This window comes from Telmatherina bonti (genome assembly GCF_933228915.1).
Source record: "Telmatherina bonti genome assembly, chromosome: 4".
Lineage (NCBI taxonomy): Eukaryota > Metazoa > Chordata > Actinopteri > Atheriniformes > Telmatherinidae > Telmatherina > Telmatherina bonti.
This window is the reverse complement of record NC_136622.1, coordinates 3,380,475-3,524,653: the sequence shown is the minus strand read 5'-3', so window position 1 is coordinate 3,524,653 and position 144,179 is coordinate 3,380,475. Positions and strand designations below refer to the sequence as shown.

Below are 144,179 nucleotides of genomic sequence, written 5' to 3'. Positions count from 1 at the left end.
GGGACGGCAGAGGAGCTGGACATTAAACGTCTAACTGGGACAGAGGAGCTGGACATTAAACGTCTAACTGGGATGGCAGAGCTGGACATTAAACGTCTAACTGGGACAGAGGAGCTGGAAATTAAACATCTAACTTGGACGGCAGAGCTGGACATTAAACCTCTAACTGGGACAGAGGAGCTGGACATTAAACGTCTAACTGGGACAGAGGAGTTGGACATTAAACGTCTAACTGGGACAGCAGAGCTGGACTTTAAACGTCTAACTGGGACGGCAGAGGAGCTGGACATTAAACGTCTAACTGGGACGGCAGAGCTGGACATTAAACATCTAACTGGGACGGCAGAGCTGGACATTAAACGTCTAACTGGGACGGCAGAGCTGGACATTAAACGTCTAGCTGGGACAGAGGAGCTGGACATTAAACGTCTAACTGGGACAGAGGAGCTGGAAATTAAACGTCTAACTGGGAGGGCAGAGCTGGACATTAAACGTCTAACTGGGACGGCAGAGCTGGACATTAAACGTCTAACTGGGACAGAGGAGCTGGAAATTAAACATCTAACTGGGACGGCAGAGCTGGACATTAAACCTCTAACTGGGACAGAGGAGCTGGACATTAAACGTCTAACTGGGACAGAGGAGTTGGACATTAAACGTCTAACTGGGACGGCAGAGCTGGACATTAAACGTCTAACTGGGACGGCAGAGCTGGACATTAAACGTCTAACTGGGACGGCAGAGCTGGACATTAAACTTCTAACTGGGAGGGCATAGCTGGACATTAAACGTCTAACTGGGACAGAGGAGCTGGATATTAAACGTCTAACTGGGACAGCAGAGCTGGACATTAAACGTCTAACTGGGACGGCAGAGCTGGACTTTAAACGTCTAACTGGGACGGCAGAGGAGCTGGACATTAAACGTCTAACTGGGACAGAGGAGCTGGACATTAAACGTCTAACTGGGACGGCAGAGCTGGACATTAAACGTCTAACTGGGACGGCAGAGCTGGACATTAAACGTCTAACTGGGACGGCAGAGGAGCTGGACATTAAACGTCTAACTGGGACAGAGGAGCTGGAAATTAAACGTCTAACTGGGAGGGCAGAGCTGGACATTAAACGTCTAACTGGGACGGCAGAGCTGGACATTAAACGTCTAACTGGGACAGAGGAGCTGGAAATTAAACATCTAACTGGGACGGCAGAGCTGGACATTAAACCTCTAACTGGGACAGAGGAGCTGGACATTAAACGTCTAACTGGGACGGCAGAGCTGGACATTAAACGTCTAACTGGGACGGCAGAGCTGGACATTAAACGTCTAACTGGGACGGCAGAGCTGGACATTAAACGTCGAACTGGGACAGAGAAGCTGGAAATTAAACATCTAACTGGGACGGCAGAGCTGGACATTAAACCTCTAACTGGGACAGAGGAGTTGGACATTAAACGTCTAACTGGGACGGCAGAGCTGGACATTAAACGTCTAACTGGGACGGCAGAGCTGGACATTAAACTTCGAACTGGGAGGGCATAGCTGGACATTAAACGTCTAACTGGGACAGAGGAGCTGGATATTAAACGTCTAACTGGGACAGCAGAGCTGGACATTAAACGTCTAACTGGGACGGCAGAGCTGGACTTTAAACGTCTAACTGGGACGGCAGAGGAGCTGGACATTAAACGTCTAACTGGGACAGAGGAGCTGGACATTAAACGTCTAACTGGGACGGCAGAGCTTGACATTAAACGTCTAACTGGGACGGCAGAGGAGCTGGACATTAAACGTCTAACTGGGACAGAGGAGCTGGACATTAAACGTCTAACAGGGACGGCAGAGCTGGACATTAAACATCTAACTGGGACGGCAGAGCTGGACATTAAACGTCTAACTGGGACGGCAGAGCTGGACATTAAACGTCTAACTGGGACGGCAGAGCTGGACATTAACCGTCTAACTGGGACGGTAGAGCTGGACATTAAACATCTAACTGGGACGGCAGAGCTGGACATTAAACGTCTAACTGGGACGGCAGAGCTGGACATTAAACGTCTAACTGGGACAGAGGAACTGGACATTAAACGTCTAACTGGGACAGAGGAGCTGGACATTAAACGTCTAACTGGGACGGCAGAGGTGGACATTAAACGTCTAACTGGGACGGCAGAGCTGGACATTAAACGTCTAACTGGGACAGAGGAGCTGGACATTAAACGTCTAACTGGGACAGAGGAGCTGGACATTAAACGTCTAACTGGGACAGAGGAGCTGGAAATTAAACGTCTAACTGGGAGGGCAGAGCTGGACATTAAACGTCTAACTGGGACGGCAGAGCTGGACATTAAACGTCTCACTGGGACAGAGGAGCTGGAAATTAAACATCTAACTGGGACGGCAGAGCTGGACATTAAACCTCTAACTGGGACAGAGGAGCTGGACATTAAACGTCTAACTGGGACAGAGGAGTTGGACATTAAACGTCTAACTGGGACGGCAGAGCTGGACATTAAACGTCTAACTGGGACGGCAGAGCTGGACATTAAACGTCTAACTGGGACGGCAGAGCTGGACATTAAACGTCTAACTGGGACGGCAGAGCTGGACATTAAACGTCTAACTGGGACAGCAGAGCTGGACATTAACTGTCTAACTGGGACAGAGGAGCTGGACATTAAACGTCTAACTGGGACGGCAGAGCTGGACATTAACCGTCTAACTGGGACGGCAGAGCTGGACATTAAACGTCTAACTGGGACGGCAGAGCTGGACATTAAATGTCTAACTGGGGAAGAGGAGCTGGACATTAAACGTCTAACTGGGACGGCAGAGCTGGACATTAAACGTCCAACTGCGTTGGCAGAGCTGGACATTAAACGTCTAACTGGGACGGCAGAGCTGGACATTAAACGTCTAACTGGGACGGCAGAGGTGAACATTAAACATCTAACTGGGACGGCAGAGCTGGACATTAAACGTCTAACTGGGACGGCAGAGCTGGACATTAAACGTCTAACTGGGACGGCAGAGCTGGACATTAAACGTCTAACTGGGACGGCAGAGCTGGACATTAAACGTCTAACTGGGACGGCAGAGGTGGACATTAAACGTCTAACTGGGATGGCAGAGCTGGACATTAAACGTCTAACTGGGAGGGCAGAGCTGGACATTAAACGTCTAACTGGGACGGCAGAGCTGGACATTACACGTCTAACTGGGATGGCAGAGCTGGTTATTAAACGTCTAACTGGGACAGAGGAGCTGGAAATTAAACGTCTAACTGGGACGGCAGAGCTGGACATTAAACGTCTAACTGGGACGGCAGAGCTGGACATTAAACGTCTAACTGGGACGGCATAGCTGGACATTAAACTTCTAACTGGGACAGCAGAGCTGGACATTAAACGTCTAACTGGGACAGAGGAGCTGGAAATTAAACGTCTAACTGGGAGGGCAGAGCTGGACATTAAACGTCTAACTGGGACGGAAGAGCTGGACATTAAACGTCTAACTGGGACGGCAGAGCTGGACATTAAACGTCTAACTGGGACAGAGGAGCTGGACATTAAACGTCTAACTGGGACAGAGGAGCTGGACATTAAACGTCTAACTGGGACAGAGGAGCTGGAAATTAAACGTCTAACTGGGAGGGCAGAGCTGGACATTAAACGTCTAACTGGGACGGCAGAGCTGGACATTAAACGTCTAACTGGGACAGAGGAGCTGGAAATTAAACATCTAACTGGGACGGCAGAGCTGGACATTAAACCTCTAACTGGGACAGAGGAGCTGGACATTAAACGTCTAACTGGGACAGAGGAGTTGGACATTAAACGTCTAACTGGGACGGCAGAGCTGGACATTAAACGTCTAACTGGGACGGCAGAGCTGGACATTAAACGTCTAACTGGGACGGCAGAGCTGGACATTAAACGTCTAACTGGGACGGCAGAGCTGGACATTAAACGTCTAACTGGGACAGCAGAGCTGGACATTAACTGTCTAACTGGGACAGAGGAGCTGGACATTAAACGTCTAACTGGGACGGCAGAGCTGGACATTAACCGTCTAACTGGGACGGCAGAGCTGGACATTAAACGTCTAACTGGGACGGCAGAGCTGGACATTAAATGTCTAACTGGGAAAGAGGAGCTGGACATTAAACGTCTAACTGGGACGGCAGAGCTGGACATTAAACGTCCAACTGGGTTGGCAGAGCTGGACATTAAACGTCTAACTGGGACGGCAGAGCTGGACATTAAACGTCTAACTGGGACGGCAGAGGTGAACATTAAACATCTAACTGGGACGGCAGAGCTGGACATTAAACGTCTAACTGGGACAGAGGAGCTGGACATTAAACGTCTAACTGGGATGGCAGAGCTGGACATTAAACGTCTAACTGGGACAGAGGAGCTGGAAATTAAACGTCTAACTGGGAGGGCAGAGCTGGACATTAAACGTCTAACTGGGAAGGAAGAGCTGGACATTAAACGTCTAACTGGGACGGCAGAGCTGGACATTAAACGTCTAACTGGGACGGCAGAGCTGGACATTAAACGTCTAACTGGGACGGCAGAGGAGCTGGACATTAAACGTCTAACTGGGACGGCAGAGCTGGACATTAAACGTCTAACTGGGACGGCATAGCTGGACATTAAACTTCTAACTGGGACAGCAGAGCTGGACATTAAATGTCTAACTGGGACAGAGGAGCTGGACATTAAACGTCTAACTGGGACGGCAGAGCTGGACATTAAACGTCCAACTGGGACGGCAAAGCTGGACATTAAACGTCCAACTGGGACGGCAGAGATGGACATTAAACGTCTAACTGGGACGGCAGAGCTGGACATTAAACGTCTAACTGGGACAGAGGAGCTGGACATTAAACGTCTAACTGGGAGGGCAGAGCTGGACATTAAACGTCTAACTGGGACGGCAGAGCTGGACATTAAACGTCTAACTGGGACAGAGCAGCTGGAAATTAAACATCTAACTGGGACGGCAGAGCTGGACATTAAACCTCTAACTGGGACATAGGAGCTGGACATTAAACGTCTAACTGGGACAGAGGAGTTTGACATTAAACGTCTAACTGGGACGGCGGAGCTGGACATTAAACGTCTAACTGGGATGGCAGAGCTGGACATTAAACGTCTAACTGGGAAAGAGGAGCTGGAAATTAAACGTCTAACTGGGAGGGCAGAGCTGGACATTAAACGTCTAACTGGGACGGCAGAGCTGGACATTAAATGTCTAACTGGGACGGCAGAGCTGGACATTAAACGTCTAACAGGGACAGAGGAGCTAGAAATTAAACGTCTAACTGGGAGGGCAGAGCTGGACATTAAACGTCTAACTGGGACGGCAGAGCTGGACATTAAACATCTAACTGGGACAGAGGAGCTGGACATTAATCCTCTAACTGGGACAGAGGAGCTGGACATTAAACTTCTAACTGGGATGGCAGAGCTGGACATTAAACGTCTAACTGGGACAGAGGAGTTGGAAATTAAACGTCTAACTGGGAGGGCAGAGCTGGACATTAAACGTCTAACTGGGACGGCAGAGCTGGACATTAAACGTCTAACTGGGACTGCAGAGCTGGACATTAAACGTCTAACTGGGACGGCAGAGCTGGACATTAAACGTCTAACTGGGACAGAGGAGCTGGAAATTAAACATCTAACTGGGACGGCAGAGCTGGACATTAAACGTCTAACTGGGACAGAGGAGCTGGACATTAAACGTCTAACTGGGACAGAGGAGCTGGAAATTAAACATCTAACTGGGACGGCAGAGCTGGACATTAAACCTCTAACTGGGACAGAGGAGCTGGACATTAAAGGTCTAACTGGGACGGCAGAGCTGGACATTAAACGTCTAACTGGGACAGAGGATCTGGACATTAAACGTCTAACTGGGACAGAGGAGCTGGACATTAAACGTCTAACTGGGACAGAGGAGCTGGAAATTAAACGTCTAACTGGGAGGGCAGAGCTGGACATTAAACGTCTAACTGGGACGGCAGAGCTGGACATTAAACGTCTAACTGGGACAGAGGAGCTGGAAATTAAACATCTAACTGGGACGGCAGAGCTGGACATTAAACCTCTAACTGGGACATAGGAGCTGGACATTAAACGTCTAACTGGGACAGAGGAGTTTGACATTAAACGTCTAACTGGGACGGCAGAGCTGGACATTAAACGTCTAACTGGGACGGCAGAGCTGGACATTAAACGTCTAACTGGGACTGCAGAGCTGGACATTAAACGTCTAACTGGGACGGCAGAGCTGGACATTAAACGTCTAACTGGGACAGAGGAGCTGGAAATTAAACATCTAACTGGGACGGCAGAGCTGGACATTAAACGTCTAACTGGGACAGAGGAGCTGGACATTAAACGTCTAACTGGGACAGAGGAGCTGGAAATTAAACATCTAACTGGGACGGCAGAGCTGGACATTAAACCTCTAACTGGGACGGCAGAGCTGGACATTAAAGGTCTAACTGGGACGGCAGAGCTGGACATTAAACGTCTAACTGGGACAGAGGATCTGGACATTAAACGTCTAACTGGGACAGAGGAGCTGGACATTAAACGTCTAACTGGGACAGAGGAGCTGGAAATTAAACGTCTAACTGGGAGGGCAGAGCTGGACATTAAACGTCTAACTGGGACGGCAGAGCTGGACATTAAACTTCTAACTGGGACAGAGGAGCTGGAAATTAAACATTTAACTGGGACGGCAGAGCTGGACATTAAACCTCTAACTGGGACAGAGGAGCTGGACATTAAACGTCTAACTGGGACAGAGGAGTTGGACATTAAACGTCTAACTGGGACGGCGGAGCTGGACATTAAACGTCTAACTGGGACGGCAGAGCTGGACATTAAACGTCTAACTGGGACAGAGGAGTTGGAAATTAAACGTCTAACTGGGAGGGCAGAGCTGGACATTAAACGTCTAACTGGGACGGCAGAGCTGGACATTAAACGTCTAACTGGGACTGCAGAGCTGGACATTAAACGTCTAACTGGGACGGCAGAGCTGGACATTAAACGTCTAACTGGGACAGAGGAGCTGGAAATTAAACATCTAACTGGGACGGCAGAGCTGGACATTAAACGTCTAACTGGGACAGAGGAGCTGGACATTAAACGTCTAACTGGGACAGAGGAGCTGGAAATTAAACATCTAACTGGGACGGCAGAGCTGGACATTAAACCTCTAACTGGGACGGCAGAGCTGGACATTAAAGGTCTAACTGGGACGGCAGAGCTGGACATTAAACGTCTAACTGGGACAGAGGATCTGGACATTAAACGTCTAACTGGGACGGCAGAGCTGGACATTAAACGTCTAACTGGGACAGAGGAGCTGGACATTAAACGTCTAACTGGGACAGAGGAGCTGGAAATTAAACGTCTAACTGGGAGGGCAGAGCTGGACATTAAACGTCTAACTGGGACGGCAGAGCTGGACATTAAACGTCTAACTGGGACAGAGGAGCTGGAAATTAAACATCTAACTGGGACGGCAGAGCTGGACATTAAACCTCTAACTGGGACATAGGAGCTGGACATTAAACGTCTAACTGGGACAGAGGAGTTTGACATTAAACGTCTAACTGGGAGGGCAGAGCTGGACATTAAACGTCTAACTGGGACGGCAGAGCTGGACATTAAACGTCTAACTGGGACTGCAGAGCTGGACATTAAACGTCTAACTGGGACGGCAGAGCTGGACATTAAACGTCTAACTGGGACAGAGGAGCTGGAAATTAAACATCTAACTGGGACGGCAGAGCTGGACATTAAACGTCTAACTGGGACAGAGGAGCTGGACATTAAACGTCTAACTGGGACAGAGGAGCTGGAAATTAAACATCTAACTGGGACGGCAGAGCTGGACATTAAACCTCTAACTGGGACGGCAGAGCTGGACATTAAAGGTCTAACTGGGACGGCAGAGCTGGACATTAAACGTCTAACTGGGACAGAGGATCTGGACATTAAACGTCTAACTGGGACAGAGGAGCTGGACATTAAACGTCTAACTGGGACAGAGGAGCTGGAAATTAAACGTCTAACTGGGAGGGCAGAGCTGGACATTAAACGTCTAACTGGGACGGCAGAGCTGGACATTAAACTTCTAACTGGGACAGAGGAGCTGGAAATTAAACATTTAACTGGGACGGCAGAGCTGGACATTAAACCTCTAACTGGGACAGAGGAGCTGGACATTAAACGTCTAACTGGGACAGAGGAGTTGGACATTAAACGTCTAACTGGGACGGCGGAGCTGGACATTAAACGTCTAACTGGGACGGCAGAGCTGGACATTAAACGTCTAACTGGGACGGCAGAGCTGGACATTAAACGTCTAACTGGGACGGCAGAGCTGGACATTAAACGTCTAACTGGGACGGCAGAGCTGGACATTAAACGTCTAACTGGGACGGCAGAGCTGGACATTAAACGTCTAACTGGGACGGCAGAGGTGGACATTAAACATCTAACTGGGACGGCAGAGCTGGACATTAAACGTCTAACTGGGACGGCAGAGCTGGACATTAAACATCTAACTGGGACAGAGGAGCTGGACATTAAACGTCTAACTGGGACGGCAGAGCTGGACATTAAACGTCTAACTGGGAGGGTATAGCTGGACATTAAACGTCTAACTGGGACGGCAGAGCTGGACATTAAACGTCTAACTGGGACAGAGGAGCTGGACATTAAACGTCTAACTGGGACAGAGGAGCTGGACATTAAACGTCTAACTGGGACGGCAGAACTGGACATTAAACGTCTAACTGGGACGGCAGAGCTGGACATTAAACGTCTAACTGGGACGGCATAGCTGGACATTAAACTTCTAACTGGGACAGCAGAGCTGGGCTTTAAATGTCTAACTGGGACAGAGGAGCTGGACATTAAACGTCTAACTGGGACGGCAGAGCTGGACATTAAACTTCCAACTGGGACGGCAGAGCTGGACATTAAACGTCTAACTGGGAAGGCAGAGCTGGACATTAAACGTCTAACTGGGACGGCAGAGCTGGACATTAAACGTCTAACTGGGACGGCAGAGCTGGACATTAAACGTCTAACTGGGACAGAGGAGCTGGAAATTAAACGTCTAACTGGGAGGGCAGAGCTGGACATTAAACGTCTAACTGGGACGGCAGAGCTGGACATTAAACGTCTAACGGGGCGGCAGAGCTGGACATTAAACGTCTAACTGGGACGGCAGAGCTGGACATTAAACGTCTAACTGGGACGGCATAGTTGGAAATTAAACGTCTTACTGGGACGGCAGAGCTGGACATTAAACGTCTAACTGGGACGGCAGAGCTGGACATTAAACGTCTAACTGGGACGGCAGAGCTGGACATTAAACGTCTAACTGGGACGGCAGAGCTGGACATTAAACATCTAACTGGGACGGCAGAGCAGGACATTAAACGTCTAACTGGGACGGCAGAGCTGGACATTAAACGTCTAACTGGGAGGGTATAGCTGGACATTAAACGTCTAACTGGGACGGCAGAGCTGGACATTAAACGTCTAACTGGGACAGAGGAGCTGGACATTAAACGTCTAACTGGGACAGAGGAGCTGGACATGAAACGTCTAACTGGGACGGCAGAACTGGACATTAAACGTCTAACTGGGACAGAGGAGCTGGACATTAAATGTCTTACTGGGACGGCAGAGCTGGACATTAAACTTCTAACTGGGACAGCAGAGCTGGACATTAAATGTCTAACTGGGACAGAGGAGCTGGACATTAAACGTCTAACTGGGAGGGCAGAGCTGGACATTAAACGTCTAACTGGGACGGCAGAGCTGGACATTAAACGTCTAACTGGGACGGCAGAGCTGGACATTAAACGTCTAACTGGGACGGCAGAGCTGGACATTAAACGTCTAACTGGGACGGCATAGCTGGACATTAAACGTCTAACTGGGACGGCAGAGCTGGACATTAAACGTCTAACTGGGATGGCAGAGCTGGACATTAAACGTCTAACTGGGACGGCAGAGCTGGACATTAAACGTCTAACTGGGACGGCAGAGCTGGACATTAAACGTCTAACTGGGAGGGCAGAGCTGGACATTAAACGTCTAACTGGGACGGCAGAGCTGGACATTAAACGTCTAACTGGGACGGCAGAGCTGGACATTAAACGTCTAACTGGGACAGAGGAGCTGGACATTAAACGTCTAACTGGGACAGAGGAGCTGGACATTAAACGTCTAACTGGGACGGCAGAGCCGGACATTAAACGTCTAACTGGGACGGCATAGCTGGACATTAAACGTCTAACTGGGACGGCAGAGCTGGACATTAAACTTCTAACTGGGACAGCAGAGCTGGACATTAAATGTCTAACTGGGACAGAGGAGCTGGACATTAAACGTCTAACTGGGACGGCAGAGCTGGACATTAAACTTCCTACTTGGACGGCAGAGCTGGGCATTAAACGTCTAACTGGGACGGCAGAGCTGGACATTAAACGTCTAACTGGGACGGTGGAGCTGGACATTAAACGTCTAACTGGGACAGAGGAGCTGGACATTAAACGTCTAACTGGGACAGAGGAGCTGGACATTAAACGTCTAACTGGGACAGAGGAGCTGGAAATTAAACGTCTAACTGGGAGGGCAGAGCTGGACATTAAACGTCTAACTGGGACGGCAGAGCTGGACATTAAACGTCTAACTGGGACAGAGGAGCTGGAAATTAAACATCTAACTGGGACGGCAGAGCTGGACATTAAACGTCTAACTGGGACGGCAGAGCTGGACATTAAACGTCTAACTGGGACAGAGGAGTTGGACATTAAACGTCTAACTGGGACGGCAGAGCTGGACATTAAACGTCTAACTGGGACGGCAGAGCTGGACATTAAACGTCTAACTGGGACGGCAGAGCTGGACATTAAACTTCCTACTTGGACGGCAGAGCTGGGCATTAAACGTCTAACTGGGACGGCAGAGCTGGACATTAAACGTCTAACTGGGACGGCAGAGCTGGACATTAAACGTCTAACTGGGACGGCAGAGCTGGACATTAAACGTCTAACTGGGACGGCAGAGCTGGACATTAAACGTCTAACTGGGACGGCAGAGCTGGACATTAAACTTCTAACTGGGAGGGCATAGCTGGACATTAAACGTCTAACTGGGACAGAGGAGCTGGATATTAAACGTCTAACTGGGACGGCAGAGCTGGACAATAAACGTCTAACTGGGACAGCAGAGCTGGACATTAAATGTCTAACTGGGACAGAGGAGCTGGAAATTAAACGTCTAACTGGGAGGGCAGAGCTGGACATTAAACGTCTAACTGGGACGGCAGAGCTGGACATTAAACGTCTAACTGGGACAGAGGAGCTGGAAATTAAACATCTAACTGGGACGGCAGAGCTGGACATTAAACGTCTAACTGGGACAGAGGAGCTGGACATTAAACGTCTAACTGGGACGGCAGAGCTGGACATTAAACGTCTAACTGGGACGGCAGAGCTGGACATTAAACATCTAACTGGGACGGCAGAGCTGGACATTAAACGTCTAACTGGGACGGCAGAGCTGGACATTAAACTTCTAACTGGGAGGGCATAGCTGGACATTAAACGTCTAACTGGGACGGCAGAGCTGGACATTAAACGTCTAACTGGGACAGAGGAGCTGGACATTAAACGTCTAACTGGGACGGCAGAGCTGGACATTAAACGTCTAACTGGGACGGCAGAGCTGGACATTAAACATCTAACTGGGACGGCAGAGCTGGACATTAAACGTCTAACTGGGACGGCAGAGCTGGACATTAAACTTCTAACTGGGAGGGCATAGCTGGACATTAAACGTCTAACTGGGACGGCAGAGCTGGACATTAAACGTCTAACTGGGACAGAGGAGCTGGACATTAAACGTCTAACTGGGACAGAGGAGCTGGACATTAAACGTCTAACTGGGACAGAGGAGCTGGAAATTAAACGTCTAACTGGGAGGGCAGAGCTGGACATTAAACGTCTAACTGGGACGGCAGAGCTGGACATTAAACGTCTAACTGGGACAGAGGAGCTGGAAATTAAACATCTAACTGGGACGGCAGAGCTGGACATTAAACGTCTAACTGGGACAGAGGATCTGGACATTAAACGTCTAACTGGGACAGAGGAGTTGGACATTAAACGTCTAACTGGGACGGCAGAGCTGGACATTAAACGTCTAACTGGGACGGCAGAGCTGGACATTAAACGTCTAACTGGGACGGCAGAGCTGCACATTAAACTTCTAACTGGGAGGGCATAGCTGGACATTAAACGTCTAACTGGGACAGAGGAGCTGGATATTAAACGTCTAACTGGGACGGCAGAGCTGGACATTAAACGTCTAACTGGGACGGCAGAGCTGGACATTAACCGTCTAACTGGGACGGTAGAGCTGGACATTAAACATCTAACTGGGACGGCAGAGCTGGACATTAAACGTCTAACTGGGACGGCAGAGCTGGACATTAAACGTCTAACTGGGACGGCAGAGCTGGACATTAAACTTCCTACTTGGACGGCAGAGCTGGGCATTAAACGTCTAACTGGGACGGCAGAGCTGGACATTAAACGTCTAACTGGGACGGCAGAGCTGGACATTAAACGTCTAACTGGGACGGCAGAGCTGGACATTAAACGTCTAACTGGGACGGCAGAGCTGGACATTAAACGTCTAACTGGGACGGCAGAGCTGGACATTAAACTTCTAACTGGGAGGGCATAGCTGGACATTAAACGTCTAACTGGGACAGAGGAGCTGGACTTTAAATGTCTAACTGGGACAGAGGAGCTGGACATTAAACGTCTAACTGGGACGGCAGAGCTGGACATTAAACTTCCAACTGGGACGGCAGAGCTGGACATTAAACGTCTAACTGGGAGGGCAGAGCTGGACATTAAACGTCTAACTGGGACGGCAGAGCTGGACATTAAACGTCTAACTGGGACGGCAGAGCTGGACATTAAACGTCTAACTGGGACAGAGGAGCTGGAAATTAAACGTCTAACTGGGAGGGCAGAGCTGGACATTAAACGTCTAACTGGGACGGCAGAGCTGGACATTAAACGTCTAACTGGGACGGCAGAGCTGGACATTAAACGTCTAACTGGGACGGCAGAGCTGGACGTTAAACGTCTAACTGGGACGGCATAGTTGGACATTAAACGTCTTACTGGGACGGCAGAGCTGGACATTAAACGTCTAACTGGGACGGCAGAGCTGGACATTAAACGTCTAACTGGGACGGCAGAGCTGGACATTAAACGTCTAACTGGGACGGCAGAGCTGGACATTAAACGTCTAACTGGGAGGGTATAGCTGGACATTAAACGTCTAACTGGGACGGCAGAGCTGGACATTAAACGTCTAACTGGGACAGAGGAGCTGGACATTAAACGTCTAACTGGGACAGAGGAGCTGGACATTAAACGTCTAACTGGGACGGCAGAACTGGACATTAAACGTCTAACTGGGACAGAGGAGCTGGACATTAAACGTCTAACTGGGACGGCAGAGCTGGACATTAAACTTCTAACTGGGACAGCAGAGCTGGACATTAAATGTCTAACTGGGACAGAGGAGCTGGACATTAAACGTCTAACTGGGACGGCAGAGCTGGACATTAAACGTCCAACTGGGACGGCAGAGCTGGACATTAAACGTCTAACTGGGACGGCAGAGCTGGACATTAAACGTCTAACTGGGACGGCAGAGCTGGACATTAAACGTCTAACTGGGAGGGCAGAGCTGGACATTAAACATCTAACTGGGACGGCAGAGCTGGACATTAAACGTCTAACTGGGACGGCAGAGCTGGACATTAAACGTCTAACTGGGACAGAGGAGCTGGAAATTAAACGTCTAACTGGGACGGCAGAGCTGGACATTAAACGTCTAACTGGGACGGCAGAGCTGGACATTAAACGTCTAACTGGGACGGCAGAGCTGGACATTAAACTTCTAACTGGGAGGGCATAGCTGGACATTAAACGTCTAACTGGGACAGAGGAGCTGGATATTAAACGTCTAACTGGGACGGCAGAGCTGGACATTAAACGTCTAACTGGGACAGCAGAGCTGGACATTAAATGTCTAACTGGGACAGAGGAGCTGGATATTAAACGTCTAACTGGGACGGCAGAGCTGGACATTAAACGTCTAACTGGGACGGCAGAGCTGGACATTAACCGTCTAACTGGGACGGTAGAGCTGGACATTAAACAACTAACTGGGACAGAGGAGCTGGACATTAAACGTCTAACTGGGACAGCAGAGCTGGACATTAAACGTCTAACTGGGACAGAGGAGCTGGACATTAAACGTCTAACTGGGACGGCAGAGCTGGACATTAAACGTCTAACTAGGACAGAGGAGCTGGAAATTAAACGTCTAACTGGGAGTGCAGAGCTGGACATTAAACGTCTAACTGAGACGGCAGAGCTGGACATTAAACGTCTAACTGGGACGGCAGAGCTGGATATTAAACGTCTAACTGGGACGGCAGAGCTGGACATTAAACGTCTAACTGGGACAGAGGAGCTGGACATTAAACGTCTAACAGGGACAGAGGAGCTGGACATTAAACGTCTAACTGGGACGGCATAGCTGGACATTAAACGTCTAACTGGGATGGCAGAGCTGGACATTAAACGTCTAACTGGGACGGCAGAGCTGGACATTAAACGTCTAACTGGGACAGAGGAGCTGGACATTAAACGTCTAACTGGGACAGCAGAGCTGGACATTAAACGTCTAACTGGGACAGAGGAGCTGGACATTAAACGTCTAACTGGGACGGCAGAGCTGCACATTAAACGTCTAACTGGGACAGCAGAGCTGGACATTAACCGTCTAACTGGGACGGTAGAGCTGGACATTAAACATCTAACTGGGACGGCAGAGCTGGAAATTAAACGTCTAACTGGGACAGAGGAGCTGGACATTAAACGTCTAACTGGGACAGAGGAGCTGGACATTAAACGTCTAACTGGGACGGCAGAGCTGGACATTAAACGTCTAACTGGGACGGCAGAGCTGGACATTAAACGTCTAACTGGGACGGCAATCTGGACATTAAACGTCTAACTGGGACGGCAGAGCTGGACATTAAACGTCTAACTGGGACGGCAGAGCTGGACATTAAACGTCTAACTGGGACAGAGGAGCTGGAAATTAAACGTCTAACTGGGAGGGCAGAGCTGGACATTAAACGTCTAACTGGGACGGCAGAGCTGGACATTAAACGTCTAACTGGGACCGCAGAGCTGGACATTAAACATCTAACTGGGACAAAGGAGCTGGACATTAAACGTCTAACTGGGACAGAGGAGCTGGACATTAAATGTCTAACTGGGACGGCAGAGCTGGACATTAAACGTCTAACTGGGACGGCAGAGCTGGACATTAAACTTCCTACTTGGACGGCAGAGCTGGGCATTAAAGGTCTAACTGGGACGGCAGAGCTGGACATTAAACGTCTAACTGGGACGGCAGAGCTGGACATTAAACGTCTAACTGGGACGGCAGAGCTGGACATTAAACGTCTAACTGGGACGGCAGAGCTGGACATTAAACGTCTAACTGGGACGGCAGAGCTGGACATTAAACTTCTAACTGGGAGGGCATAGCTGGACATTAAACGTCTAACTGGGACAGAGGAGCTGGATATTAAACGTCTAACTGGGACGGCAGAGCTGGACATTAAACGTCTAACTGGGACAGCAGAGCTGGACATTAAATGTCTAACTGGGACAGAGGAGCTGGATATTAAACGTCTAACTGGGACGGCAGAGCTGGACATTAACCGTCTAACTGGGACGGTAGAGCTGGACATTAAATGTCTAACTGGGACAGAGGAGCTGGACATTAAACATCTAACTGGGACAGCAGAGCTGGAGATTAAACGTCTAACTGGGACAGAGGAGCTGGACATTAAACGTCTAACTGGGACGGCAGAGCTGGACATTAAACGTCTAACTAGGACAGAGGAGCTGGAAATTAAACGTCTAACTGGGAGTGCAGAGCTGGACATTAAACGTCTAACTGAGACGGCAGAGCTGGACATTAAACGTCTAACTGGGACGGCAGAGCTGGATATTAAACGTCTAACTGGGACGGCAGAGCTGGACATTAAACGTCTAACTGGGACAGAGGAGCTGGACATTAAACGTCTAACAGGGACAGAGGAGCTGGACATTAAACGTCTAACTGGGACGGCAGAGCTGGACATTAAACGTCTAAATGGGATGGCAGAGCTGGACATTAAACGTCTAACTGGGATGGCAGAGCTGGACATTAAACATCTAACTGGGACAGAGGAGCTGGACATTAAACGTCTAACTGGGACAGCAGAGCTGGACATTAAACGTCTAACTGGGACAGAGGAGCTGGACATTAAACGTCTAACTGGGACGGCAGAGCTGCACATTGAACGTCTAACTGGGACGGCAGAGCTGGACATTAAACGTCTAACTGGGACGGTAGAGCTGGACATTAAACATCTAACTGGGACGGCAGAGCTGGAAATTAAACGTCTAACTGGGACAGAGGAGCTGGACATTAAACGTCTAACTGGGACAGAGGAGCTGGACATTAAACGTCTAACTGGGACGGCAGAGCTGGACATTAAACGTCTAACTGGGACGGCAGAGCTGGACATTAAACGTCTAACTGGGACGGCAATCTGGACATTAAACGTCTAACTGGGACGGCAGAGCTGGACATTAAACGTCTAACTGGGACGGCAGAGGTGGACATTAAACGTCTAACTGGGACAGAGGAGCTGGAAATTAAACGTCTAACTGGGAGGGCAGAGCTGGACATTAAACGTCTAACTGGGACGGCAGAGCTGGACATTAAACGTCTAACTGGGACCGCAGAGCTGGACATTAAACATCTAACTGGGACAAAGGAGCTGGACATTAAACGTCTAACTGGGACAGAGGAGCTGGACATTAAACGTCTAACTGGGACGGCAGAGCTGGACATTAAACGTCTAACTGGGACAGAGGAGCTGGAAATTAAACTTCTAACTGGGAGGGCAGAGCTGGACATTAAACGTCTAACTGGGACGGCAGAGCTGGACATTAAACGTCTAACTGGGACAGAGGAGCTGGACATTAAACGTCTAACTGGGACGGCAGAGCTGGACATTAAACGTCTAACTGGGACGGCAGAGCTGGACATTAAACGTCTAACTGGGACGGCATAGCTGGACATTAAATTTCTAACTGGGACAGCAGAGCTGGACATTAAATGTCTAACTGGGACAGAGGAGCTGGACATTAAACGTCTAACTGGGACGGCAGAGCTGGACATTAAACTTCCTACTTGGACGGCAGAGCTGGGCATTAAACGTCTAACTGGGACTGCAAAGCTGGACATTAAACGTCTAACTGGGACGGCAGAGCTGGACATTAAACGTCTAACTGGGACGGCAGAGCTGGACATTAAACGTCTAACTGGGACAGAGGAGCTGGAAATTAAACATCTAACTGGGACGGCAGAGCTGGACATTAAACCTCTAACTGGGACAGAGGAGCTGGACATTAAACGTCTAACTGGGACAGAGGAGTTGGACATTAAACGTCTAACTGGGACGGCAGAGCTGGACATTAAACGTCTAACTGGGACGGCAGAGCTGGACATTAAACGTCTAACTGGGAAAGAGGAGCTGGACATTAAACGTCTAACTGGGACGGCAGAGCTGGACATTAAACGTCTAACTGGGACGGCAGAGCTGGACATTAAACTTCTAACTGGGACAGCAGAGCTGGACATTAAATGTCTAACTGGGACAGAGGAGCTGGACATTAAACGTCTAACTGGGACGGCAGAGCTGGACATTAAACTTCCTACTTGGACGGCAGAGCTGGGCATTAAACGTCTAACTGGGACTGCAAAGCTGGACATTAAACGTCTAACTGGGACGGCAGAGCTGGACATTAAACGTCTAACTGGGACGGCAGAGCTGGACATTAAACGTCTAACTGGGACAGAGGAGCTGGACATTAAACGTCTAACTGGGACAGAGGAGCTGGAAATTAAACGTCTAACTGGGACAGAGGAGCTGGACATTAAACATCTAACTGGGACAGCAGAGCTGGAGATTAAACGTCTAACTGGGACAGAGGAGCTGGACATTAAACGTCTAACTGGGACGGCAGAGCTGGACATTAAACGTCTAACTAGGACAGAGGAGCTGGAAATTAAACGTCTAACTGGGACGGCAGAGCTGGACATTAAACGTCTAACTGGGACGGCAGAGCTGGACATTAAACGTCTAACTGGGACGGCAGAGCTGGACATTAAACTTCTAACTGGGAGGGCATAGCTGGACATTAAACGTCTAACTGGGACAGAGGAGCTGGACATTAAACGTCTAACAGGGACAGAGGAGCTGGACATTAAACGTCTAACTGGGACGGCAGAGCTGGACATTAAACGTCTAAATGGGATGGCAGAGCTGGACATTAAACGTCTAACTGGGATGGCAGAGCTGGACATTAAACATCTAACTGGGACAGAGGAGCTGGACATTAAACGTCTAACTGGGACAGCAGAGCTGGACATTAAACGTCTAACTGGGACAGAGGAGCTGGACATTAAACGTCTAACTGGGACGGCAGAGCTGCACATTGAACGTCTAACTGGGACGGCAGAGCTGGACATTAAACGTCTAACTGGGACGGTAGAGCTGGACATTAAACATCTAACTGGGACGGCAGAGCTGGAAATTAAACGTCTAACTGGGACAGAGGAGCTGGACATTAAACGTCTAACTGGGACAGAGGAGCTGGACATTAAACGTCTAACTGGGACGGCAGAGCTGGACATTAAACGTCTAACTGGGACGGCAGAGCTGGACATTAAACGTCTAACTGGGACGGCAATCTGGACATTAAACGTCTAACTGGGACGGCAGAGCTGGACATTAAACGTCTAACTGGGACGGCAGAGGTGGACATTAAACGTCTAACTGGGACAGAGGAGCTGGAAATTAAACGTCTAACTGGGAGGGCAGAGCTGGACATTAAACGTCTAACTGGGACGGCAGAGCTGGACATTAAACGTCTAACTGGGACCGCAGAGCTGGACATTAAACATCTAACTGGGACAAAGGAGCTGGACATTAAACGTCTAACTGGGACAGAGGAGCTGGACATTAAACGTCTAACTGGGACGGCAGAGCTGGACATTAAACGTCTAACTGGGACAGAGGAGCTGGAAATTAAACGTCTAACTGGGAGGGCAGAGCTGGACATTAAACGTCTAACTGGGACGGCAGAGCTGGACATTAAACGTCTAACTGGGACAGAGGAGCTGGACATTAAACGTCTAACTGGGACGGCAGAGCTGGACATTAAACGTCTAACTGGGACGGCAGAGCTGGACATTAAACGTCTAACTGGGACGGCATAGCTGGACATTAAATTTCTAACTGGGACAGCAGAGCTGGACATTAAATGTCTAACTGGGACAGAGGAGCTGGACATTAAACGTCTAACTGGGACGGCAGAGCTGGACATTAAACTTCCTACTTGGACGGCAGAGCTGGGCATTAAACGTCTAACTGGGACTGCAAAGCTGGACATTAAACGTCTAACTGGGACGGCAGAGCTGGACATTAAACGTCTAACTGGGACGGCAGAGCTGGACATTAAACGTCTAACTGGGACAGAGGAGCTGGAAATTAAACATCTAACTGGGACGGCAGAGCTGGACATTAAACCTCTAACTGGGACAGAGGAGCTGGACATTAAACGTCTAACTGGGACAGAGGAGTTGGACATTAAACGTCTAACTGGGACGGCAGAGCTGGACATTAAACGTCTAACTGGGACGGCAGAGCTGGACATTAAACGTCTAACTGGGAAAGAGGAGCTGGACATTAAACGTCTAACTGGGACGGCAGAGCTGGACATTAAACGTCTAACTGGGACGGCAGAGCTGGACATTAAACTTCTAACTGGGACAGCAGAGCTGGACATTAAATGTCTAACTGGGACAGAGGAGCTGGACATTAAACGTCTAACTGGGACGGCAGAGCTGGACATTAAACTTCCTACTTGGACGGCAGAGCTGGGCATTAAACGTCTAACTGGGACTGCAAAGCTGGACATTAAACGTCTAACTGGGACGGCAGAGCTGGACATTAAACGTCTAACTGGGACGGCAGAGCTGGACATTAAACGTCTAACTGGGACAGAGGAGCTGGACATTAAACGTCTAACTGGGACAGAGGAGCTGGAAATTAAACGTCTAACTGGGAGGGCAGAGCTGGACATTAAACGTCTAACTGGGACGGCAGAGCTGGACATTAAACGTCTAACTGGGACAGAGGAGCTGGAAATTAAACATCTAACTGGGACGGCAGAGCTGGACATTAAACCTCTAACTGGGACAGAGGAGCTGGACATTAAACGTCTAACTGGGACAGAGGAGTTGGACATTAAACGTCTAACTGGGACGGCAGAGCTGGACATTAAACGTCTAACTGGGACGGCAGAGCTGGACATTAAACGTCTAACTGGGACGGCAGAGCTGGACATTAAACTTCTAACTGGGAGGGCATAGCTGGACATTAAACGTCTAACTGGGACAGAGGAGCTGGATATTAAACGTCTAACTGGGACGGCAGAGCTGGACATTAAACGTCTAACTGGGACGGCAGAGCTGGACATTAACCGTCTAACTGGGACGGTAGAGCTGGACATTAACCGTCTAACTGGGACGGTAGAGCTGGACATTAAACATCTAACTGGGACGGCAGAGCTGGACATTAAACGTCTAACTGGGACGGCAGAGCTGGACATTAAACATCTATCTGGGACGGCAGAGCTGGACATTAAACGTCTAACTGGGACGGCAGAGCTGGACATTAAACATCTAACTGGGACGGCAGAGATGGACATTAAACGTCTAACTGGGACGGCAGAGCTGGACATTAAACATCTAACTGGGACAGAGGAGCTGGACATTAAACGTCTAACTGGGACAGCAGAGCTGGACATTAAACGTCTAACTGGGACGGCAGAGCTGGACTTTAAACGTCTAACTGGGACGGCAGAGGAGCTGGACTTTAAACGTCTAACTGGGACAGAGGAGCTGGACATTAAACGTCTAACTGGGACGGCAGAGCTGGACATTAAACATCTAACTGGGACGGCAGAGCTGGACATTAAACGTCTAACTGGGACGGTAGAGCTGGACATTAAACATCTAACTGGGACGGCAGAGCTGGACATTAAACGTCTAACTGGGACGGCAGAGCTGGACATTAAACGTCTAACTGGGATGGCAGAGCTGGACATTAAACGTCTAACTGGGACAGAGGAGCTGGAAATTAAACATCTAACTTGGACGGCAGAGCTGGACATTAAACCTCTAACTGGGACAGAGGAGCTGGACATTAAACGTCTAACTGGGACAGAGGAGTTGGACATTAAACGTCTAACTGGGACAGCAGAGCTGGACATTAAACGTCTAACTGGGACGGCAGAGCTGGACTTTAATCGTCTAACTGGGACGGCAGAGGAGCTGGACATTAAACGTCTAACTGGGACGGCAGAGCTGGACATTAAACATCTAACTGGGACGGCAGAGCTGGACATTAAACGTCTAACTGGGACGGCAGAGCTGGACATTAAACGTCTAACTGGGACAGAGGAGCTGGACATTAAACGTCTAACTGGGACAGAGGAGCTGGAAATTAAACGTCTAACTGGGAGGGCAGAGCTGGACATTAAACGTCTAACTGGGACGGCAGAGCTGGACATTAAACGTCTAACTGGGACAGCGGAGCTGGAAATTAAACATCTAACTGGGACAGAGGAGCTGGACATTAAACGTCTAACTGGGACAGAGGAGTTGGACATTAAACGTCTAACTGGGACGGCAGAGCTGGACATTAAACGTCTAACTGGGACGGCAGAGCTGGACATTAAACGTCTAACTGGGAAAGAGGAGCTGGACATTAAACGTCTAACTGGGACGGTAGAGCTGGACATTAAACATCTAATTGGGACGGCAGAGCTGGACATTAAACGTCTAACTGGGACAGAGGAGCTGGACATTAAACGTCTAACTGGGACAGAGGAGCTGGACATTAAACGTCTAACTGGGACGGCAGAGCTGGAAATTAAACGTCTAACTGGGAGGGCAGAGCTGGACATTAAACGTCTAACTGGGACGGCAGAGCTGGACATTAAACGTCTAACTGGGACAGCGGAGCTGGAAATTAAACATCTAACTGGGACAGAGGAGCTGGACATTAAACTTCTAACTGGGACAGAGGAGTTGGACATTAAACGTCTAACTGGGACAGAGGAGCTGGACATTAAACGTCTAACTGGGACGGCAGAGCTGGACATTAAACGTCTAACTGGGAAAGAGGAGCTGGACATTAAACGTCTAACTGGGACGGCAGAGCTGGACATTAAACGTCTAACTGGGACGGCAGAGCTGGACTTTAAACGTCTAACTGGGACGGCAGAGGAGCTGGACATTAAACGTCTAACTGGGACGGCAGAGCTGGACATTAAACATCTAACTGGGACGGCAGAGCTGGACATTAAACGTCTAATTGGGACGGCAGAGCTGGACATTAAACATCTAACTGGGACGGCAGAGATGGACATTAAACGTCTAACTGGGACGGCAGAGCTGGACATTAAACATCTAACTGGGACAGAGGAGCTGGACATTAAACGTCTAACTGGGACAGCAGAGCTGGACATTAAACGTCTAACTGGGACGGCAGAGCTGGACTTTAAACGTCTAACTGGGACGGCAGAGGAGCTGGACATTAAACGTCTAACTGGGATGGCAGAGCTGGACATTAAACGTCTAACTGGGACAGAGGAGCTGGAAATTAAACATCTAACTTGGACGGCAGAGCTGGACATTAAACCTCTAACTGGGACAGAGGAGCTGGACATTAAACGTCTAACTGGGACAGAGGAGCTGGAAATTAAACGTCTAACTGGGACAGAGGAGTTGGACATTAAACGTCTAACTGGGACGGCAGAGCTGGACATTAAACGTCTAACTGGGACGGCAGAGCTGGACATTAAACGTCTAACTGGGAAAGAGGAGCTGGACATTAAACGTCTAACTGGGACGGTAGAGCTGGACATTAAACATCTAACTGGGACGGCAGAGCTGGACATTAAACGTCTAACTGGGACAGAGGAGCTGGACATTAAACGTCTAACTGGGACAGAGGAGCTGGACATTAAACGTCTAACTGGGACGGCAGAGCTGGAAATTAAACGTCTAACTGGGAGGGCAGAGCTGGACATTAAACGTCTAACTGGGACGGCAGAGCTGGACATTAAACGTCTAACTGGGACAGCGGAGCTGGAAATTAAACATCTAACTGGGACAGAGGAGCTGGACATTAAACTTCTAACTGGGACAGAGGAGTTGGACATTAAACGTCTAACTGGGACAGAGGAGCTGGACATTAAACGTCTAACTGGGACGGCAGAGCTGGACATTAAACGTCTAACTGGGAAAGAGGAGCTGGACATTAAACGTCTAACTGGGACGGCAGAGCTGGAAATTAAACGTCTAACTGGGACGGCAGAGCTGGACTTTAAACGTCTAACTGGGACGGCAGAGGAGCTGGACATTAAACGTCTAACTGGGACGGCAGAGCTGGACATTAAACATCTAACTGGGACGGCAGAGCTGGACATTAAACGTCTAACTGGGACGGCAGAGCTGGACATTAAACATCTAACTGGGACGGCAGAGATGGACATTAAACGTCTAACTGGGACGGCAGAGCTGGACATTAAACATCTAACTGGGACAGAGGAGCTGGACATTAAACGTCTAACTGGGACAGCAGAGCTGGACATTAAACGTCTAACTGGGACGGCAGAGCTGGACTTTAAACGTCTAACTGGGACGGCAGAGGAGCTGGACATTAAACGTCTAACTGGGATGGCAGAGCTGGACATTAAACGTCTAACTGGGACAGAGGAGCTGGAAATTAAACATCTAACTTGGACGGCAGAGCTGGACATTAAACCTCTAACTGGGACAGAGGAGCTGGACATTAAACGTCTAACTGGGACAGAGGAGTTGATCATTAAACGTCTAACTGGGACAGCAGAGCTGGACATTAAACGTCTAACTGGGACGGCAGAGCTGGACTTTAAACGTCTAACTGGGACGGCAGAGGAGCTGGACATTAAACGTCTAACTGGGACGGCAGAGCTGGACATTAAACATCTAACTGGGACGGCAGAGCTGGACATTAAACGTCTAACTGGGACGGCAGAGCTGGACATTAAACGTCTAACTGGGACAGAGGAGCTGGACATTAAACGTCTAACTGGGACAGAGGAGCTGGAAATTAAACGTCTAACTGGGAGGGCAGAGCTGGACATTAAACGTCTAACTGGGACGGCAGAGCTGGACATTAAACGTCTAACTGGGACAGAGGAGCTGGAAATTAAACGTCTAACTGGGATGGCAGAGCTGGACATTAAACCTCAAACTGGGACAGAGGAGCTGGACATTAAACGTCTAACTGGGACAGAGGAGTTGGACATTAAACGTCTAACTGGGACGGCAGAGCTGGACATTAAACATCTAACTGGGACGGCAGAGCTGGACATTAAACGTCTAACTGGGACAGAGGAGCTGGAAATTAAACGTCTAACTGGGATGGCAGAGCTGGACATTAAACCTCAAACTGGGACAGAGGAGCTGGACATTAAACGTCTAACTGGGACAGAGGAGTTGGACATTAAACGTCTAACTGGGACGGCAGAGCTGGACATTAAACGTCTAACTGGGACGGCAGAGCTGGACATTAAACATCTAACTGGGACGGCAGAGCTGGACATTAAACATCTAACTGGGACAGAGGAGCTGGACATTAAACGTCTAACTGGGACAGCAGAGCTGGACATTAAACGTCTAACTGGGACGGCAGAGCTGGACTTTAAACGTCTAACTGGGACGGCAGAGGAGCTGGACATTAAACGTCTAACTGGGATGGCAGAGCTGGACATTAAACGTCTAACTGGGACAGAGGAGCTGGAAATTAAACATCTAACTTGGACGGCAGAGCTGGACATTAAACCTCTAACTGGGACAGAGGAGCTGGACATTAAACGTCTAACTGGGACAGAGGAGTTGATCATTAAACGTCTAACTGGGACAGCAGAGCTGGACATTAAACGTCTAACTGGGACGGCAGAGCTGGACTTTAAACGTCTAACTGGGACGGCAGAGGAGCTGGACATTAAACGTCTAACTGGGACGGCAGAGCTGGACATTAAACATCTAACTGGGACGGCAGAGCTGGACATTAAACGTCTAACTGGGACGGCAGAGCTGGACATTAAACGTCTAACTGGGACAGAGGAGCTGGACATTAAACGTCTAACTGGGACAGAGGAGCTGGAAATTAAACGTCTAACTGGGAGGGCAGAGCTGGACATTAAACGTCTAACTGGGACGGCAGAGCTGGACATTAAACGTCTAACTGGGACAGAGGAGCTGGAAATTAAACGTCTAACTGGGATGGCAGAGCTGGACATTAAACCTCAAACTGGGACAGAGGAGCTGGACATTAAACGTCTAACTGGGACAGAGGAGTTGGACATTAAACGTCTAACTGGGACGGCAGAGCTGGACATTAAACATCTAACTGGGACGGCAGAGCTGGACATTAAACGTCTAACTGGGACAGAGGAGCTGGAAATTAAACGTCTAACTGGGATGGCAGAGCTGGACATTAAACCTCAAACTGGGACAGAGGAGCTGGACATTAAACGTCTAACTGGGACAGAGGAGTTGGACATTAAACGTCTAACTGGGACGGCAGAGCTGGACATTAAACGTCTAACTGGGACGGCAGAGCTGGACATTAAACGTCTAACTGGGACGGCAGAGCTGGACATTAAACTTCTAACTGGGAGGGCATAGCTGGACATTAAACGTCTAACTGGGACAGAGGAGCTGGATATTAATTGTCTAACTGGGACAGCAGAGCTGGACATTAAACGTCTAACTGGGACGGCAGAGATGGACATTAAACGTCTAACTGGGACAGAGGAGCTGGAAATTAAACATCTAACTGGGACAGAGGAGCTGGACATTAAACGTCTAACTGGGACGGCAGAGCTGGACATTAAACGTCTAACTGGGACGGCAGAGCTGGACATTAAACGTCTAACTGGGACGGCAGAGCTGGACATTAAACGTCTAACTGGGACAGAGGAGCTGGAAATTAAACGTCTAACTGGGATGGCAGAGCTGGACATTAAACCTCAAACTGGGACAGAGGAGCTGGACATTAAACGTCTAACTGGGACAGAGGAGTTGGACATTAAACGTCTAACTGGGACGGCAGAGCTGGACATTAAACGTCTAACTGGGACGGCAGAGCTGGACATTAAACGTCTAACTGGGACGGCAGAGCTGGACATTAAACTTCTAACTGGGAGGGCATAGCTGGACATTAAACGTCTAACTGGGACGGCAGAGCTGGACATTAAACGTCTAACTGGGAGGGCAGAGCTGGACATTAAACGTCTAACTGGGACGGCAGAGCTGGACATTAAACGTCTAACTGGGACAGAGGAGCTGGAAATTAAACGTCTAACTGGGATGGCAGAGCTGGACATTAAACCTCAAACTGGGACAGAGGAGCTGGACATTAAACGTCTAACTGGGACGGAGGAGTTGGACATTAAACGTCTAACTGGGACGGCAGAGCTGGACATTAAACGTCTAACTGGGACGGCAGAGCTGGACATTAAACGTCTAACTGGGACAGAGGAGCTGGAAATTAAACGTCTAACTGGGATGGCAGAGCTGGACATTAAACCTCAAACTGGGACAGAGGAGCTGGACATTAAACGTCTAACTGGGACAGAGGAGTTGGACATTAAACGTCTAACTGGGACGGCAGAGCTGGACATTAAACGTCTAACTGGGACGGCAGAGCTGGACATTAAACGTCTAACTGGGACGGCAGAGCTGGACATTAAACTTCTAACTGGGAGGGCATAGCTGGACATTAAACGTCTAACTGGGACAGAGGAGCTGGATATTAAACGTCTAACTGGGACAGCAGAGCTGGACATTAAACGTCTAACTGGGACGGCAGAGATGGACATTAAACGTCTAACTGGGACAGAGGAGCTGGAAATTAAACATCTAACTGGGACAGAGGAGCTGGACATTAAACGTCTAACTGGGACAGAGGAGCTGGACATTAAACGTCTAACTGGGACAGAGGAGCTGGAAATTAAACGTCTAACTGGGAGGGCAGAGATGGACATTAAACGTCTAACTGGGACGGCAGAGCTGGACATTAAACGTCTAACTGGGACGGCAGAGCTGGACATTAAACGTCTAACTGGGACGGCAGAGCTGGACATTAAACGTCTAACTGGGACGGCAGAGCTGGACATTAAACTTCCTACTTGGACGGCAGAGCTGGACATTAAACGTCTAACTGGGACGGCAGAGCTGGACATTAACCATTTAACTGGGACGGTAGAGCTGGACATTAAACATCTAACTGGGACGGCAGAGTTGGACATTAAATGTCTAACTGGGACGGCAGAGCTGGACATTACACATCTAACTGGGACGGCAGAGCTGGACATTAAACGTCTAACTGGGACGGCAGAGCTGGACATTAAACATCTAACTGGGACGGCAGAGATGGACATTAAACGTCTAACTGGGACGGCAGAGCTGGACATACAAGCATCTAACTGGGACAGAGGAGCTGGACATTAAACGTCTAACTGGGACAGCAGAGCTGGACATTAAACGTCTAACTGGGACGGCAGAGCTGGACTTTAAACGTCTAACTGTGACGGCAGAGGAGCTGGACATTAAACGTCTAACTGGGACAGAGGAGCTGGACATTAAACATTTAACTGGGACGGCAGAGCTGGACATTAAACGTCTAACTGGGACAGAGGAGCTGGACATTAAACGTCTAACTGGGACGGCAGAGGTGGATATTAAACATCTAACTGGGACGGCAGAGCTGGACATTAAACGTCTAACTGGGACGGCATAGCTGGACATTAAACGTCTAACTGGGAGGGCAGAGCTGGACATTAAACGTCTAACTGGGACAGAGGAGCTGGACATTAAACGTCTAACTGGGAGGGCAGAGCTGGACATTAAACGTCTAACTGGGACGGCAGAGCTGGACATTAAACGTCTAACTGGGACGGCAGAGCTGGACATTAAATGTCTAACTGGGACAGAGGAGCTGGACATTAAACGTCTAACTGGGACAGAGGAGCTGGACAGTAAACGTCTAACTGGGACGGCAGAGCTGGACATTAAACATCTAACTGGGACGGCAGAGCTGGACATTAAACGTCTAACTGGGACAGAGGAGCTGGACATTAAACGTCTAACTGGGACGGTAGAGCTGGACATTAAACGTCTAACTGGGACGGCAGAGCTGGACATTAAACGTCTAACTGGGACGGCAGAGCTGGACATTAAACGTCTAACTGGGACGGCAGAGCTGGACATTAAACTTCTAACTGGGACAGCGGAGCTGGACATTAAATGTCTAACTGGGACAGAGGAGCTGGACATTAAACGTCTAACTGGGACGGCAGAGCTGGACATTAAACTTCCTACTTGGACGGCAGAGCTGGACATTAAACGTCTAACTGGGACGGCAGAGCTGGACATTAAACGTCTAACTGGGACGGCAGAGCTGGACATTAAACTTCTAACTGGGACAGCGGAGCTGGACATTAAATGTCTAACTGGGACAGAGGAGCTGGACATTAAACGTCTAACTGGGATGGCAGAGCTGGACATTAAACTTCCTACTTGGACGGCAGAGCTGGACATTAAACGTCTAACTGGGACGGCAGAGCTGGACATTAAACGTCTAACTGGGACAGAGGAGCTGGACATTAAACGTCTAACTGGGAGGGTATAGCTGGACACTAAAAGTCTAACTGGGACGGCAGAGCTGGACATTAAACGTCTAACTGGGACACAGGAGCTGGACATTAAACGTCTAACTAGGACAGAGGAGCTGGACATTAAACGTCTAACTGGGACGGCAGAGCTGGACATTAAACGTCTAACTGGGACGGCAGAGCTGGACATTAAACGTCTAACTGGGACTGCATAGCTGGACATTAAACTTCTAACTGGGAATGCAGAGCTGGACATTAAATGTCTAACTGGGACAGAGGAGCTGGACATTAAACGTCTAACTGGGACGGCAGAGCTGGACATTAAACGTCCAACTGGGACGGCAGAGATGGACATTAAACGTCTAACTGGGACGGCAGAGCTGGACATTAAACGTCTAACTGGGACGGCAGAGCTGGACATTAAACGTCTAACTGGGAGGGCAGAGCTGGACATTAAACGTCTAACTGGGACAGAGGAGCTGGAAATTAAACGTCTAACTGGGAGGGCAGAGCTGGACATTAAACGTCTAACTGGGACGGCAGAGCTGGACATTAAACGTCTAACTGGGACGGCAGAGCTGGACATTAAACGTCTAACTGGGACAGAGGAGCTGGACATTAAACGTCTAACTGGGACGGCAGAGCTGGACATTAAACGTCTAACTGGGACGGCAGAGCTGGACATTAAACGTCTAACTGGGACGGCAGAGCTGGACATTAAACGTCTAACTGGGACAGCAGAGCTGGACATTAAACGTCTAACTGGGACGGCAGAGCTGGACTTTAAACGTCTAACTGGGACGGCAGAGGAGCTGGACATTAAACGTCTAACTGGGACAGAGGAGCTGGACAGTAAACGTCTAACTGGGACGGCAGATCTGGACATTAAACGTCTAACTGGGACGGCAGAGCTGGACATTAAACGTCTAACTGGGACAGAGGAGCTGGACATTAAACGTCTAACTGGGACGGTAGAGCTGGACATTAAACGTCTAACTGGGACGGCAGAGCTGGACATTAAACGTCTAACTGGGACGGCAGAGCTGGACATTAAACGTCTAACTGGGACGGCAGAGCTGGACATTAAACTTCTAACTGGGACAGCGGAGCTGGACATTAAATGTCTAACTGGGACAGAGGAGCTGGACATTAAACGTCTAACTGGGACGGCAGAGCTGGACATTAAACTTCCTACTTGGACGGCAGAGGTGGACATTAAACGTCTAACTGGGACGGCAGAGCTGGACATTAAACGTCTAACTGGGACAGAGGAGCTGGACATTAAACGTCTAACTGGGAGGGTATAGCTGGACATTAAAAGTCTAACTGGGACGGCAGAGCTGGACATTAAACGTCTAACTGGGACAGAGGAGCTGGACATTAAACGTCTAACTGGGACAGAGGAGCTGGACATTAAACGTCTAACTGGGACGGCAGAGCTGGACATTAAACGTCTAACTGGGACGGTAGAGCTGGACATTAAACGTCTAACTGGGACTGCATAGCTGGACATTAAACTTCTAACTGGGAATGCAGAGCTGGACATTAAACGTCTAACTGGGACAGAGGAGCTGGAAATTAAACGTCTAACTGGGAGGGCAGAGCTGGACATTAAACGTCTAACTGGGACGGCAGAGCTGGACATTAAACGTCTAACTGGGACAGAGGAGCTGGAAATTAAACATCTAACTGGGACGGCAGAGCTGGACATTAAACCTCTAACTGGGACAGAGGAGCTGGACATTAAACGTCTAACTGGGACAGAGGAGTTGGAAATTAAACGTCTAACTGGGAGGGCAGAGCTGGACATTAAACGTCTAACTGGGACGGCAGAGCTGGACATTAAACGTCTAACTGGGACAGAGGAGCTGGAAATTAAACATCTAACTGGGACGGCAGAGCTGGACATTAAACCTCTAACTGGGACAGAGGAGCTGGACATTAAACGTCTAACTGGGACAGAGGAGTTGGACATTAAACGTCTAACTGGGACGGCAGAGCTGGACATTAAACGTCTAACTGGGACGGCAGAGCTGGACATTAAACGTCTAACTGGGACGGCAGAGCTGGACATTAAACTTCTAACTGGGAGGGCATAGCTGGACATTAAACGTCTAACTGGGACAGAGGAGCTGGATATTAAACGTCTAACTGGGACGGCAGAGCTGGACATTAAACGTCTAACTGGGACGGCAGAGCTGGACATTAACCGTCTAACTGGGACGGTAGAGCTGGACATTGAACATCTAACTGGGACGGCAGGGCTGGACATTAAACGTCTAACTGGGACGGCAGAGCTGGACATTAAACATCTAACTGGGACGGCAGAGCTGGACATTAAACGTCTAACTGGGATGGCAGAGCTGGACATTAAACGTCTAACTGGGACGGCAGAGCTGGACATTAAACGTCTAACTGGGACGGCAGAGCTGGACATTAAACATCTAACTGGGACAGAGGAGCTGGACATTAAACGTCTAACTGGGACGGCAGAGCTGGACATTAAACGTCTAACTGGGAGGGCATAGCTGGACATTAAACGTCTAACTGGGACGGCAGAGCTGGACATTAAACGTCTAACTGGGACGGCAGAGCTGGATATTAAACGTCTAACTGGGACGGCAGAGCTGGACATTAAACGTCTAACTGGGACAGAGGAGCTGGACATTAAACGTCTAACTGGGACAGAGGAGCTGGACATTAAACGTCTAACTGGGACGGCAGAGCTGGACATTAAACGTCTAACTGGGACTGCATAGCTGGACATTAAACTTCTAACTGGGAATGCAGAGCTGGACATTAAATGTCTAACTGGGACAGAGGAGCTGGACATTAAACGTCTAACTGGGACGGCAGAGCTGGACATTAAACGTCCAACTGGGACGGCAGAGCTGGACATTAAACGTCTAACTGGGACGACAGAGCTGGACATTAAACGTCTAACTGGGACGGCAGAGCTGGACATTAAACGTCTAACTGGGACGGCAGAGCTGGACATTAAACGTCTAACTGGGACAGAGGAGCTGGACATTAAACATCTAACTGGGATAGCAGAGCTGGACATTAAACGTCTAACTGGGATTGAGGAGCTGGAAATAAAACGTCTAACTGGGAGGGCAGAGCTGGACATTAAACGTCTAACTGGTACGGCAGAGCTGGACATTAAACGTCTAACTGGGACAGAGGAGCTGGACATTAAACGTCTAACTGGGACAGAGGAGCTGGAAATTAAACGTCTAACTGGGAGGGCAGAGCTGGACATTAAACGTCTAACTGGGACGGCAGAGCTGGACATACAAACATCTAACTGGGACAGTGGAGCTGGACATTAAACGTCTAACTGGGACAGCAGAGCTGGACATTAAACGTCTAACTGGGACGGCAGAGCTGGACTTTAAACGTCTAACTGTGACGACAGAGGAGCTGGACATTAAACGTCTAACTGGGACAGAGGAGCTGGACATTAAACGTCTAACTGGGACGGCAGAGCTGGACATTAAACATCTAACTGGGACGGCAGAGCTGGACATTAAACGTCTAACTGGGACGGCATAGCTGGACATTAAACGTATAACTGGGATGGAAGAGCTGGACATTAAACGTCTAACTGGGACAGAGGAGCTGGACATTAAACGTCTAACTGGGAGGGCAGAGCTGGACATTAAACGTCTAACTGGGACAGAGTAGCTGGAAATTAAACGTCTAACTGGGAGGGCAGAGCTGGACATTAAACGTCTAACTGGGACGGCAGAGCTGGACATTAAACGTCTAACTGGGACTGCAGAGCTGGACATTAAACTTCTAACTGGGAATGCAGAGCTGGACATTAAATGTCTAACTGCGACAGAGGAGCTGGACATTAAACGTCTAACTGGGACGGCAGAGCTGGACATTAAACGTCTAACTGGGACGGCAGAGCTGGACATTAAACGTCTAACTGGGACGGCAGAGCTGGACATTAAACGTCTAACTGGGACGGCAGAGCTGGACATTAAACGTCTAACTGGGACAGAGGAGCTGGAAATTAAACGTCTAACTGGGAGGGCAGAGCTGGACATTAAACGTCTAACTGGGACGGCAGAGCTGGACATTAAACGTCTAACTGGGACGGCAGAGCTGGACATTAAACATCTAACTGGGACAGAGGAGCTGGACATTAAACGTCTAACTGGGACTGCACAGCTGGACATTAAACGTCTAACTGGGACAGAGGAGCTGGAAATTAAACGTCTAACTGGGAGGGCAGAGCTGGACATTAAACGTCTAACTGGGACGGCAGAGCTGGACATTAAACGTCTAACTGGGACAGAGGAGCTGGAAATTAAACATCTAACTGGGACGGCAGAGCTGGACATTAAACCACTAACTGGGACAGAGGAGCTGGACATTAAACGTCTAACTGGGACAGAGGAGCTGGACATTAAACGTCTAACTGGGACGGCAGAGCTGGACATTAAACATCTAACTGGGACGGCAGAGATGGACATTAAACGTCTAACTGGGACGGCAGAGCTGGACATGCAAACATCTAACTAGGACAGTGGAGCTGGACATTAAACGTCTAACTGGGACGGCAGAGCTGGACTTTAAACGTCTAACTGTGACGGCAGAGGAGCTGGACATTAAACGTCTAACTGGGACAGAGGAGCTGGAAATTAAACGTCTAACTGGGACGGCAGAGCTGGACATTAAACGTCTAACTGGGACGGCATAGCTGGACATTAAACATCTAACTGGGATGGAAGAGCTGGACATTAAACGTCTAACTGGGACAGAGGAGCTGGACATTAAACGTCTAACTGGGAGGGCAGAGCTGGACATTAAACGTCTAACTGGGACAGAGGAGCTGGAAATTAAACGTCTAACGGGGAGGGCAGAGCTGGACATTAAACGTCTAACTGGGACGGCAGAGCTGGACATTAAACGTCTAACTGGGACGGCAGAGCTGGACATTAAACGTCTAACTGGGACAGAGGAGCTGGACATTAAACGTCTAACTGGGACGGCAGAGCTGGACATTAAACATCTAACTGGGACGGCAGAGCTGGACATAAAACGTCTAACTGGGACGGCATAGCTGGACATTAAACTTCTAACTGGGACAGCAGAGCTGGACATTAAATGTCTAACTGGGACAGAGGAGCTGGACATTAAACGTCTAACTGGGACGGCAGAGCTGGACATTAAACGTCTTACTGGGACGGCAGAGCTGGACATTAAACGTCTAACTGGGACGGCAGAGCTGGACATTAAACGTCTAACTGGGACGGCAGAGCTGGACATTAAACGTCTAACTGGGACGGCACAGCTGGACATTAAACATCTAACTGGGACGGCAGAGCAGGACATTAAACATCTAACTGGGACGGCAGAGCTGGACATTAAACGTCTAACTGGGACGGCAGAGGAGCTGGACATTAAACGTCTAACTGGGACGGCAGAGCTGGACATTAAACGTCTAACTGGGACAGAGGAGCTGGACATTAAACGTCTAACTGGTACGGCAGAGCTGGACATTAAACGTCTAACTGGGAGGGCAGAGCTGGAAATTAAACGTCTAACTGGGAGTGCAGAGCTGGACATTAAACGTCTAACTGGGACGGCAGAGCTGGACATTAAACGTCTAACTGGGACGGCAGAGCTGGATATTAAACGTCTAACTGGGACAGAGGAGCTGGACATTAAACGTCTAACTGGGAAAGAGGAGCTGGACATTAAACGTCTAACAGGGACAGAGGAGCTGGACATTAAACGTCTAACTGGGACGGCAGAGCTGGACATTAAACGTCTAACTGGGATGGCAGAGCTGGACATTAAACGTCTAAATGGGACGGCAGAGCTGGACATTAAACATCTAACTGGGACAGAGGAGCTGGACATTAAACGTCTAACTGGGACGGCAGAGCTGGACATTAAACGTCTAACTGGGAGGGCATAGCTGGACATTAAACGTCTAACTGGGACGGCAGAGCCTGACATTAAACGTCTAACTGGGACGGCAGAGCTGGACATTAAACGTCTAACTGGGACGGCAGAGCTGGACATTAAACATCTAACTGGGACGGCAGAGCTGGACATTAAACGTCTAACTGGGACGGCATAGCTGGACATTAAACTTCTAACTGGGACGGCAGAGCTGGACATTAAATGTCTAACTGGGACAGAGGAGCTGGACATTAAACGTCTAACTGGGACGGCAGAGCTGGACATTAAACGTCCAACTGGGACGGCAGAGCTGGACATTAAACGTCTAACTGGGACGGCAGAGCTGGACATTAAACATCTAACTGGGACTGCACAGCTGGACATTAAACATCTAACTGGGACGGCAGAGCTGGACATTAAACGTCTAACTGGGACGGCAGAGCTGGATATTAAACGTCTAACTGGGACGGCAGAGCTGGACATTAAACATCTAACTGGGACGGCAGAGCTGGACATTAAATGTCTACCTGGAACGGCAGAGCTGGACATTAAACGTCCAACTGGGACAGAGGAGCTGGACATTAAACGTCTAACTGGGACGGCAGAGCTGGACATTAAACGTCTAACTGGGACGGCACAGCTGGACATTAAACATCTAACTGGGACGGCAGAGACTGGACATTAAACATCTAACTGGGACGGCAGAGCTGGACATTAAACGTCTAACTGGGACGGCAGAGGAGCTGGACATTAAACGTCTAACTGGGACGGCAGAGCTGGACATTAAACGTCTAACTGGGACAGAGGAGCTGGACATTAAACGTCTAACTGGGACGGCAGAGCTGGACATTAAACATCTAACTGGGACGGCAGAGCTGGACATTAAACGTCTAACTGGGACGGCAGAGCTGGACATTAAACATGTAACTGGGACGGAGGAGCTGGACATTAAACGTCTAACTGGGACAGCAGAGCTGGACATTAAACGTCTAACTGGGACAGAGGAGCTGGACATTAAATGTCTACCTGGGACGGCAGAGCTGGACATTAAACATCTAACTGGGACGGCAGAGCTGGACATTAAACGTCTAACTGGGACGGCAGAGCTGGACATTAAACATCTAACTGGGACGGAGGAGCTGGACATTAAACGTCTAACTGGGACAGCAGAGCTGGACATTAAACGTCTAACTGGGACGGCAGAGCTGGACATTAAACGTCTAACTGGGACGGCAGAGGAGCTGGACATTAAACGTCTAACTGGGACAGAGGAGCTGGACATTAAACGTCTAACTGGGACGGCAGAGCTGGACATTAAACATCTAACTGGGACGGCAGAGCTGGACATTAAACGTCTAACTGGGACAGAGGAGCTGGACATTAAACGTCTAACTGGGACGGCAGAGGTGGACATTAAACATCTAACTGGGACGTCAGAGCTGGACATTAAACATCTAACTGGGACGGCATAGCTGGACATTAAACGTCTAACTGGGATGGCAGAGCTGGACATTAAACGTCTAACTGGGACGGCAGAGCTGGACATTAAACATCTAACTGGGACAGAGGAGCTGGACATTAAACGTCTAACTGGGACGGCAGAGCTGTACATTAAACATCTAACTGGGACAGAGGAGCTGGACATTAAACGTCTAACTGGGACGGCAGAGCTGTACTTTAAACGTCTAACTGGGAGGGTATAGCTGGACATTAAACGTCTAACTGGGACGGCAGAGCTGGACATTAAACGTCTAACTGGGACAGAGGAGCTGGACATTAAACGTCTAACTGGGACGGCACAGCTGGACATTAAACTTCTAACAGGGACAGCAGAGCTGGACATTAAACGTCTAACTGGGACAGAGGAGCTGGACATTAAACGTCTAACTGGGAGGGCAGAGCTGGACATTAAACGTCCAACTGGGACGGCAGAGCTGGACATTAAACGTCTAACTGGTACGGCAGAGCTGGACATTAAACGTCTAACTGGGAGGGCAGAGCTGGAAATTAAACGTCTAACTGGGAGTGCAGAGCTGGACATTAAACGTCTAACTGGGACGGCAGAGCTGGACATTAAACGTCTAACTGGGACGGCAGAGCTGGATATTAAACGTCTAACTGGGACAGAGGAGCTGGACATTAAACGTCTAACTGGGAAAGAGGAGCTGGACATTAAACGTCTAACAGGGACAGAGGAGCTGGACATTAAACGTCTAACTGGGACGGCAGAGCTGGACATTAAACGTCTAACTGGGATGGCAGAGCTGGACATTAAACGTCTAAATGGGACGGCAGAGCTGGACATTAAACATCTAACTGGGACAGAGGAGCTGGACATTAAACGTCTAACTGGGACGGCAGAGCTGGACATTAAACGTCTAACTGGGAGGGCATAGCTGGACATTAAACGTCTAACTGGGACGGCAGAGCCTGACATTAAACGTCTAACTGGGACGGCAGAGCTGGACATTAAACGTCTAACTGGGACGGCAGAGCTGGACATTAAACATCTAACTGGGACGGCAGAGCTGGACATTAAACGTCTAACTGGGACGGCATAGCTGGACATTAAACTTCTAACTGGGACGGCAGAGCTGGACATTAAATGTCTAACTGGGACAGAGGAGCTGGACATTAAACGTCTAACTGGGACGGCAGAGCTGGACATTAAACGTCCAACTGGGACGGCAGAGCTGGACATTAAACGTCTAACTGGGACGGCAGAGCTGGACATTAAACATCTAACTGGGACTGCACAGCTGGACATTAAACATCTAACTGGGACGGCAGAGCTGGACATTAAACGTCTAACTGGGACGGCAGAGCTGGATATTAAACGTCTAACTGGGACGGCAGAGCTGGACATTAAACATCTAACTGGGACGGCAGAGCTGGACATTAAATGTCTACCTGGAACGGCAGAGCTGGACATTAAACGTCCAACTGGGACAGAGGAGCTGGACATTAAACGTCTAACTGGGACGGCAGAGCTGGACATTAAACGTCTAACTGGGACGGCACAGCTGGACATTAAACATCTAACTGGGACGGCAGAGACTGGACATTAAACATCTAACTGGGACGGCAGAGCTGGACATTAAACGTCTAACTGGGACGGCAGAGGAGCTGGACATTAAACGTCTAACTGGGACGGCAGAGCTGGACATTAAACGTCTAACTGGGACAGAGGAGCTGGACATTAAACGTCTAACTGGGACGGCAGAGCTGGACATTAAACATCTAACTGGGACGGCAGAGCTGGACATTAAACGTCTAACTGGGACGGCAGAGCTGGACATTAAACATGTAACTGGGACGGAGGAGCTGGACATTAAACGTCTAACTGGGACAGCAGAGCTGGACATTAAACGTCTAACTGGGACAGAGGAGCTGGACATTAAACGTCTAACTGGGACGGCAGAGCTGGACATTAAACATCTAACTGGGACGGCAGAGCTGGACATTAAACGTCTAACTGGGACGGCAGAGCTGGACATTAAACATCTAACTGGGACGGAGGAGCTGGACATTAAACGTCTAACTGGGACAGCAGAGCTGGACATTAAACGTCTAACTGGGACGGCAGAGCTGGACATTAAACGTCTAACTGGGACGGCAGAGGAGCTGGACATTAAACGTCTAACTGGGACAGAGGAGCTGGACATTAAACGTCTAACTGGGACGGCAGAGCTGGACATTAAACATCTAACTGGGACGGCAGAGCTGGACATTAAACGTCTAACTGGGACAGAGGAGCTGGACATTAAACGTCTAACTGGGACGGCAGAGGTGGACATTAAACATCTAACTGGGACGTCAGAGCTGGACATTAAACATCTAACTGGGACGGCATAGCTGGACATTAAACGTCTAACTGGGATGGCAGAGCTGGACATTAAACGTCTAACTGGGACGGCAGAGCTGGACATTAAACATCTAACTGGGACAGAGGAGCTGGACATTAAACGTCTAACTGGGACGGCAGAGCTGTACATTAAACATCTAACTGGGACAGAGGAGCTGGACATTAAACGTCTAACTGGGACGGCAGAGCTGTACTTTAAACGTCTAACTGGGAGGGTATAGCTGGACATTAAACGTCTAACTGGGACGGCAGAGCTGGACATTAAACGTCTAACTGGGACAGAGGAGCTGGACATTAAACGTCTAACTGGGACGGCACAGCTGGACATTAAACTTCTAACAGGGACAGCAGAGCTGGACATTAAACGTCTAACTGGGACAGAGGAGCTGGACATTAAACGTCTAACTGGGACAGAGGAGCTGGACATTAAACGTCTAACGGGGACAGCGGAGCTGGACATTAAACGTCTAACTGGGACGGCAGAGCTGGACATTAAACCTCTAACTGGGATGGCAGAGCTGGACATTAAACGTCTAACTGGGACGGCAGAGCTGGACATTAAACATCTAACTGGGACAGAGGAGCTGGACATTAAACGTCTAACTGGGACGGCAGAGCTGGACATTAAACATCTAACTGGGACGGCAGAGCTGGACATTAAACGTCTAACTGGGACGGCAGAGCTGGACATTAAATGTCTAACTGGGACAGAGGAGCTGGACATTAAACGTCTAACTGGGACAGAGGAGCTGGACATTAAACGTCTAACTGGGACAGCAGAGCTGGACATTAAACATCTAACTGGGACGGCATAGCTGGACATTAAACATCTAACTGGGACAGCAGAGCTGGACATTAAACGTCTAACTGGGACGGCAGAGCTGGACATTAAACGTCTAACTGGGACGGCAGAGCTGGACATTAACCGTCTAACTGGGACGGTAGAGCTGGACATTAAACATCTAACTGGGACGGCAGAGCTGGACATTAAACGTCTAACTGGGACGGCAGAGCTGGACATTAAACATCTAACTGGGACAGAGGAGCTGGACATTAATCGTCTAACTGGGACGGCAGAGCTGGACATTAAACATCTAATTGGGACGGCAGAGCTGGACATTAAACGTCTAACTGGGACGGCAGAGCTGGACATTAAACATCTAACTGGGACGGAGGAACTGGACATTAAACGTCTAACTGGGACAGCAGAGCTGGACATTAAACGTCTAACTGGGACGGCAGAGCTGGACATTAAACGTCTAACTGGGACGGCAGAGGAGCTGGACATTAAACGTCTAACTGGGACAGAGGAGCTGGACATTAAACGTCTAACTGGGACGGCAGAGCTGGACATTAAACATCTAACTGGGACGGCAGAGCTGGACATTAAACGTCTAACTGGGACAGAGGAGCTGGACATTAAACGTCTAACTGGGACGGCAGAGGTGGACATTAAACATCTAACTGGGACGGCAGAGCTGGACATTAAACATCTAACTGGGACGGCATAGCTGGACATTAAACGTCTAACTGGGATGGCAGAGCTGGACATTAAACGTCTAACTGGGACGGCAGAGCTGGACATTAAACATCTAACTGGGACAGAGGAGCTGGACATTAAACGTCTAACTGGGACGGCAGAGCTGTACATTAAACATCTAACTGGGACAGAGGAGCTGGACATTAAACGTCTAACTGGGATGGCAGAGCTGTACATTAAACGTCTAACTGGGAGGGTATAGCTGGACATTAAACGTCTAACTGGGAAAGCAGAGCTGGACATTAAACGTCTAACTGGGACAGAGGAGCTGGACATTAAACGTCTAACTGGGACAGAGGAACTGGACATTAAACGTCTAACTGGGACGGCAGAGCTGGACATTAAACTTCTAACTGGGACAGCAGAGCTGGACATTAAATGTCTAACTGGGACAGAGGAGCTGGACATTAAACGTCTAACTGGGACGGCAGAGCTGGACATTAAACGTCCAACTGGGACGGCAGAGCTGGACATTAAACGTCTAACTGGGACGGCAGAGCTGGACATTAAACGTCCAACTGGGACGGCAGAGCTGGACATTAAATGTCTAACTGGGACGGCAGAGCTGGACATTAAACGTCTAACTGGGACGGCAGAGCTGGACATTAAACATCTAACTGGGACGGCAGAGCTGGACATTAAACGTCTAACTGGGACAGAGGAGCTGGACATTAAATGTCTAACTGGGATGGCAGAGCTGGACATTAAACGTCTAACTGTGACAGAGGAGCTGGAAATTAAACGTCTAACTGGGAGGGCAGAGCTGGACATTAAACGTCTAACTGGGACGGCAGAGCTGGACATTAAACGTCTAACTGGGACGGCAGAGGAGCTGGACATTAAACGTCTAACTGGGACGGCAGAGCTGGACATTTAAACGTCTAACTGGGACAGAGGAGCTGGACATTAAACGTCTAACTGGGACGGCAGAGCTGGACATTAAACGTCTAACTGGGAAAGAGGAGCTGGAAATTAAACGTCTAACTGGGAGTGCAGAGCTGGACATTAAACGTCTAACTGGGACGGCAGAGCTGGACATTAAACGTCTAACTGGGACGGCAGAGCTGGATATTAAACGTCTAACTGGGACGGCAGAGCTGGACATTAAACGTCTAACTGGGACAGAGGAGCTGGACATTAAACGTCTAACAGGGACAGAGGAGCTGGACATTAAACGTCTAACTGGGACGGCAGAGCTGGACATTAAACGTCTAACTGGGATGGCAGAGCTGGACATTAAACGTCTAACTGGGACGGCAGAGCTGGACATTAAACATCTAACTGGGACGGCAGAGCTGGACATTAAACGTCTAACTGGGACGGCAGAGCTGGACATTAAACATCTAACTTGGACGGCAGAGCTGGACATTAAACGTCTAACTGGGACGGCAGAGCTGGATATTAAACGTCTAACTGGGACGGCAGAGCTGGACATTAAACGTCTAACTGGGACAGAGGAGCTGGACATTAAACGTCTAACGGGGACAGAGGAGCTGGACATTAAACGTCTAACTGGGACGGCAGAGCTGGACATTAAACGTCTAACTGGGATGGCAGAGCTGGACATTAAACGTCTAACTGGGACGGCAGAGCTGGACATTAAACATCTAACTGGGACAGAGGAGCTGGACATTAAACGTCTAACTGGGACGGCAGAGCTGGACATTAAACATCTAACTGGGACGGCAGAGCTGGACATTAAACGTCTAACTGGGACGGCAGAGCTGGACATTAAACGTCTAACTGGGACGGCAGAGCTGGACATTAAACATCTAACTGGGACAGAGGAGCTGGACATTAAACGTCTAACTGGGACGGCAGAGCTGGACATTAAACATCTAACTGGGACGGCAGAGCTGGACATTAAACGTCTAACTGGGACGGCAGAGCTGGATATTAAACGTCTAACTGGGACGGCAGAGCTGGACATTAAACGTCTAACTGGGACAGAGGAGCTGGACATTAAACGTCTAACGGGGACAGAGGAGCTGGACATTAAACGTCTAACTGGGACGGCAGAGCTGGACATTAAACGTCTAACTGGGATGGCAGAGCTGGACATTAAACGTCTAACTGGGACGGCAGAGCTGGACATTAAACATCTAACTGGGACAGAGGAGCTGGACATTAAACGTCTAACTGGGACGGCAGAGCTGGACATTAAACATCTAACTGGGACGGCAGAGCTGGACATTAAACGTCTAACTGGGACGGCAGAGCTGGACATTAAATGTCTAACTGGGACAGAGGAGCTGGACATTAAACGTCTAACTGGGACAGAGGAGCTGGACATTAAACGTCTAACTGGGACGGCAGAGCTGGACATTAAACATCTAACTGGGACGGCATAGCTGGACATTAAACATCTAACTGGGACAGCAGAGCTGGACATTAAACGTCTAACTGGGACGGCAGAGCTGGACATTAAACGTCTAACTGGGACGGCAGAGCTGGACATTAACCGTCTAACTGGGACGGTAGAGCTGGACATTAAACATCTAACTGGGAGGGCAGAGCTGGACATTAAACGTCTAACTGGGACGGCAGAGCTGGACATTAAACATCTAACTGGGACAGAGGAGCTGGACATTAAACGTCTAACTGGGACGGCAGAGCTGGACATTAAACATCTAACTGGGACGGCAGAGCTGGACATTAAACGTCTAACTGGGACGGCAGAGCTGGACATTAAACATCTAACTGGGACGGAGGAGCTGGACATTAAACGTCTAACTGGGACAGCAGAGCTGGACATTAAACGTCTAACTGGGACGGCAGAGCTGGACATTAAACGTCTAACTGGGACGGCAGAGGAGCTGGACATTAAACGTCTAACTGGGACAGAGGAGCTGGACATTAAACGTCTAACTGGGACGGCAGAGCTGGACATTAAACATCTAACTGGGACGGCAGAGCTGGACATTAAACGTCTAACTGGGACAGAGGAGCTGGACATTAAACGTCTAACTGGGACGGCAGAGGTGGACATTAAACATCTAACTGGGACGGCAGAGCTGGACATTAAACATCTAACTGGGACGGCATAGCTGGACATTAAACGTCTAACTGGGATGGCAGAGCTGGACATTAAACGTCTAACTGGGACGGCAGAGCTGGACATTAAACATCTAACTGGGACAGAGGAGCTGGACATTAAACGTCTAACTGGGACCGCAGAGCTGTACATTAAACATCTAACTGGGACAGAGGAGCTGGACATTAAACGTCTAACTGGGATGGCAGAGCTGTACATTAAACGTCTAACTGGGAGGGTATAGCTGGACATTAAACGTCTAACTGGGACGGCAGAGCTGGACATTAAACGTCTAACTGGGACAGAGGAGCTGGACATTAAACGTCTAACTGGGACAGAGGAGCTGGACATTAAACGTCTAACTGGGACGGCAGAGCTGGACATTAAACTTCTAACTGGGACAGCAGAGCTGGACATTAAATGTCTAACTGGGACAGAGGAGCTGGACATTAAACGTCTAACTGGGACGGCAGAGCTGGACATTAAACGTCCAACTGGGACGGCAGAGCTGGACATTAAACGTCTAACTGGGACGGCAGAGCTGGACATTAAACGTCCAACTGGGACGGCAGAGCTGGACATTAAATGTCTAACTGGGACGGCAGAGCTGGACATTAAACGTCTAACTGGGACGGCAGAGCTGGACATTAAACATCTAACTGGGACGGCAGAGCTGGACATTAAACGTCTAACTGGGACAGAGGAGCTGGACATTAAATGTCTAACTGGGATGGCAGAGCTGGACATTAAACGTCTAACTGTGACAGAGGAGCTGGAAATTAAACGTCTAACTGGGAGGGCAGAGCTGGACATTAAACGTCTAACTGGGACGGCAGAGCTGGACATTAAACGTCTAACTGGGACGGCAGAGCTGGACATTAAACGTCTAACTGGGACGGCAGAGCTGGACATTAAACGTCTAACTGGGACGGCAGAGCTGGACATTAAACGTCTAACTGGGACGGCAGAGCTGGACATTAAACATCTAACTGGGACGGCAGAGCTGGACATTAAACGTCTAACTGGGACGGCAGAGCTGGACATTAAACTTCTAACTGGGACAGCAGAGCTGGACATTAAACCTCTAACTGGGACAGAGTAGCTGGACATTAAACGTCTAACTGGGACGGCAGAGCTGGACATTAAAATTTCCTACTTGGACGGCAGAGCTGGACATTAAACGTCTAACTGGGACGGCAGAGCTGGACATTAAACGTCTAACTGGGACGGCAGAGCTGGACATTAAACATCTAACTGGGACAGAGGAGCTGGACATTAACTGGGACGGCAGAGCTGGACATTAAACGTCTAACTGGGACAGAGGAGCTGGAAATTAAATGTCTAACTGGGAGGGCAGAGCTGGACATTAAACGTCTAACTGGGACGGCAGAGCTGGACATTAAACGTCTAACTGGGAAAGAGGAGCTGGAAATTAAACATCTAACTGGGACGGCAGAGCTGGACATTAAACCTCTAACTGGGACAGAGTAGCTGGACATTAAACGTCTAACTGGGACGGCAGAGCTGGACATTAAACGTCTAACTGGGACGGCAGACCTGGACATTAAACGTCTAACTGGGACGGCGGTGCTGGACATTAAACTTCTAACTGGGAGGGCATAGCTGGACATTAAACGTCTAACTGGGACAGAGGAGCTGGATATTAAACGTCTAACTGGGACGGCAGAGCTGGACATTAACCGTCTAACTGGGACAGAGGAGCTGGATATTAAACGTCTAACTGGGACGGCAGAGCTGGACATTAAACGTCTAACTGGGACGGCAGAGGTGGACATTAAACGTCTAACTGGGACAGAGGAGCTGGAAATTAAACGTCTAACTGGGAGGGCAGAGCTGGACATTAAATGTCTAACTGGGACGGTAGAGCTGGACATTAAACGTCTAACTGGGACGGCAGAGCTGGACATTAAACGTCTAACTGGGACAGAGGAGCTGGAAATTAAACATCTAACTGGGACGGCAGAGCTGGACATTAAACCTCTAACTGGGACAGAGGAGCTGGACATTAAACGTCTAACTGGGACAGAGGAGCTGGACATTAAACGTCTAACTGGGACGGCAGAGCTGGACATTAAACGTCTAACTGGGACGGCAGAGCTGGACATTAAACGTCTAACTGGGACAGAGGAGCTGGACATTAAACGTCTAACTGGGAGGGCAGAGCTGGACATTAAACATCTAACTGGGACGGCAGAGCTGGACATTAAACGTCTAACTGGGACGGCAGAGCTGGACATTAAACGTCTAACTGGGACGGCAGAGCTGGACATTAAACTTCTAACTGGGACAGAGGAGCTGGACATTAAACGTCTAACTGGGACGGCAGAGCTGGACATTAAACGTCTAACTGGGACGGCAGAGCTGGACATTAAACGTCTAACTGGGACAGAGGAGCTGGACATTAAACGTCTAACTGGGACGGCAGAGCTGGACATTAAACGTCTAACTGGGACAGAGGAGCTGGACATTAAACGTCTAACTGGGACGGCAGAGCTGGACATTAAACGTCTAACTGGGACGGCAGAGCTGGACATTAAACGTCTAACTGGGACGGCAGAGCTGGACATTAAACGTCTAACTGGGACGGCAGAGCTGGACATTAAACGTCTAACTGGGACAGAGGAGCTGGACATTAAACGTCTAACTGGGACGGCAGAGCTGGACATTAAACTTCTAACTGGGACAGAGGAGCTGGACATTAAACGTCTAACTGGGACGGCAGAGCTGGACATTAAACGTCTAACTGGGACGGCAGAGCTGGACATTAAACGTCTAACTGGGACGGCAGAGCTGGACATTAAACGTCTAACTGGGACAGAGGAGCTGGACATTAAACGTCTAACTGGGACAGCGGAGCTGGACATTAAACGTCTAACTGGGACAGAGGAGCTGGACATTAAACGTCTAACTGGGACGGCAGAGCTGGACATTAAACGTCTAACTGGGACGGCAGAGCTGGACATTAAACGTCTAACTGGGACGGCAGAGCTGGACATTAAACGTCTAACTGGGACGGCTGGATTTTTCATGATGAATCTTTATTTAATTTAAAAAAAATGTTTTCTTTTGTTTGCAGAAACTTTTCTTCCACAGTAGGTAAAAACCAGTTCACAATGTCCAGTTCACTGGTGTTAGTTAGTTAGTTCATTTATTCAGTCAATTAGTTAGTTAGTTAGTTAGTTAGTTAGCCGTGTGTTCAGTCATCAGCGTGTCCATATGGCGTCTCCTCGGCCTGCTCTGGAGCTCCATGTGCCGCACGCTGCTGCTTTGTTCGGCTCCTTGGCATTGCAGCAACTTTACTGCACATTAACTTTCTTCCACTCACAGCTGGAAATTCTCCTTCAGCCCAGTCAAACCCAACTCCATCCCAAAGACCTGCATGTGGATTTTTATCTGGGTGTAGACAATAATCCAAGTGAGGTAGTGATATCTGCATCATCCAGCCTTCTAGTGAACATATGTGACCCAAGCATAAACCTGGAGAAGCTCCCGAATGTCCAACTTTTGCGTCTGTATTCCCAGAAGACATGTTATGAGCTTCATCTTCAACTGTTTCCACTGTTTATAAGTATCTGCATCTTTTCCTACTGGTTGTTTTCACTTTTTCTCTCCACATAAAATCAGTTCCAGCTCCTAAAAGAGAGTTTTTTAGCTTGAGCTGATAAAGAAAAACAGTTTGTTTCTGTAACTAAACAGAAGAATGAAGAGATTCCTGATGGAGGAGAGCGTGTTCAGTTTGTGGTAAACAGGATTAGAGGTTTTATCTGAACTTTGGTCCAGCTGTAGCTTCTGTTAAAGAGGATTTTTACTGTTTAGCAGGTTTTTAAACTTTGATTTAGTTGCATTGCTGTACTTTTTACGTTGCATGTTCCAGGAACTGAACCAGGCATGACACACCACACAAACACGCCTGCATGTTTAGAAATGTGCAGCAACACAATAACGTCACTAAATGTGCATGAAATACAATGAAATGAAGAAGTGAAGGCAGTAGGATGTGTTGAGGTTGTTTTACCCCCCATTACATCTCACAGAGACGGGGATGGGGGTAATGGGAACAAGCAATGGGAGAGCTCATTATCTGGTCGACCATCTGCTGCTGGGAGGGTGGAAGTGTCTGTCTGTCCCAGACTCAGACACTCTGAATGGGCCTGCACCCTCAGTCCAAATCTTCCTCGAACTTAGCGAAATGAGCTCTACATCTGGTGCATTTGGTCACACGGTGGTTGAAGCCTGCAGGCGCCGTGGGAGGAACTGGAAACCAGTCATGTTCATGTGAAGAATCCTGCATTTCATCATGTTGTGTATGTCCCACCGCAGCATGTTAAGACAGAGCAGTCCAGCTCTGGGGGGTGGGGGGTGACAGAGCCAGAATGAAACGGTTAGATGAGATGGCAGATAGAGTTAAGGGTTTATGTGCTTTAAATCAGATTGCCGGCGGAGCTTAGTGAGTGTGAGAAGTTGCCGGGCGCAGCAGATGCTCTTTGTTGCGCTTCTGGTCCATTGTTGTTGAAAGCTGAGACTCGGAGAGCCTGATTGGCTGCAGCGCCTGGCAGCAGGACAACACTGCCGCTTCCTATTGGCCCATTGGACGTGTCAGTCAGGCCGCTGGCCCCGCCCCCGCAGACCTGCTGAACTCCGGAGGGAAGTTGAAGCAAAGTTTGTCCAAGTTGGAGTAAAACTTGCACAGCACTGTGCGGGCGGTGCGGGACAGAAGAGTCTGAGAGGAGGAGGACCGCAAACATGAAGCTGTGCCGCACGTTTCTAGGTCAGTTTCAGCTTTTAAACTCAAACTTTAAGTCTTTAAACTAAAACTTTATGTTTTTAAATTCAAACTTTATGTCTTTAAACTCAAACTTTAAGTCCTTAAACTAAAACTTTATGTTTTTAAACTCAAACTTTATGTCTTTAAACTCAAACTTTGTTTTTAAACTCAAACTTTATTTCTTTAAACTCAAACTTTAAGTCTTTAAACTAAAACTTTATGTTTTTAAACTCAAACTTTATGTCTTTAAACTAAAACTTTATGTTTTTAAACTCAAACTTTATGTCTTTAAACTAAAACTTTATGTTTTTAAACTCAAACTTTATGTCTTTAAACTCAAACTTTAAGTCTTTAAACTAAAACTTTGTTTTTAAACTCAAACTTTATGTCTTTAAACACAAACTTTATGTCTTTAAACTCAAATTTTATGTCTTTAAACACAAACTTTATGTCTTTAAACACAAACTTTATGTCTTTAAACTCAAATTTTATGTCTTTAAACACAAACTTTATGTTTTTAAACTCAAATTTTATGTCTTTAAACACAAACTTTATGTTTTTAAACTCAAACTTTATGTCTTTAAACACAAACTTTATGTTTTTAAACTCAAACTTTATGTCTTTAAACTCAAACTTTATGTTTTTAAACTCAAACTTTATGTCTTTAAACTCAAACTTTATGTTTTTAAACACAAACTTTATGTCTTTAAACTCAAACTTTATGTCTTTAAACTCTAACTTTATGTTTTTAAACACAAACTTTATGTCTTTAAACTCAAACTTTATGTCTTTAAACTCAAACTTTATGTTTTTAAACTCAAACTTTATGTCTTTAAACTCAAACTTTATGTTTTTAAACTCAAACTTTGTTTTTAAACTCAAACTTTACGTTTTTAAACACAAACTTTGTCTTTAAACTCAAACTTTATGTTTTTAAACTCAAACTTTATGTCTTTAAACTCAAACTTTATGTTTTTAAACTCAAACTTTATGTTTTTAAACTCAAACTTTGTTTTTAAACTCAAACTTTACGTTTTTAAACACAAACTTTGTCTTTAAACTCAAACTTTATGTTTTTAAACTCAAACTTTATGTTTTTAAACACAAACTTTATGTCTTTAAACTCAAACTTTATGTCTTTAAACTCAAACTTTATGTTTTTAAACTCAAACTTTGTCTTTAAACACAAACTTTATGTTTTTAAACTCAAACTTTATGTCTTTAAACACAAACTTTATGTTCTTAACCAGAAACTTTATGTTTTTAAACGGAAACTTTGTTTTTATACAGAAACTTTATGTTCAGCTGTTACTTTTAAAGAAAAACGTCGTGTTTGGCACTTTCTCCGCGGTCCCTCCATTTAGCTTTGTGAACAAGTTTTATGTGAAAGTGCAATCTGTGGAGTTATGAGGATGAAAATAAAAAAGCTTTTAGAGATAATGCAGCCTGCAGGATTACAGCGGCTTACAGCTCATCAGCAACTCCAACTTTAAAACTTGCCGACGACTCGCTGAGCTCAAGCAGAAAAACTTTCAGGTGTTTTTTAGGGAAGCAAAAAGCCTGCAGACAAAGGACAGTTGGTCCGCGCGGGGACCGTGTGGCCCCGGTACCGCGGGGACAAAGCCAAGCTGCGGGCTTATTAAAAACTTTTTGTTGTGTTAGTCTGTCGGCTTGTTCCATCTGTCGAGGGACTGCAGGGGCCTCCCCCAGTCCCAACCTCAGCGCCCAGTCAGCTGCTGCCCCCATGTAATATTTATATGGCTGCTCGCGCAGCCTGCCTGCGCACATCACGGCCTCTGCGCCATCTGCATCTGCACACTTTCTCCACACCGAGGAGGGTTTGCAGCTCATCTGGAAGTTAGGGTTACTTCCATTTACTTTCCAGCAGCAGCTTCAGCTTCTGTGGTGTCCCAGTTTCAGACCAGTAACTGTGTTTTAGTTTTAACTTCACCACGAACTTGGAGCAAAACGTGAAATGATTCTTTATTTTAGATTAAAACGTGAGGAATGTTCATAAACAGACTGGAGTCAAACTATCAACCAGCCGCGGTTTGCTGCGGGAAACAAAGGTCTCTGCTGCGCAACACAGCTGCGCAGGGCGCGCGTGAGCTGTCCGCGGTCCTCAACACGCGCGCGCGCCGCGTGTTGGAGCTGTCCGCGGTCCTGAAATCCCAGTCCTGGAAAAGAAGCAGCAGTTTCACGGGATTCAGTTTTCTGTTCCCAGAAAACCCGCTGCGTGGACTCTCAGATCACACCCGACCCACTCAGGGTCTCAGATCACACCCGACCCACGCAGGGTCTCAGATCACACCCGACCCACTCAGGGTCTCAGATCACACCCGACCCACGCAGGGTCTCAGACCACACCCGACCAACTCAGGGTCTCAGATCACACCCGACCCACGCAGGGTCTCAGATCACACCCGACCAACTCAGGGTCTCAGATCACACCCGACCCACTCAGGGTCTCAGATCACACCCGACCCACGCAGGCCTGTTGGATCACGGTTTATTCTCATTCTTTCCGCGTGTTTTGCGCCTGTCCACGCTGTTGTTGCGGCAGTTGTGAGTCCTTCCTCCCCGCGCGGCCTCAGTCTGAAAGCACAGTGATGTACGCGCGCAGGTGATTGATTAGCGCGCGGCGCGTGACAAAGGCGGTCTGCAGCGGAGAGATAAGGATTTAATAGAAGCTGGAGGTTCTGAATATTCCCCGCGCGGCGTGGAGGCAGCAGATAAAGGATGGCATTTGTGGGACTTTTCTCTGATGCTTGTAATGAATGATGTCATTTCCACTAATGGGCTGAAGGCAGGGCGCGCGCCTCCACGTGCACCTTGTTTGTTTGTTTGTTTGTTGGGAACTGAAGGATCTGATGCTGACTGTCATCTAAACTCTGGCGCGCGTGATCAAACGGAGCTCGCGCCGCCGCCCTCTCATTTCCCCTGAGCCTCGAGCTGTGCACGCGCAGCTATCAGATGCTGTCGGTGCTGCGCGCGCAGGCAACCCGCATCCAGCATCAGTTCCTGAAGAGGAAAGCAAAAGTTGTCCTGAATGGAGGAGTGGACGGAACCATGCGTGTTGCGCATGCGCAGAGAAAATCAGATTTAAATGAGGAAATATTTTTTTACTGAATTCAGATGATTTGTTGACAGAAAGAGATGTGCGCTGTGTGTGTGTGTGTGTGTGTGTGTAGTAAAGAGGGGTGTGTGTGTGTGTGTAGTAAAGAGGGGTGTGTGTGTGTGTGGGGGGGGGTGCTCATGCCCCGCCCATCTGATGCTGAAGGTTTTACTACAGCTTCTGTGATGTCATGGCAAAGGGCGGGGGGAGGAGTTGTGGGGGGGGGGGGGGGGGGTGTAGGGAGGTGGGGGGTGGTACAATGGCTCATGAGGGAAAGGTAAGTCAATATTAGGCTTTTTTCTTCTTTTCCTGCCTGACAAAGGCAAATGAAGCCATGTTTCTGCTTACAAACAAGTCGGTGTGAGCGGCTGGATCCGGGTCGTCGCGCGAGGCGCCGCGTCGGAGAGGCCGCGCGAGCTGCTTCCGCACAGCTGGACCTTTACTACCGGATACATGGTCTCTGCTGAAAACAAACCTTTTCTCGGGATCTGTTTTTATTAGTGAGAAGTTGCAGCGAGCTGCAGCCGGAGGACGCGGAGGGATATTCCAGGAGAGGCAGGTAAACAAACAAACAGTTTTCTCCGCGCGCCACCTGGAGCTGCTTTTATTTCCACACAACTTTCACGTTTCTCTGAATGTGGAGAAATAAAATATCTCGGAGATGTTTCTTTAGGAGACCCGGTTCTTCCTCTGCAGCGGCTCCAACTTACTGCGATGCGGCTCAACATTTACCAACTTCACCCCTCTCCATCCCTCTCCACCTCCATCCCTCTCCACCTCCATCCCTCTCCACCTGGCTGTGAGCAGAGCGGAGGCTGCGTTAGACCCGCACCAAGGCTCGCGCGGAGTGCGTGTTTACTTCTCCCCCTCTGCCGGACGGTCCTCCAGCTGGAGGAGACTAGCAGGAGGCGGGCTGGTCGCTGCCTCAGCTCCGGGTCATGGCTCCTCCACGCGCTCCTCCGTCCTCTACGTTCACCTTCCGCTCGCGCCGCGCCTCGCGCATCCCTCCTGTTTTCCAGGAGCTTTTCCAGCAGAAGGTTGTGATGTGTGAGCAGGACTCCGTGCGCGCGTATACGTGCACGGACAGATGGGGGGGGGGGGGGGGGGGGGCATTTGATCCTCTGCAGCAGAAAGCGGAGATGCTCCTTAAAGAGAAATAAGTAAATAAATCTAAACTCAGGAGAAGCGCTGTGTGTGTGTGTGTGTGTGTGTGTGTGTGGGGGGGGGGGAGTTTGGTTCAGAACGTGGGTTTGTGTGCGTTGCTTCTTTCCTGCATCCCACCCCGCTCCCCCTCCTCCCCCTCATCACCCCACCTCCTTGCTTAGATGGCTGCGTAATGTGCGGTGCGCGCGGATTGCCACGCACCTGCGTCCTAAGATGGAGGAACGAGATGAAGGATGGAGTGTGTTATGTCACGCTCTAACTTCCTCTCCATCCTCACACACACACACACACACACACACACACACACACACACACACACACACACAGTGTAAAGTTGTACCTCCTGCAAAGCGGCTCAACTTTTCTTCTCCAGTTGGAGCTCCTGGTTCTCCTTCTGGAGGAGCAGCTCCTCCACCTCCCGATGGAGTGTGTGTTCTCCATCTCCCGATGGGGTGTGTGTGTGTGTGTGTATGAAGAGTGAAGCTTCACACAGGAATGATGTTAAAGTAAAGCAGACTACAGTTTCAGCAGATTACAGAATCAGGTTTTTGGTGCCTTCTGCTGCCACAACGCAGTCTCCAGAGCCTCTCTTGGGAATATGTGTGTGTGTGTGTGTGTGTGTGTATGTGTGTGTGTGTGTGTGTGTGTGTGTGTGTGTGTGTGTGTGTGTGTGTGTGTGGACATTGTGAGTGGAGGAAGCCTCTGTTTGTGGGGGGGCTGAATGTCCGCTGGTGGGGGCAGCAGGTGCCGGAGGAGGAGCGTAATAAACACACTGGAGGAGCAGCTGGGGCCAAATTGCACCGTTGTCATTCAGAGCCTGTCAGCAGAGGTCAGGGTCTGCTGGGCTTCGTGGGGGGGGTGGGGGGGGGGACCTGGAGTAAACCAGTTTCATGCTGGTAAACCAGATTAACACAGAAAAAGGAAACTAGGTCTGGATCAGAGAACTGGTCCAGGTCTTTTTTTTTCTAGTGATGGTTAAGTGCATGTGGTGTTTCTGAGGGGGGCCCTCAGGTGATTTCCTCCTGAAGGTGGTTTCCATGGCGCTCCCCCCCTCCACCATGAAACTCCCATCATGTCACTGATCAGAGCAGTTTGGCCCAAAAGTTCGTCTTCAGGTTGGCTGGAAACTCACAAACATCCTGCTGTCCTTCAGACAAACAAACAAACAGACAAACAAATAAACAGGAGATGACAAATATTTCTGTGTCTAGAGGATGTCCTACAGGGAGTCCTACAGGATGTCCTACAGGGAGTCTTACAGGATGTCCTACAGGGAGTCCTACAGGATGTCCTACAGGATGTCCTACAGGGAGTCCTACAGGATGTCCTACAGGGAGTCCTACATGGAGTCCTACAGGGAGTCCTACAGGATGTCCTACAGGGAGTCTTACAGGATGTCCTACAGGGAGTCCTACAGGATGTCCTACAGGGAGTCCTACAGGGAGTCCTACAGGATGTTCTACAGGGAGTCCTACAGGGAGTCCTACAGGGAGTCCTACAGGATGTTCTACAGGGAGTCCTACAGGGAGTCCTACAGGGAGTCCTACAGGATGTCCTACAGGGAGTCCTACAGGGAGTCCTACAGGATGTCCTACAGGGAGTCCTACAGGATGTCCTACAGGGAGTCCTACAGGATGTTCTACAGGGAGTCCTACAGGGAGTCCTACAGGGAGTCCTACAGGATGTTCTACAGGGAGTCCTACAGGGAGTCCTACAGGATGTCCTACAGGGAGTCCTACAGGGAGTCCTACAGGGAGTCCTACAGGATGTTCTACAGGGAGTCCTACAGGGAGTCCTACAGGATGTTCTACAGGGAGTCCTACAGGGAGTCCTACAGGATGTCCTACAGGGAGTCCTACAGGGAGTCCTACAGGATGTTCTACAGGGAGTCCTACAGGGAGTCCTACAGGATGTTCTACAGGGAGTCCTACAGGGAGTCCTACAGGGAGTCCTACAGGATGTCCTACAAGGAGTCCTACAGGATGTCCTACAGGGAGTCCTACAGGGAGTCCTACAGGATGTTCTACAGGGAGTCCTACAGGGAGTCCTACAGGATGTCCTACAGGATGTCCTACAGGATGTCCTACAAGGAGTCCTACAGGATGTCCTACAAGGAGTCCTACAGGATGTCCTACGGGATGTCCTACAAGGAGTCCTACAGGGAGTCCTACAGGATGTCCTACAGGATGTCCTACAGGGAGTCCTACAGGATGTCCTACAGGATGTCCTACAAGGAGTCCTACAGGATGTCCTACAAGGAGTCCTACAGGATGTCCTACGGGATGTCCTACAAGGAGTCCTACAGGGAGTCCTACAGGATGTCCTACAGGATGTCCTACAGGGAGTCCTACAGGATGTCCTACAGGGTGTCCTACAGGGTGTCCTACAGGATGTCCTACAAGGAGTCCTACAGGGAGTCCTACAGGATGTCCTACAGGGAGTTCTACAGGGAGTCCTATAGGATGTCCTACAGGGAGTCCTACAGGATGTCCTACAGGATGTCCTACAAGGAGTCCTACAGGATGTCCTACAAGGAGTCCTACAGGATGTCCTACGGGATGTCCTACAAGGAGTCCTACAGGGAGTCCTACAGGATGTCCTACAGGATGTCCTACAGGGAGTCCTACAGGATGTCCTACAGGGTGTCCTACAGGGTGTCCTACAGGATGTCCTACAAGGAGTCCTACAGGGAGTCCTACAGGATGTCCTACAGGGAGTTCTACAGGGAGTCCTATAGGATGTCCTACAGGGAGTCCTACAGGATGTCCTACAGGATGTCCTACAGGGAGTCCTACAGGATGTCCTACAGGGAGTTCTACAGGGAGTCCTATAGGATGTCCTACAGGGAGTCCTACAGGATGTCCTACAGGATGTCCTACAGGGAGTCCTACAGGGTGTCCTACAGGGAGTCCTACAGGTAGTCCTACAGGATGTCCTACAAGGAGTCCTACAGGATTTCCTACAGGATGTCCTACAGGATGTCCTACAAGGAGTCCTACAGGGAGTCCTACAGGATGTCCTACAAGGAGTCCTACAGGATGTCCTACAAGGAGTCCTACAGGATGTCCTACGGGATGTCCTACAAGGAGTCCTACAGGGAGTCCTACAGGATGTCCTACAGGATGTCCTACAGGGAGTCCTACAGGATGTCCTACAGGGTGTCCTACAGGGTGTCCTACAGGATGTCCTACAAGGAGTCCTACAGGGAGTCCTACAGGATGTCCTACAGGGAGTTCTACAGGGAGTCCTATAGGATGTCCTACAGGGAGTCCTACAGGATGTCCTACAGGATGTCCTACAAGGAGTCCTACAGGATGTCCTACAAGGAGTCCTACAGGATGTCCTACGGGATGTCCTACAAGGAGTCCTACAGGGAGTCCTACAGGATGTCCTACAGGATGTCCTACAGGGAGTCCTACAGGATGTCCTACAGGGTGTCCTACAGGGTGTCCTACAGGATGTCCTACAAGGAGTCCTACAGGGAGTCCTACAGGATGTCCTACAGGGAGTTCTACAGGGAGTCCTATAGGATGTCCTACAGGGAGTCCTACAGGATGTCCTACAGGATGTCCTACAGGGAGTCCTACAGGATGTCCTACAGGGAGTTCTACAGGGAGTCCTATAGGATGTCCTACAGGGAGTCCTACAGGATGTCCTACAGGATGTCCTACAGGGAGTCCTACAGGGTGTCCTACAGGGAGTCCTACAGGTAGTCCTACAGGATGTCCTACAAGGAGTCCTACAGGATTTCCTACAGGATGTCCTACAGGATGTCCTACAGGATGTCCTACAAGGAGTCCTACAGGGAGTCCTACAGGATGTCCTACAGGGAGTCCTACAGGATGTCCTACAGGATGTCCTACAGGATGTCCTACAGGGAGTCCTACAGGATATCCTACAGGGAGGCCTACAGGGAGTCCTACAGGATGTCCTACAGGGAGTCCTACAGGGAGTCCTACAGGATGTCCTACAGGGAGGCCTACAGAGAGTCCTACAGGGTGTCCTACAGGGAGTCCTACAGGGAGTCCTACAGGATGTCCTACAGGGAGTCCTACAGGGTGTCCTACAAGGAGTCCTACAGGATGTCCTACAAGGAGTCCTACAGGATGTCCTACAGGATGTCCTACAAGGAGTCCTACAGGATTTCCTACAAGGAGTCCTACAGGATGTCCTACAAGGAGTCATACAGGATGTCCTACAGGATGTCCTACAGGGAGTCCTACAGGATGTCCTACAGGATGTCCTACAGGATGTCCTACAGGGAGTCCTACAGGATGTCCTACAGGATGTCCCACAGGGAGTCCTACAGGGAGTCCTACAGGATATCCTACAGGGAGGCCTACAGGGAGTCCTACAGGATGTCCTACAGGGAGTCCTACAGAGAGTCCTACAGGGTGTCCTACAGGGAGTCCTACAGGGAGTCCTACAGGATGTCCTACAGGGAGTCCTACAGGGTGTCCTACAAGGAGTCCTACAGGATGTCCTACAAGGAGTCCTACAGGATGTCCTACAGGATGTCCTACAAGGAGTCCTACAGGATTTCCTACAAGGAGTCCTACAGGATGTCCTACAAGGAGTCATACAGGATGTCCTACAGGATGTCCTACAGGGAGTCCTACAGGATGTCCTACAGGGTGTCCTACAAGGAGTCCTACAGGATGTCCTACAGGATTTCCTACAAGGAGTCCTACAGGATGTCCTACAGGATGTCCTACAAGGAGTCCTACAGGATGTTCTACAGGATGTCCTACAAGGAGTCCTACAAGGAGTCCTACAGGATGTCCTACAAGGAGTCCTACAGGATGTCCTACAGGATGTCCTACAAGGAGTCCTACAGGATTTCCTACAAGGAGTCCTACAGGATGTCCTACAAGGAGTCATACAGGATGTCCTACAGGATGTCCTACAGGGAGTCCTACAGGATGTCCTACAGGGTGTCCTACAAGGAGTCCTACAGGATGTCCTACAGGGAGTCCTACAGGATGTCCTACAGGGAGTCCTACAGGATGTCCTACAAGGAGTCCTACAGGATGTCCTACAGGGTGTCCTACAGGATGTCCTACAGGGAGTCCTACAAGCTGTCCTACAAGGAGTCCTACAGGATGTCCTACAGGATTTCCTACAAGGAGTCCTACAGGATGTCCTACAGGATGTCCTACAAGGAGTCCTACAGGATGTCCTACAGGATGTCCTACAGGATGTCCTACAAGGAGTCCTACAGGATGTCCTACGGGATGTCCTACAAGGAGTCCTACAGGGAGTCCTACAGGATGTCCTACAGGATGTCCTACAGGGAGTTCTACAGGATGTCCTACAGGGTGTCCTACAGGGTGTCCTACAGGGAGTTCTACAGGATGTCCTACAGGGTGTCCTACAGGGTGTCCTACAGGATGTCCTACAGGGAGTCCTACAGGATGTCCTACAGGATGTCCTACAGGATGTCCTACAGGATGTCCTACAGGGAGTCCTACAGGGTGTCCTACAGGATGTCCGACAGGGAGTCCTACAGGGTGTCCTACAAGGAGTCCTACAGGATGTCCTACAGGATGTCCTACAAGGAGTCGTACAGGATGTCCTACAGGATTTCCTACAAGGAGTCCTACAGGATGTCCTACAGGATGTCCTACAAGGAGTCCTACAGGATGTCCTACAGGATGTCCTACAAGGAGTCGTACAGGATGTCCTACAGGATTTCCTACAAGGAGTCCTACAGGATGTCCTACAGGATGTCCTACAAGGAGTCCTACAGGATGTCCTACAGGATGTCCTACAGGGAGTCCTACAGGATGTCCTACAGGGAGTCCTACATGATGTCCTACAGGATGTCCTACAGGATGTCCTACAGACAGGAAGTTGCATGACTGCATGTGTATTTTCTCCTGGAACCAGACTTAGATTTAGTTGTTTATGATCAGAAATGCTCCTCATGTGTCCCGAAGAGAACTTCTCCTCGTCAGAACAACCAGGAAGCGCGTGCTGGTTCAGAATGTGCACGTGCGGCTGCTCAGGACGCGGCTGGAGGCTCCGTGGCACACGTCCCTCCGAGACAGCAGAGATGGAGATTCAGGCCAGCAGTACCGCTGCCATCATCACTTTTCCATGCTGGGGTGGGGGCGGGGGTCTAGCTGAGCTTCGGCCAGGTTGCTGCACGTGATGAGCGCGAGCAGGGAGGGTGTGGTGGTTGTGCAGCTTTTTCTGCTCCTCTTCACTTTTCTTTTCTCCGCTGTGTGCGGAGTTCACGCATGCGCAGAACAAGTGTGGAGGAGAGCCTGAAAGCAGCGGAGTAAGTGATGGGGGGGGGTCATCACGCAAACACGGACATGCGTGGACTCCTGAAAGTCGCTTCCTCTCTCACACACAGCAGATGTATCATGAAAATCAGATTTCAGCAGCTCAGCGGAGGGGGGGTTGAAAGTTCAGAGGAGGGGGGGGGGGGTACACTCATCCTGAAGATGATGATGATGAAGCTGACAGGAAGACTCAGGTTTTCCTCATCACACCGCAGAGATGAAGAGATGTTACCTTGATGAAAAAAGGGTGTGGGGGGGACATTCTTCACCCCCCCCCCCCCCCACCCCCACCCCCCCACCCCCTCCCCAACCCATCTCATGCACGTGCTCTGAGCAGCTCGATAAAAATGCACAGATGTGATTGATTCAGCAAACTGACAGGGACCCAGCTGGGCCACTTAGCCGTGCGCATGCGTGTCTTCATCGCGCTCCAGTGCTTCAACCCCCCCCCCCCCCCCCCCCCCCCCCCCCCCCACCCTCCACCCTGTTTATGTTGTCCTCCATCTGAAAGCTGATCCACTGATGCTGACCCCCCCCCCCCCCTTCTGCCGACAGAGAATGAGTTTCGGGGCGAGCTGCTGAACCAGCGGTGGGCACGAGGCGACAAGACCAGCAGCCGGAGACCACAGAGCCGCAGACCAGCCATGGTGAGTCACCCCCCCACCCTACACCCCCCCCAGCCTACACCCTCCCAGCCTACACCCCCCACCCTACACCCTCCCACCCTACACCCCCCCACTCTACACCCTCCCAGCCTACACCCTCCCAGCCTACACCCCCCACCCTACACCCCCCCACCCTACACCCCCCCACTCTACACCCTCCCAGCCTACACCCCCCCCCACACTACACCCTCCCACCCTACACCCCCCCACCCTACACCCCCCCCAGCCTACACCCTCCCAGCCTACACCCCCCACCCTACACCCCCCCACCCTACACCCCCCCACTCTACACCCTCCCAGCCTACACCCCCCCCCACACTACACCCTCCCACCCTACACCCCCCCACCCAACACCCTCCCACCCAACACCCTCCCAGCCTACACCCTCCCACCCTACACCCCCCACCCTACACCTCCCACTCTACACCCTCCCAGCCTACACCCCCCACCCTACACCCTCCCAGCCTACACCCCCCCCCACACTACACCCTCCCACCCTACACCCCCCCACCCAACACCCTCCCACCCAACACCCTCCCAGCCTACACCCTCCCACCCTACACCCCCCACCCTACACCTCCCACTCTACACCCTCCCAGCCTACACCCCCCACCCTACACCCTCCCAGCTTACACCCCCCCCACCCTACACCCCCCCAGCCTACACCCTCCCACCCTACACCCCCCACCCTACACCCTCCCAGCCTACACCCCCCCATCCTACACCCCCACACCCTACAACCTCCCAGCCTACACCCCCCCAGCCTACACCCCCCACCCTACACCCCCCACCCTACACCCCCCACCCTACAACCTCCCAGCCTACACCCCCCCAGCCTACACCCCCCCACCATACACCCGCCCACCCTACACCCTCCCAGCCTACACCCCCCCAGCCTACACCCCCCAGCCTACACCCCCCCACCATACACCCGCCCACCCTACACCCTCCCACCCTACACCCCCCCAGCCTACACCCCCCCAGCCTACACCCCCCCAGCCTACTCCTCTCCCTCACCTCCTCCTCCTTCCTGTCTGTATAACCTTGAGTGACGATCAACAAGAGATGTGGGGGGTGGGGGGGGGCTCCACGTTCTCCACGTTCTCCACATCCTCCACGTCCTCCACGTTTCCCCTGATAGCTGGGGTTCATCATGAGATGAGTTATTGATTAGTTCTGATACCCGCCGTGGACTCTCCATGGAGCAGCCTCTGACCATCTGGTTCCATCTGAACCGGATCCAGATTCTAGTCTGTTTACATAGAAGAAACAAAACTGAATCAGGAATATATAATTATTTTATTCATATTTTCACATCCTCCACATCCTCCACGTTCTCCACGTCCTCCACGTCCTCCACGTTCTCCACGTCCTCCACGTTCTCCACGTTCTCCACATCCTATACGTCCTCCACGTTCTCCACGTTCTCCACGTCCTCCACGTCCTCCACGTTCTCCACGTCCTCCACGTTCTCCACGTCCTCCACATCCTATACGTCCTCCACGTCCTCCACGTTCTCCACGTTCTCCACATCCTATACGTCCTCCACGTCCTCCACGTTCTCCACGTTCTCCACGTCCTCCACGTCCTCCACGTTCTCCACGTCCTCCACGTTCTCCACGTTCTCCACGTTCTCCACGTCCTCCACGTTCTCCACGTCCTCCACGTTCTCCACGTTCTCCACATCCTATACGTCCTCCACGTCCTCCACGTTCTCCACGTTCTCCACATCCTATACGTCCTCCACGTTCTCCACGTTCTCCACGTCCTCCACGTTCTCCACGTCCTCCACATTCTCCACGTTCTCCACATCCGGCACGTCCTCCACATTCTCCACATCCTCCATGTCCTCCACGTCCTCCACGTCGTCCACATCCTCCACGTCCTCCACGTCCTCCACGTTCTCCACGTTCTCCACGTTCTCCACGTTCTCCACGACCTCCATGTTCTCCACATCCTGCACGTCCTCCACATTCTCCACATCCTCCACGTTCTCCACGTCCTCCACGTTCTCCACGTTCTCCACATCCTCCACGTCCTCCACGTCGTCCACATCCTCCACGTTCTCCACGTCCTCCACGTCCTCCACTTCTCCACGTCCTCCACATTCTCCACGTTCTCCACATCCTCCACGTCGTCCACATCCTCCACATCCTCCACGTCCTCCACGTCCTCCACGTTCTCCACGTCCTCCACGTCCTCCAGGTTCTCCACATTCTCCACGTCCCCCACGTTCTCCACATCCTGCACGTCCTCCACATTCTCCACATCCTCCACATTCTCCACATCCTCCACGTTCTCCACGTCCTCCACGTTCTCCACGTTCTCCACATCCTCCACGTCCTCCACGTCGTCCACATCCTCCACGTTCTCCACGTCCTCCACGTCCTCCACTTCTCCACGTCCTCCACATCCTCCACGTTCTCCACATCCTCCACGTCCTCCACGTTCTCCACGTCCTCCACGTCGTCCACATCCTCCACGTCCTCCACGTCCTCCACGTCCTCCACGTCCTCCACATCCTCCACGTCCTCCACGTCCTCCACGTTCTCCACATCCTCCACGTCCTCCACGTCGTCCACATCCTCCACATCCTCCACGTCCTCCACGTCCTCCACATCCTCCACGTCCTCCACGTTCTCCACATCCTCCACATCCTCCACGTTCTCCACGTTCTCCACATCCTTCACATCCTTCACGTTCTCCACGTCCTCAACGTCCTCAACGTCCTCCACGTCGTCCACGTCGTCCACGTCGTCCACATCCTCCACATCCACCACGTCGTCCACGTCGTCCACGTCCTCCACGTCGTCCACATCCTCCTCCACATCCTCCACGTCCTCCACGTCGTCCATGTCCTCCATGTCCTCCACGTCGTCCACGTCCTCCACTTCTCCACGTCCTCCACATTCTCCACGTTCTCCACATCCTCCACGTCGTCCACGTCGTCCACGTCCTCCACGTCGTCCACGTTCTCCACGTCCTCCACGTCCTTCACGTCCTCCACGTTCTCCACGTCCTTCACGTTCTCCACATCCTCCACGTCCTCCACGTCCTCCACGTCGTCCACATCCTCCACGTTCTCCACGTCCTCCACGTCCTCCACTTCTCCACGTCCTCCACATTCTCCACGTTCTCCACATCCTCCACGTCGTCCACATCCTCCATGTCCTCCACGTTCTCCACGTCCTCCACGTCCTCCACGTTCTCCACGTCCTCCACGTCCTCCACGTCCTCCAGGTTCTCCACGTCCTCCACGTTCTCCACGTTCTCCACGTTCTCCACATCCTCCACGTCCTCCACGTCTTCCACGTCGTTCACATCCTCCACGTCGTCCACATCCTCCACATCCTCCACGTCCTCCAGGTCCTCCACGTCTTCCACGTCGTCCACATCCTCCACGTTCTCCACATCCTCCACGTCCTCCACGTCCTCCACATCCTCCACGTCCTCCACGTCCTCCACATCCTCCACGTCCTCCACGTTCTCCACGTCCTCCACGTTCTCCACGTTCTCCACGTCCTCCACGTCGTCCACATCCTCCATGTCCTCCACGTCCTCCACGTTCTCCACGTCCTCCACGTCCTCCACATCCTCCACGTCCTCCACGTTCTTCACGTTCTCCACGTCCTCCACGTCCTCCACGTTCTCCACGTCGTCCACATCCTCCACGTTCTCCACGTTCTCCACATCCTCCACGTTCTCCAAGGCCTCCACGTCCTCCACATCCTCCACGTCCTCCACGTCGTCCACGTCCTCCACGTCCTCCACGTTCTCCACGTCGTCCACGTCGTCCACGTCCTCCACGTCGTCCACGTCCTCCACGTCGTCCACATCCTCCACGTCCTCCACGTTCTCCACGTCCTCCACGTCCTCCACGTTCTCCACATCCTCCACATCCTCCACGTTCTCCACGTTCTCCACGTCCTCCACGTCGTCCACGTCCTCCACGTACTCCACGTCCTCCATGTCCTCCACGTCGTCCACATCCTCCACGTTCTCCACGTCCTCCACGTCCTCCACGTCGTCCACATCCTACACATCCACCACGTCCTCCACGTCGTCCACATCCTCCTCCACATCCTCCACGTCCTCCACGTCGTCCATGTCCTCCATGTCGTCCACATCCTCCACGTCCTCCACGTCCTCCACGTCCTCCACGTTCTCCACGTCCTCCACGTCCTCCACATCCTCCACGTTCTCCACGTTCTCCACGTCCTCCACGTCCTCCACGTTCTCCACATCCTCCACGTTCTCCACATCCTGCACGTCCTCCACATTCTCCACATCCTCCACGTTCTCCACGTCCTCCACGTCCTCCACGTTCTCCACATCCTCCACGTCCTCCACGTCCTCCACGTTCTCCACGTCCTCCACGTTCTCCACATCCTCCACGTCCTCCACGTCGTCCACATCGTCCACATCGTCCACGTTCTCCACGTTCTCCTCGTCCTCCACGTCGTCCACATCCTCCATGTCCTCCACGTCCTCCACGTTCTCCACGTCCTCCACGTCCTCCACGTCCTCCACGTCCTCCACGTTCTCCACGTCCTTCACGTTCTCCACTTGCTCCACGTCCTCCACGTTCTCCACGTTCTCCACGTCCTCCACGTCCTCCACATCCTCCACGTCCTCCACATCCTCCACGTTCTCCACGTCCTCCACGTCCTCCACGTCCTCCACGTCCTCCACGTCGTCCACGTCCTCCACATCCTCCACGTCCTCCACATCCTCCACGTTCTCCACGTTCTCCACGTCCTCCACGTCCTCCACGTCCTCCACGTCGTCCACGTCCTCCACGTCCTCCACGTCGTCCACATCGTCCACATCGTCCACGTTCTCCACGTTCTCCACGTCCTCCACGTCGTCCACATCCTCCATGTCCTCCACGTCCTCAACGTTCTCCACGTCCTCCACGTCCTCCACGTCCTCCACGTTCTCCACGTCCTTCACGTTCTCCACTTGCTCCACGTCCTCCACGTTCTCCACGTTCTCCATGTCCTCCACGTCCTCCACATCCTCCACGTCCTCCACATCCTCCACGTTCTCCACGTTCTCCACGTCCTCCACGTCCTCCACGTTCTCCACGTTCTCCACGTCCTCCACGTCGTCCACGTCCTCCACGTCCTCCATGTCCTCCACGTCGTCCACATCCTCCACGTTCTCCACATCCTCCACGTCCTCCACGTCGTCCACGTCGTCCACGTCGTCCACATCCTCCACATCCACCACGTCGTCCACGTCCTCCACGTCCTCCACGTCGTCCACATCCTCCTCCACATCCTCCACGTCCTCCACGTCGTCCATGTCCTCCATGTCTGCATCATCCACGTCTACATCGTCAACGTCGTCCACATTGTCTACGTCGTCCACATCGTCCACATCATCCACGTCGTCCACGTCGTCCACATCGTCCACATCGTCCACGTAGTCCTCGTCTACATCGTCCACATCGTCCACGTTGTCTACATCGTCCACATCGTCCACGTCATCCACATCGTCCACGTCGTCCACTTCCCCCACGTCCTCCATGTCATCAACATCGTCCACATCGTCCACATCATCCACGTCGTCTACGTCGTCCATATCGTCCACGTAGTCCTCGTCTACATCGTCTACATCGTCCACATCGTCCACGTTGTCTACATTGTCCACATCGTCCACGTCATCCACGTCGTCCACGTTGTCCACGTCGTCTTCGTCGTCCATGTCGTCTACGTCTTCCACATCGTCCACTTCGTGTACGTCGTCTACGTCGTCCTCGTCGTCCTCGTCTACATCGTCCACATCGTCCACATCCTCCACGTCGTCCACGTCTACATCATTCACGTAGTACTCATCTACATCGTCCACGTCGTCCACATTGTATACATTGTCTACGTCGTCCACGTCGTCCACGTCGTCTATGTCGTCCATGTCGTCCACGTCGTCCATGTCGTCTATGTCGTCCATGTCGTCCACGTCGTCCATGTCGTCTATGTCGTCCATGTCGTCCACGTCGTCCACATGGCCTGCAGGCTGATTAAAAGATGCTATAGATCAGACATTTTGCACACAAACCTGGTGAAGGTGGTGACACAGCAGCAGAACACCCTCCCGTCTGCGTCTGGATCTATCCGCTGTGACTTTGTGTTCATGCGGACTTAATGAGCTCAAATTGAAAGAAAGGCCGGCAGTAAGAGCAGAAGTGAGTTGTGCATACCTATTTAAATGTACGTAACTATGGTTACAACAACATGAAAGCAACAGGAGCCCTTTACAGTCCCAGTTTGATTCTGTTAATGTAAGGAGGCTGCAGAGGAAGCAGCAGAAGCACAATCCACATCATCTTTTCAGGAAGCAGCAATGTGCGCTTCATATCCAGCTGCTTTTGTCCGTTCCTGCATTTGAGTTGTGGAAATGTTTTGTACATCTATTTAAGCTGCGTTATCACTGGTTGACTTTTAGCCTTCAGCACCTCTTCTGATCACACATTTTGTGATTTCTGGCAATGAAAGAAACATTCACTCTGAAAGGCTGATGTGCATTTTTCCATCATGCAGTGACGTTTAACAACAAAACAAACTGTATCCGTACTAAACAAACAGATTGTCAGATTGTCAGTGACTGTCTGAAGATGGATGTTGTGGTGATGTCTTAATGTGTGGCGTCACGGCCACCCAGGGCTCAGACTGCACCCTGATCCAGATCCAACATGGTCGCTTGCCATCAGGAGGATAAGTGGATTTAAACATAATGGCAGAAATCTAAAAACTAAATAAAATTAAACTGAAAATGGAAAATGAAGTATAAACTCACCTGATCCCACCTCAGAAACAACAACAAAATAAACAATAATAATCATTTACATGAACATCTCCTCATCAATAGAAAACCTTATTGATAACCTCCAAAGGTGGAGGTAGGAGGGGCGGTGCAGGCAGAGTTGGAGGTAGGAGGGGCAGTGGAGGTAGGATCGGCGGTGCAGGCAGAGGTTGAGGTAGGAGGGGCGGTGGAGGCAGAGGTGGAGGTAGGAGTGGCAGTGGAGGTAGAGGTGGAGGTAGGAGGGGCGGTGGAGGCAGAGGTGGAGGTAGGAGGGGCGATGGAGGTAGGATCGGCGGTGCAGGCAGAGGTTGAGGTAGGAGGGACGGTGGAGGCAGAGGTAGAGGTAAGAGGGGCGGTGGAGGCAGAGGTGGAGGTAGGAGGGGCGGTGGTGGCAGAGGTGGAGGTAGGAGGGGCGGTGGAGGCAGAGGTGGAGGTAGGAGTGGCGGTGGAGGTAGAGGTGGAGGTAGGAGGGGCGGTGGAGGTAGAGGTGGAGGTAGGAGGGGCGGTGGAGGCAGAGGTGGAGGTAGGAGGGGCGGTGCAGACAGAGGTGGAGGTAGGAGGGGCGATGGAGGTAGAGGTGGAGGTAGGAGGGGCGGTGGAGGCAGAGGTGGAGGTAGGAGGGGCGGTGCAGACAGAGGTGGAGGTAGGAGGGGCGGTGGAGGTAGAGGTGGAGGTAGGAGGGGCGGTGGAGGCAGAGGTGGAGGTAGGAGGGGCGGTGCAGACAGAGGTGGAGGTAGGAGGGGCGATGGAGGTAGAGGTGGAGGTAGGAGGGGCGGTGGAGGCAGAGGTGGAGGTAGGAGGGGCGGTGGAGGCAGAGGTGGAGGTAGGAGGGGCGGTGGAGGTAGAGGTGGAGGTAGGAGGGGCGGTGGAGGCAGAGGTGGAGGTAGGAGGGGCGGTGCAGACAGAGGTGGAGGTAGGAGTGGCGGTGGAGGTAGAGGTGGCGGTAGGAGGGGCGGTGGAGGTAGAGGTGGAGGTAGGAGGGGCGGTGGAGGTAGAGGTGGAGGTAGGAGGGGTGGTGCAGGCAGAGGTGGAGGTAGGAGGGGCGGTGCAGGCAGAGGTGGAGGTAGGAGGGGCGGTGCAGGCAGAGGTGGAGGTAGGAGGGGCGTTGGAGGCAGAGGTGGAGGTAGGAGGGGCGTTGGAGGCAGAGGTGGAGGTAGGAGGGGCGGTGCAGGCAGAGGTGGAGGTAGGAGGGGCGGTGCAGGCAGAGGTGGAGGTAGGAGGGGCGTTGGAGGCAGAGGTGGAGGTAGGCAGAGGGGCAGTGCAGGCACAGGTGGAGGTAGGTAGGGCGATGGAGGTAGGTGGTAAATTGGAAACTGGAGTTGAGTTAAACGGGAGTTAAATGGGAGTTATACTGGAGTTAAACTGGAGTCCATCGGCAATGGACTCAAGGCCAAGGGCAAATTGTTTTCCTTGTCTGGAACCCAAACAACAATCATATCTGGATTCGGCTTCCCAGCGGCCTTGGGCCGAGGCAACCCCCCCCTGAGAACGGAAAAAGACATGTTCATAGACGCTCTGTCCCCCCTCCTCATCCACCCCCGGTCCCCTCCCACATGACTCACCGCCTCCCTGGACTTTGTGAGTCTTGTTTTAGTTTGTGCTTCAGTGTATGAGGTTTTTTTGTTCTCTGTATGCCCGGAGTCACATGACCTTTTTTTCCACGACCCCCTATGATCCTAATGTATCTCTGTTCTTATCTTGTAAGGCAGCGCCGGTAAACTGGCTGCACGAAGCTTAAGCTTGGTTCTGTATTACTCTTTTGTCATTAATGTTACATGTCTGCATGTCTGACCTTGGACAAGCTGGCTGGAACTCTGAATTTCCCCTCGGGGATGAATAAAGTATCTTTGATTTGATTTGACTTTAATTGATTATACTGGAGTTGAACTGGAGATAAACAGGAGTTATACTAGAGTTAAACAGGAGTTATGCTGGAGTTATACTGGAGTTAAACGGAAGTTATGCTGGAGTTATACTGGAGTTAAACGGGAGTTATGCTGGAGTTATACTGGAGTTAAACTGGACTTATACTGGAGTTATACTGGAGTTAAACTGGACTTATACTGGAGTTATACTGGAGTTAAACGAGAGTTATACTGGAGTTATACTAGAGTTAAACGGGAGTTATACTGGAGTTAAACGGGAGTTATACTAGAGTTAAACGGGAGTTATGCTGGAGTTATACTGGAGTTAAACGAGAGTTATACTGGAGTTATACTAGTTAAATGGGAGTTATACTGGAGTTAAACGGGAGTTATACTAGAGTTAAACGGGAGTTATGCTGGAGTTATACTGGAGTTATACTGGAGTTAAACGAGAGTTATACTGGAGTTATACTAGAGTTAAATGGGAGTTATACTGGAGTTAAACGGGAGTTATACTAGAGTTAAACGGGAGTTATACTAGAGTTAAACAGGAGTTATGCTGGAGTTAAACGAGAGTTATACTGGAGTTATACTGGAGTTAAACGGGAGTTATACTAGAGTTAAACGGGAGTTATGCTGGAGTTATACTGGAGTTAAACGAGAGTTATACTGGAGTTATACTAGAGTTAAATGGGAGTTATACTGGAGTTAAACGGGAGTTATACTAGAGTTAAACGGGAGTTATGTTGGAGTTATACTGGAGTTATACTGGAGTTAAACGAGAGTTATACTGGAGTTATACTAGAGTTAAATGGGAGTTATACTGGAGTTAAACGGGAGTTATACTAGAGTTAAACGGGAGTTATACTGGAGTTATACTGGAGTTAAACGAGAGTTATACTGGAGTTATACTAGAGTTAAACGGGAGTTATACTAGAGTTAAACAGGAGTTATACTAGAGTTAAACAGGAGTTATACTAGAGTTAAACGGGAGTTATGCTGGAGTTGAACTGGAGTTAAACTGGAGTTAAACAGGAGTTATACTAGAGTCAAACGGGAGTTATACTAGAGTTAAATGGGAGTTATACTGGAGTTATACTGGAGTTATACTGGAGTTGAACTGGTGTTATACTGGAGGTATACTGGAGTTATACTGGAGTTAAACTGGAGTTAAACGGGAGTTATACTAGAGTCAAACGGGAGTTATACTAGAGTTAAACGGGAGTTAAACGGGAGTTAAACTGGAGTTAAACGGGAGTTATACTGGAGGTATACTGGAGTTATACTGGAGTTAAACTGGAGTTAAACGGGAGTTATACTGGAGGTATACTGGAGTTATACTGGAGTTAAACTGGAGTTAAACGAGAGTTATACTGAAGGTAAACGGGAGTTATACTAGAGTTATCCTGGAGTTATCCTGGAGGTATACTGGAGTTACAGAACAGTCAGTGGAAGAACAATAACAGCAGCCATGACAGTATTCAGCCTGAATGTTCTCAGGATCAATCATCAAGTTGTCTCCTTATGATGATTAGTCCTTACAGCTCTGTTCCATGTTTTATAGAACCTGATCCAGGTAAATACAGACTGCCTTCTTATTAATCATATCAATAAAACAGAAAAATGGTGATATAATAAAATGAAAATGAGTCAACAGACCAGAGCAGCAGTGACTGGAAGCTGAAGACAGACGGAAGCTGGACCGTCCTTCATGGAAAGCCTCCAGCGGATCTTTAGGCCGTCCTGACGGATTTATTCCTCTGAAACCTGAAGACGTTGCTGCGCAGAGAGACGTGTGTTCGGGTCAAACACAAGCTGCTGTAAAACACACATCTTTACCCGACACACAAACACAGTTTCAGGGTTTTTCTATGATGAAGAACTGCTGAAAACCCTCGTCGGTCTGGTTATAAACCTCTTCTCACCGATATCAGTGTATACATTCAGCACACGCTTAAAGTGGAACTATTCTGTGCATTTCAGGCTAATTTATTTTTATTTCTGAGACCAGAAGGGCTGGGATTGATGGAGTTATTGCCACAAATGGCTTTATTTACTTCAGACCGACCCTCTCCGTAGGCTGTCAGATCAGCCTGCGGGCAAAACGAGTGGATTGAGACTCTTCCGCATTAAGCCCCGCCTCCCGCCACTGCACTACATCGGGAGCGCGCACCGCACCTGCTTTCACCGTCATTGTAACGTCTCATAAACAGAAGGATTAGGCTCATATGAACTCAATAAAAAAACAAACTACAATGTCAACACATAGCATCCAGCCCTACATGTTGGAACCTGAATCAGAGCCTGAAAACGAAGTGGAAAACAGCAACCCACAGCAACGAATGCAGCAGGATGTCTCTCTTTGGTAAACTCACCAGCCATCGTTGGAAATAACTTTATCCCACGTTTTCCACCCGCCTGATGTATTTGTACATGCCCTTGTTAACCAGTAGAAGGTAACCAATCACCGAACCTTATCCCCCTGGACGTCACAAGGATTTCCACGTAGAAAAAACTCTCTAAAACCACACGTTTTTCATCGCCATGGAAACCGAACGGAGAGCCTGCTGGAACTCAAACTCAAACTGAAACATGCGTTTAGGTGATAAAAAACAGTGTCGTTCACATGTCTGATGAGGATTCAACACTGTAACACTGTAGAAAGCTCAGAAAACTCCAAATACCATCATAGGAACCCTTTAAAACAAGAGCAGAAGCTCGTCAAACATCTTCTCATGATGCTGATCCTCCATCTGGGGCGCGTGTCCCTCCTCCCCTCACGGGTCAACTGTTCCCTTCAGATGGGGCACAAAGCTGCTGCTTCCGCCCAACTTCCACATGAACCACTTGATCCAGAGAGGAGGAGGAGAAGGAGGAGGAGGAGGAGAAGGAAGGGAGGGGCAGGTGGCTGCACCTGTACCTCCGGCTGAAGCCTAAACGCTGATGAATGAAGCGTTGGGGAGGAAAGCCCTTAACAAGAACAACAACAGCGTGTTTCATCCACCTCGTCCTTATTTCTGTCCTTCTTTTCATGAGCAGTCTATTAGCAGGAAAGGGACATTGCCAAATGAAGGGAGCGAGGAGGAAAAGGACCAAGAGAAACAGGGACCCCATGTTTGAAGCCCACTGTGATGGTGCCAACTGAACTGTAGAGGGCCAACAAAGCAGCGAAGTGGCTGGGCATGGCGAGGGGAGTGTGGACCGCCAGAGGCTTGTAAATGGGGAGGTAACAAACAGAAGAAAGAATGGGGCAATAGAAGACAGTGAGGGCAGAAATATGTGTGTAAACCCCTTTTAACGTGTGATGGATGCATGCGCTGTTTCAGGAAGTGAAGCAGAAATAAGGCTGTGTGTCTGCGGCAGAAATGGACTCGATTCCATGGAACGTTTAGCTTTAAAGCTCTAAAAGTTGCAGCTCAAGTCAAACATAATTTTTATTTAACTACTGTTGAAGTTAAGTTACCATGTAGTGTGTTCGGCTGCTGTACTGTGCAGATAAGTCAGAGAGCCGTCCTCCTCTGTGATGGACAGATTCTGGTACGACTGGTCTGTTCATATAATCTGTTCATACGAGCGGTGCAGGAACCAACAGGATTTGCTGCTTATTTTTGATAAATGATTCTCAACCTCGCTGCTTTGGGCTGCAACACTTCAGTCAGCCTGGAACATTCATAAGCACTTCCTTTTCCAGTGTTTTACATTTCAGAATAAAGGTTCTGCTTAGTGCAGCTAGTGCAAATATTGTTAACTAAAGTACCATAACTGATCGTACACCAGAGCAAACAGGTCTTTTAAAATAAGTATGTAAATATCTTCTTATGGTACATTTAGAGAATGATACAAAATATGCAATTAATATGCAAGTGATCGCGTTTCAACTTGCATTATGTGATTAAAAATTTACCGACTGTCTCAGTACTATATATATATATATATATATATATATATATATATATATATATATAAAATACAAATACAAATACAAAATATATATATTAAAATACAAAACATAGGGGAAGAGTGATATATACAGAGACAGAACAGTTATCAAAGGTAATGGCTCCATTGTGTCCAGAACACATCTGATAGCGTCAGAGTGCAGAGAGAGCAGTGCTACACTCGTGTGTGTGTGTGTGTGTGTGTGTGTGTGTGTGTGTGTGTGTGTGTGTGTGTGTGTGTGTGTGTGTGTTGGTGTGTGTGGGGGAGGGGGGGTGAACACCTGTTTCTTTGTGGTTTGAAAACGAGCCACGACTACGCAACACAGACAAACTCTCCTTAAAAGGGCCGTTAGCGCCGCTTTTCAGCAGCTCGTGTTTTTGCTTTATTATTAATCTCAGCTTGGTGATGATCGCCGGGGCCTCTGCTTTCAGGGGCCACGGCCCCGACACGGGCTCCGCCTGCTGCCTCTGCAAAGACTACAATCATGAGTTCCACTCAGATGCAGGAAATTACAGCCGGGATGATGGGAGGTGTGTCAGAGGGGGGAAGAGTGGTGGAGGCAGTAGCTCAAACAACAGCGTGTTTTACCCATGAACTGAATCATGCTTGTCATTTTGTTTTAAACGTGTGCTGGGTTAAGCGTGTGTTAGGTGAAGCATGTGTTAGGTTAACCATGTGCTGGGTGAAGCGTGTGCTGGGTGAAGCGTGTGTTGGGTGAAGCGTGTGCTGGGTGAAGCGTGTGTTGGGTGAAGCATGTGCTGGGTGAAGCGTGTGTTGGGTGAAGCGTGTGTTGGGTGAAGCGTGTGTTGGGTGAAGCATGTGCTGGGTGAAGCGTGTGCTGGGTGAAGCGTGTGCTGGGTGAAGCGTGTGTTGGGTGAAGCATGTGCTGGGTGAAGCGTGTGTTGGGTGAAGCGTGTGCTGGGTGAAGCATGTGCTGGGTGAAGCGTGTGTTGGGTGAAGCGTGTGCTGGGTGAAGCGTGTGTTGGGTGAAGCATGTGCTGGGTGAAGCGTGTGTTGGGTGAAGCGTGTGCTGGGTGAAGCGTGTGTTGGGTGAAGCATGTGCTGGGTGAAGCGTGTGCTGGGTGAAGTGTGTGTTGGGTGAAGCGTGTGCTGTTTTTAGCATGTTTTGGGTGAAGCGTGTGCTGGGTGAAGCGTGTGTTGGGTGAAGCGTGTGCTGTTTTTAGCATGTTTTGGGTGAAGCATGTGTTGTTTTTAGCATGTGTTAGGTGAAGCGTGTATTGTTTTTAGTGTTTTGGGTGAAGCGTGTGTTTTTAGAGTGTTTTGGGTGAAGCGTGTGTTGTTTTTAGCGTGTGCTGGGTGAAGTGTGTGCTGGGTGAAGCGTGTGCTGGGTGAAGCGTGTGCTGGGTGAAGCCTGTGTTGGGTGAAGCGTGTGCTGGGTGAAGCCTGTGTTGGGTGAAGCATGTGCTGGGTGAAGCGTGTGTTGGGTGAAGCGTGTGTTGGGTGAAGCATGTGCTGGGTGAAGCGTGTGTTGGGTGAAGCGTGTGTTGGGTGAAGCATGTGCTGGGTGAAGCGTGTGCTGGGTGAAGCGTGTGTTGGGTGAAGCGTGTGCTGGGTGAAGCGTGTGTTGGGTGAAGTGTGTGTTGGGTGAAGCGTGTGTTGGGTGAAGCCTGTGCTGGGTGAAGCGTGTGCTGGGTGAAGCGTGTGTTGGGTGAAGCGTGTGCTGGGTGAAGCGTGTGTTGGGTGAAGCGTGTGTTGGGTGAAGCGTGTGCTGGGTGAAGCGTGTGCTGGGTGAAGCGTGTGTTGGGTGAAGCGTGTGCTGGGTGAAGCGTGTGTTGGGTGAAGCGTGTGCTGGGTGAAGCGTGTGCTGGGTGAAGTATGTGCTGGGTGAAGCGTGTGTTGTTTTTAGCATGTGTTGGGTGAAGCGTGTGTGGTTTTTAGCATGTTTTGGGTGAAGCGTGTGTTGTTTTTAGCGTTTTTTGGGTGAAGCGTGTGCTGTTTTTAACCTGTTTTGGGTAAAGCGTGTGTTGTTTTTAGCGTGTTTTGGGTGAAGCGTGTGTTGTTTTTAGTGTGTTTTGGGTGAAGCGTGTGCTGTTTTTAACCTGTTTTGGGTAAAGCGTGTGTTGTTTATAGCGTGTTTTGGGTGACGCGTGTGCTGTTTTTAGTGTGTTTTGGGTGAAGCGTGTGCTGTTTTTAGCGTGTTTTGGGTGCAGCATGTGCTGTTTTTAGCGTGTTTTGGGTGACGCGTGTTCTGTTTTTAGCGTGTTTTGGGTGACGCGTGTGCTGTTTTTAGTGTGTTTTGGGTAAAGTGTGTGTTGTTTTTAGCGTGTTTTGGGTGACGCGTGTGCTGTTTTTAGCGTGTTTTGGGTGAAGCATGTGCTGTTTTTAGCGTGTTTTGGGTAAAGCGTGTGTTGTTTTTAGCGTGTTTTGGGTGACGCGTGTGCTGTTTTTAGCGTGTTTTGGGTGAAGCATGTGCTGTTTTTAGCGTGTTTTGGGTAAAGCGTGTGTTGTTTTTAGCGTGTTTTGGGTAAAGCGTGTGTTGTTTTTAGCGTGTTTTGGGTGACGCGTGTGCTGTTTTTAGCGTGTTTTGGGTGAAGCATGTGCTGTTTTTAGCGTGTTTTGGGTAAAGCATGTGCTGTTTTTAGCGTGTTTTGGGTAAAGCGTGTGTTGTTTTTAGCGTGTTTTGGGTGACGCGTGTGCTGTTTTTAGCGTGTTTTGGGTGACGCGTGTGCTGTTTTTAGCGTGTTTTGGGTGCAGCATGTGCTGTTTTTAGCGTGTTTTGGGTGACGCGTGTGCTGTTTTTAGCGTGTTTTGGGTGACGCGTGTGCTGTTTTTAGTGTGTTTTGGGTAAAGCGTGTGTTGTTTTTAGCGTGTTTTGGGTGACGCGTGTGCTGTTTTTAGCGTGTTTTGGGTGAAGCATGTGCTGTTTTTAGCGTGTTTTGGGTAAAGCGTGTGTTGTTTTTAGCGTGTTTTGGGTGACGCGTGTGCTGTTTTTAGCGTGTTTTGGGTGAAGCATGTGCTGATTTTAGCGTGTTTTGGGCCCGTGTGGTGACCGGGCTGTTGGTCATTATCAAAGCTGCGATGGTTTCTGCATCAAAGGGAACATCTGAACGAGGCTTATTGAAGCCGCTGTTTGAAGCAGAGGAAGCTGAAGTGATGCTTGGTGGAACATGGTGGGAACATTGAGAAATAATCACTGATGCCCCCCCTTTTCCTTTATTTCCTCTCTTTCCTCCTCCTGCTTTTCTTTCATCACAGATGAGTGTGGAGGGTGATGACAAGCGAACTCGCACTCGGTCGAAAGGACTCAGAGGTGAGTGTTGGTTACGTCCTTCCATCTTGGTAAACACTTTTTCACGTGCAGATTTCTCAACATGTCTTCCAGCTTCTAGATGTGAGGATGTGGAAGGCCAAACTTTCTGTTTCTGATTCGTAGAAATGAAACTTTATTGGAATGAAAGTTTTCCAGGTGATTCTGGCACCACACTGAAATCAGGAATTGATAGAAGACAGAGATGAAGATGGACGGAGCCATGTTGCAGATTTATCCTGGCTGCTTTTCCTCAACATCTCATTCCCTCCAGTGTATGCTAATGAGGTGGGCGCTTCCAACCTCAACCTGAAGCCTGATTCGTCATGAGAATCAACCAATCAGCTATCAGGATCTTTCCAGCGTCATGGAGTAAACGAGCCCGCTGAAACAAGCTGACTTTGCTCCAGGCGACATCTGGCTTCGCGACCACACACACCTCATTCTGCACCTCGGTGTGGCTGACGGTCAGCTGCTTCTCAAGGCGCTGATGGGTCCGGAAGGCCTTGTTACGTTGCTTAGCAACAACACCATGGTTTTGGTTTATCTCCACCCGGCCTGTTAATGCACATCTGATATTTCACGCTGTCAGTGGTGTTTCTGTAAACGCAGCAAAACAAAAGTAAACAAACGTGTATTTCTGACTCTGCGTGCACCAAGCTGCCCGGTGGTCCAGAACAGGAAAACTCTGTGTGGCCTGGTCTGAGACGTGTAGATCCAGACCTGGTTCCAGGCAGACCGGGTTCCAGGCAGACCGGGTTCCAGGCAGACCTGGTTCCAGGCAGACCGGGTTCCAGGCGGACGGCTCCGTCAGGGAAACACCTTCGGACCATCTGCACCACCGTTACAGCTCCTGCTCTAACACACACACACACACACACACACACACACGCGCACACACAATCTCTCACACACACACACTCTGTCTCACACACACACCACACACACACACACACACACACACACACACACACACACACACAAAACCAGACGTCTTACACAACGCAGTGTGTGTGTGTGGTGTGTGTGTGTGTGTGTGTTTGTGTGTGTGTGTGTGTGCATCTCCACTGCATGATGAAAGGCGGAGAAATGCCCCACACCAACAGGCACACACAAACGCACCAGCGGTGTGTGTGTACATGTGTGTGTGTGTGGAGGTGTCTTGGCACACCCTGATTAGTCTGATGGATGCAGGTGGTGCGGGGGTCAGGTTGGTCTGATGGATGCAGGTGATGCGGGGGTCGGGTCAGTCTGATGGATGCAGGTGATACGGGGGTCAGGTTGGTCTGATGGATTCATGTGATACGGGGTTCGGGTTGGTCTGATGGATGCAGGTGATACGGAGTCAGGTCAGTCTGATGGATGCAGGTGATGCGGGGGTCAGGTTAGTCTGATGGATGCAGGTGATGCGGGGGTCAGGTTGGTCTGATGGATGCAGGTGATACGGGGTTCAGGTTGGTCTGATGGATGCATGTGATACGGGGGTCAGGTTGGTCTGATGGATGCAGGTGATGCGGGGGTCAGGTTGGTCTGATGGATTCATGTGGTGCGGGGGTCAGGTCAGTCTGATAGATGCAGGTGATACGGGGGTCAGGTTGGTCTGATGGATTCATGTGATACGGGGGTCAGGTCAGTCTGATGGATGCAGGGGATACGGGGGTCAGGTCAGTCTGATGGATGCAGGTGATACGGGGGTCAGGTTGGTCTGATGGATTCATGTGGTGCGGGGGTCAGGTCAGTCTGATAGATGCAGGTGATATGGGAGTCAGGTCAGTCTGATGGATGCAGGTGATGCGGGGGTCAGGTTGGTCTGATGGATTCATGTGGTGCGGGGGTCAGGTCAGTCTGATAGATGCAGGTGATACGGGGGTCAGGTTGGTCTGATGGATTCATGTGATACGGGGGTCAGGTCAGTCTGATGGATGCAGGGGATACGGGGGTCAGGTCAGTCTGATGGATGCAGGTGATATGGGAGTCAGGTCAGTCTGATGGATGCAGGGGATACGGGGGTCAGGTCAGTCTGATGGATGCAGGTGATACGGGGGTCAGGTCAGTCTGATGGATGCAGGTGATATGGGAGTCAGGTCAGTCTGATGGATGCAGGTGATACGGGGGTCAGGTCAGTCTGATGGATGCAGGTGATACGGGGGTCAGGTCAGTCTGATAGATGCAGGTGATATGGGAGTCAGGTCAGTCTGATGGATGCAGGTGATACGGGGGTCAGGTCAGTCTGATAGATGCAGGTGATACGGGGGTCAGGTTGGTCTGATGGATTCATGTGATACGGGGGTCAGGTCAGTCTGATGGATGCAGGGGATACGGGGGTCAGGTCAGTCTGATGGATGCAGGTGATACGGGGGTCAGGTCAGTCTGATGGATGCAGGTGATATGGGAGTCAGGTCAGTCTGATGGATGCAGGTGATACGGGGGTCAGGTCAGTCTGATGGATGCAGGTGATACGGGGGTCAGGTCAGTCTGATGGATGCAGGTGATACGGGAGTCAGGTCAGTCTGATGGATGCATGTGATACGGGAGTCAGGTCAGTCTGATGGATGCAGGTGATGCGGGGGTCAGGTCAGTCTGATGGATGCATGTGATACGGGGGTCAGGTCAGTCTGATGGATGCAGGTGATGCGGGGGTCAGGTCAGTCTGATGGATGCATGTGATACGGGGGTCAGGTCAGTCTGATGGATGCAGGTGATGCGGGGGTCAGGTCAGTCTGATGGATGCATGTGATACGGGGGTCAGGTCAGTCTGATGGATGCAGGTGATACGGGGGTCCAGGCAGAGCTCTCCAGGATGGTGTTTTCTCATCCTGCTCCAGACGAAATCTTTTTTTGCGGACTCTTCCAGTGCGAATCGATGCCCACAGCCAGTCCGCCGCGCAGCGTCTTGTTTTGTGAATAGGACTTGATTTATGATTCAAAGGCAATTACTGTAAGTTGTCCCTGAAAGAAGTGCTGTTTTCCACTGATTAAGGCAGTTTGCATTTTAATTTCATTTTCCCAATTATGAAAACTAAAGTGTAACAATTAATCTTCCTGAGCTGCTGAAGTCTGCACATATAGTCCCTTTTCCTGAGCAGCTCAGCTGATTTAGGCTTTTTCTGTGTGTGTGTGTGTGTGTGTGTGTGTGTGTGTGTGTGTGTGTGTGTGTGTGTGTGTGTGTGCCTCTACGAGGAAACCCCGTGGGATTCGTATGCATTTGTGATTTATTGATCTGGGTTTCTTTTAGCAGTGCTGCGTTCTGAGCAGTCATTCACTTTTGTCCCCCCCTCTCTCTCTCTCTCCCTCCCCCCTCTCCCCCCCCCTCCTTTCTTTCAGTTCCTATTGAGCTTGTAGGACAAGAGCTGAGGTAAGGCAACACCTTCATCTTTGTGCAAACCCCTTTCATAAGTTCTTTCATGTGCAGATTCTCCGCCTGTGCTTTTAGGAAGACGCTGTTTATTGTTTATTTATTGGATGATGCTTTTATTCCTCGTCGTCAGCACTTCGTAGCGTGTGATGAGCGGCTGCAACAGGCTGCCATCGATTCCTGGCAGCCTTCTGCTGTTTCCTGCTATGGGAACAGTAGAAGGAATGAAATGGCCATGTGATGGAAGGATCCAGCACAAGGAGAGAGGGAGGTGAAGAGGGATTATTTGGTTTCTTTCTCCAGTCGCAGGAGCTACTCCTCCTCTCAACTCCTCCTCTCAACTCCTCCCTGCAGTTTCCCACCCAGGCAGGAGTTTTCAGGGCCAGCAGGTCACTTGTTCTCCTTCCCTTCCCTCCTCCGACATGATAGTTTCATCCTCTTTGGTTTTGTCACACTCCACCTCAGAGCATTGATCTGAAAAACAGAAAAGAAAATTAGTTGTTGTGATGAAAAGAGAAAACTGGTGGCAGAGTCATTTAAAATGCAAATGCAGCATTTTTTTAATAAGTGAAATTATTAATAAGGATAATTGGAGCAATAAAGGCCAATTGCTGCAGGAAGTTAATGAGGATTGAATTGAGCCATCCTGAGGGGTCATAGCAACCAGAATGAAAGCAGAGAGCCCAAAGAGAATGGAGTGGGGAGGGAGGGAGGTGATGCCGGGTGAACAGAGCAGAACAGGGGAAATTACAGCAGGTCTCGGCTGATCCATATCGCTCATCGTAACAGGATGCAGGCTGCTGGACGACATGCGGCGTGTTTCCTTTGGCTTGTTGCCACCTGCACGCATTCTGCATCTGCTGGACAGGGTGCACGTGGTGTGCACGTGGTGTGCACGTCTGTGTGTACGTTTGTCTGCACGTTGTGTGCACGTTGTGTGCACGTCATGTGCACGTCTGTGTGCACGTCGTGAGCAGGTTTGTGTGCATGTGCTTTTTGTGCAGCATGTTTGCTTTGTTTATCTTAGTTTTCCTCCGGCTGCCTGTGGTCACCATTGCTGCAGCACAGGGACTAAAATGCATTTCTGTGTCTTCAACATTTCTCTAACCTCCATCCATCTCATCCAGCTGCCCCACCCCTGGATGCAATGGCTCCGGCCATATCAGTGGGAGATACTCACGACACAGAAGGTAGGGCAGATTAAAAACCCACCCTCTGTCTGTCCTTCCTCTGTCTGTCCTCCTCTCTGCCCCACAGCACCGGCTTTGTACTTTTAAAGGAGCCGTTCAGGTTGATGCCGACAATGAAACACCGGGATCAATAGCACATGTACTCATTATGAACCCACATGAGTCAGACCAAGCTGTTAGTTTGGGTGTGTCAGAACAAAATCCTCAGAGAAAACAAGCAACCGTTTCGGGTTCCACAGACGTAAAGTTTAGCTGTTAGCATCTCCAGGATGGATGCAGCTGCAGCCAAAAGCTTGATGATCTTTTCATGGAGGATATTCAGTGTTTCTGACGCTAAAGGAGAAGATACGTGAAGCTCCTTTCCAGACCAGTTACAGAATTCCACCAGCTTTTATCACTTCAGATGCTTCAGGTCATTTCACTGCAAAAGCAACCAAGTCTTAGCGACGTGGTTCGCTGCTAAAACCAAAGCAGGGTGCAGTCGTAGCTGGGGCACGGAGAGCACTTGTCTTCCAGCTGGACAGCTGGGAGAAAGATTCCAGGCCTTCCCTGACCAAGTCCCGAATAGTTGAGGTTAGGATAGGTGTTGCAGGGCCGTGGTAAATGCTAACATGCTAACTCGGTGAGCGGGCGGGAAGAAAAGCACGTGGTCAGTCGGGCTGTGACGACATGCTTTTGTCCCGATTCCATCATGATTTTTTTGGTGACGATTCGATTTAAATTGTGATTCTCACTGTTCTTCAATATTGCTAATTTTTGTAGATTAAAAACAAAATGTATAAAACTTTTTTTTACGTCATTTTTCTTTATTTTAATGAGGAAAAAACAACCCAGTAGCCAGACCATCATTCTGCTGCTATAACACCCAAGAAGACAAGTAAAAAGATCAATAAAAACAATAAAAATGACAAAAATGTTATAATGGATTATTTTTTTTATTTGGAAAAATCTATTTTTTTTATTTAAAAATCGATTTTAAAATTGTCAAGCAAAAAAATCCAGATTTTCAATTTTTCGATTTGATTTTCCCCTAATGGTCACTCGTCATAATCCCATGAAACACGAAGAGAGTTTAGTTGGTTTTATGTCGCTGCGAGACAGCTAGCGGTCCTGTGACATACAGACATCCGGATGTCTGCAGGTAATCTAAATAAAACAGAAGAGAGAATGTCAGAGAACAGACGGAAACAACTCCGGTGAGTTCCGGCCATGAAGCGCTGCAGTCCCATGTGACCCATGAAAAACAAGTCATACATATCATCTCAATCACTGAGCTTTAAAAATGCTAATATGTTCATTATAGATGTAAAAGTGTGGCTAGCAGGGATGCTAACGTTGCTGCTCCAGTTTCCTTTTGTTTGATAAATAATCACAGCTGGCTGTAAAGACTCCTGACATGACAGTCAGTGTCATTCTGTCGTTTCCAGATGAAAACTGATAGTAATCCTGTTTTAATGAGGATCATTTGATCTGACTGCTTTGGGAAAGTCTTCTTTTAAACTGACCCTGTTTCCTTAATGGCCCCTGGAGAACTCCCAGACATCAGTCACAAACAGAAAAGTCAAAGTTTAAGGGGTAAAAACCCAGAAAGCCGAAGTTCATTTGTCAGAATTATTCAGAACAGGCCTGTTCCAGAGAGGCTAGAGATGTTAGTCCCAACGCCATCGCATCCCAGCCGCCCTCAGAGACTCCACTAGACTCGCGGTGGCTCACTGGCGTGTGACTCGTCTTTATTGGAGGGAAGATATTAGCTATCTGTTTACATGTGTTCCTTCAGCAGCCAATTTCAGATGCACTTTGTTTATAGATCACCCCTCCGCCTCCCCTGGCGGCTACCAGGTGAGAATGAGAGGGAGTTTATTGGATTTCACCCTCTGCTGCTTCATCGCCGCCGCTCCATACAAGTTGTTCATTAAATGTTCCTGGCTGAGATGGTTGTGATGTGTGACCCAGCGAGCATGGCGCCCCCTCCAGGCTGCATCATGCTTCTTCATGTCAGAACACACCCTTCATGAATCTGATGAGGTGGATCAGGTCACTGTGAGCTGCTCATATCAATAGATCTGTCTTTTTGTCCTGCTCTTGTCTCTCACAAGCATTTTGGGTTGTCCAATCGCAAGAAAGCGCCGTCTGGAGGAAGCAGAGGCCGAGCAGGAAACAGAGAGACCCGCCTCCAAGAGGAAGTCCCACCCCCTGAAGCTGGCGCTGGATGAAGGCTTCAGCGCCGAGAGCGACGCCAGCAGCGAGGCCGAGGGCGACGGAGAGAAGGATGGAGAGAAAGCCAAGGAGGCGGGAGAGGAGGAGGATGCAGGGCTGGAGGAGGAGAGAGAGGAAGTGACACTAGAGGACGGCACGCAGGACGGACAGACGGATGGACAGGAGGAGGAGACGGAGGGAACGGATAAGAAAGAGGAGGGTGAGGATGAGGAGAAGAACGAGGGAGAGATGAAATTTGCAGGTGATAAAGGATGATGAGATGCTTTTCTCCAGTCTGCATGAAAACATTCAACTAAATTACATTTCATTTGAAAAATGTGATTTAATTAATAAGTATTTATTTAGTTTGATCATATAGTAGTACAAAGTCCAGCTCTGTTCTCCGGAGGCGCATGACGAGTTCCGACATGTTATTTTTATGGACCTCGAGTCAAAATAAATAAACGTCTTATGTACAGCATTATTAATTCAGTATTAAAGATCATGAATAATCTCAATATTTTTCCATTTACCGGACCCCCTTGTGCGAGCTGTCCGGTCCCTGTACGACAGGTGTCAGAGCTTGGTCCACATTGCCGGTAGTAAGTCGGATTCGTTTCCGGTGAGGGTTGGACTCCGCCAAGGCTGCCCTTTATCACCGATTCTGTTCATAACTTATATGGACAGAATTTCTAGGCGCAGCCGAGGTGTTGAGAGGATCCGGCTTGGTGGCCTCAGGATTGGGTCCCTGCTTTTTGCGGATGACGTGGTCCTGTTGGCTTCATCTGGTCGTGATCTCCAGCTCTCACTTGAGCGATTCGCGGCCGAGTGTGAAGCGGCTGGGATGAGAATCAGCACCTCCAAATCTGAGACCATGGTCCTCAGCCGGAATAGGGTGGATTGTCCTCTCCGGGTCGGGAGTCAGGTCCTGCCTCAAGTGGAGGAGTTTAAATATCTCAGGGTCTTGTTCACGAGTGAGGGAAGGATGGAGCGTGAGATCAGGGCGGATGGATCAGGATCAAGATGGATCAGGATCAGGGCGGATGGATCAGGATCAAGGTGGATCAGGATCAGGGCGGATGGATCAGGATCAAGGTGGATCAGGATCAGGGCGGATGGATCAGGGTCAGGGCGGATGGATCAGGGTCAGGGCGGATGGATCAGGGTCAGGGCGGATGGATCAGGGTCAGGGTGGATGGATCAGGGTCAGGGTGGATGGTTCAGGGTCAGGGCGGATGGATCAGGGTCAGGGCGGATGGATCAGGGTCAGGGCGGATGGATCAGGGTCAGGGTGGATGGATCAGGAACAGGGCGGATGGATCAGGATCAGGGCGGATGGATCAGGATCAGGGCGGATGGATCAGGATCAGGGTGGATGGATCAGGATCAGGATGGATGGATCAGGATCAGGGTGGATGGATCAGGATCAGGGCGGATGGATCAGGATCAGGATGGATGGATCAGGGTCAGGGCGGATGGATCAGGATCAGGGCGGATGGATCAGGGTCAGGGCGGATGGATCAGGGTCAGGGTGGATGGATCAGGATCAAGGTGGATCAGGATCAGGGCGGATGGATCAGGATCAGGGCGGATGGATCAGGATCAGGGCGGATGGATCAGGATCAAGGTGGATCAGGATCAGGGCGGATGGATCAGGATCAGGGTGGATGGATCAGGGTCAGGGTGGATGGATCAGGATCAGGATGGATGGATCAGGATCAGGGTGGATGGATCAGGATCAGGATGGATGGATCAGGATCAGGGTGGATGGATCAGGATCAGGGCGGATGGATCAGGATCAGGATGGATGGATCAGGGTCAGGGTGGATGGATCAGGATCAGGGCGGATGGATCAGGATCAGGGCGGATGGATCAGGATCAGGGTGGATGGATCAGGATCAGGGCTGATGGATCAGGATCAAGGTGGATCAGGATCAGGGCGGATGGATCAGGATCAGGGCGGATGGATCAGGATCAAGGTGGATCAGGGTGGATGGATCAGGATCAGGGCGGATGGATCAGGATCAGGGCGGATGGATCAGGATCAGGGCGGATGGATCAGGGTCAGGGCGGATGGATCAGGGTCAAGGCGGATGGATCAGGATCAGGATGGATGGATCAGGATCAGGGCGGATAGATCAGGATCAGGGCGGATGGATCAGGATCAAGGTGGATCAGGGTGGATGGATCAGGATCAGGGCGGATGGATCAGGGTCAGGGCGGATGGATCAGGATCAAGGTGGATCAGGATCAGGGTGGGTGGATCAGGATCAGGGTGGATGGATCAGGGTCAGGGTGGATGGATCAGGATCAAGATGGATCAGGATCAGGGCGGATGGATCAGGATCAGGGCTGATGGATCAGGATCAAGGTGGATCAGGATCAGGGCGGATGGATCAGGATCAGGGCGAATGGATCAGGGTCAGGGTGGATGGATCAGGATCAGGGCGGATGGATCAAGATCAGGATGGATGGGCGGATGGATCAGGATCAAGGTGGATCAGGATCAGGGCGGATGGATCAGAATCAGGGCGGATGGATCAGGGTCAGGGTGGATGAATCAGGATCAAGGTGGATCAGGATCAGGGTGGATGGATCAGGATCAGGGCGGATCAGGATCAAGGTGGATCAGGATCAGGGCGGATGGATCAGGATCAGGGCGGATGGATCAGGGTCAGGGTGGATGGATCAGGATCAGGGCGGATGGATCAGGGTCAGGGTGGATGGATCAGGATCAAGGTGGATCAGGATCAGGGTGGATGGATCAGGATCAAGGTGGATCAGGATCAGGGTGGATGGATCAGGATCAGTGCGGATGGATCAGGATCAAGGTGGATGGATCAGGGTCAGGGCGGATGGATCAGGATCAGGATGGATGAATCAGGGTCAGGGCGGATGGATCAGGATCAGGGCGGATGGATCAGGATCAGGGCGGATGGATCAGGATCAGGGCGGATGGATCAGGATCAGGGTGGATGGATCAGGATCAGGGCGGATGGATCAGGATCAAGGTGGATCAGGATCAGGGCGGATGGATCAGGATCAGGGTGGATGGATCAGGGTCAGGGTGGATGGATCAGGATCAGGGCGGATGGATCAGGATCAGGATGGATGGATCAGGGTCAGGGCGGATGGATCAGGATCAGGGCGGATGGATCAGGATCAGGGTGGATCAGGATCAGGGTGGATGGATCAGGGTCAGGGTGGATGGATCAGGATCAGGGTGGATGGATCAGGATGGATGGATCAGGATCAGGGCGGATGGATCAGGATCAGGGTGGATGGATCAGGATCAGGGCGGATGGATCAGGATCAGGACGGATGGATCAGGATCAGGGCGGATGGATCAGGATCAGGGCGGATGGATCAGGATCAGGGCGGATGGATCAGGATCAGGATGGATGGATCAGGATCACGGTGGATCAGGATCAGGGTGGATGGATCAGGATCAAGGTGGATCAGGATCAGGGTGGATGGATCAGGATCAGGGCGGATGGATGAGGATCAGGGCGGAAAGATCAGGATCAGGGCGGATGGATCAGGATCAGGGCGGATGGATCAGGGTCAGGGCGGATGGATCAGGATCAAGGTGGATCAGGGCGGATGGATCAGGATCAGGGCGGATGGATCAGGATCAGGGCGGATGGATCAGGATCAGGGTGGATGGATCAGGGTCAGGGCGGATGGATCAGGATCAAGGTGGATCAGGATCAGGGTGGGTGGATCAGGATCACGGTGGATGGATCAGGGTCAGGGTGGATGGATCAGGGTCAGGGCGGATGGATCAGGATCAGGGCGGATGGATCAGGGTCAGGGCGGATGGATCAGGATCAAGGTGGATCAGGATCAGGGTGGGTGGATCAGGATCAGGGTGGATGGATCAGGATCAAGATGGATCAGGATCAGGGCGGATGGATCAGGATCAGGGCGGATGGATCAGGATCAAGGTGGATCAGGATCAGGGCGGATGGATCAGGATCAGGGCGGATGGATCAGGGTCAGGGTGGATGGATCAGGATCAGGACGGATGGATCAGGATCAGGATGGATGGATCAGGGTCAGGGCGGATGGATCAGGATCAAGGTGGATCAGGATCAGGGCGGATGGATCAGGATCAGGGCGGATGGATCAGGGTCAGGGTGGATGGATCAGGATCAAGGTGGATCAGGATCAGGGTGGATGGATCAGGATCAAGGTGGATCAGGATCAGGGTGGATGGATCAGGATCAGGGCGGATTGATCAGGATCAGGGTGGATGGATCAGGATCAAGGTGGATCAGGATCAGGGTGGATGGATCAGGATCAAGGTGGATCAGGATCAGGGTGGATGGATCAGGATCAAGGTGGATCAGGATCAGGGTGGATGGATCAGGATCAGGGCGGATGGATCAGGATCAGGGCGGATGGATCAGGATCAGGGTGGATGGATCAGGATCAGGGTGGATGGATCAGAATCAGGATGGATGAGGATCAGGGCGGATGGATCAGGATCAGGGCGGATGGATCAGGATCAGGATGGATGAGGATCAGGGTGGATGGATCAGGATCAGGGCGGATGGATCAGGATCAAGGTGGATCAGGATCAGGGCGGATGGATCAGGATCAGGGCGGATGGATCAGGGTCAGGGCGGATGGATCAGGATCAGGGTGGATGGATCAGGATCAGGGTGGATGGATCAGGATCAGGATGGATGAGGATCAGGGTGGATGGATCAGGATCAGGGCGGATGGATCAGGATCAAGGTGGATCAGGATCAAGGCGGATGGATCAGGATCAGGGCGGATGGATCAGGGTCAGGGCGGATGGATCAGGGTCAAGGCGGATGGATCAGGATCAGGATGGATGGATCAGGATCAGGGCGGATAGATCAGGATCAGGGCGGATGGATCAGGATCAAGGTGGATCAGGGTGGATGGATCAGGATCAGGGCGGATGGATCAGGATCAGGGCGGATGGATCAGGGTCAGGGCGGATGGATCAGGATCAAGGTGGATCAGGATCAGGGTGGGTGGATCAGGATCAGGGTGGATGGATCAGGGTCAGGGTGGATGGATCAGGGTCAGGGTGGATGGATCAGGATCAGGGCGGATGGATCAGGATCAAGATGGATCAGGATCAGGGCGGATGGATCAGGATCAGGGCGGATGGATCAGGATCAAGGTGGATCAGGATCAGGGCGGATGGATCAGGATCAGGGCGAATGGATCAGGGTCAGGGTGGATGGATCAGGATCAGGGCGGATGGATCAGGATCAGGATGGATGGGCGGATGGATCAGGATCAAGGTGGATCAGGATCAGGGCGGATGGATCAGGATCAGGGCGGATGGATCAGGGTCAGGGTGGATGAATCAGGATCAAGGTGGATCAGGATCAGGGTGGATGGATCAGGATCAAGGTGGATCAGGATCAGGGTGGATGGATCAGGATCAGGGCGGATGGATCAGGATCAGGATGGATGGATCAGGATCAGGGTGGATGGATCAGGATCAGGGCGGATGGATCAGGATCAAGGTGGATCAGGATCAGGGCGGATGGATCAGGATCAGGGCGGATGGATCAGGGTCAGGGTGGATGGATCAGGATCAAGGTGGATCAGGATCAGGGTGGATGGATCAGGATCAAGGTGGATCAGGATCAGGGTGGATGGATCAGGATCAGGGCGGATGGATCAGGATCAAGGTGGATGGATCAGGGTCAGGGCGGATGGATCAGGATCAGGATGGATGGATCAGGGTCAGGGCGGATGGATCAGGATCAGGGCGGATGGATCAGGATCAGGGCGGATGGATCAGGATCAAGGTGGATCAGGATCAGGGCGGATGGATCAGGATCAGGGCGGATGGATCAGGGTCAGGGTGGATGGATCAGGATCAGGGCGGATGGATCAGGATCAGGGTGGATGGATCAGGATCAGGGCGGATGGATCAGGATCAAGGTAGATCAGGATCAGGGCGGATGGATCAGGATCAGGGTGGATGGATCAATGTCAGGGTGGATTGATCAGGATCAGGGCGGATGGATCAGGATCAGGATGGATGGATCAGGGTCAGGGCGGATGGATCAGGATCAGGGTGGATGGATCAGGATCAGGGTGGATGGATCAGGATTGATGGATCAGGATCAGGGCGGATGGATCAGGATCAGGGTGGATGGATCAGGATCAGGGCGAATGGATCAGGATCAGGATGGATGGATCAGGATCAGGGCGGATGGATCAGGATCAGGGCGGATGGATCAGGATCAGGATGGATGGATCAGGATCACGGTGGATCAGGATCAGGGTGGATCGATCAGGATCAAGGTGGATCAGGATCAGGGTGGATGGATCAGGATCAGGGCGGATGGATCAGGATCAGGGTGGATCGATCAGGATCAAGGTGGATCAGGATCAGGGTGGATGGATCAGGATCAGGGCGGATGGATGAGGATCAGGGCGGAAAGATCAGGATCAAGGCGGATGGATCAGGATCAGGGCGGATGGATGAGGATCAGGGCGGATGGATCAGGATCAAGGTGGATCAGGATCAGGGTGGGTGGATCAGGATCACGGTGGATGGATCAGGGTCAGGGTGGATGGATCAGGATCAGGGTGGATGGATCAGGATCAAGATGGATCAGGATCAGGGCGGATGGATCAGGATCAGGGCGGATGGATCAGGATCAAGGTGGATCAGGATCAGGGCGGATGGATCAGGATCAGGGCGGATGGATCAGGGTCAGGGTGGATGGATCAGGATCAGGACGGATGGATCAGGATCAGGATGGATGGATCAGGGTCAGGGCGGATGGATCAGGATCAAGGTGGATCAGGATCAGGGCGGATGGATCAGGATCAGGGCGGATGGATCAGGGTCAGGGTGGATGATCAGGATCAAGGTGGATCAGGATCAGGGTGGATGGATCAGGATCAAGGTGGATGAGGATCAGGGTGGATGGATCAGGATCAGGGCGGATTGATCAGGATCAGGATGGATGGATCAGGATCAGGGTGGATGGATCAGGATCAGTGCGGATGGATCAGGATCAAGGTGGATCAGGATCAGGGCGGATGGATCAGGATCAGGGCGGATGGATCAGGATCAGGGTGGATGGATCAGGATCAAGGTGGATCAGGATCAGGGTGGATGGATCAGGATCAAGGTGGATGGATCAGGATCAGGGCGGATGGATCAGGATCAGGGTGGATGGATCTGGGTCAGGGCGGATGGATCAGGATCAGGATGGATGGATCAGGATCAGGGCGGATGGATCAGGATCAAGGTGGATGGATCAGGATCACGGCGGATGGATCAGGATCAGGGTGGATGGATCAGGATCAGGGCGGATGGATCAGGATCAAGTTGGATCAGGATCAGGGCGGATGGATCAGGATCAGGGCGGATGGATCAGGGTCAGGGCGGATGGATCAGGATCAAGGTGGATCAGGATCAGGGTGGATGGATCAGGATCAGGGCGGATGGATCAGGATCAGGATGGATGGATCAGGGTCAGGGTGGATGGATCAGGATCAGGGCGGATGGATCAGGATCAGGATGGATGGATCAGGGTCAGGGCGGATGGATCAGGATCAAGGTGCATCAGGATCAGGGCGGATGGATCAGGGTCAGGGTGGATGGATCAGGATCAAGGTTGAACAGGATCAGGGTGGATGGATCAGGATCAAGGTGGATCAGGATCAGGGTGGATGGATCAGGATCAGGGCGGATGGATCAGGATCAAGGTGGATCAGGATCAGGGCGGATGGATCAGGATCAGGGCGGATGGATCAGGGTCAGGGTGGATGGATCAGGATCAAGGTGGATCAGATTCAGGGTGGATGGATCAGGATCAAGGTGGATCAGGATCAGGGCGGATGGATCAGGATCAGGGCGGATGGATCAGGATCAGGGTGGATGGATCAGGATCAGGGCGGATGGATCAGGATCAGGGCGGATGGATCAGGCTCAAGGTGGATCAGGATCAGGGCGGATGGATCAGGATCAGGATGGATGGATCAGGGTCAGGGTGGATGGATCAGGATCAGGGCGGATGGATCAGGATCAGGGCGGATGGATCAGGATCAGGGCGGATGGATCAGGATCAAGGTGGATCAGGATCAGGGCGGATGGATCAGGATCAGGGCGGATGGATCAGGGTCAGGGTGGATGGATCAGGATCAAGGTGGATCAGGATCAGGGTGGATGGATCAGGATCAGGGCGGATGGATCAGGATCAGGATGGATGGATCAGGGTCAGGGTGGATAGGTCAGGATCAGGATGGATGGATCAGGATCAGGATGGATGGATCAGGATCAGGGTGGATGGATCAGGATCAGGGTGGATGGATCAGGATCAGGGTGGATGGATCAGGATCAAGGTGGATCAGGATCAGGGCGGATGGATCAGGATCAGGGTGGATGGATCAGGATCAGGGTGGATGGATCAGGATCAGGATGGATCAGGATCAGGGCGGATGGATCAGGATCAGGGTGGATGGATCGATCAGGGTCAGGATGGATCGATCAGGGTCAGGGTGGATGGATCAGGATCAGGATGGATGGATCAGGATCAGGGTGGATGGATCAGGATCAGGATGGATGGATCAGGATCAGGATGGATGGATCAGGATCAGGGCGGATGGATATGGATCAGGATGGATGGATCAGGATCAGGGCGGATGGATATGGATCAGGGTGGATCAGGATCTGGGAGGATGGATCAGGGTCAGGGTGGATGGATCAGGATCAGGGAGGATGGATCAGGATCAGGATGGATGGATCAGGATCAGGGTGGATGGATCAGGATCAGGATGGATGGATCAGGATCAGGGCGGATGGATATGGATCAGGGTGGATCAGGATCTGGGAGGATGGATCAGGATCAGGGTGGATGGATCAGGATCAGGGAGGATGGATCAGGATCAGGGCGGATGGATCAGGATCAGGGCGGATGGATCAGGGTCAGGGTGGATGGATCAGGGTCAGGGTGGATGGATCAGGGTCAGGATGGATGGATCAGGATCAGGATGGATGGATCAGGATCAGGGTGGATGGATCAGGATCAGGGTGGATGGATCAGGATCAGGGCGGATGGATCAGGATCAGGGCGGATGGATCAGGATCAGGGTGGATGGATCAGGATCAAGGTGGATCAGGATCAGGGCGGATAGATCAGGATCAGGGCGGATGGATCAGGATCAGGGCGGATGGATCAGGATCAGGGCGGATTAGGATCAGGGCGGATGGATCAGGATCAGGGTGGATGGATCAGGATCAGGGTGGATGGATCAGGATCAGGGCGGATTAGGATCAGGGCGGATGGATCAGGATCAGGGTGGATGGATCAGGATCAGGGTGGATGGATCAGGATCAGGGCGGATTAGGATCAGGGCGGATGGATCAGGATCAGGGTGGATGGATCAGGATCAGGGTGGATGGATCAGGATCAGGATGGATCAGGATCAGGGCGGATGGATCAGGATCAGGGTGGATGGATCAGGATCAGGGCGGATGGATCAGGATCAAGGTGGATCAGGATCAGGGCGGATAGATCAGGATCAGGGCGGATGGATCAGGATCAGGGCGGATGGATCAGGGTCAAGGTGGATCAGGGTGGGTGGATCAGGATCAGGGTGGATGGATCAGGATCAGGGTGGATGGATCAGGATCAAGGTGGATCAGGATCAGGGTGGGTGGATCAGGATCAGGGCGGATGGATCAGGGTCAGGGCGGATGGATCAGGGTCAAGGCGGATGGATCAGGATCAGGATGGATGGATCAGGATCAGGGCGGCTAGATCAGGATCAGGGCGGATGGATCAGGATCAGGGCGGATGGATCAGGGTCAGGGCGGATGGATCAGGGTCAGGGCGGATGGATCAGGATCAAGGTGGATCAGGGCGGATGGATCAGGATCAAGGCGGATGGATCAGGATCAAGGTGGATCAGGATCAGGGTGGGTGGATCAGGATCAGGGCGGATAGATCAGGATCAGGGCGGACGGATCGGGATCAGGGCGGATGGATCAGGATCAAGGTGGATGGATCAGGATCAGGATGGATGGATCAGGGTCAAGGCGGATGGATCAGGATCAGGGCGGATGGATCATGATCAGGGCGTATGGATCATGATCAGGGCGGATGGATCAGGATCAGGGTGGATTGATCAGGATCAGGGCGGATGGATCAGGGTCAGGGTGGATGGATCAGGATCAGGGCGGATGGATCAGGATCAGGGCGGATGGATCAGGATCAGGATGGATCAGGATCAGGATGGATGGATCAGGATCAGGGTGGATGGATCAGGATCAGGGCGGATGGATCAGGATCAGGGCGGATGGATCAGGGTCAGGGTGGATGGATCAGGATCAGGATGGATCAGGATCAGGATGGATGGATCAGGATCTGGGTGGATGGATCAGGGTCAGGGTGGATGGATCAGGATCAGGGCGGATGGATCAGGATCAGGGCGGATGGATCAGGATCTGGGTGGATGGATCAGGGTCAGGGTGGATGGATCAGGATCAGGGCGGATGGATATGGATCAGGGTGGATCAGGATCTGGGTGGATGGATCAGGATCAGGGTGGATGGATCAGGATCAGGGTGGATGGATCAGGATCAGGGCGGATGGATCAGGATCAGGGTGGATGGATCAGGATCAGGGCGGATGGATCAGGAACAGGGCGGATGGATAAGGATCAGGGCGGATGGATCAGGTTCAAGGTGGATCAGGATCAGGGCAGATGGATCAGGATCAGGGCGTATGGATCAGGGTCAGGGTGGATGGATCAGGATCAGGGCGGATGGATCAGGGTCAGGGTGGATGGATCAGGATCAGGGCGGATGGATCAGGATCAAGATGGATCAGGATCTGGGTGGATGGATCAGGGTCAGGGTGGATGGATCAGGATCAGGGCGGATGGATCAGGATCAGGGCGGATGGATCAGGATCTGGGTGGATGGATCAGGGTCAGGGTGGATGGATCAGGATCAAGATGGATCAGGATCAGGGTGGATCAGGATCTGGGAGGATGGATCAGGATCAGGGTGGATGGATCAGGATCAGGGTGGATGGATCAGGATCAGGGCGGATGGATCAGGATCAAGGTGGATCAGGATCAAGGTGGATCAGGATCAGGGCGGATGGATCAGGATCAGGGCGGATGGATCAGGGTCAGGGTGGATGGATCAGGATCAGGGCGGATGGATCAGGATCAAGATGGATCAGGATCAGGGCGGATGGATCAGGATCAGGGTGGATGGATCAGGATCAGGGTGGATCAGGATCAGGGTGGATGGATATGGATCAGGGTGGATGGATCAGGATCAGGGCGGATGGATCAGGATCAAGATGGATCAGGATCAGGGCGGATGGATCAGGATCAGGGTGGATGGATCAGGATCAGGGTGGATCAGGATCAGGATGGATGGATCAGGGTCAGGGTGGGTGGATCAGGATCAGGATGGATGGATCAGGGTCAGGGTGGATGGATCAGGATCAGGAGGGATGGATCTGGGTCAGGGTGGATGGATCAGGATCAGGGCGGATGGATCAGGGTCAGGGTGGATGGATCAGGGTCAGGATGGATGGTTCAGGGTCAGTGCGGATGGATCAGGGTCAGGGTGGATGGATCAGGATCAGGATGGATGGATCAGGGTCAGGGTGGATGGATCAGGGTCAGGATGGATGGATCAGGGTCAGTGTGGATGGATCAGGATCAGGATGGATGGATCAGGATCAGGATGGATGGATCAGGGTCAGGGTGGATGGATCAGGATCAGGGCGGATGGATCAGGGTCAGGATGGATGGATCAGGGTCAGGGTGGATGGATCAGGATCAGGGCGGATGGATCAGGATCAGGGCGGATGGATCAGGATCAGGATGGATCAGGATCAGGATGGATGGATCAGGATCAGGGTGGATGGATCAGGATCAGGGCGGATGGATCAGGATCAGGGCGGATGGATCAGGGTCAGGGTGGATGGATCAGGATCAGGATGGATCAGGATCAGGATGGATGGATCAGGATCTGGGTGGATGGATCAGGGTCAGGGTGGATGGATCAGGATCAGGGCGGATGGATCAGGATCAGGGCGGATGGATCAGGATCTGGGTGGATGGATCAGGGTCAGGGTGGATGGATCAGGATCAGGGCGGATGGATATGGATCAGGGTGGATCAGGATCTGGGTGGATGGATCAGGATCAGGGTGGATGGATCAGGATCAGGGTGGATGGATCAGGATCAGGGCGGATGGATCAGGATCAGGGTGGATGGATCAGGATCAGGGCGGATGGATCAGGAACAGGGCGGATGGATAAGGATCAGGGCGGATGGATCAGGTTCAAGGTGGATCAGGATCAGGGCAGATGGATCAGGATCAGGGCGTATGGATCAGGGTCAGGGTGGATGGATCAGGATCAGGGCGGATGGATCAGGGTCAGGGTGGATGGATCAGGATCAGGGCGGATGGATCAGGATCAAGATGGATCAGGATCTGGGTGGATGGATCAGGGTCAGGGTGGATGGATCAGGATCAGGGCGGATGGATCAGGATCAGGGCGGATGGATCAGGATCTGGGTGGATGGATCAGGGTCAGGGTGGATGGATCAGGATCAGGGCGGATGGATATGGATCAGGGTGGATCAGGATCTGGGAGGATGGATCAGGATCAGGGTGGATGGATCAGGATCAGGGTGGATGGATCAGGATCAGGGCGGATGGATCAGGATCAAGGTGGATCAGGATCAAGGTGGATCAGGATCAGGGCGGATGGATCAGGATCAGGGCGGATGGATCAGGGTCAGGGTGGATGGATCAGGATCAGGGCGGATGGATCAGGATCAAGATGGATCAGGATCAGGGCGGATGGATCAGGATCAGGGTGGATGGATCAGGATCAGGGTGGATCAGGATCAGGGTGGATGGATATGGATCAGGGTGGATGGATCAGGATCAGGGCGGATGGATCAGGATCAAGATGGATCAGGATCAGGGCGGATGGATCAGGATCAGGGTGGATGGATCAGGATCAGGGTGGATCAGGATCAGGGTGGATGGATATGGATCAGGGTGGATGGATCAGGATCAGGGCGGATGGATATGGATCAGGGTGGATGGATCAGGATCAGGGCGGATGGATCAGGAACAGGGCGGATGGATCAGGATCAGGGCGGATGGATCAGGGTCAGGGTGGATGGATCAGGATCAGGGCGGATGGATCAGGGTCAGGGTGGATCAGGATCAGGGCGGATGGATCAGGATCAGGGCAGATGGATCAGGATCAGGGCGGATGGATCAGGATCAGGGCGGATGGATCAGGATCAGGGTGGATGGATCAGGATCAAGGTGGATTAGGATCAGGGCGGATGGATCAGGATCAGGGTGGATGGATCAGGATCAGGGCGGATGGATCAGGATCAGGGCGGATGGATCAGGATCAGGGTGGATGGATCAGGGTCAGGGCGGATAGATCAGGATCAGGGCGGATGGATCAGGATCAGGGCGGATGGATCAGGGTCAAGGCGGATGGATCAGGATCAGGATGGATGGATCAGGATCAGGGCGGATAGATCAGGATCAGGGTGGATGGATCAGGATCAGGATGGATGGATCAGGATCAGGATGGATAGATCAGGATCAGGGTGGATGGATCAGGATCAGGATGGATGGATCAGGATCAGGATGGATGGATCAGGGTCAGGGCGGATAGATCAGGATCAGGGCGGATGGATCAGGGTCAAGGCGGATGGATCAGGATCAGGGCGGATGGATCAGGGTCAGGGTGGATGGATCAGGGTCAAGGCGGATGGATCAGGATCAGGGCGGATGGATCAGGGTCAGGGTGGATGGATCAGGATCAGGAGGGATGGATCAGGGTCAGGGTGGATGGATCAGGATCAGGGCGGATGGATCAGGATCAGGGCGGATGGATCAGGATCAGGATGGATGGATCAGGGTCAGGGTGGATGGATCAGGATCAGGGCGGATGGATCAGGATCAGGGCGGATGGATCAGGATCAGGGTGGATGGATCAGGATCAGGGCGGATGGATCAGGATCAAGGTGGATCAGGATCAGGGCGGATGGATCAGGATCAGGGCGGATGGATCAGGGTCAGGGTGGATGGATCAGGATCAAGGTGGATCAGGATCAGGGTGGATGGATCAGGATCAGGGCGGATGGATCAGGATCAGGGTGGATGGATCAGGATCAGGGTGGATGAATCAGGATCAGGGCGGATGGATCAGGATCAGGGCGGATGGATCAGGATCAGGATGGATGGATCAGGATCAGGATGGATGGATCAGGGTCAGGGTGGATGGATCAGGATCAGGGCGGATGGATCAGGATCAGGGCGGATGGATCAGGATCAGGATGGATGGATCAGGATCAGGATGGATGGATCAGGGTCAGGGTGGATAGATCAGGATCAGGATGGATGGATCAGGATCAGGATGGATGGATCAGGATCAGGGTGGATGGATCAGGATCAGGGTGGATGGATCAGGATCAAGGTGGATCAGGATCAGGGCGGATGGATCAGGATCAGGGTGGATGGATCAGGATCAGGGTGGATGGATCAGGATCAGGATGGATGGATCAGGATCAGGGCGGATGGATATGGATCAGGGTGGATCAGGATCTGGGAGGATGGATCAGGATCAGGGTGGATGGATCAGGATCAGGGTGGATGGATCAGGATCAGGGCGGATGGATCAGGATCAGGGTGGATGGATCAGGATCAGGGCGGATGGATCAGGAACAGGGCGGATGGATAAGGATCAGGGCGGATGGATCAGGTTCAAGGTGGATCAGGATCAGGGCAGATGGATCAGGATCAGGGCGTATGGATCAGGGTCAGGGTGGATGGATCAGGATCAGGGCGGATGGATCAGGGTCAGGGTGGATGGATCAGGATCAGGGCGGATGGATCAGGATCAAGATGGATCAGGATCTGGGTGGATGGATCAGGGTCAGGGTGGATGGATCAGGATCAGGGCGGATGGATCAGGATCAGGGCGGATGGATCAGGATCTGGGTGGATGGATCAGGGTCAGGGTGGATGGATCAGGATCAGGGCGGATGGATATGGATCAGGGTGGATCAGGATCTGGGAGGATGGATCAGGATCAGGGTGGATGGATCAGGATCAGGGTGGATGGATCAGGATCAGGGCGGATGGATCAGGATCAAGGTGGATCAGGATCAAGGTGGATCAGGATCAGGGCGGATGGATCAGGATCAGGGCGGATGGATCAGGGTCAGGGTGGATGGATCAGGATCAGGGCGGATGGATCAGGATCAAGATGGATCAGGATCAGGGCGGATGGATCAGGATCAGGGTGGATGGATCAGGATCAGGGTGGATCAGGATCAGGGCGGATGGATCAGGATCAAGATGGATCAGGATCAGGGCGGATGGATCAGGATCAGGGTGGATGGATCAGGATCAGGGTGGATCAGGATCAGGGTGGATGGATATGGATCAGGGTGGATGGATCAGGATCAGGGCGGATGGATATGGATCAGGGTGGATGGATCAGGATCAGGGCGGATGGATCAGGAACAGGGCGGATGGATCAGGATCAGGGCGGATGGATCAGGGTCAGGGTGGATGGATCAGGATCAGGGCGGATGGATCAGGGTCAGGGTGGATCAGGATCAGGGCGGATGGATCAGGATCAGGGCAGATGGATCAGGATCAGGGCGGATGGATCAGGATCAGGGCGGATGGATCAGGATCAGGGTGGATGGATCAGGATCAAGGTGGATTAGGATCAGGGCGGATGGATCAGGATCAGGGTGGATGGATCAGGATCAGGGCGGATGGATCAGGATCAGGGCGGATGGATCAGGATCAGGGTGGATGGATCAGGGTCAGGGCGGATAGATCAGGATCAGGGCGGATGGATCAGGATCAGGGCGGATGGATCAGGGTCAAGGCGGATGGATCAGGATCAGGATGGATGGATCAGGATCAGGGCGGATAGATCAGGATCAGGGTGGATGGATCAGGATCAGGATGGATGGATCAGGATCAGGATGGATAGATCAGGATCAGGGTGGATGGATCAGGATCAGGATGGATGGATCAGGATCAGGATGGATGGATCAGGGTCAGGGCGGATAGATCAGGATCAGGGCGGATGGATCAGGGTCAAGGCGGATGGATCAGGATCAGGGCGGATGGATCAGGGTCAGGGTGGATGGATCAGGGTCAAGGCGGATGGATCAGGATCAGGGCGGATGGATCAGGGTCAGGGTGGATGGATCAGGATCAGGAGGGATGGATCAGGGTCAGGGTGGATGGATCAGGATCAGGGCGGATGGATCAGGATCAGGGCGGATGGATCAGGATCAGGATGGATGGATCAGGGTCAGGGTGGATGGATCAGGATCAGGGCGGATGGATCAGGATCAGGACGGATGGATCAGGATCAGGGTGGATGGATCAGGATCAGGGCGGATGGATCAGGATCAAGGTGGATCAGGAACAGGGCGGATGGATCAGGATCAGGGCGGATGGATCAGGGTCAGGGTGGATGGATCAGGATCAGGGCGGATGGATCAGGATCAGGGTGGATGGATCAGGATCCAGGTGGATTAGGATCAGGGCGGATGGATCAGGAACAGGGCGGATGGATCAGGATCAGGGTGGATGGATCAGGATCAGGGCAGATGGATCAGGATCAGGGCGGATGGATCAGGATCATGGTGGATGGATCAGGATCCAGGTGGATTAGGATCAGGGCGGATGGATCAGGAACAGGGCGGATGGATCAGGATCAGGGCGGATGGATCAGGGTCAAGGCGGTTGGATCAGGATCAGGATGGATGGATCAGGATCAGGGCGGATAGATCAGGATCAGGGTGGATGGATCAGGATCAGGATGGATGGATCAGGATCAGGATGGATAGATCAGGATCAGGGTGGATGGATCAGGATCAGGATGGATGGATCAGGATCAGGATGGATGGATCAGGGTCAGGGCGGATAGATCAGGATCAGGGCGGATGGATCAGGGTCAAGGCGGATGGATCAGGATCAGGGCGGATGGATCAGGGTCAGGGTGGATGGATCAGGGTCAAGGCGGATGGATCAGGATCAGGGCGGATGGATCAGGGTCAGGGTGGATGGATCAGGATCAGGAGGGATGGATCAGGGTCAGGGTGGATGGATCAGGATCAGGGCGGATGGATCAGGATCAGGGCGGATGGATCAGGATCAGGATGGATGGATCAGGGTCAGGGTGGATGGATCAGGATCAGGGCGGATGGATCAGGATCAGGGCGGATGGATCAGGATCAGGGTGGATGGATCAGGATCAGGGCGGATGGATCAGGATCAAGGTGGATCAGGATCAGGGCGGATGGATCAGGATCAGGGCGGATGGATCAGGGTCAGGGTGGATGGATCAGGATCAAGGTGGATCAGGATCAGGGTGGATGGATCAGGATCAGGGCGGATGGATCAGGATCAGGGTGGATGGATCAGGATCAGGGTGGATGAATCAGGATCAGGGCGGATGGATCAGGATCAGGGCGGATGGATCAGGATCAGGATGGATGGATCAGGATCAGGATGGATGGATCAGGGTCAGGGTGGATGGATCAGGATCAGGGCGGATGGATCAGGATCAGGGCGGATGGATCAGGATCAGGATGGATGGATCAGGATCAGGATGGATGGATCAGGGTCAGGGTGGATAGATCAGGATCAGGATGGATGGATCAGGATCAGGATGGATGGATCAGGATCAGGGTGGATGGATCAGGATCAGGGTGGATGGATCAGGATCAAGGTGGATCAGGATCAGGGCGGATGGATCAGGATCAGGGTGGATGGATCAGGATCAGGGTGGATGGATCAGGATCAGGATGGATGGATCAGGATCAGGGCGGATGGATATGGATCAGGGTGGATCAGGATCTGGGAGGATGGATCAGGATCAGGGTGGATGGATCAGGATCAGGGTGGATGGATCAGGATCAGGGCGGATGGATCAGGATCAGGGTGGATGGATCAGGATCAGGGCGGATGGATCAGGAACAGGGCGGATGGATAAGGATCAGGGCGGATGGATCAGGTTCAAGGTGGATCAGGATCAGGGCAGATGGATCAGGATCAGGGCGTATGGATCAGGGTCAGGGTGGATGGATCAGGATCAGGGCGGATGGATCAGGGTCAGGGTGGATGGATCAGGATCAGGGCGGATGGATCAGGATCAAGATGGATCAGGATCTGGGTGGATGGATCAGGGTCAGGGTGGATGGATCAGGATCAGGGCGGATGGATCAGGATCAGGGCGGATGGATCAGGATCTGGGTGGATGGATCAGGGTCAGGGTGGATGGATCAGGATCAGGGCGGATGGATATGGATCAGGGTGGATCAGGATCTGGGAGGATGGATCAGGATCAGGGTGGATGGATCAGGATCAGGGTGGATGGATCAGGATCAGGGCGGATGGATCAGGATCAAGGTGGATCAGGATCAAGGTGGATCAGGATCAGGGCGGATGGATCAGGATCAGGGCGGATGGATCAGGGTCAGGGTGGATGGATCAGGATCAGGGCGGATGGATCAGGATCAAGATGGATCAGGATCAGGGCGGATGGATCAGGATCAGGGTGGATGGATCAGGATCAGGGTGGATCAGGATCAGGGTGGATGGATATGGATCAGGGTGGATGGATCAGGATCAGGGCGGATGGATCAGGATCAAGATGGATCAGGATCAGGGCGGATGGATCAGGATCAGGGTGGATGGATCAGGATCAGGGTGGATCAGGATCAGGGTGGATGGATATGGATCAGGGTGGATGGATCAGGATCAGGGCGGATGGATATGGATCAGGGTGGATGGATCAGGATCAGGGCGGATGGATCAGGAACAGGGCGGATGGATCAGGATCAGGGCGGATGGATCAGGGTCAGGGTGGATGGATCAGGATCAGGGCGGATGGATCAGGGTCAGGGTGGATCAGGATCAGGGCGGATGGATCAGGATCAGGGCAGATGGATCAGGATCAGGGCGGATGGATCAGGATCAGGGCGGATGGATCAGGATCAGGGTGGATGGATCAGGATCAAGGTGGATTAGGATCAGGGCGGATGGATCAGGATCAGGGTGGATGGATCAGGATCAGGGCGGATGGATCAGGATCAGGGCGGATGGATCAGGATCAGGGTGGATGGATCAGGGTCAGGGCGGATAGATCAGGATCAGGGCGGATGGATCAGGATCAGGGCGGATGGATCAGGGTCAAGGCGGATGGATCAGGATCAGGATGGATGGATCAGGATCAGGGCGGATAGATCAGGATCAGGGTGGATGGATCAGGATCAGGATGGATGGATCAGGATCAGGATGGATAGATCAGGATCAGGGTGGATGGATCAGGATCAGGATGGATGGATCAGGATCAGGATGGATGGATCAGGGTCAGGGCGGATAGATCAGGATCAGGGCGGATGGATCAGGGTCAAGGCGGATGGATCAGGATCAGGGCGGATGGATCAGGGTCAGGGTGGATGGATCAGGGTCAAGGCGGATGGATCAGGATCAGGGCGGATGGATCAGGGTCAGGGTGGATGGATCAGGATCAGGAGGGATGGATCAGGGTCAGGGTGGATGGATCAGGATCAGGGCGGATGGATCAGGATCAGGTCGGATGGATCAGGATCAGGATGGATGGATCAGGGTCAGGGTGGATGGATCAGGATCAGGGCGGATGGATCAGGATCAGGACGGATGGATCAGGATCAGGGTGGATGGATCAGGATCAGGGCGGATGGATCAGGATCAAGGTGGATCAGGATCAGGGCGGATGGATCAGGATCAGGGCGGATGGATCAGGGTCAGGGTGGATGGATCAGGATCAAGGTGGATCAGGATCAGGGTGGATGGATCAGGATCAGGGCGGATGGATCAGGATCAGGGTGGATGGATCAGGATCAGGGTGGATGAATCAGGATCAGGGCGGATGGATCAGGATCAGGGCGGATGGATCAGGATCAGGATGGATGGATCAGGATCAGGATGGATGGATCAGGGTCAGGGTGGATGGATCAGGATCAGGGCGGATGGATCAGGATCAGGGCGGATGGATCAGGATCAGGATGGATGGATCAGGATCAGGATGGATGGATCAGGGTCAGGGTGGATAGATCAGGATCAGGATGGATGGATCAGGATCAGGATGGATGGATCAGGATCAGGGTGGATGGATCAGGATCAGGGTGGATGGATCAGGATCAAGGTGGATCAGGATCAGGGCGGATGGATCAGGATCAGGGTGGATGGATCAGGATCAGGGTGGATGGATCAGGATCAGGATGGATCAGGATCAGGGCGGATGGATCAGGATCAGGGTGGATGGATCAGGATCAGGGCGGATGGATCAGGATCAAGGTGGATCAGGATCAAGGTGGATCAGGATCATGGTGGATGGATCAGGGTCAGGGCGGATGGATCAGGATCAGGGCGGATGGGTCAGGGTCAGGGTGGATGGATCAGGATCAGGGCGGATGGATCAGGGTCAGGGTGGATCAGCATCAGGGCGGATGGATCAGGATCAGGGCAGATGGATCAGGATCAGGGTGGATGGATCAGGATCAGGATGGATCGATCAGGGTCAGGGTGGATGGATCAGGATCAGGATGGATGGATCAGGATCAGGGTGGATGGATCAGGATCAGGGTGGATGGATCAGGATCAGGGAGGATGGATCAGGAACAGGGCGGATGGATCAGGATCAGGGTGGATGGATCAGGGTCAGGGTGGATGGATCAGGGTCAGGATGGATGGATCAGGATCAGGGCGGATAGATCAGGATCAGGGCGGATGGATCAGGATCAGGGCGGATGGATCAGGGTCAAGGTGGATCAGGATCAAGGTGGATCAGGGTGGGTGGATCAGGATCAGGGTGGATTAGGATCAGGGCGGATGGATCAGGATCAGGGCGGATGGATCAGGATCAAGGTGGATCAGGATCAGGGCGGATAGATCAGGATCAGGGCGGATGGATCAGGATCAGGGCGGATGGATCAGGGTCAAGGTGGATCAGGATCAAGGTGGATCAGGGTGGGTGGATCAGGATCAGGGTGAATGGATCAGGATCAGGGCGGATGGATCAGGATCAAGGTGGATCAGGATCAGGGTGGGTGGATCAGGATCAGGGCGGATGGATCAGGGTCAGGGCGGATGGATCAGGGTCAAGGCGGATGGATCAGGATCAGGATGGATGGATCAGGATCAGGGCGGCTAGATCAGGATCAGGGCGGATGGATCAGGGTCAGGGTGGATGGATCAGGATCAGGGCGGATGGATCAGGATCAGGGCGGATGGATCAGGGTCAGGGCGGATGGATCAGGATCAGGGCGGATGGATCAGGGTCAGGGTGGATGGATCAGGATGGATCAGGATCAGGATGGATGGATCAGGATCTGGGTGGATGGATCAGGGTCAGGGTGGATGGATCAGGATCAGGGCGGATGGATCAGGATCTGGGTGGATGGATCAGGGTCAGGGTGGATGGATCAGGATCAGGGCGGATGGATATGGATCAGGGTGGATCAGGATCTGGGAGGATGGATCAGGATCAGGGTGGATGGATCAGGATCAGGGTGGATGGATCAGGATCAGGGCGGATGGATCAGGATCAGGGTGGATGGATCAGGATCAGGGCGGATGGATCAGGAACAGGGCGGATGGATAAGGATCAGGGCGGATGGATCAGGATCAAGGTGGATCAGGATCAGGGCAGATGGATCAGGAACAGGGCGGATGGATAAGGATCAGGGCGGATGGATCAGGATCAAGGTGGATCAGGATCAGGGCAGATGGATCAGGATCAGGGCGGATGGATCAGGATCAAGATGGATCAGGATCAGGGCGGATGGATCAGGATCAGGGTGGATGGATCAGGATCAGGGTGGATCAGGATCAGGGTGGATGGATCAGGATCAGGGCGGATGGATCAGGAACAGGGCGGATGGATCAGGATCAGGGCGGATGGATCAGGGTCAGGGTGGATGGATCAGGATCAGGGCGGATGGATCAGGATCAGGGTGGATGGATCAGGATCCAGGTGGATTAGGATCAGGGCGGATGGATCAGGAACAGGGCGGATGGATCAGGATCAGGGTGGATGGATCAGGATCAGGGCAGATGGATCAGGATCAGGGCGGATGGATCAGGATCATGGTGGATGGATCAGGATCCAGGTGGATTAGGATCAGGGCGGATGGATCAGGAACAGGGCGGATGGATCAGGATCAGGGCGGATGGATCAGGGTCAGGGTGGATCAGGATCAGGGTGGATGGATCAGGATCAGGGCGGATGGATCAGGATCAGGGCGGATGGATCAGGATCAGGGTGGATGGATCAGGATCAGGGTGGATCAGGATCAGGGTGGATGGATCAGGATCAGGGCGGATGGATCAGGATCAGGGCGGATGGATCAGGATCAGGGTGGATGGATCAGGGTCAGGGCGGATAGATCACGATCAGGGCGGATGGATCAGGATCAGGGCGGATGGATCAGGGTCAAGGCGGATGGATCAGGATCAGGATGGATGGATCAGGATCAGGGCGGATAGATCAGGATCAGGGTGGATGGATCAGGATCAGGATGGATGGATCAGGATCAGGATGGATAGATCAGGATCAGGGTGGATGGATCAGGATCAGGATGGATGGATCAGGATCAGGGCGGATGGATCAGGATCAGGATGGATGGATCAGGATCAGGATGGATGGATCAGGGTCAGGGCGGATAGATCAGGATCAGGGCGGATGGATCAGGGTCAAGGCGGATGGATCAGGATCAGGGCGGATGGATCAGGGTCAGGGTGGATGGATCAGGATCAGGGCGGATGGATCAGGGTCAGGGTGGATGGATCAGGATCAGGAGGGATGGATCAGGGTCAGGGTGGATGGATCAGGGTCAGGGTGGATGGATCAGGATCAGGAAGGATCGATCAGGATCAGGGCGGATGGATCAGGATCAGGGTGGATGGATCAGGATCAGGAAGGATGGATCAGGATCAGGGTGGATGGATCAGGATCAGGGCGGATGGATCAGGATCAGGGCGGATGGATCAGGGTCAGGGTGGATGGATCAGGATCAGGATGGATGGATCAGGATCAGGGTGGATGGATCAGGATCAGGGTGGATGGATCAGGATCAAGGCGGATGGATCAGGATCAGGGTGGATGGATCAGGATCAGGGTGGATGGATCAGGATCAGGGCGGATGGATCAGGATCAGGGTGGATGGATCAGGATCAGGGTGGATGGATCAGGATCAGGGCGGATGGATCAGGATCAAGGTGGATCAGGATCAGGGCGGATGGATCAGGATCAGGGCGGATGGATCAGGATCAGGGCGGATGGATCAGGGTCAGGGTGGATCAGGATCAGGGCGGATGGATCAGGATCAGGGCGGATGGATCAGGATCAGGGTGGATGGATCAGGATCAAGGTGGATCAGGATCAGGGCGGATGGATCAGGATCAGGGTGGATGGATCAGGATCAGGGTGGATCAGGATCAGGGCGGATGGATCAGGATCAGGGCGGATGGATCAGGATCAGGGCGGATGGATCAGGATCAGGGTGGATGGATCAGGATCATGATGGATGGATCAGGATCATGATGGATGGATCAGGATCAGGGTGGATCAGGATCAGGGTGGATCAGGATCAGGGCGGATGGATCAGGATCAGGATGGATGGATCAGGATCAGGGCGGATGGATCAGGATCAGGGTGGATGGATCAGGATCAGGGCGGATGGATCAGGGTCAAGGCGGATGGATCAGGATCAGGATGGATGGATCAGGATCAGGGCGGATAGATCAGGATCAGGGCGGGTGGATCAGGATCAGGGCGGATGGATCAGGGTCAAGGCGGATGGATCAGGATCAGGATGGATGGATCAGGATCAGGGCGGATAGATCAGGATCAGGTTGGATGGATCAGGATCAGGATGGATGGATCAGGATCAGGATGGATGGATCAGGATCAGGGCGGATAGATCAGGATCAGGGCGGATGGATCAGGATCTGGGTGGATGGATCAGGGTCAGGGTGGATGGATCAGGGTCAGGGTGGATGGATCAGGATCAGGAGGGATGGATCAGGGTCAGGGTGGATGGATCAGGGTCAGGGTGGATGGATCAGGATCAGGATGGATGGATCAGGATCAGGAGGGATGGATCAGGGTCAGGATGGATGGATCAGGGTCAGGGTGGATGGATCAGGGTCAGGGTGGATGGATCAGGATCAGGAGGGATGGATCAGGGTCAGGGTGGATGGATCAGGGTCAGGATGGATGGATCAGGATCAGGAGGGATGGATCAGGGTCAGGATGGATGGATCAGGGTCAGGGTGGATGGATCAGGGTCAGGGTGGATGGATCAGGATCAGGAGGGATGGATCAGGGTCAGGGTGGATGGATCAGGGTCAGGATGGATGGATCAGGGTCAGTGTGGATGGATCAGGGTCAGGGTGGATGGATCAGGATCAGGAGGGATGGATCAGGGTCAGGATGGATGGATCAGGGTCAGGGTGGATGGATCAGGGTCAGGGTGGATGGATCAGGATCAGGAGGGATGGATCAGGGTCAGGGTGGATGGATCAGGGTCAGGATGGATGGATCAGGGTCAGTGTGGATGGATCAGGATCAGGAGGGATGGATCAGGATCAGGAGGGATGGATCAGGGTCAGGGTGGATGGATCAGGGTCAGGATGGATGGATCAGGATCAGGAGGGATGGATCAGGGTCAGGATGGATGGATCAGGGTCAGGGTGGATGGATCAGGGTCAGGGTGGATGGATCAGGATCAGGAGGGATGGATCAGGGTCAGGATGGATGGATCAGGGTCAGGATGGATGGATCAGGGTCAGGGTGGATGGATCAGGGTCAGGGTGGATGGATCAGGATCAGGAGGGATGGATCAGGGTCAGGATGGATGGATCAGGGTCAGGGTGGATGGATCAGGGTCAGGGTGGATGGATCAGGATCAGGAGGGATGGATCAGGGTCAGGGTGGATGGATCAGGGTCAGGATGGATGGATCAGGGTCAGTGTGGATGGATCAGGATCAGGGTGGATGGATCAGGATCAGGGCGGATGGATCAGGATCAGGGCGGATGGATCAGGATCAGGGCGGATGGATCAGGGTCAGGGTGGATGGATCCAGCGGCAGGAAGGTGGTGCAGCGATGGTGTCGCCCCCTGCATGACTCACTCTGTCCTGCGCCTCCTCTTCCTCTCTGTCTCCACAGAGGAGGAGTTTGAGATGACGGCGTCCGAGCTGGAAGCAGCGCCACCTGCAGTCGAGGAGCCTCCCTTGCCGAGCAGTGAGGAGGTGGCCGACTCTCTGCTCCACCTGGGTCAGGTCTCGAGCGCTGTGGCTGGAAGCGTTGTTGCCATGGAGACCGAAGATGTCAGCGTAGCTGCTGAGCAGAGTGAAGGAGTAGAAGAGGAGCAGGAGGGGAGCGTGGATGCAGGAGAGCAGGAGGTGGCACACAGAGTTCATGTGCTGCAGGAGTCATCGGTTGTGCAGAGCGAGGCAGCTGATGAGGAGAAGCAACAGGAAGACGGCAACAAGCACCTGAGTCCTTGGTACCCGACCCAGGTGATCCACCGGGGACACATCAAACGTGAGGAGGATGTGGAGGAGATGATAGTCTCAGCGCAGCGGAGGCAGGAAGCTGCAGGAGAAGACGTGGAGGATGAAGAAGAGCACAGCGGTCACGCTCCCTCCGTCTCTGATGTGCCAACCGCCGTTCGCACCATCACCAGCACAGCCGCAGCTCAGGGAACACACATCAAGACTGAAGACCACAAGGACAGTCCTCTGGAGGGCTACCACTCACACAGGACCAGTCCGCTGGGCCAGGACGACACGCCGAGCTCCCTCCACAACTACAAGACCAGCCTGTCTCTAAGCTACGACTCCCACAGGGCCAGTCCGCTAGAGGACTACCTCCCCACCCCCAGAGGGGACAGCTACACAGTCCACCAGGCCTTCTCCTCAGCCTCCCCCGACGTCATCGAGGTGCGATCCGACAAGTCCGAGGACAAAGACCTGGGCGACTTGGACGGGGATGCGGAGCGGGACGACGAGGACAGCCTGTCGCAGCGGTCGGCTGTGACCGATGAGTCGGAGATGTTTGACATGACCCGAGGGAACCTGGGTCTGCTGGAGCAAGCAATCGCCCTGAAAGCAGAGCAGGTGAAGCCGGCCGGCCCCAGAGAGCTTCTCCGTGCCCCTGACCTTCACCATCAGCGATACTTCACCATGGAGGACAGGCCCAAGCACCTGGACGTCATCCGCAAGTGCTACTTCAGCAAAGGTAGAGTTTAGACACACTGAGGGGTGGACAGACCTGAAAACAGGAACTACATCATCCCACGCAGCGCTGATGCTATCCATCCTGAAGTTCAACACTAAACTTATTTAGATAGGATTTTTTTCTGAAGTACTTTTCATGCCACACAGCAACACGAAGTGCTTTACAGAGTTAAACACCTATTTCACATACACACACCCCACATTCTCCTTTTGTTTTAATACCAGTCCCCCCATGTCCACGGACCACCCTACAGGAACCACCCCAGTCACAGCAGCCACAGGGCTGCAGTGCAGGAGCCCCCTCCAGAATCCCCGGTGCCGTGCCTCCCCATGAAGAAAACACTGGAGTTGACAATATGAAAAAGTCTAATCAAAAATTAAATAAAAGCTAAAAACAAATTAATGAAGAAATAAAAGAATAAATAAATAAATAGCTGCACAGTGGCGTCACAGCAAGAGGGTCACTAGTTCGATCCTCAGCGGGGGGGGGACACGGTGGCCTTTCTGTGTGGAGTTTACATGTTTGTATGTTCTCCCTATGATGGACCGGTAACCTGTCCTCTCGCCCAAAGACGGCCGGGATACGCTCCTCCGCGACCCGAATCAGACGAAGCGCTTAAAGGAAATAAATAAATAAATAAAAAGCCAAGGGGGAAAGGCAGGTCTTTTTAAAACTCTCAGAAAACAGTGTGCAACCCTGTGGCAGAGGACCGTAGCAGTGGAGCGCCATGGCTTTTAGTGCTCACTCATTTATTCATTCATTCATTCATTCATTCATTCATTCGTTCATTCATTCATTTGTTCATTCATTCGTTCATTCATTCATTCGTTCATTCATTCATTTGTTCATTCATTCATTCATTCATTCATCATCCTAAACGCCTAGTCTGATGAAGGGTCGCAGGAAGCTGGAGCCTTTCCCAGCAGTCTTTGTGTGAAAGGGGGGGTTAGTGCTGGCTTGAGGCCGGTACCAGACTACCTCAGGATCATCGAGGCTCATAAAAAGCAGGTCAGGTAAAAATGAAGCCCCCAAACCACAAAGTCATGCATAAATGACTAAAAAGACCTTAAAGTCAATCCTGAGCCACACGGGGAGCCAGTGAAGCGACAGATGCGATGCGTTCCCATCCCCTGATCCCGGTCAGAACTCGTACCGCTGACTTCTCAGTTACTGTAGACTTAGAGTACCCTTTTTGGGAAGACCTGAGAGCACGGCGTTGTGATCTCATCTACTAGAAATAAAAGCGTCTCGGTGCCGGCTATAGAGAGAAATGGGCAGGCTGCTGATGTTTTTAGATAATAAAATCCTGGCTGTGATATTTCTGCTCTCGGCCATCAGCGATGTAAAGCTGTGTATCATCAGCATAGCTGTGAATCCTGAAGCCCCTCAGTGGCAACACGTACAGATGAGAAGTTCTGGGCCTAAAACTGAAACTTAGCAAACCTCACACTGAATTTTATGGGTTCTTGAAGCGCATGAATGAATGTCGATCTGTGAAATAGGAGTAAAACCGTTTCAAAGCACGACCAGACGTCTCAGTCTGATAAAACCCGGTAAACCCAATAAAACAGTAGAAAAACCTGGTGAACAGAAGCAGAGTGTTGCTGGAAGAGAGAGTGTTTTCCGTGTTTACCGCCGGCGCTCGGCCCGCTGGTCATGCTGCCGTGTGATTCTACGCCTGGCCTCCGCCTCCTCCTGCGCTGATGTCCCTGTTCTGCTCAGCACTAATTAGAATGTCTCATTAACATTCAGTTTGAAGCATCCCAACATCCTCTTCCTCCTTTTCCCCGGCTGGCTCACCTCCAGCAGCAGCAGGCCGCTTTAATTCCAGCCATCTCCTCTTCAGGTGTTTTCCTCTGAAACCCAAAGCAGGTCAAACAAACATAGGAAGAGCGTGCACGTGATCGAAGCGTTCAGGATGAGCACGGCCAGAAATGCTCATGACATCCAGACTGATGTACATTTCCACCACCAAGGCCCACAGACGGCGCTGCTTTGTGTCTAAATACGTCTGGATTTCATGCTCAGCCGAGCAGACTGTCTGACGGCGTTAACGTCTCGCTTTTGTCCTCCTTACTCATCCCACCTTCCTCTCTCCTCCTCATCACTCTCTCCTGCTTCCTCCTCTCATTTGACCTGTAATCCAGAGAGCAACCGGCCAGAAAAGAGAGAGATCAAGTGTCCCACACCAGGATGTGATGGGACAGGCCACGTGACCGGTCTGTACCCGCACCACCGCAGCCTGTCTGGCTGTCCACACAAGGACAGGATCCCCCCAGAAAGTACGTTCGCTTTTATTATCAGTTTGAAGAATTTACTAGCAAAATTTGTTTTAAAAACCTGCACAAAAAAATCATTTTAACCTGATGTTTGTAAAGAAAGTCATCCTTCCTGACTAGATGGACAATAAACCGGAATCTAATTCTGTCCTTTAGTTAGACTCAGATCTGAGGTTTGGTTTGTCCATTTCTGCTTGGGTTCGTTCATTTGAACTGTCGAGATGGAAATCTGCAGTTTAACCCTCATGGTGAAAACCTGCAGCAGGGATTTAAATGAAAAGAAGCTTCCAGCGTTTCACCATGAACTTCCTCTCAAACATGTTTCCTGCTTAGTTCTGGCCATGCATGAAAACGTGCTGAAGTGTCCGACTCCTGGCTGCACCGGTCAGGGCCACGTAAACAGCAACCGCAACACCCACCGCAGGTACGTCATGTATGCATGCGGGACACATCCGTGTGATGGATGCATGTTCAGTGGTTTATTCACCGTCCTCTGCCACACCCCCCAGCTTGTCCGGTTGCCCCATCGCAGCTGCAGAGAAGCTGTCCAAGAGCCACGACAAGCAGCATCTCCCGCAACCAGGCGGAGAGCATCTCAAGGGAAACCCCAACGACAGAGTTCTGAGGTGGGTTTTCAAATAAAGCTGTCAGATGACGACTCTATGCAGAAAACAGACAAATACTCAGATTAGTACAAAAACAGACTCATCTGGTTGGTTCCAGTCGACACCCAGTGGACCCAAAGGGGACCAAATGGGGGCTCAAGGGGGACCCAATGGGGGCCAAATGGAGGCTCAAGGGGGACCCAGTGGGGACCCAATGGCCTCTGAGGATTAGTTTCACCAGCTGTAGCAGACGCTACTGTCCACGTTTTACTGCAGAAAGCCAAAATGTTTTCAGCAGAGCTCACTGTGCAGATGGGTGGTTAGTGATCTACAGCCAACCATTATAATCCTACTGATATTATGAAACTACCAATATCAAGTGTTCATCCCACTGATATTGGCCTAGCAACATTATCAACCTAACATCATTATCGTACTAATATCATCAGCTGATATTGGAAATAATAGGGGAAATTTCTATTGTTTTTTACTTTATGAATGACATGACATATGATAGAAACTCTTCCGCTACATCACAGCAGGGGGAAACTGCCACACTAGGCGCGACCCAAAATGTGGAATCACAATTTCTTGCTTCAGTCTGGTGCACAGGTTGTTCTGTCAAGGTAGTTTCTCTCCAGGAGGACAAGATGATTAGCAGTCCAACCAAGTCTTTGACTGAGAAGATGGCCTTGGGAAAACGAGACTTACTGTGTCCAGGGGGGGTTGATAGGCTGGAGGGGGGAGGGCGAGCAGGCGGGTGGATTGGCTGGTGATTGCTGTTGAACTGGTGGAGTGGATCCAGGTGAGGCAAGGCAGGAAGAAGGAGGAGTAAAAGACGATGGTTAACATGAGAACACGGACTTTTCAAAGGAACCGGATTTACCGGCTAGTTAAAGATTCTGTGAGACAATCCGGGGGAGACTGGAGCTTCTGCAGATGAGCTGCAGGTTAGTTCCATCAGCTCTCCAGACTCCGCCCTGAGCCTCCAGGTAGCCTGCTCAGCCCCGCCTAAAACCCGGAGAAAAACCTCCCTGCCAGGAGCCAAGCATGACAACCTCCTTCTCACCATGTTCAAATAAGAAACAAGTCGTGTAGTTTACCAGATTTCTTTTGTACAACTTGCAGTAAAACGTGAACATTAAAGCAGACCTTTATTGGTGCACACCTGATGATGTCATAAGACCGCGTCACGTGTAGCATCAGGTGCTCGTACGTGTGCGTTTCCACATGTCTTTGATTTTGCATTATTTCAACGTGTCTCCACAAAGTGTCTCCAGACGTTTAATTTGCTGTGGAGGTTATGCGACTAGGAACCAAAACGACCAATCCATTGACCATGGCCATCTTAGTTACCAGCTTTTCTTTCTGGGGGGGGGGGGGGGGGGGGGGGGGGCTCTCAGCAGATATCAGTATCTCCTGCTATAGGCATCAGAGTTGGACGTAAAAAAGCCGACATGGAACCTCGCTATTTAAATGTTTAGTAAGCCGGCAGTATCAGGTTCCAGCTGAAACCCAGACCCCGTTTTTCACGTTGTTGTGGAACCTCAGTGGCTTCGTTTACGTTACTCTGAAAGAAACTGATTCCTCAGCAGAATTTACTGATTACCTTCTCTCCAGTGAGGTCACTCTTGCTGTAAGTTTTTGCTGCATATTGCAGAAAATGCTGCAGCACATGCTTCAGAGTTACACAGTCCACTTAGCATCATCATTGGATCAGGTTGCTTGTTTTTCTCACAAGATCTGGCAACACTGGCTCCTGCAGAGCTCTTTGCATTAGAAATCTGCAGTGAAAAGCGACTGATTAGTGCACATCAAGTAATGCAAAGTGACTCGCGCACAGCAACTCGCGCAGAGCAACTTGTGCAGAGCAACTTGTGCAGAGCAACTTGTACAGAGCAACTTGTGCAGAGCAACCTGTGCAGAGCAACTCGTGCAGAGAAACTCGTGCAGAGCAACTTGTGCAGAGCAACCTGTGCAGAACAACCTGTGCGGAGCAACTTGTACAGAGCAACTCGTGCAGAGCAACTCGTGCAGAGCAACCTGTGCAGAACAACCTGTGCGGAGCAACTTGTACAGAGCAACTCGTGCAGAGCAACTTGTGCAGAGCAACTTGTGCAGAGCAACTTGTACAGAGCAACTCGTGCAGAGCAACTTGTGCAGAGCAACTCGCGCAGAGCAACTTGTGCAGAGCAACCTGTGCAGAGCAACCTGTGCAGAGCAATTTGTACGAGCAACTCGTGCAGAGCAACTCGTGCAGAGCAACTTGTGCAGAGCAGCTTGGTACTTCATGCTTTGCTGAAGATTTTGTATTAAAAAAACCACTGTGATTGTGAAGCGGGACAGGCTTTAAGAATAAATCTTTATAAAAGTGTTCTGTAACAATCAGACTTGAATATGAAAGCATAGAAGATCCCGTGTTCCAGCTGTTAACACGTTCTAATCAGAACATCTTCTTAGCATTTCTGCTCATTCAAGAACAACCAGTGTCGCCAAAAGCATCATGCAAACAACATGCAGATAAAGGTCAAATAAAATTAAGCAAATAAAGAAAATTAAAGGTAAATAAACATGGAAAGCTTCATTTTTAATAGGAAAGGTTGTAAAACCATCAGTCAGAGGCTTCTTCAGCTTTTCTGTCCAAAGACATAAACTTGTAAAACAGACTGAAAATAAACTTTTTAAACAACTAATAACTTTGCTCGACTGTAGTAATGCATGAATTAAGTTGTAATTTGGACTCGTAGAACTTTTTGTCCCTTTCAGGGTTCCATAGAGAAGATAAAGAGAGCTAACGTAGACTGTCCCAGTCTCTCCCAGTCTGACCCTGGTTTCCACATCTGTATTCTAAATGTCTCGGTCATAAAGTCGTGCAGCATCCAGTCTGACAGGCGTCACCTCAGATGTAAAGATCTCTCTATCGTCATTCATCTTCCCAAACCATCCAGGCAGCGTGATCATGGCCAGAAGAATGATAATTACGCACATCAGAGCCTGGTATTATGTTAAATCGTCGCTCTCCCTCGTTGCTATTTTAATTAATAATGCAGCCGATATGCTAATTATGCAAGTTATCAGGGTATTGTGGGGGATAGGAAAATAATTGCTTTCCTAAAGGAAAAGCTCATCAGTGGTTGGACAAAGCATCGGATTAGAGCACAATAAGGTCTGCTTTGTTTTTCCTCCTCAGATTGTTATTCAAATGAGCTTTCTTGTCCGTTATGTGGAGCTGAATTCCTCACGCCGTCCATGCTCTAATGGCATCCACGTTGAATTCATAGCAGGGAAAAATCCCCTGTGATCAGCTGCAGAAAGTTTTGGCTGCTATGAGAGTCCTTTAAAGTGGCGCTGTCGTGTTGCGGGAGGGTGTGATGGCGCCGTGCAGCTACAGGCCAGGTCATGTTGCTTATTAATGAGCAGCTTCAGCTGGCATTTTACAGCTGCGGTGGAGAGAAAAGGTTTGGATATGTGGTGGACTGGGAGAAGAGGAAAAAAGCAGCGATAAGGAAGGTCATTCAGCTCCTCTCTTCTTCTCCTTCCTGTCTCTGCCCTCCCTCATTCCTCCTCTTTCTGACTCTCCGCGGTCTATCAGTGGATGTACGCCAACAGGTCTGACAAAAGCCCAGGCTCTCCAGGAAAACGAGGGGCTTAAAGCTCATAAATTCCATGCTGTACAACATGCAAATGTGCCCTGTGCTGATAAGAGAGCTTTTAATCCTGCCGCACTCCTGCTAAGAACACCGTTTCCCTCTATCTCCACTCTTTCTATTACACCTCTTTCTTTCATTCTGCTTTTTTCTCCTCAACAGCTTGTTTTTGTGTCTTATTTTTCTCATTGCTCCCATTATATTCTGTTTTGTGTTTTATTGGATCTGAATCCCCACTGTCCCGCTCTGCCCTGCAGGCCCATGTGCTTCGTCAAGCAGCTGGAGATGCCCCAGTACGGCAGCTACAAGCCCAACATGGCGCCTGCCACACCTCGCGCCAATCTGGCCAAGGAGCTGGAGAAGTACTCCAAGGTCTCCTTCGATTATGCAAGCTTTGATGCTCAAGTGTTTGGGAAGCGGATGCTTGCTCCAAAGATGACCACCAGCGAAAATTCACCTAAAGCCTTCAAAAGTAAGACTTGACTGTTGTGGTGCAGGGATGCTGGCAGGGTCTGCTTTGGTACTGTTTCATTTTTCTCACCAGTTTTAACTTTTGTGTCAAAGTGTTGCTGAAGGAGAAGATTTGGGAAACTTGTGCATCTAGGAGATTATTATGTCAGAAAGCTCACACTGTGCCGGGCAAAACGTCTGCAGTGCTTCCTTTCTTCAGATACGGAGTCTGAAAGCTTAGTTAGCAGCGTCTGCATTCGGCCGTTGCTAGCGCCTGCTCTGCAGAGGCTCGGAGCGCCTCCAAGCAGACGTGCAGCGGCAACACAGAAGCAATCCTTTGTGATTGGTCCGTTTGTGTTTTGGATTCTGAGCAGAAACCTGCAGATCCAGAGGAAACTGCAACACGATGCTGTTCAGGATCAGTTGTGATGTTTGTGCCATGATGTGGACTCAACCTGGTGCAGACGCCACGCGAGTAGAACAACGCTGAAGAAGAACAAGTTCATGTCTGTTGAAGCTCTTCAAAGCCAAACTATGAACCGTTAAACAGTAGAAAAAGCTCCTGACTCATGGGAAGAACCAGTGGTGGGTACAAATAACAGACAACTGAACAAAGAAACCGCTTTACTTCAGACCAGGGGTGTACAAGTCTGGTCCTCGAGGACCACAGTCCTTCAGGTGTTTCCCTTCCGCAGCACACCTGACTCCAACGTAATTAGCAGACCTGTGCAGAGCATGAGTCAGCACAAGCCTGCTCCTTACCCACCGACCTGCGTTCTGCGTGTTGCAGCGGGGAAGCTGGTAGGACTGACGGGATCCCTCAGGACCAGGTTTGACTTGAGGCTACGAGCCAAAGTAGTTTACTCCCATTGTTTTACCTGTAACTGTGAAAAAGTCAAATACAACAGTTTGAGAAACAAAAGAAGTTTTTTTATAAACCATCCAGTTGATTCAGACAGAGCTCGGAACACCTCAGGGTCATTCGCAGTGTTGTGGAAACAGGACAAGCAGAGCACAGAAGAAGTCTCAGACATAGTCCTGGACTGAACATTTCACTTCCCCTAGTCCTGGTTCTTTCTGCATCCATATTGCTTCCTTTCTCTCCTCTTACGTCTCTCCGACCGGTAAAAGTCAGTCCAGCGTTTCCTGTTGCTGTCACCTCCTTTTTTCCTCGTTTGCTCTGACGACGTCGTTGTTGGAAATGTTTAGGGTTTTACATCAGTGTTTGTTAAACTCCTGCCAGCCAACAGCCTGCTCCCACTAACCTTTTTATTTTCTTTGCTTTTGTATTTTTACACTTCTACCTTGTCTTTTCATCTGCCCGTGTAGAACACCTACCCGTGTAGAACACCTGCCCGTGTAGAACACCTGCCCGTGTAGAACACCTGCCCGTGTAGAAAACCTGCCCGTGTAGAAAACCTGCCCGTGTAGAAAACTTGCCCGTGTAGAAAACCTGCCCGTGTAGAAAACCTGTCCGTGTAGAACACCTGCCCGTGTAGAAAACCTGCCCGTGTAGAACACCTACCCGTGTAGAAAACCTGCCCGTGTAGAACACCTGCCCGTGTAGAAAACCTGCCCGTGTAGAAAACCTGCCCGTGTAGAACACCTACCCGTGTAGAACACCTGCCCGTGTAGAAAACCTGCCCGTGTAGAAAACCTGCCCGTGTAGAACACCTGCCCGTGTAGAAAACCTGTCCGTGTAGAAAACCTGCCCGTGTAGAACACCTACCCGTGTAGAAAACTTGCCCGTGTAGAAAACCTGCCCGTGTAGAAAACTTGCCCGTGTAGAAAACCTGCCCGTGTAGAACACCTGCCCGTGTAGAAAACTTGCCCGTGTAGAAAACCTGCCCGTGTAGAACACCTGCCCGTGTAGAAAACCTGCCCGTGTAGAACACCTGCCCGTGTAGAAAACTTGCCCGTGTAGAAAACCTGCCCGTGTAGAACACCTGCCCGTGTAGAAAACCTGCCCGTGTAGAAAACTTGCCCGTGTAGAAAACCTGCCCGTGTAGAACACCTGCCCGTGTAGAAAACCTGCCCGTGTAGAACACCTGCCCGTGTAGAAAACCTGCCCGTGTAGAACACCTACCCGTGTAGAAAACCTGCCCGTGTAGAACACCTACCCGTGTAGAAAACCTGCCCGTGTAGAACACCTACCCGTGTAGAAAACCTGCCCGTGTAGAAAACCTGCCCGTGTAGAACACCTGCCCGTGTAGAAAACCTGCCCGTGTAGAAAACCTGCCCGTGTAGAACACCTGCCCGTGTAGAAAACCTGCCCGTGTAGAACACCTGCCCGTGTAGAACACCTGCCCGTGTAGAAAACCTGCCCGTGTAGAACACCTGCCTGTGTAGAACACCTACCCGTGTAGAAAACCTGCCCGTGTAGAAAACCTGCCCGTGTAGAACACCTGCCCGTGTAGAACACCTGCCCGTGTAGAACACCTGCCCGTGTAGAACACCTGTCCGTGTAGAACACCTGCCCGTGTAGAACACCTGCCCGTGTAGAACACCTGCCCGTGTAGAACACCTGCCCGTGTAGAACACCTGTCCGTGTAGAACACCTGCCCGTGTAGAAAACCTGCCCGTGTAGAACACCTACCCGTGTAGAACACCTGCCCGTGTAGAACACCTGCCCGTGTAGAAAACCTGCCCGTGTAGAACACCTGCCCGTGTAGAAAACCTGCCCGTGTAGAACACCTGTCCGTGTAGAACACCTGCCCGTGTAGAAAACCTGCCCGTGTAGAACACCTGCCCGTGTAGAAAACCTGCCCGTGTAGAACACCTGCCCGTGTAGAACACCTACCCGTGTAGAACACCTGCCCGTGTAGAACACCTACCCGTGTAGAACACCTGCCCGTGTAGAAAACCTGCCCGTGTAGAACACCTGTCCGTGTAGAACACCTGCCCGTGTAGAAAACCTGCCCGTGTAGAACACCTGCCCGTGTAGAAAACCTACCCGTGTAGAAAACCTGCCCGTGTAGAACACCTACCCGTGTAGAACACCTACCCGTGTAGAACACCTGCCCGTGTAGAACACCTGTCCGTGTAGAACACCTGCCCGTGTAGAACACCTGCCCGTGTAGAACACCTGCCCGTGTAGAACACCTGCCCGTGTAGAACACCTGTCCGTGTAGAACACCTGCCCGTGTAGAACACCTGCCCGTGTAGAAAACCTGCCCGTGTAGAAAACCTGCCCGTGTAGAAAACCTGCCCGTGTAGAACACCTGCCCGTGTAGAACACCTACCCGTGTAGAAAACCTGCCCGTGTAGAACACCTGCCCGTGTAGAAAACCTGCCCGTGTAGAAAACCTGCCCGTGTAGAAAACCTGCCCGTGTAGAACACCTACCCGTGTAGAACACCTACCCGTGTAGAACACCTACCCGTGTAGAAAACCTGTCCGTGTAGAACACCTGCCCGTGTAGAACACCTGCCCGTGTAGAACACCTGCACGTGTAGAACACCTACCCGTGTAGAAAGCCTGCCCGTGTAGAACACCTACCCGTGTAGAACACCTGCCCGTGTAGAAAACCTGCCCGTGTAGAACACCTGCCCATGTAGAACACCTACCCGTGTAGAAAACCTGCCCGTGTAGAACACCTACCCGTGTAGAAAACCTGCCCGTGTAGAACACCTGCCCGTGTAGAAAACCTGCCCGTGTAGAAAACCTACCCGTGTAGAAAACCTGCCCGTGTAGAAAACCTGTCCGTGTAGAAAACCTGCCCGTGTAGAACACCTGCCCATGTAGAACACCTACCCGTGTAGAAAACCTGCCCGTGTAGAACACCTACCCGTGTAGAAAACCTGCCCGTGTAGAACACCTGCCCGTGTAGAACACCTACCCGTGTAGAAAACCTGCCCGTGTAGAAAACCTGCCCGTGTAGAAAACCTGCCCGTGTAGAACACCTACCCGTGTAGAAAACCTGCCCGTGTAGAAAACCTGCCCGTGTAGAAAACCTGCCCGTGTAGAACACCTGCCCATGTAGAACACCTACCCGTGTAGAAAACCTGCCCGTGTAGAACACCTACCCGTGTAGAAAACCTGCCCGTGTAGAACACCTGCCCGTGTAGAACACCTACCCGTGTAGAAAACCTGCCCGTGTAGAAAACCTGCCCGTGTAGAAAACCTGCCCGTGTAGAACACCTGCCCGTGTAGAACACCTACCCGTGTAGAAAACCTGCCCGTGTAGAAAACCTGTCCGTGTAGAAAACCTGCCCGTGTAGAACACCTACCCGTGTAGAAAACCTGCCCGTGTAGAACACCTGCCCGTGTAGAACACCTACCCGTGTAGAAAACCTGCCCGTGTAGAAAACCTGCCCGTGTAGAACACCTACCCGTGTAGAAAACCTGCCCGTGTAGAAAACCTGCCCGTGTAGAAAACCTGCCCGTGTAGAACACCTACCCGTGTAGAAAACCTGCCCGTGTAGAACACCTGCCCGTGTAGAACACCTACCCGTGTAGAAAACCTGCCCGTGTAGAAAACCTGCCCGTGTAGAACACCTGCCCGTGTAGAAAACCTGCCCGTGTAGAAAACCTGCCCGTGTAGAACACCTGCCCGTGTAGAACACCTGTCCGTGTAGAACACCTGCCCGTGTAGAACACCTGCCCGTGTAGAACACCTGCCCGTGTAGAACACCTACCCGTGTAGAAAACCTGCCCGTGTAGAAAACCTGCCCGTGTATATCAGTTCCGATGATGCACACATTGCTGGAAGTGTAAATGCTCGTTTCCTCCTGCAGCTAAACCCTCGTTCCCCAAGTCGTCATCCCCCTGCCTCAGTCTCCATGGTTATGGGAAGACTTCCACCTTGGCCTATGACTACTCCCACGATGCCGAAGCTGCTCACATGGCTGCCACAGCCATCCTCAACCTGTCCACTCGCTGCTGGGAGAAGCCGGAGAACCTCAGCATCAAGCCGCAGAGCAAGGTAAACCGATCCTTTAACACAGACATTCATTCCTGTAGAATGAACACAAACGTTACCCTGTTCAGGTCCATTTCTGCTCCTTTACGTACAAAACCGGATCGCCCGTTTCAAGTATCGTCATACTCTCTGTCTTTGTACCTCCATGCGTCTTGATGTTGATATGAAATCAGTTCCACTGGTGGGACGTTCAGAGTTCACGTCTCTGTTCTGACAGCGGTGTAGTCCGGGGTAGATGCAGGTAAAGCCACATCCAACACCCCGGTGATGCTGCTTTTACAGGTCACCGATGCCACACTGGTGCAGTCAGCCGTCAGCTGCAGTAACTTTAACCTGAACATAGACGTAATACAGACATATGTCTATGAGCCTCTCTCACCAGTCGCTGTGCCAGCACTGGTTTAGTCGTTCCATAACTCCTCCTCCCTGAAACGGAGGAGCAGAATGATGTGATAACGGGCTGATATGCAGATGCAAGAGTCTTCTTACAAGTCACTTTTTCTGAAAGTGTTTTTCTGGAATAATTTTTTCTGTTTTTAAACAAAGGGTGAAAATAGAGAGTATACCCTCTGGTTGGGGGACCAGTTCACCACTGACTGGTTGGTAGTGATAATGCACCGCGGTAAAGTTGTTTCCAACTGTCCAAAAATACCAGAAGAAGTAAAAAACGACAAACTTTTTGCTTTTGGGTGCTTGTTATGTGGCGGTTTCTGCATCGTCTTCTACCTGTTGCCCTTCTTCTTCTCTGGTTGTGTCAGCTTTACCACTGATCCCTGCCTGCTACTTTCTGGTGGTTTTGCACCAACTGATGAAGCTGTGTGTCCATCGGCGTCTTCTGTGTCCAGCACAAACGAACCTCCATCCTGCTTTGCGGCAGGATGAGAAGCAGCGTGTAGCGCAGACGAAACATTTCAGGCCACAGCTGGTGAGATGAGAGGAGATATCAGTCGCTGTGCCTCTTCTCCACTCTGCTCCTCCATCAACCTTGCATGAATATATCATCAGGAGGCGCTGGCTTACAGCAACAGGATAGTGTTGAGATTCAGTTGCATCACCTCTCCTCTTTCATCGTCTCATCCCTCCATCCCACACTTTTCATGTTGTTATTGAATTTGGCTGACTGCCAGTTCTCTGGATTTCTTTTCCACCAAGTAGCCTTTTTTCATTATCTCCCAGTCTGATCCTCCACCCAACCACTCTTTCTTTAATGTACTTTTCACATCTCCGTTTACTCTTTTATCTCACTTTCTTTCTGGCTACGAAAGTCTCTCCCTGTCTGTGTTAGAATATACCTCTCTGTTCTCCACTTGCCCCCTCCTCCCCCTCTTTGCACACAAGAGGGGTAATTGGACTCTCATACTGGGACTTTTGGCCTTTTTGCCTCGCAGAGGAAAAAGAGCGACAGGTTTATCATTTGTATTTTATTTCCCGACGTGCTTTTTGGTTGATGAAAATTGAAAATGAGTGTGTATGACAGCAAGGCGTTGCTTGGCGGACTGATCCAAGCTCTGAGCCTGATCTGGAATCAGTCAGTCGGTTAAAATGCCATCTGAAACACATAAACACTGTGCGTTTCTGGGATCTCTTCCAATGTTTTCCTGCTCCTATAATCCTTTGATATTTAGAGATCTTGACCAGGCAGTATGAGCAGCAGTCCACTGGCTGATCTCACCACGTCCTTTCTGTTCACCTGCTGGCGGTAAAATGCAGGATGAGGGTTGGATGCTCGTGCTGTTGGCACTAAGACATCACTGCTTACTTTCCTGAGCAGAGAAAGCGCTTCATGCTGCCAGTTTTAACTGAATAAACGTTTGTTTGAAGCTTCAGGGTAATTTTACAAGCAGGTGAAGGAAGAAAAAGCAAGAAATCAGTTGTTTCACCCAATGAAAAGCTTAGTTTTAACTTGAAATATATTTGTTTATCCTTGAGGATAAATAGATATAATGTGTTAATTTGTGCAGATTGTTCAGTTTTCTAAAGAGGATTACAGATAACTCGTAGTTATCCTGCCCGCCGACGTGCACTGTAGAAGATGAGATTAGAAATACATACGAATCTCCTTGTTTTAAAATGCTGGGATTTTTATTTCTGACACATAAAAATCAAATAATTCTTGGTTTTAACTCAGTATGACTACACATAAAGTCCCAGAGTTTTATTATTTCAACACAATTATTGTGTCCTTTGCCAGGCTCAGTAGCGGCTAGCAGCCACCTAGCCTCTGTTAGCTGACACAAGAAAAACGGCTAAATAAGGTCTTTCACATCCCCGTCTTAGTTAGCTATAGTTTAAATAATCTAACTAATTTATTATTTAACAGGATCTGACACACAATTTTCACCCAAAGAGAAATGTAAAAATGTGTCGACACACAAGCTAACATCTGTTGTTACTTAGCTTGCTAAGTATATGGCCGGCTAATGCGCTACATTTAGCTTAAGTCCTTCGTATTAGAGGGAGTGGCAGAGTTAACAGCAACAGGTATTTGTAGTTATTTGTACTATCAGAGTAATAATTTGCTGAATCTTTGCATCTGTGTGTTAATTTCTGTAAAGTTACAGTGTGGGATTGTGTGATGCTAAGGCTTAACTAAAGACCGTTCCACACTTTCTCTCCCAGGAAATGGACATCGAGGTGGACGAAAACGGCACCCTGGACTTGAGTATGAAGAAACCCATCAAACGAGAGGGCAGTCTGTCGGGCACCAGTCCTGGGGTTAGGTCGCCGGACCCTTCCTCCTCCTCCTCCTCTTCCTCACTCCACCATGGTGGAAACAGCAGGATGACATCTCCAAACCTACATGGCTACAAGCAGGAGGACTGGGAGGGACCGCTGGATTTCACCAAGCCCAACCGCCAAAGGGAGGAGGAAGCAGATGAGGTCAGCACAATTAGACAGCATAACGGTACAAGCTGCGAACACCACGTATTTCCTGCTACGTTAGCCACAAAGGAGATGTTGCAACATAAATAACAACAGACAAAACTCCCCTCAAGCCTTTTGAATGAAAAACTCTTGTTTACATCACTTTGTCTTCATCTAAGTGCCTTTCCTTATTTCCTGTCCTGTTTTTCTCCTTCTATTATTCATTCATTTCAGTGAAATGCAAGAGTTACTGTACAGTTAAAAACACTGCACAGTGTAACAGAGGTGGTGTGTCAGGTGCATTGCACCATCCTGGATTTGGCATATGCTAATTTTCACTCCTTTGAACTTTTTCAAAAGAAATATAAAGGCCCTTGAATGTTAATTTTTTATGAGGACATTCTGCATTTAGAAACACGACGTGTCTACAAAAGAATAAAGAGGGCTTGTGTGCACATGCCGCTTCACCAAGTTTCTCTGCTTGTATACAACTATTGAAAGTGATACAAGGAAAAAGTCACGACAAGGCCAGAAAAATATCAGTCCTCGCTGCAAATCAACAGGATTACACAACACAGCAGCAGCTTCGTCATACACACTGTTATTATTTTACAGCTGGAGCACACCGGCCAGTCCTACGTGTCTTCAGACCCAGAGGACTGTGACATGATGCAGGACTGTCTGGAGGAGAGGAAGTACCCAGGAGAGGTCACAACTCCAAGCTTCAAGGTCAAGTTTCAGCCCAAGGACAACAAGAAGGAGCTGTTGTCGTAAGTAACGCAACCGTTTGCAGCTGCGCTCGCAGCAACCTGGCTGGGTGTTTTATAGCGTAGAGCAGCGGCTCTCTGTTTTAATCCATGACCCACAAGATAACACACACACACACACACACACACAGGACAGCTGACTGGTTAATGTGGGATAAAACAGGTGGGAAAAGTGGTTTTTAGATGGATTTGGTTCATCTGGGGACAAAGCCCCTACATGCCCAGAATCAGCTTCTCTGGTGGAGATTTTTCTCTCCTTTCTGACGTCATGTCGTCTCGGATCCTACATGAGCCCCAAAAGGACAAAATTCTGTCTTCTCTCTCATTTGCATGCTCCACTTTTTAGAGAATGTGTGTTTAATGTGACCTTTCCCTTGGTGACCTCATGAAGGGCATTGACCCCTGGCTCCTCCCCCCTCTGCAGGTGCCCCACACCTGGCTGTGATGGCAGCGGCCACATCACTGGGAACTACGCCTCCCACCGCAGGTACGTCCAGTTGCAGGCTGGCCAGGTTGGGGGTTTTATGTGAAATGCTCTGCTGAGACGCTTCTCTTCTGCACTCTGTGCCCAAAGCAGCAAAACTAATTCAGATATTTTATTTGATCCTGACACGCCGGAGGCAGTCATGTAGCGTGAGCCTGTACGCTCGCCCACTTTGATATGCATCAGTAATTTACTTCTTTCTGTCTGCCCTCTCACTCCTAAATGACCTTGGTATGTCTTGCATTCTTGATTTCCTTTCACTCATGTCTTTCTCTTCTCTTCCCATTTTCCGGCCTCCCCTTCCTCTGCCTGTCCTTCTTCTTCTCTCAGTCTGTCTGGGTGTCCTCTCGCTGATAAGAGCCTTCGGTCCCTCATGGCGGCCCACACCCCTGAACTCAAGTATGTCTGCTCTACAGCTTTATTGCCTTTTCACTGCCACTTCAGCCGCTGCTGCCAGTAGCATGCATTCTGCTGACGCTAACTCATCTTTTGTTGCTGGCTGCCGTCTGTGCTGCTGCTGCTTCATCTGTCACGGTGCTTTTTCCTGCAGTTGGATTGGTCCATGCTTGCTTCACCTCAATCACTTCATGTAAATGTGAAATGAATCCGTGTATCTGTAGCACGCGGTGAGCTCCTGACACGGCTCAGTGTGGACCCAGTTTTCACTGCAATGTGCATAAAAAGACTGGATATGGCATAAAAAGCTAAATTAACCAGCTTCTCTCATTACAAAACTTCATTTTCACGACTGCCAGCAAAGATTCAGCCGTTTACTTTGTGTCGCTAAATTTCTAAACTCTTTTCCTCAGATGCCCAACTCCAGGATGCGACGGTTCAGGTCATATCACAGGGAACTACGCCTCCCACAGAAGGTAATCCGTCAAGCAAAAACACACACACACACACACACACACACACACACACACACACACACACACACACACACACACACAGAGTCAGTCTGAGGCCTAGCGACAGCTCATGGTAGAATTAAACAGGCACATTTTACACCTTCAGGCGTTCTTAAATTGTAAAATTATTATTTACCAGAAAGTTTTTCAACCTTATGTTATCAACTCCATACTTTCTGTTTTCAGTCTCTCTGGGTGCCCGCGTGCCAAGAAAAGTGGAATTAAAACTCCTACCAAGGACAACCAGGAGGACTCCGAGCTTTTAAAGTTCGTACTGCTCAGAAAGCCATAATGTCTGCTTTTAGCGTGACTGACGGTAAAAGTAAAATGCACTAAAAGACAGAGAGATAGAGAAAGACAGAGAGGTACTGACCTGCCCCCGTAATTGAATCAAACAATAAAACCCGTACTGATGGGAAAATACACTTACTGCAGATACTGACTCCCAGTGGAAAGTCTAATAGAGCACCATAAAAGAGAAAAACATGGGCTTCACTTTGCATTTGCACACAAAAAGGTTAATACAGCAGCATGCTGATGGCAAAATCTCTAGTAATATCACACTGTCGGACACAGAAATGAGAATTGATTGTAGATAAATCTGGCCCAAAAGAAAAAAACTATCTTTACATTTTTAATAGAATAATCTCAGTTTTCTCTACAGATTTCAGTTTTGGATTCCCCTTTTCTAATCCGTTTTGCTACCTTCTGGATTTCTTTCTCCTTCTATCTCTCTTCTGCTACACCACTCTCCTGTCATTGTCACCTCCTTTCCCACGCTGTCTGCAGATGCCCCGTGCCCGGCTGCGACAGCCTGGGCCACATCAGCGGCAAGTACGCCACACATCGCAGCGCTTACGGCTGCCCCCTGGCCGCCCGCAGGCAGAAGGAGGGCCTCCTCAACGGCACTGCTTTCAACTGGAAGGCCTTCAAGACAGAGGGGCCCACCTGCCCCACCCCCGGCTGCGATGGATCCGGCCACGCCAACGGAAGCTTCCTCACGCACCGCAGGTGAGCGCCACTTCTTGGTGTCCAAACTTTAATCCCACACATCACAGAAACAGTGTGTAAAAGATGGGCGGAGCCTATGTGGCATCAGCTGCAGGTTTCTGAAGAGCTGAACTGAAGCTCATTGGACGGTTTCCCCCACTGTCATCCTGGTCGGCGTCACTCCGGGAAAATACGAACCTGGGCAAAGAGGTGGAGCCTGTGAGAGTGGGCGTGGCTGAGTAACATCTATCAAACTCTGAGCAGCCTGGAGCTAAGAGCTAACCCAGCTGACCAGTAGCTAAACAGGAGCTAACCAGGAGCTAACAGAGCTAGGCAGGCTAAAGCTAAGTCATGTTTATTAGCTGGCTAAAAACCACGGTTATGCTACATTCTGCTTTGTTGGTGCTGGATATCATTTGCCTATCAACCAAAAGGACACGCCCCCAATTACGACGAATTTCCAGATGAAATAACACCTGCATGGACGAACGATACACATGGGCCTGAAAAGATTTTAGGTCTTTAAACTAAATGCTGAAGGTTTAAAATGTATTTTTACAAAGCATTTTTGTACATATGTTAGCAGGAGGGCTTTTTAACTTTAGAGCTAGCCACAATTGCTGATTTCTGTCTTAGCTTTAAGCTAGGCTAATTCCTGTGCACCATGCTTCAAAGTTGAGTGTTTTATATTAAACATGTGTTAGAAGTCTTATGAACTATCCCGTGTAGAATTTGATTAATATGGTAAATAATGTTGTGTCTGTGAAGTTGATCATGGAGCTGCTGCTAGTTTATGTTAGCTTTACTTTAAAACTGAAGGCAGAGGAACAAGCTAGCTAATTAGCGAGACTAATGATTATTTCAACTGGCTTCCAAAGTTTTAAGATTTTATTTGTTTATTTAAAAAGAAAATATATTATACAACAAATAATTATAGAGATGTACGTTAGTAAGTTAAGATAGCTGTTTCTCTGGACTGTGATGCTAATAGGAAGCGCCAACAGTAAAATTAGTTTAGCCTTCACTACAGCTTACAATGTCTTACATGTCTTCTGACAGCCTCTCAGGATGCCCCAGAGCCTTGTACGCCAAGAAGAAGGCCAAGTTCCCGGCAGACGACTACCTGAGCACCAAGTTCAGAGCTACTGATGGTGAGATCATCAGTGAATATTCATTCATTTTTATGAATGAATATTATGTCAAATCAAATCAAACTTTATTTCTTCTTTTCAAGCCACAGGCAACACAGAGTGCTTTACAAGAAAAAAACAAGTCATAAAGATTACAAATAAACATTCACACACAAAATATTAATAACAAGACATTTAAACACAATAATAAAAAAACAGATTCAAGTTATCTTCCACACACTCAAGACAGCAACTCCATCCTCACCCTTCTCCCTCCCCATAACATGACTCAATTAATACTGTCTCCTTAACTTAACATAGGTATAATAGATAAAGACGATAAAACATGGAATTAAGTGATAAACATCTGACTTGATACTGATGAGAGGAAGCAATATCTTTGGGATTCATCCACACCAGGCACCAGTCCCCGCATGCTCATAGGGGGACTGCTGCCACGGCAACCACCCAGGCAGGCCGGGGTCCACCCCACAGCCCTAAAGCTGCAGGACCCTGCGCCACTCAAACAGGATAGTCGCCATGGCAACAGCCCCCAGACCAACCAGGCAGGGACCCCAGCGTGGGGGATCCCCGTAAGGAAAACACTGGAGTTAAAAACAGAAGTTAAATAACCTTAAGAAACAGTAAGAAGAATTAAGAGCAACAGTAATAAAAAGAACTTCACAATAAATAATGTGATAAAAGAAGAGGTTAAATTACACCAAATAAAAATAAGTAAATAAAATAAAGTAAAATTCAGTTAAATGCTAATGTGTGGTGAAACTGTAAAATACATTTTCTCTCTTTTCTGTCTGTCCTGGTTTGTAGTTTTGGACAACGATGAAGACATCAAGCAGCTCAACAAGGAGATTAGCGACCTGAATGAATCCAACAATGAAATGGAGGCAGACATGGTCAACCTGCAGACTCAGGTACTGTTCTATCATCTAACATGCAGTTGGAAGCCTAAATCTGAAGTTATGTAACCAGTTAGCAGCCATGGTACAGAGTAAATGGTTTCATTGTTCTCTCCAGCACCCTTCAGGGTTTTTCTGCAGTTGTTGGAAGTGGGTGGTACATCGCTTATGTTAGTAATTCAGAAGAGGAAAGAATAAACATTAACGAGAAAAAAGCCTAAAGGGGTCAGAGAGACATGGCCACAGAGCTGGACACCAGCAGGAGGGAGTGCTGACAGGCTGTAACTGTGCTGCAGATCTCCTCCATGGAGAAGAATCTGAAGAGCATCGAACATGAGAACAAGATGATCGAGGAGCAGAACGAAGCTCTGTTTGTGGAGTTGTCGGGTCTGAGCCGAGCCCTCATCCGCAGCCTTGCAAATATCCGCCTGCCGCACATGGTGAGTTCCCGTGCTCCAGTCAACGTGCGCTGAACCTTGCACAAATAATTCACACATCTTCACATATGCTGCTCCTCACATCTGAGAATGGTTGTCATTTGCACCACAGCAGGAGCCGATCACTGAGCAGAACTTCGAACACTACGTCAGCACTTTGACCGACATGTACACCAACAAGGACTGCATCCAGAGCCCGGAGAACAAGGCCCTGCTGGAGAGCATTAACAAAGCTGTGAAGGGCATCAAGGTGTGAGGCTCTGCATGCAGACAGAGGGGGAAACCCAAGCTGTCCGGAAAGCTGAGCCGCTGGACTAAAGTGGAGCTGAGTCCAAGGAAGATGCTCAAATACTCTACAATATTATGAAATTTGATTTAAAAAAAAAAACACACACACAAAAAAGGGAATTCAGGTTACTTAAAAACAGCAACTTTAAAAGTCAACCCAGGGAACACTGCTGTGATGCGGACCAAAACCCTCACCACGTTGCTGCTGGGAGAAGGAAGCGGATCCTTCAGCCCAAATGGACGGAAAAGAAGAATGATGTGCTAGAATCTCTATCTGGGGGTTTTATGTTGTTTGTTTACCTGTTGTCTCCTTCCTCTACTGTTTTGAAAAGGGTTTCACTGTCAGCGCAGCGGGATTAGTTTCAGGATTCACTCTGGCGGCGGTCTGGACGGAGAGGACTCTCACTGTTGGCCTGTAGCATCACTGAGCTCTCTGATTCAACACACACACCCTGCAATATGAAGCAAAGCAAACTGAATGTGTGCGTGTGCTTTGTGCTGTTTCTGCAGCAGAGATGTCAGAGGAAGGTCAGGAGACAGAACAGCTGACGGTGGATTTATTTTAGAAGCAGTAGAGTGACGTCCCGTCTTGTTGGAATGATGCTGATAGTCTGCACACGTTTCCAGTTCAGTTAGTCATATTAATAGTATTTATCAACATAGGAATTGCACTTCATTTCAATGAATAGTTTTGTGGTACAATAATTATTGTTATTAACTAATTATTTAAACTTGTGAACTTTTGAATTGTAACTTATTGTCATTTATGTTATTGAGGTTTATTTATTTGAAGCAATCTATTTATTATTACTTTTAATTTTTTAAACAACAAAAAAGGAAAATTCTAACAGAGAACCAATCTGCAGATGTCTTAAGTCAATATTTTAAGAATCTACGTGAGAACTGACGAGGCTTTTTTGTTTGGAGGACTTTTATAAAACATTTTTAACACTTAACTTTTTAAATGCAGATTTTTTTTCATAACAGACTGATTTATATTTGTTTGTTTTTTTTAGTTAATATCACAACAATTATATTTTTGTTTGTTTCTTCTGTTAATTCCTTTTAAAAACGCACTGCTGAGAGGAGAAAAATGTATTTATTATTTATTTAATATGAGAGAATCGACTGATGTGGCTGTTATATTTATTTTGTTATTTATGTGCGTGATGTGACTGACGGTTGAGTCTGAGTAGTCCTCAAAACAATGACTAATATTTAAATAAAGAAAGGAAACCAATACAGATACTGTTTGATTGCTTAGGCGTGTACTTAGACACACCAGCAGCTGATTGTAAGAATAAGACGACGGAAGCCCTCGCTGCCCCGTAGCGTTCCAGTTCCGATCACATTATTCCTCTGTTGCTATCCAGATTCTGTCCCATTCTTGTCCCTTTGCAACCCCCTCAAAAACCCCCTCAAAATCCTGTTGCTATTCTGTTGCTATCCAGTTACTGCCCCATTGCTACCCAGTTGCTATTTCTTTGCTGAACACTGTACACTTTGCTGCCCCGTTGCTACTTCGCTGCTGCCTTGTTACTGCCCCGTAGCTATCCAGTTGCTATCCTGTTACTGCCCCGTTGCTATCCAGTTGCTATCCTGTTACTGCCCCATTGCTATCCAGTTGCTATCCTGTTACTGCCCCGTTGCTATCCAGTTGCTATCCTGTTACTGCCCCGTTGCTATCCAGTTGCTATCCTGTTACTGCCTCGTAGCTATCCAGTTGCTATCCTGTTACTGCCCCATTGCTATCCAGTTGCTATCCTGTTACTGCCCCGTTGCTATCCAGTTGTTATCCAGTTACTGCCCGTTGCGATCCAGTTGCTATCCTGTTACTGCCCCGTTGCTATCCAGTTGCTATCCTGTTACTGCCCCATTGCTATCCAGTTGCTATCCTGTTACTGCCCCGTTGCTATCCAGTTGCTATTCAGTTACTGCCCCGTTGCTATACAGTTACTATCCAGTTACTACCCCATTGCTATACAGTTACTATCCTGTTACTGCCCCGTTGATATCCAGTTACTATCCAGTGACTACCCCATTGCTATACAGTTACTATCCTGTTACTGCCCCATTGCTATCCAGTCACTGCCCCATTGCTATCCAGTTGCTATCCAGTTACTGCCCCGTTGATATCCAGTTACTATCCAGTGACTACCCCATTGCTATATAATTACTATCCTGTTACTACCCAATTGCTATCCAGTTGCTATCCTGTTACTGCCCCATTGCTATCCAGTTGATATCCAGTTGCTATCCTGTCACTGCCCCATTGCTATCCAGTTGATATCCTGTTAGAGCCCTACTGCTATCTGGTTGCTATCCTGTTTCTATCCCGTTACCCAATGGCTACCCTGTTGGTATCCTGTTTTCACCCCTTTGCTACCCCACCTCTCTCTGTTTTTATTTGCTTCCGTCAGTTAAAGGAATGTTTTTAAAAAGGAACAATTAATGTTACCTTTAACAAGCGATTTGTAGCGGCCAGAACCGGTTCTCCCAAACCTCTGTGATGTACCATGGCTGCTTGAGTAGTACTTTCTTTTTGTTCTTATTATTGTCTTCAGTACAGTGCTACATAAACAGCTGTGTTCCAGCAGTGTTTTAGTCTGGACGTAAGGATCTAAAACACACAGTGGCATATCTAGCTTTCCAAGATAACATGGCCTCTGTTAACAAACTATCTGATAAACATACACACCCTTGTAGCCTTACTCTAGATTTTTTTTATGCACAAAGTGCCACCGAGGAAAAAGTTTTTTAAAAGAATACTAATGTTTTTTCCTGATTCTTCACATCTCTGCAATGTAATAATGTCTGGTCCTGAGACGACCACGGCATTGAGAGAGTGCTGATTGTTTCAGATGCCTTTATTTCTCTGCCAAGATGGCCATAAGTACACTATATATATACACATTCTGTACAAATAGATTTTAAAGATGCTATATATATGAATATAAACATACATATATTTTTCCAGTGTAATTGTTGACTTGCTCTTCTTCTCTGGTATTAGCTGATGAGCAGATCACGAGGTGTGTAGAAGAGATGTGAGGCATTTAGTGAGTAGGAGGCAGTTACACCTGTTTTAATATGATGAAGACCTGCTCAACTGTGGCTTTAAACGCACCGTTCAGTCAGGCTGAACGAAGTAGGTATTCCTGTTCCATCCTCCCCTCCTTTCTTCTTCCTTTACTTATCTAGGTCTAAAACACATCAGCTGTGAGTTGGAGTCTAAGAAGTGGCTATCAGGTTCCAGACTAGATGGTCGGCTCTTTGTTCCTGTGTGTCATGTGACGTCATGTATAGTTAGAAACAGAAAAAAAGATGACGATGCCTCCGAATAATGTTCTGCGCATAGCAACATTGTGCAGTTTATTATGGTGTATTATTTATGCCGAAGGCCTGCTCGATGCAAGCTCTTTAATGTCAAAGCAAACAAGTAGGAGACTTTAGTGAAACCTGCCTTTGAGTGACGTTTTGAAAACTGCTGTCTGATGTCAAAGGCATGTTGTAAATGTGCTCTTAGCCAACATAGAATGAAACTCCTTTGTGCACCTTCTGAATAACCGTTAAAAATGCCAGCATTTGGCCGTAGCGCCGTCCTTCCTGTTTGTTGCTCTCCATATTTTTATAAACCAGCTGACATCAGGTGGATAAGAGCGTCCGAGCGGCTTAACGTGCAGGAAAAGAGGAAGAAGAGAGACTGTCTCTCTTCTGAAAAACAAAAGAAAAAAACTAAAAAACAAACCAAAAGATTGACAGGAAGCAAGAGTTTGGTTCTCAGGTGACCGGGATGGGGTTAGGGTGGTGGTGGGTGGGGGGCAGCTGCTGAAGCAATGCCATGGGTCAACCAGTCAGCTGAGGCTAGAGGCGATGGCAGCGGCTGGATCAAGGCCTGGAGTGAAATGAGATGAGTGTGTGGGAGTGGGAAATTGATTTGCCGGGCTACACGATCTCCCCTTTGTTTTCGGTGGAGGCGTTTGTTGCATAAATACGTGTACGTCACTCAAAAGAATGTCAAAGCTTTTTATGACTTTTACCCCACACCCCCCCCACCCTCCCTTTTCTTCATGTCTTGTGTAACCTTTCCTCAGGAAGGATAGTTTGGATGCATTTGGTTAACAAAGTAGTGTGTTCTTCCTCTTGAAATGCACGAGAAAACTACCCGAGAGTGTGAAGACTGTGAATATTCTCCTAACCTATTTGATATGGCATGACCCCTTTTAAACTGCTTGATGAAACTGTCTACAGAGGAATGTAAATGAATAACACGCAGGCCATGAAAGAAAAACAGAGTCGGCTAAGACAGCGAACGCAGCCCACGGTTGATTCTGCGCCCACGCATCACGTATGTTCATTTACATAAACGTGATGCAGCCAGAACGGGAAGCAGCGTTCTGCTGGACCAAACGTCTGGGAGGGACATTTATTCACACAGGACAGAACTGTTCAGGGAGGTCAAATCTGCACCAGGATGGGGGGTGGGGGGGTGGGGGGGGGTGGGGGGGCTTAACCTGTCGATCCAGGACGACACAAACACACAACATTAACATGTATGACAGAGAAAGAAGAAACTTAGTGGCACTTTTTCATCAAGCTGACCAAAACCAAAATAATCCCCTCCCTGTCCGTCCCCGTCTCGGTCCCTGTCCCGTCTCCACCCCGTCTCCATCCCCGTCTCCACCCCGTCCCCGTCCCTGTCTCCACCCCGTCTCGGTCCCTGTCCCGTCTCCACCCCGTCTCCATCCCCGTCTCCACCCCGTCCCCGTCCCTGTCTCCACCCCGTCTCGGTCCCTGTCCCGTCTCCACCCCGTCTCCATCCCCGTCTCCACCCCGTCCCCGTCCCTGTCTCCACCCCGTCCCGCCCCTGTCCCGTCTCCACCCCGTCCCTGTCTCCACCCCGTCCCGTCCCTGTCCCGTCTCCACCCCGTCCCCGTCCCTGTCTCCACCCCGTCCCGCCCCTGTCCCGTCTCCACCCCGTCCCTGTCTCCACCCCGTCCCGTCCCTGTCCCGTCTCCACCCCGTCCCCGTCCCTGTCTCCACCCCGTCCCGCCCCTGTCCCGTCTCCACCCCGTCCCCGTCCCCGTCCCTGTCTCCACCCCATCTCGGTCCCTGTCCCGTCTCCACCCCGTCCCGCCCCTGTCCCGTCTCCACCCCGTCCCCGTCCCTGTCTCCACCCCGTCCCGCCCCTGTCCCGTCTCCACCCCGTCCCCGTCCCCGTCTCCACCCCGTCCCCGTCCCTGTCCCGTCTCCACCCCGTCCCCGTCCCTGTCCCGTCTCCACCCCGTCCCCGTCCCTGTCTCCACTCCGTCTCCACCCCGTCCCGTCTCCGCCCAGTCTCTGTCCCAGTCCCGTCTCCGCCCTGTCCCGGTCCCTGTCTCCGTCCCCCCAGCCCTGTTGCTGTTCTCCAATGTGTGGTCTTATCATGTGTGCCTTTTTCCCTCTATCTGTGTAAACGTTTGGTATGTTTACACCCGATTTACTCATCTAATCTGGATCTAGATTTCTTGGGTGGGGTGGGGGTGGGGGGGGGGGTTAAATAAATGTGTTTTTTATGTGCAGCCAAGAACATCTACGTTTGAGAGGAAATAAAAGTGGCAAAAGAAACTGAGTGCATTCAGGTAGCCGAGCTGCAGAGACAGTAACCTGAAGGTGGCCGCCATGGTTCCTCCCTCCATCGTCAGCCGGGTTTTATGTTCACACACGTCCCCGTCGCTGTACATACTTGTATTAAGGAAAAACAGTGTTGTTGTTGTACTGAAGTTGAAAATAGTTTCAAAGAAAAAAATTGTGACAATGAGAAAAAAATCCACAGCCAAGGGTTGTCCTGCTCGTACATTTTTACAGAGATGAGCTATTTTTACTGATTTTCTAGCCGCTGATACTAAACCCTTTTAAAAATGTACAAACTTCCAGGATTACAAGCACTTCCGTCTGTTTTCTTACTTTTATAGATGCGGTTTCTTTGCTACTGCAGACATTTGTGAAGCGGGACAGACCTTGGCTGTGTGTCCTCTGGTGGGGGGGGGGGGGGGGGGGGGGGGGGGGGGGCATCATCACTGTAGATGGCGAGTTTGTGATTGTGTGTTTGTGTACTTGTATCCATGTTTCCCTGTTGCTGTGTCAGTGTTACACAGAGACGTGATGTCAGTGATCGTTCCGTACATTTTAAATGTTCTCTGGAAAATTCAAATAAAGACTCATAGATGAGAAGGACTCTGCTGGTTTCTCTGGGTCTCTGTGGGTCTCTGCTGGTTTCTCTGGGTCTCTGTGGGACTCTGTGGGTCTCTGTGGGTTTCTCTGGGTCCCTGTGGTTTCTCTGGGTCTCTGTGGGACTCTGTGGGTCTCTGTGGGTCTCTGTGGGTTTCTCTGGGTCTCTGTGGGTCTCTGTGGGTTTCTCTGGGTCTCTGTGGGTCTCTGTGGGTTTCTCTGGGTCTCTGTGGGTTTCTCTGGGTCTCTGTGGGTCTCTGTGGGTCTCTGTGGGTTTCTCTGGGTCTCTGTGGGTCTCTGTGGGTTTCTCTGGGTCTCTGTGGGTTTCTCTGGGTCTCTGTGGGTCTCTGCTGGTTTCTCTGGGTCTCTGTGGGACTCTGTGGGTCTCTGTGGGTTTCTCTGGGTCCCTGTGGTTTCTCTGGGTCTCTGTGGGACTCTGTGGGTTTCTCTGGGTCTCTGTGGGTTTCTCTGGGTCTCTGTGGGTCTCTGTGGGTTTCTCTGGGTCTCTGTGGGTCTCTGTGGGTTTCTCTGGGTCTCTGTGGGTCTCTGTGGGTTTCTCTGGGTCTCTGTGGGTCTCTGTGGGTTTCTCTGGGTCTCTGTGGGTCTCTGTGGGTTTCTCTGGGTCTCTGTGGGTCTCTGCTGGTTTCTCTGGGTCTCTGTGGGACTCTGTGGGTCTCTGTGGGTCTCTGTGGGTTTCTCTGGGTCTCTGTGGGACTCTATGGGACTCTGTGTGTTTCTCTGGGTCTCTGTGGGTTTCTGCTGGTTTCTCTGGGTCTCTGTGGGACTCTGTGGGACTCTGTGGGTCTCTGTGGGACTCTTTGGGTCTCTGTGGGTTTTTTGCCTGAGCTTGTGCGCGAGGTTGAGTGGTTCCGGCTAGATATAGTTGGACTCACCTCGACGCATGGCTTGGGCTCTGGAACCAGAACCCTCGAAAGGGGCTGGACCTTCTTCCACTCTGGAGTTGCTCATGGTGAGAGGCACCGAGCAGGTGTGGGCATTCTCATCAGCCCCCAGCTTGGTGCCTGCACGTTGGGGTTTACCCCGGTGGATGAAAGGGTAGTTTCTCTCCGCCTCCGGGTGGGGGGACGGGTCCTGACTGTTGTCTGTTGTCTGTTGTCAGAGTACCCACCCTTTCTGGAGTCCTTGGAGGGAGTGCTGGAGGGTGCTCCTTCTGGGGACTCCATTGTTCTGCTGGGGGACTTCAATGCTCACGTGGGCAATGACAGTGAGACCTGGAGGGGAGTGATTGCGAGGCATGGTCCCCCCCCTCTGAACCCAAATGGTGTTTTGTTATTGGACTTCTGTGCTCGTCATGGATTGTCCATAACGAACACCATGTTCCAGCATAAGAGTGTCCATATGTACACCTGGCATCAGGATTCCCTGGGCCGCAGTTGGATGATGGATTTTGTAGTCGTATCGCCAGACCTGCGGCCACATGCCTTGGACACTCGGGTGAAGAGGGGGGCGGAGCTTCAACTGATCACCACCTGGTGGTGAGTTGGCTCAGATGGTGGGGGAGGAAGCCGGTCAGAGCTGGCAGGCCCAAACGTGTTGTGAGGGTCTGCTGGGAACGTCTGGCTGAGTCCCCCGTCAGAGCGAGCTTCAACTCCCACCTTCAGCAGAGCTTCAACCATGTCCCGAGTGAGGCGGGGGACATTGAGTCCGAATGGGCTGTGTTCCGTGCCTCTATTGCTGAGGCGGCCAGCCAGAGATGTGGCTGTAAGGTCGTTGGTGCCTGTCGTGGCGGTAATCCCAGGACTCGTTGGTGGACACCAGCAGTGAGGGATGCCGTCAAGCTGAAGAAGGAGTCCTATCGGGCCTTCTTGGCCTGTGGGACTCTGGAGGCAGCTGATGGGTACCGACGGGCTAAGCGGCATGCGTCTTCGGCTGTCGCCAAGGCAAAAACTCAGGTGTGGGAGGAGTTTGGTGAGGCCATGGAGAAAGACTTCCGGACGGCTTCGAGGAGATTCTGGTCCACCATCTGGTCCGTCAGTACTGTGTATAGTACTGGCGACAAGGCTCCGGGGGTGGATGAGATCCGCCCGGAGTTCCTTAAGGCTCTGGATGCTGTGGGGCTGTCCTGGTTGACATGTCTTTGCAGCATGGACATCAGGGACAGTGCCGCTGGACTGGCAGACTGGGGAGGTGGTCCCCCTTTTTAAGAAGGGGGACCGGAGGGTGTGTTCCAATTACAGGGGAATCACACTCCTCAACCTCCCTGGTAAGGTCTATTCAGGGGTCCTGGAGAGGAGGGTCCGCCGGATAGTCGAATCCCGGATTGAGGAGGAGCAGTGTGGTTTTCGTCCTGGTCGTGGAACAGTGGACCAGCTCTATACCCTCTTTGGGGTCCTGGAGGGGGCATGGGAGTTTGCCCAACCAGTCTACATGTGTTTTGTGGACCTGGAGAAGGCATTCGACCGTGTCCCCCGGGGGCTCCTGTGGGGGGGTACTCCGGGAGTATGGGGTACCGGACCCCCTTGTGCGAGCTGTCCGATCCCTGTACGACAGGTGTCAGAACTTGGTCCACATTGCCGGTAGTAAGTCAGATCCGTTTCCGGTGAGGGTTGGACTCCGCCAAGGCTGCCCTTTATCACCGATTCTGTTCATTACTTATATGGACAGAATTTCTAGGTGCAGCCGAGGTGTTGAGAGGATCCGGCTTGGTGGCCTCAGGATTGGGTCCCTGCTTTTTGCAGATGACGTGGTCCTGTTGGCTTCATCTGGTCGTGATCTCCAGCTCTCACTTGAGCGATTTGCGGCCGAGTGTTAAGCAGCACCTCCAAATCCAAAGTTTAAATATCTCGGGTCTTGTTCATCAGTGAGGGAAGGATGTCATGTGAGCTCAACAGGCGGATTGGTCCACACCGTCTGCGGTAATGCGGACAAGTGGATAAGCAGAGGTGTAAAGTCACAAAATTTATGTTAATATGTTTATATTAATTATTTAGTTTTTTTTCTTACCAATTATCCATTCATTTTTTTGTATGTCTCCTAATACAAATCTGTTGCCCTCACTGATTCCTTCAGCTAAGCTTATATTTACTTATATTTTAATAAAGGTTGTTGATAACGTTCCTTTTGAATTTGGACTGTTTACAACATATGTGGTTCTTTAAAATATTTGCATTGCACTCAAATGTGTTAATTTGAGTGCAATGAGTTGAGGTCAGCAGCTCCCCATCTCGAAGCCATCCAGAAGTTGTTTCCATGGCTTCGCCGAATCAGCTGCCTCCAGAGTCCCACAGGCCAAGAAGGCCCGATAGGACTCCTTCTTCAGCTTGACGGCATCCCTCACTGCTGGTGTCCACCAACGTGTCCTGGGATTACCGCCACGACAGGCACCAACAACCCTACAGCCACATCACATAGAGATTCAACAGGGAGAGGAAGATAGAGTGAGAGAGAGAGAGAGGGACAGATAGAGCAAGATAGAGATGCAACAGAGAGAGAGAGAGAGAGATAGAGTGAGATAGAGATGCAACATACACAGAGAGAGAGAGAGAGAGAGAGCGAGATAGAGATGCAACATACAGAGAGAGAGAGATAGAGTGAGATAGAGATGCAACATACGGAGAGAGAGATAGAGTGAGATAGAGATGCAACATACGGAGAGAGAGAGATAGAGTGAGATAGAGATGCAACATACGGAGAGAGAGAAATAGAGCGAGATAGAGATGCAACATACAGAGAGAGAGATAGAGTGAGATAGAGATGCAACATACGGAGAGAGAGAGATAGAGCGAGATAGAGATGCAACATACAGAGAGAGAGAGATAGAGTGAGATAGAGATGCAACATACGGAGAGAGAGATAGAGTGAGATAGAGATGCAACATACGGAGAGAGAGAGAGAGAGAGATGCAACATACAGAGAGAGAGAGAGAGAGAGAGAGAGATGCAACATACAGAGAGAGAGATAGAGTGAGATAGAGATGCAACATACAGAGAGAGAGAGATAGAGTGAGATAGAGATGCAACATACGGAGAGAGAGATAGAGTGAGATAGAGATGCAACATACAGAGAGAGAGATAGAGTGAGATAGAGATGCAACATAGAGAGAGAGAGATAGAGTGAGATAGAGATGCAACATACGGAGAGAGAGATAGAGTGAGATAGAGATGCAACATACAGAGAGAGAGAGAGAGAGAGAGATGCAACATACAGAGAGAGAGATAGTGAGATAGAGATGCAACATACAGAGAGAGAGAGATAGAGTGAGATAGAGATGCAACATACGGAGAGAGAGATAGAGTGAGATAGAGATGCAACATACGGAGAGAGAGATAGAGTGAGATAGAGATGCAACATACGGAGAGAGAGATAGAGTGAGATAGAGATGCAACATACGGAGAGAGAGAGAGAGAGAGAGAGAGAGAGAGAGAGATGCAACATACAGAGAGAGAGAGAGAGAGAAACTCATTTACAGAAATAAACAGTAAATGATATAGGGACAGAGTTCCTTTCTGGTAACCAGGGCTTGCCCTTTTATCAATGGCATCATCAGGCCACCCACCCCTCTGGTTTTTTGTTTGGGGGGTGGTGGGGGGGCGACCCTCACGTCTTCAAAGGCTTCCTGCTACTATATGTTATTGTAGTTTTTTCCACCTGCTGCACTTTGGCTGTTCAGATTGCTTCTTTTGGGGTGTAGGTCACACACACTGGATGCATTTCTCAGGTCCTGGTTCAGGTTTTCTTCAGGACATCTTTCAGATCCTGTTCTGCTGTTGACAAGTCTGACAGTTCTTTTGTCCTCCATTTGTCCAGTTTCCAGACAGATTTTAAGGATGAGAAGCCTACTGAGACATGAATCAGCCTAATGGAGCAAAAGAAGTTTGGTTCTAGTTGATGTTTTTAATAGATGTGACAACAGAAATTATGCAAAAGGCTGTTCCTTTTTTTTTTCATGGTAAATGGACTTGTACTTCTACAGTGCTTTTCTAGTCATGCAGACCACTCAAAGCACTTTACACTACTTGTCACACACACTCATCCAACACACTCATAGGCACATTGGGGGCAGTGTCTTGCCCTAGGACACTTCAGCCTGTTAGGGGAAGCCTGGAATCGATCCCCCACCTTTCCAGTTGAAGGACCACTGCTCTTCCTCCTGAGCTACAGCTGCCTGTACAGGGCAGAATTTATGTACCGTACAGGTAATCCGAGAGTTTCTGGTTTATCAGAAACCGTTTCACACAGGTCAGTGTTAAATGATAAACTGGTCCATGATAATATGGACTGGGACCTGTCCAGTCCTGAAACTCTCCAGTCTCTTCCTCTCCGCCAAATTATCAGCAGTTCTGTGTCTTCTCCAACCTATTCACATCCCCACAACGGACTCTTCTTGCCTATCTGTAGTAACGGCAGACATGTGCCATTTGGGGGATGGAATTGTTCTTTTGGAACAATCGGAACACGTAGCAACAGCGTCATCTGGTGGCCAAAATATGTGATTTCAATATAGCAAGCTCAATAAATTGTAAAGTTTTGTGTGTCTTGGCTCATTTTGTCTGCAGTAACTTCTTGTGTTGGTTTCTGTGGTATTTTTTACAGAAGGATGTTTCATTTTAACCAGTCACTATCTGTAGGATGCACTTCTGCACATTTAACTATTTTTTATTAATAAGGACAATCTTCTGAACTGTCCTCAGGCTGAGATGGTTCACATCTCTCTAAATTTTTCCTGCTTTGGAGAAAATTCTCACAGGAAAATCAATGTAAGCATTTTTATTCTGTGAAAATATAGTAGACATTTTTCATTATTCCTTGTTGGAAACTGTTGGTGGTGTCATTTTAAGGGCAGGATAGCCAGATTTACTTGGTCCTTGGAGGAAAAAGACACACGCTGCTTCATCAGTGCTGCTAAACCAGAAGAGAGAGACCTCAACTTCCTCTTTTATTTTACTGTTCATGCACACACACACACACACGCACGCACGCACACACACAACTGTGACATCATCATAACAGCACACACACACACAACTTTCTTATAAGTCAACAACCCCTCTTGCTGTTATACTTTTAACTCCCATAAACACCTTTATCACCTGTAAAGTCTGAGGACACTTTAGTTGTTCACTCCAAACATGTAACTTGTGAACCTTTCAATCTTTAACTTCATTACAGGTGTGACGGGCCGAGCAGTGAAGCAGTCAGGCACAGGTTTAAAGTTTTTTTTTTTTGTTTAAAAAAAGGGTTTTTTATTTTGACCCCAAAAAAAGCAAAAGTTGTTTTAACACAAATGAATAAATCAGGCCTATAAAAGAGGTCAACTTAACAAAACTATAATCAAAGAATTTGTAACAGAAGTAACTCAAACTAAATGAAACAAACTGACCTAACAAATGGCACACAAGGGTAAACTTAAATAGTGGCTGATCAGCCCAAACAAACAGACAAAGGGGAAGACACACAAAAACCTAACTAAATGAACAGAAGAAAACCCTAAATTCCCCCTCCCATTTCTGCCACTGGTTCGGTCCATTTAGCTGGCTCCACCCCGCGGCCACCTGCTGGTTCACAGCCAAGGGACTGGAGCTACTGAAACTCAAGGAAAAAACAAATGAAAACCATACCATCACAACAAACTAAAATGCACGCTTTTTCAGAAGATTTGTGATGCTATATGAAATGGATGTCTAATATTGGTCTGCAAATTAAATCCTGGTTGAATAAATGAATATGTATGTGATGCATTTTGATATTACCCATGTGTGGCTGTAGACACAGCCATCACAACAGGTTTGGTAAAAACATCAGCAACCATTCCGGTTGTTGGGCAATAATCGGTAGCTATCATGCCATCACTCAGTAATGATACTTCATTTCAACATGTTTGCACCTCTGGCAACACACTGGGATCTTTGACAAAGCAATTGCTCCTTGGTTATCTTCATAGACTGGTACTGGTACAAAAGGCATCCCTTATCCATTTCTTTCAACAACTGTATAAGATACAAACTCTCTTATGTGGTTGATGCCAGGGCTCCATAGTCAGCTTCACATGGAGACAAGGCCACAGTTGGCTGTTTCTTAGATTTCTATGAGATAATAGGCCCGCTTTGGTTTAGACTAAAACAGTAGCCTGTTGTGCTCCGACTGTCATTTTGATCTGCTACCGAATCTGCATTACAATATGCCACAAGTTGAAGCTCTTCTTCACTTTTCTTGTAACATAGTTCCTTATTTAATCTACACTACAAATCCGTCAGCACATGTTTGGCAGCTGTCAAGTGAGATTCCCTCGGTTCAGACAAATGTTGAGATAGCTTAATGACAATCACACTAATAACAGGTCTGGAACATGTCATTACATAGATGAGACTGCCAATACGCTCACCATATAGTTTGGGATTGTTTACCATCACGACTCCTCCACCTCCTCGCGGGTGTAAACGTCTCCTCCACCTCCTCGCGGGTGTAAACGACTCCTCCACCTCCTCGCGGGTGTAAACGACTCCTCCACCTCCTCGCGGGTGTAAACGACTCCTCCACCTCGTCGCGGGTGTAAACGACTCCTCCACCTCGTCGCGGGTGTAAACGACTCCTCCACCTCGTCGCGGGTGTAAACGACTCCTCCACCTCGTCGCGGGTGTAAACGACTCCTCCACCTCGTCGCGGGTGTAAACGACTCCTCCACCTCGTCGCTGGTGTAAACGACTCCTCCACCTCGTCGCTGGTGTAAACGACTCCTCCACCTCGTCGCGGGTGTAAACGACTCCACCACCTCGTTGCGGGTGTAAACGACTCCTCCACCTCCTCGCTGGTGTAAACGACTCCTCCACCTCCTCCGGGTGTAAACGACTCCACCACCTCCTCCGGGTGTAAACGACTCCACCACCTCCTCGCGGGTGTAAACGACTCCTCCACCTCCTCGCGGGTGTAAACGACTCCACCACCTCCTCGCCGGTGTAAACCACTGCTCCACCTCCTCGCCGGATTAAACGACTCCTCCACCTCCTCCGGGTGTAAACGACTCCTCCACCTCCTCCGGGTGTAAACGACTCCTCCACCTCCTCCGGGTGTAAACGACTGCACCACCTCCTCGCGGGTGTAAACGACTGCACCACCTCCTCGCGGGTGTAAACGACTCCTCCACCTCCTCGCGGGTGTAAACGACTCCACCACCTCCTCGCCGGATTAAACGACTCCTCCACCTCCTCCGGGTGTAAACGACTCCTCCACCTCCTCCGGGTGTAAACGACTCCTCCACCTCCTCCGGGTGTAAACGACTCCTCCACCTCCTCCGGGTGTAAACGACTCCTCCACCTCCTCCGGGTGTAAACGACTGCACCACCTCCTTGCGGGTGTAAACGACTCCTCCACCTCCTCGGGGGTGTAAACGACTCCTCCACCTCCTCGCGGGTGTAAACGACTCCACCACCTCCTCGCCGGATTAAACGACTCCTCCACCTCCTCCGGGTGTAAACGACTCCTCCACCTCCTCCGGGTGTAAACGACTCCTCCACCTCCTCCGGGTGTAAACGACTCCACCACCTCCTCGCGGGTGTAAACGACTCCTCCACCTCCTCGGGCATGTAAACGACTGCACCACCTCCTTGCGGGTGTAAACGACTCCTCCACCTCCTCGGGGGTGTAAACGACTCCTCCACCTCCTCGGGGGTGTAAACGACTCCTCCACCTCCTCGCCGGTGTAAACGACTCCTCCACCTCCTCGCCGGTGTAAACGACTCCTCCACCTCCTCGCCGGTGTAAACGACTCCTCCACCTCCTCGCCGGTGTAAACGACTCCTCCACCTCCTCGCCGGTTTAAACGACTGCTCCACCTCCTCGCCGGTTTAAACGACTCCTCCACCTTCTCCGGGTGTAAACGACTCCTCCACCTTCTCCGGGTGTAAACGACTCCTCCACCTCTTCGCGGGTGTAAACGACTCCTCCACCTCCTCCGGG

At 50.5% G+C, this 144,179-nt stretch overlaps 1 protein-coding gene across 1 annotated transcript; it reads left to right on the top strand.

Annotated features, from left to right (window-relative positions):
- Window positions 1-56,408: 56,408 nt before the first annotated feature.
- Window positions 56,409-129,024, top strand: myt1b (myelin transcription factor 1b; the record flags this gene model as incomplete). The annotated part of the gene is made up of 25 exons (XM_079239555.1): window positions 56,409-56,530; window positions 56,744-56,926; window positions 58,404-58,513; window positions 59,292-59,383; window positions 75,226-75,325; window positions 78,602-78,632; window positions 79,760-79,822; window positions 81,919-82,280; window positions 107,293-108,366; window positions 110,514-110,648; window positions 110,979-111,069; window positions 111,155-111,271; window positions 115,119-115,369; window positions 120,083-120,270; window positions 122,887-123,147; window positions 123,748-123,902; window positions 124,324-124,386; window positions 124,714-124,782; window positions 125,193-125,255; window positions 125,481-125,561; window positions 126,084-126,305; window positions 127,344-127,435; window positions 128,243-128,346; window positions 128,628-128,771; window positions 128,881-129,024. 25 exons carry the CDS (start codon window positions 56,409-56,411, stop codon window positions 129,022-129,024), a joined length of 4,317 nt encoding a protein of 1,438 aa, XP_079095681.1.
- Between the last annotated feature and the right edge of the window lie 15,155 nt (window positions 129,025-144,179).